Source organism: Staurois parvus, unplaced genomic scaffold (assembly GCF_062004578.1).
Source record: "Staurois parvus isolate SC_StPar_1 unplaced genomic scaffold, SC_StPar_1.0 ptg000130l, whole genome shotgun sequence".
NCBI lineage: Eukaryota > Metazoa > Chordata > Amphibia > Anura > Ranidae > Staurois > Staurois parvus.
The window spans coordinates 220,623-364,801 of record NW_028317926.1 but is presented as its reverse complement, the minus strand read 5'-3'; the positions used below and the strand labels follow the sequence as shown (position 1 = coordinate 364,801).

At 39.3% G+C, this 144,179-nt stretch overlaps 1 long non-coding RNA gene across 3 annotated transcripts; it reads right to left on the bottom strand.

The window, feature by feature from the left end:
* Positions 1 to 31,649: 31,649 nt before the first annotated feature.
* On the bottom strand, positions 31,650 to 110,802 carry LOC149466413 (uncharacterized). 3 transcript variants are annotated; one of them, XR_016312067.1, is made up of 4 exons: positions 110,678 to 110,796; positions 51,684 to 51,838; positions 47,357 to 47,485; positions 31,650 to 33,218 (listed from the first exon to the last, which is right to left on the bottom strand). It is a non-coding gene; the product is annotated as an uncharacterized LOC149466413 (long non-coding RNA). The 3 variants fall into 3 exon arrangements; XR_016312068.1 differs by lacking the exon at positions 110,678 to 110,796 and adding an exon at positions 99,444 to 99,488; XR_016312066.1 differs by lacking the exon at positions 51,684 to 51,838 and having other exon boundaries at positions 110,678 to 110,802.
* Between the last annotated feature and the right edge of the window lie 33,377 nt (positions 110,803 to 144,179).

The following is a 144,179-nucleotide window of genomic DNA, read 5'->3' as shown; positions in this document are numbered from 1 at the left end:
TGGATGAACATTATTTTGATATGCACTATATGTTGCACTTGTTTGAAGCACATTTATTTTGGTCACGTTATTGCTTAAATTATCACTAGTATATGAGTTGTTCAGTTCATTATGGAGCGCGGCACGTATATGTATATGTAGATACATACCATGTTTTATGTTTATGTTTTTGCACAGATAATGAGCATTGTGTAAAGTGCTGATGCACCATTAGCTATATATGATTCTAGTTATTTACTTATCACGTTAAGGGGAGTATCACATTTTGGCTCACGAGTATTATCAATCAAATTCAGATACCCTGATACCTGAATTACGGTGCCCACATTTGATGACTTACTCCTCGGAGGTTAGACCATTTATCTCCAGGACTCATTAGATGACACCAGGATTCATTCATATAAGGCGCATTTAATATGTGCATTCGGTAAGTGCACATTATCTACACCATTATCTGCACCTTTTTTCTGACGGACCAGGATATACCACAGTCACTTGTTTGGAACTCTATGCGTTTTTTTGAGTAGCTGTACATATTGTGATTTATATGAGGAGACGCATTATCTTCTTGAACTTTTTTATAATTTTCTCTGTAGCGCTGTTTTTTGTTCAATTTGTATAAGGAAAGATTAGAGGAACTTTATTTATTCTCTCTTGAGAAGAGGAGATTAAGGGGGGATATGATCACCATGTATAAATACATCAGTGGTTCATATAGTGAACTCGGTGTAGAATTATTCACCCTGAGGTCATCACAGAGGACAAGGGGGCACTCTTTACGTCTGGAGGAAAATAAATTTAATCTCCAAACACGGAAAGGTTTCTTCACAGTAAGAGCTGTGAAAATGTGGAATAGACTCCCTCAAGAGTTGGTTCTGGCCAGCTCAGTGGATTGAGTTTAAAAAGGCCTGGATTCTTTCCTAGATACACAGAATATAACTGGATACTAACATTTATAGGTAAAGTTGATCCAGGGAATATCCGATTGCCTGTCGGGGGATCAGGAAGGATTTTTTTACCCTGCGGGAGCAAATTGTTGATTTGCTGTTTTTTTGCCTTCCTCTGGATCAACTGTGGATATAGCATTATAACTTTTGTTTTTGGTTGAACTGGTTGGACTTTTGTCTTTTTTCAGCCAGACTTACTATGTAACTATGAATAGTAACAATTTATTAAAAGCTCTTAAAATCCACATTTACAATGTATCTAAGCATGAATTAACATGGGTCATAGTGATTACTACAGCCAGTGTTTTCATACCCACAGCGCGGCTCCAAATCCTGTAAGTATTATGCTCCGGTACCAGAACTTCCTCAGCAGGACTGTTACTGTATTTAAATCTGCTAGTAATTCTAACATTCCCCTCTCCCCAGACTGACAATGCTGCTGTCTAAATCTGCCCCCTGTGCTCATTCACCCAGAGTGGTTCCTGTACAATACAGGATATATGTTACTAGCAAGATCACCAGGTGAAAACAGAGGGAAAACGCAAACAGAAAAAAAATACAACCACTACATCTAATGAGTGGTAAGCTGCAATATATTATTTTTTTTGTTTTGGGGTTTAACATCGCTTTCATTATGTACAGTATAACCAAGACAAACCATGTTTTAAATGAGCCATTGTTTAAATTTTTTTTTCTTTTGCTTTACTATCCAAATGATTACCATAATTCAGTAGAAAAGGTGTATTATCTTACTGCTATTTGTTTGATATTTTGCTACTAGTTTAATGTGTAAAATATGGAGTAGTGTTACATATTTTTATGGTTAGTTCCAGCAGGAGTATTACAGGTTGCCAGTTGCCTATAATAGAGAAGATTCTATACAGCAAGATATAAAATCAACCTTTATATCCAGACCTCTGAACTTGCTGCATCAACTCTTCCCTAGGATATAGCTGAGATTTGAACTCTGTGATTCCCTCGCCGTAGTTATTTTGCTGAAATGTATGTTGCATTAGCTTTCTAGTGTAATTTGAACCTGAACATTGGCTGTAGCCCTCTGGGTTCTGTAGAGTGTGTGTTTTGATATGTTGAATTATATGGAATTAGATAGTGATGGACCTGAGCAAAGCGTTTGATGTCTCTTGTCAAATAGCTTGCAGTGAGCTGAATCTACGTTTCCTCTAGATAATTGTATTTACAAATTATGGTTGTGCATTAAGTGCCTGGCTTTCAGAATCCTAGTCCTCTGATACTAAGTTCAGCATGCTATCACTTATTTCAAAATATACATTATGCCACAGCAATCCGACTGTAATAAAGCGGTGAGTGGGTATACAATAGCACTAAACAGATTCTTAAACTGAATGTTTTTATGGCTTCATTATAAATGAACTCCTGTCCAAATATTGATTTTCACTATAAACACCGTATGTTTCTGGAAATAAAATAATTGGAGTTGGAGACTAATCTGTTGTACTTCAAGTAAATGTTCATTTAATTTTAGAAATAAGTACAGGACATCATTATATATATTTGTAAATTTGTATTTTGTAATTATGTGCTCTATACTAATTATGATACCATCAGCACTACTCTCTGCAGCACTGAGGCCTGCCACCAGCAAAGAAAAGAGGAGAGGGACATTGATCTACATGAGACCAGCCAGTATACACCAGAATAAAGGGTAAGTATAATGAGAACTGTTGTATTTACTGTGAAAGAGGGTTTATACGGTATCGAATAATCATTATGATTGTATTCAACAATTATAAAAGATAGCAGTCTGTATTGTATTGTGTATACAAATATGCCGTACACAGACAACAATGACATCATTAGGATTAGTAGTGGCATGGATCCCCTTCCCCTTCTTCCCCTAGTAGGGACAAGGATCCCCTTCTTCCCCTAGTAGTGTCATGGATCCCCTTCCCCTTCTTCCCCTAGTAGTGTCATGGATCCCCTTCCCCTTCTTCCCCTAGTAGTGGCATGGATCCCCTTCCCCTTCTTCCCCTAGTAGTGGCATGGATCCCTTTCCCCTTCTTCCCCTAGTAGTGGCATGGATCCCCTTCCCCTTCTTCCCCTAGTAGTGGCATGGATCCCCTTCTTCCCCTAGTAGTGGCATGGATCCCCTTCCCCTTCTTCCCCTAGTAGTGGCATGGATCCCCTTCCCCTTCTTCCCCTAGTAGTGGCATGGATCCCCTTCCCCTTCCTCCCCTAGTAGTGGCATGGATCCCCTTCCCCTTCTTTCCATAATATTGTCATGGATCCCCTTCCCCTTCTTCCCCTAGTAGTGGCATGGATCCCCTTCCCCTTCTTCCCCTAGTAGTGGCATGGATCCCCTTCCCCTTCCTCCCCTAGTAGTGGCATGGATCCCCTTCCCCTTCTTTCCATAATATTGTCATGGATCCCCTTCCCCTTCTTCCCCTAGTAGTAGCATGGATCCCCTTCCCCTTCTTCCCCTAGTAGTAGCATGGATCCCCTTCCCCTTCTTCCCCTAGTAGTAGCATGGATCCCCTTCCCCTTCTTCCCCTAGTAGTAGCATGGATCCCCTTCCCCTTCTTCCCCTAGTAGTAGCATGGATCCCCTTCCCCTTCTTCCCCTAGTAGTAGCATGGATCCCCTTCCTCTTCTTCCTCTAAAATGAAGACTAGTTTGTTGCAGGGTAGCTGATTGATATTACATGCAGTTCTAATACTGAGGTGGTGGATGCTGTCATTGTTGCCATTAGTTTGCAATAGTGGTTTACTGCCAGCTGGAACTGCCACTGCTTCACACCATGACCCATTGGGTGAATTAACATGGTGGGATAAAGACATTTTATTTTCTTACACAGAGACTAAAAACCTATTGCATAAATGCCAACATCGGAACTCTGTATCCTGCACTAGGAGTATTATTAAATATATGGACAATGTAGTTTTTTTATAATACATTACCACTTGCCCTCCAGAGGATTTACCCCCCTTCCTGACCAGGCCATTTTTTGCGATACGACGCTGCGTTACTTTAACTGACAATTGCGCAGTCATGCAATGCTGCACCCAAATTAAATTTCCGTCCTTTTTTCCCCACAAATATAGCTTTCTTTCAGTGGTATTTTATCGCCTGTGCAATTTTTTTATTTTTTGCACTATAAACAAAAAAACTAGATTGTTTACTTTTTGCTATTAAACATGTCCAGTAAAAAAATTCAAAGAAATCAAATTTCGTCATAAATTTAGGCCAAAATATATTCTGCTACATGTCTTTGCTAAAAAAAATCCCAATACATGTAAATTAATTGGTTTACGTGAAAGTTATAGCGTTTACAAATGGCGGTATATGGCCAAATGAGAGAAATCACCCTCATCCACGCTAAACAGCATGGATGGAGGAATTTTCTGCCAGGCTCCCTTTGATTTATGAACTGATGCTTGCTGAGCCAAGGGGCGCTGACAAGACCACCCATGGCTTGAATTTAAGTCTTGCATGGCTAGCATAAATGGTGATTGCCCTCACTTTTGGAAGAACTCTCATTTCCAGTTGAATCTCCAGGACATGAAATGAAAGCAAATCTCCCCAGCAGAAAATACAGCAGAAAAAGAAAAATATGGCTATATATACATGTTTAGTTATGTAACAGTTATGTTTTATAAGACTCCAAAAACATTTTCTATAAACCTTGAATTTTGACCAGCTGCACATGTATAGAAAGATATGTTTATAAGCTATAGATGCTCTGAGGTCGTGGGGTCATCTTTTTTTCACACAAATAGAGCTTACTTTCAGGGGTATTTGTTCACAACTGGGGTTTTAATTTTTTCATTATATAAACAAAAAAGGCCAAAACATTTGAAAAAAACAATATTTTTTACTTTCTGCTATAAATCATATCCAATAAAAAATGGAAAAATTCTAATCTCTTCATAAATTTAGGCCAAAATGTATTCTGCTACATGTCTTTGGTAAAAAAAAAAAATCATAATAAGTGTATATTAATTGGTTTGTGTGACAGTTATAGAGTCTACACATGATGGCAAATATACTGTAATTTTATTTATTTACCTATTTTGTACTAGTAATGGCGGTGATCAGTGACTTATAGTAGGACTGTGATAGTGCGGAGAGCAATCTGACACTAACTGACACTGAGTAGGAACTGACTAACTGCAACTGACATCACCAGTGACACTAGTGCAGTGATCAGTGCTAATACTATACACTGTCACTGTTCTAATGACACTGGCTGGGAAGGAGTTATCATATATGGGCAATCAAAGGGTTAACTGTGTGCCTAACAATGTGTAATGTGTGCTGCTTTAATACTAGATACTGTATATCTGTTTTTTTTCCCCTTGCTTTGCAGGGAGAAAAAACAGACACATCGCTGCTCTCATGTACAGAGCCCTGTGTTCTAAACACAGGGCACTGTACTGTCATTCACTAAGCTGATTAGCAGGTCCTGGGCCATAAATCATTGGCTGGGACCTGCTGACTGACTTGTGCTGTAGCAAACAACAGCACAGATCCGGCAGCGGGAGTGCGCCCCCTACTGGGAAATGCTGGATTACATACTTGTACATGGTCCAGTGCAGCAGGGCTGCTCTGCCACAGTAAAAGTGGGATAGGCAGTCCAAAAGTGACTATTTTCAGTCGATCTCCAAAGAAGAAAAAGGCTATGGCTACATTTCCCGTCCCATCTTATTACCTTTAAACTATATATAAAGCTAGCAATTTGTACGTTTTAGATTTAGATTTTTAGAGAAGATTTAAAACTCCTGTCAGGTTTTTTTTACCATTGGGGAGAATTTCTATAGGTTCAACAGGAAATTAATGAAAATCTATTTAGAGTGAAGGAAACTCTTTCTTAGCTAGTTGTCACTGCAATAAGAGTACTATTGGGAAATGTGCCCTTTCTATTCCTGTTCTGGGGACATTTCCAAATTTGAGACTTTTCCCCCCATTTTCAGTCCTTATGACAGTAGCTACAAGGGCAACACGAGTAGGTTCCTTTCCCCAGCTTGGACACAGCAAGGAGGAACTGACAGGGTTGCTTACTTTTCCACGCTGTTTGAAAAAAAAATGTGGCTTTAGAAACACTTTAATAGGTATTATTTTTTTGACCATTTCTCTATTCTTTATAGGTGTCATAGATGGCATAGATGCTTTCAACTCAGTGACAGTTTCTCACTATAGAATTGTTCATAGCATCAGAAGTGCATTGAAGTGCACCGTGCACTTAGTGATACTATGGTTGGGAACGTTCACAGCATGGAACAAGAGTCTGGAACCTGGGGATGATTAAAGTATGTGAAGATGAGGCTGAAAGTGATGACAAAGGGAATTCAATGGAGGAGAGTTGTACTGCTTATGATCAATTTTTATATTGGAAAAGCTACTTTAAAGTGTTACTAAACCCAGGTTCCTCCATTCACTCTATCTGGATTCCCACAGTACACAGGAAATAGAAATGCAATTATTTTAGTAAATATAAACTGCTAAATACCTTTTCTCAGCAGCAGTATATAGCAGTCTTGTAACCTCTATCAGTGTCTACCAGAGCACATGTTAAAGCTTGTAGGAGGAGTTTTCTTTCTGCTCTAGGAGGGTGCAAAACCCCTAACCTCTGTCTGGACAGAGAAGTCAGGATCAAACAGCTTTTTTTACACAATGCAGAGGATTAACACCTTGGGTTCCACAGTGAGTATATCAAGCATGCTTTACTGCATATACAGACTGATTTTACGGTTGTGGGCAGGGGCGGACTGACCATTCAGGCACTCGGGCTATGCCTGAGGGCCTGGGGTCAGTAGGGGGCCCCATGAGATGTCCCTGGTACCTTTCATATGCTTTTTTGGGTGTGGTTTGAGTGTGGGTGAGGGCACAGGGGCCCCATGATCCCCTATTCCCCGGGGGCCCCATGAGTTGTCAGTCCGACCCTAGCAGGGGCAGACTGACCATTTAGAAAGTCGGGCACTGCCCGAGGGCCCGGGGTCAGCAGGGGGATGCCATGAGATGCCCCTGGTACCTTTTTCATAGGCTTTTCAGAGTTTGGGCAAGGACACAGGGGCCCCATGATCCCCTATTGACCGGGGGCCCCATGAGTTGACAGTCCGCCCCTGCTCTGGTGTGTGCAGCAATATGTAACATGTGTATTGCAATTGACTTTTTCACGCGTAGGCACCATGTTTTTTTTGGGGGTGGGGGGGAGAATGTTATATACTTGGGTGTAACTTTATTTATTTTGCATATAAATACCACCCAAATGCTTCCGCCTGAAAGGCAGCGCCGTGGTAGTTCATTGAAAACAACAGGCCCACAGTAGTCACAGAACACTGTGAATGAGTGATGCAGCTGTGTGGGCGGAGCCCCACACGTCCGTGCTGTTTTTAGATCTGGCAGATAGTATGGGGAAACTTCTCCCCATACTAGCTGTCAGACGAAGGTGGGGCGGCAGGCGCAGCTTTGGCTATGGGAACATGTTACTGGGACACAGCGGATCACCGATCCACAGAAAGAGACGAAGATGTCGGTTCGGTCATGTGATCAGCTGTGTCCAATCACAGCTGATCACATGTAAACAGGGAAATGCCGGTTATCTCCATTTCTCTCCTCTCGAGGAAAGCCGGTAATCTGCATTTCGCGGAGGGGACATGTACACTGATCATCAGGGCACCGATGATCACTGTACCCTGATGATCAGTATAGCCACAGCAGTGCCACCTGTCAGTGTCCATCAGTGCCTTGTGTCAGTGCTCATCACTGCCACGTGCCAGTGTCCATCAGTGCCACATCAATGCCACATATCAGTGCCTACCAGTGCACATCAATGCCACATATCAGTGCCTACCAGTGCACATCAATGCCACATATCAGTGCCCATATGAGCTGCCTTTCAGTGTCACCCATCAGTGCCAGTCAGTGCCACCTATCAATGCCAATCAGTGCCACTTATCAGTGCTGCCAATCAGTGCCACGTATCTGTGCCGGTCAGTGCCGCCTATCAGTGTGCATCAGTGCCACCTATCAGTGCCTGTCAGTGCCGCCTATCAGTGCCAGTCAGTGCTGCCTAACAGTGCCAGTCAGTGCCACCTAACAGTGCCAGTCAGTGCCGCCTATCATTGCCAGTCAGTGCTGCCTATCAGTGCCGCTATTCAGTGCCCATCAGTGATGCCTGTCAATGCCCATCAGTGCCACCTACCAGTACCTCCTCATCAGTGCCCATCAGTGCCACCTATCAGTGTCCATCAGTGCAGTCTATTAGTGCCCATCACTGCAGCCTCATTAGCGCACATCAGTGAAGGAGAAAAATCACTTACTTACAAAATTTTATAACAAAAACTAAGAAAAAACTTTTTTTTTCAAAATTTTCAGTGGTTTTTGGTTTGTTTAAGAAAAAATAAAAAACCCAGAGGTGATTAAATACCACCAAAATAAAGCTCTATCTGTCACAAAAAAATAATAAAAATTTCATATGGGTACAGTGTTGCATGACCGGTGTTGCATGGAGTGTATGACATAATTTGCTTAAGCATGGCATTATTGGTTGAACTAGATTAACTTTCTCTTTTTCAACCAGACTAACTACTATAGAAACTAGGACATAACTAAAGAAATGTAAAAAACAACTGTTTAAAACAAGTAAATATGATATACTTTCCTATCCATTTACTATTTCTAGCAGCATAAGGTTTCAAAATAGTCAATATTAATTGAGAGAGTGAAGTTCCACTTTATGTGTAAGACTATTAGCAGTTCATTTGACATTACTTCAAATTTTCTGTGTTAAACTTAACTGTATGAGCTGTGCTGTCAAATAGAGAATTCATGTCATGTAGTTTGATCCAAGTGAATGCACTACTGCACATTCAGCCCTGCCCCCCACTCAGGGCTCGTGCTAGACTATTTTGTGCCCTAGGCAAGTAGGCAAGACCATCTACTTGTGCCCCCCTCAATAAATAAATAAATAATTTTTAAAAACAGTAGAAAATATTAAATCAACAAAACATGAAACTGCTAAATTTTAATTTGCAGAAAATAAGTACCATAAGATGCAACCAGCACCAATATTAAAGAAAAAATATATATTAACCAAATATAAATGAACTGTATTAACCAATCAGACAGAGAAACAAAAAGAGTTTTAGAACTCCACAGTGATCAGCATCCGCCAGCTGGCTTGCAGTAAGGGACTGAGTCTGAGAGGAACACTGGAAGGAGCTGCAGCTGTGTGCCTGAGTCTGGCCCCAGGCACACAGCATCTTCCTTCATCATTATTCCTCCTCCTCTGCTGCCCTTCCCCTCAGCTGAAGGATCATTCATGAGGTAGTGGTGTCCCACACGATCCATCCCCTCACCCCGACCATTGTCTTTCCTTTTCCTCCTCCTGTCACCTCCTTGACCTGCCATCCTCCTTAGGCGGCCTCCAAGCACCACACTGCTTCCCCCTCATACAAATCAGGCCCCGATCCTCCCACTCACATAGGTTTAACCCTGCAACCAGAGCACACCCCTGCCTATTGATTGGCTCCAATTGTGTAGAAGAAGGCGGAACCAGTGCTGGACACACCCCATTCAGTCACTAGCTGGCTTCCTGTTACAGCAGGAGGATCATGTGTGCCAGTGTGTGCTCTGGAGACGTACGGACCAATCCTCCGATCAGACTGCTGACCGTTCAGGGCCCTGGGCTAATGTCATCACTTCCCATCCTAGGGGAGCCGACACTTCACTGCTACATGGAATACTGTCATGTGTGTGTATATATATAAATATAAGTGTGAAGTATGTTCTGTCTTGTTGAATAAACTTTGTTGGAGTAAGTGATGTCATCAGTATGTGGTTCATTGTTTGATACTAGGTGTTTGTACCAGGGCTCAGGCTGGCCCTTTAAGGCTGAGCAAAACTCACCTGAGACAGCCTTTACCTGGAATCAACAGTGATTGACCAGCTTCTTTCTGTCCATGTTTAAAGCACCTGTTGCACACACCACCGGGGCTCATGATAGTGGACACTACTTGTTGTGCTCTTGCTTGACCCAGCTTTTATTTGCTCTGTTGATTGCCATGTATGACCTGCCTTGCAGTCACCCTGTTCTTTCCACTGTGAGTCTGTACCATTTGGACTCTGATTTACTTATGTATGGCCTGGCTTGTCTAGATTTTGCTTATTACGTGGCCTGCTCTAACCTCGCATCTGCAACATCTGTGGTGCTGCACCACAAGTACCATCCAGTCTGCTCTACGTTCAGCTCTGCTCATGGTATGTGCTCTTGTTTACTGCTCTATCTGTACAATTACCACATCTGAAGTGTTTTTCCTGTTATCCAACTCCTGAAACTGACGATGTGTACATGGAGCCAGCCCCAGGGTTCAGCACCTGGCATGCCCACAGCGGAAAGGAATGAATGGGAGCTTGAGAGCAGTGAGATTGGGGACTATTGTCTAACAGCATCTATGCAGCATGCATATGTCTATGCACATAAATATACATACACAGCACTTTCAGCTGCCATGTTTTCCCTTTTTTGCACTGTCACTTTACTTATTATTATTATTATTATTATACAGTATTTATATAGCGCCAAAGGGTATGCTCAGCGCTGTACAGTAGCAGGGGGGACAGAACATGAGACAAGACAGTAACAATACTATATACAAGGGGTTCGAGGGCCCTGCTCTTTCGAGCTTACAATCTAAGAGAGTTGTTAAACATTATCTGATGCTGGGATTTTCAGGGGATCCCTGGGTGACATAATTGACTATAAATGGTCACATAATGAAAACTGATTATGTCACCTTGTAATCCCATCAGTTTCCCAGAGGCAGATAATGTTTAAAAATTAAAATAAACAAAATAGGGGACAAAATGGCAGTGCACTTTAATAATCCATCCAGTCTGGGTGGACAGGAAACAGAGGAAAGCAGGTATGTAGCACCCTCCTTTCTGTATCATACTTGCTACATGCCTTTCAACTTTGGGGGTACCTTGCAAAAGAGAGTGACAAGCCTCCATACCTTGGAATGGTACCCTTGTTCCAATGTTGAGGGACAAGGACCTCTTCCCACCTCCATGTGCCCCAGAAATGAGGTGGAGGTAATAGTAAAATAAATTATGATGGAATATGGAAGCCGTATAGGGGTGACCAGACATCTACCATCTCCCAGAGGTATGACTGCAGTGGTACATCAATTCTCACAAAGTGTTAAAAGCAACAAATTGAAAAACCTTTAAAAAAAGGAAAACAAACACATACTGGCTTTTAAAATAAATTTTATTAATGCCCCTAGGAGTGTCAAGCATTGCATCCACTGATGCATCCATCAAGCAAGTCGTCCGACTAGGTAATCTATGTCTATCACAATTACCTGTTGCTCTCTGATCTGTACAGTCCTGACCCTAAATTACAGATTCTTGGCTGCAGTCATTTACCTCCAGAAATCTGGGTGACATCATTGACTAAATTTGTTAATTCACCAGTAATTCATTTTATTGCAGCTAGGTTATGTCATTTAGCTGCAATATCACATCACGTACAGCCAACTAAATTCTGTCACCATTGACTTCATGGATGTGTTTGACCAGCGCTAGTCATTAATGTCAATTCTACAAAATATCAGATCTAACAAATCTGCTGCTACCTGCTCTTTCCTAATAATATGTTGTGGAAATATTTTCAAACATGTCTCTACAATTTTTTTTTGTTGACTGTACCTCTAGAGACTTAATGTTTTAAATTTATAAACTTCTGTAATAATGATGAGGTAGTTACCTTTCCAGTCTCTTAAGCAATCAAGCCTGACCTTTTACATGTCATTTTATCAATGTGTCGAGTATAAAAATAAAACTGAAATGTCAGACATGCTAGGTAATATTTTGTATATAATTTGTGTTTTACAAAGTATAACATAGGCATGCTGGTAGTCCTACAAAACAGATGCTATGAATTGTCTCTTGCATGTAAGAGCATTTTTATTTTGTCAACCATGTACCATTATTTTCAAATACAACTTTGCACCCACTGTGATCTCTGATGCAGGTTTTTAAGAAGTATAGTATAGGCAATTAATGGGTAATTGCAAACTTACAGAAATTATCTAGGTTAATTGAATTGGGAATTCATCGCTGAAATTTTCTATAACAAAACCAAATGTAGTAAAAACAAAATACCCACTAAAACTGTGCACACAAGGTCAGTGCTCAGATTTTGAATAAAACAAACGAGACACCCAGCAGAAGAGCTTTTCCTCCTATTACATACATAGTGCCTGTGGGGTAAGGGATTTGTTATGGTCTTTGAGCTCTCCTCTGACCAGAGTTGTCTTCGGTACTAAGAAAAAAAAAGAAAAGAGAACACTCTTGTTTAGTGAAACACCTTCTAACACCATTGCATTGTTTAAAAACAGTTATATTAAAATACTCACAAAACAGTTTAACTCACAGACATATTGTCTAGTCCTCGGTACATAGTAATATCTGACCCACTATACTTAATGTACAATATGACATCCTCTCCAAGGTATACAGAGGATACCCATAGGTTTGGGACAGTGTTTCTGGGATCAAGCCCCCTTCTTATGTGAATGCCTGCCTTTAAATGCTTACAATATATTCAAACAGGAAATAAAATCTAAGACCACCTCTTTGAGATGATAGAGTCAGGACAACATTAAGAAGAGGGCAAGATCAGCAGTGTGGGAAACTATAAATTGTTAATGGTAGTAATAAACATAATAATCATCATGTTGCAACAGATTATGCTAAACTAAAGCACATTAACAGTTTCTTACTGCACACTCCTATACACATATGACTGCCATAATTGATCTATGGTGGCTGCCCCAGATGTGTTATGATCCCATACTGTTTGCTAGTCATGGGGTCAAAGCCATATGGGGGATAATGTGGTATGACTCATTTTTATCCTATTAAATATACAGCATGTTACCAGATCTTATAGAGGTACCTGTGTATATAGATGGATAACACCACAAGCTGTCCCTGTGCTGCCATCATACAGTACATAAATTCATTAGGCCATACCCCACATGTCTCAAGAAAATTTGCATATGAAGTCAGACATGCACCTCTTTATGCATGCCATTTCCCACTGATAAACTTTATTTCAAAATTTACAATGGTGTGAAGGGTGTTTGTTTACTTTACCAAGTTATTCCAAATTGGTATCTTTACTATTTTGTAAGATGGGCTGGAGATCAAAAGCCAACTGTTCCCTAGAACAGGGGTCTCCAAACTTTCTAAACAAAGGTCTGGTTTACTGTCCTTCAGACTTTAGGAGGGCCGGAGGGCTCAGTGGGAATAGTAAATGTCCCAGCGTTAGTAGGAGAAAAAAAATGACATAGTGCTTGTAGTCAGTGGAAGGAGTAATAGTGTCCAGTCATTGGTAATAGTTGGAGGAATAGTGCCCCTTCATTGGTATTAGTGGGAGGAATAGTGCCCCTTCATTGGTATTAGTGGGAGGAATAGTGCCCCATCATTGGTGTCAGTAGGATGATTGGTGCCTCATCATTGGTATTAGTTGGAGGAACAGTGCTCCGTCATTGGTACTAGTTGAAGGAACAGTGCCCCATCATTGGTATTACAGGAAGGAATAGTGCCCCATCATTGGTATTAGTGGGAGGAATAGTGCCCCATCACTGGTATTAGTGGGAGGAATAGTGCCCCATCATTGGTGTCAGTGAGATGAATAGTGCCCCATCATTGGTGTCAGTGGGATAAATAGTGCCCCATCATTGGTGACAGTGGGAGGAATAATGCCCCATCATTGGTGTCAGAGGGAGGAATAGTGCCCCATCATTGGTGTCAGTGGGATGAATGGTGCCCCATCATTGGTATCAGAGGAAGGAATAGTGCCTCATCCTTTGTATTAGTTGGAGGAAAAGTTCCCCATCCTTGGTATTAGTTGGAGGAATAGTACCTAATTGTTTATATCAATGGGAGTAATTGTTAACCATCATTGGTGTCAGTGGAAGGAAAAATGCCCCATAGTTGGTGCCAGTGGAAGAAATTGTACCTCCTTGTTTGTGTCAGTGGGAGGAATAGTACCCAGAGGGTCAGATAGAGGCAAGCAAAGGTCCACGGGCTGCAGTTTGGCGACCACTGCCCTAGAACCTCTAACTGTATCTCTACAACTAATACTAAAGATCTATAGGTCCATACCCATTACATAACAAAACTAGTATCAATTAAAAATAAACTTATACAAGTATACTGGCTCCATTCCCGCTGACGAAGTCCAGCTCCAGGACATAATGCGTAAGGGGGGAGGAGCCACGCCTGTGACGTCACCCGTGGCTATCTTGCATTCATGCTTTGTGATTTCGAGCACTCGGTTATGCACTTTGGAAAAAGTGCCTTCTTTGTAAGTGTGTTTTCATTATTTTAATAAAAGTTTGTTATACGGAGAGCACTATGTGCTTTGGATCGAGTGAAATATATTGTTCAAGATTGATTGGAGTCTTAATTTTATATGGGGAAATGCGATGTTTGACTCTTCTGTTAACTCAGAGTTCATACCCTGGAGGTGAGTGGCAGTGATTTTATTTATCCACATTTGGAGATTTATGCACGTTATACCTTCCATCACTGATTGCTTCCTGTTATCCTGCCACAATATTTCTCTGAATTCCCCTGTGGACTTTTATATCTTTGTGCTGCACTATGTTTTTGTGTACAAGCATGCAGGTGTGTAAGTCAGCTCTGAAGAAGCAGGCCTGAACGTTGAAAAGCATTAGTGGGGGTGTGCCTGAGCCTGTAATCTGATCATTTATCCCACTGACATTCATCTTCCTCACCTGAATGCTGTCTACACAGCTACAGAGGCATCACTCACCACCAGGCTCCCTATTGCAGGGTCCCATGCTGTTCCCAACCATGTCTAAGCAGTCTAAAGATGCCTGTTCCTCTGCCGAGTCCTCAGGCCAAGATATTGCCCTCCCGTAGTGCTCTGCTAGGGAGGGACAGAAGGAGGCAGTGCAGAAACTTTTTCTAAAGCCCTGACAGAGGAAAAATCGGCCCCATCATCAGCCCAAAAGGATTCCTCCGGAGGCCTGTCTGAAGCAGAAGACACTGTCCCACTGGAAGAGGTTCCTGAACCAGGGCTAGAATGGGACACAGCTGACATCTTTGCTATGCCTTCCAGGCCTTCTCTGACCACAGAGGAACTGGAGCCGACTCTTGCCAATTCTATCTGCAGTCACCTCCTGTAATGCCTCCATTACTGCCCTCACTGATGCAATCAAAGGGGTTAAGGTCAAATCATATTTATCCAGCAAGATATGCAAAAACTAAGGGAGAATGGCCATGTTAACGAAGACACAACAGGCTTTGTCCTATATAAGTGACATACAGTTGTGTCCAAAATTATTCAACCCCCACTGAAATTGAGTGTTTTGGCCAGTTTGACATTGCTTTTGATCATTCAGTCATCTTGCTTACATTTACATTAAAGAGGCACTTGTAGGTCAGACAAATATAACATAACAGTTATAATGAAATAACCACAAATGTCTTTTCTGTGCTCACAGCATTATCAGTTTTATTCAACCCCCAAGTGACATTCAATCTTAGTACTTAGTACAGCATCCTTTTACAGTTATAACAGCTTTTAAACGTGAAGCATAGCTTGACACAAGTGTCTTGCAGCGATCTACGGGTATCTTCGCCCATTCTTCATGGGCAAAGGCCTCCAGTTCAGTCACATTCTTAGGCTTGCGCACTGCAACTGCTTTCTTTAAGTCCCACCAGAGGTTCTCAATCGGATTTAAGTCTGGTGACTGCGATGGCCACTCCAAAATGTTCCAGCCTTTCCTCTGCAACCATGCTCTAGTGGACTTGGAGGTATGCTTGGGATCATTGTCCTGTTGAAAGGTCCAACGTCTCCCAAGCCTCAGGTGTGTGACGGACTGCATCACGTTTCCATCCAATATCTCCTGGTACTGAAGAGAATTCATGGTACCTTGCACACGCTGAAGCTTCCCTGTACCTGCAGAAGCAAAACAGCCCCAAAGCATGATTGACCCTCCACCATGCTTCACAGTAGGCAAGGTGTTCTTTTCATCATAGGCCTTGTTCTTCCTCCTCCAAACATAGCGTTGATCCATGGGCCCAAACAGTTCTAATTTTGTTTCATCAGTCCACAGAACACTATCCCACAACTTTTGTGGTTTGTCCACATGGCTTTTGGCATACTGCAGTCGACTCTTCTTATTCTTTGGAGACAGCAAGGGGGTACGCCTGGGAGTTCTGGCACGGAGGCCTTCATTACGCAGTGTGCGTCTTATTGTCTGGGCTGAAACTTCTGTACCCACATCTGACAAATCTTTTCTCAGTTCCTCAGCAGTCACACGGGGACTTCTCTCCACTCTACGCTTCAGGTAGCGCACAGCAGTCGAAGTCAGCATCTTCTTTCTGCCACGACCAGGTAGCGTTTCAACAGTGCCCTTTGCCTTGAATTTGCGAATGATGCTTCCTAAGGTGTCTCTTGGTATGTTTAACATCTTTGCAATCTTCTTATAGCCATTGCCCTTCCTGTGAAGAGAAATCACCTCTTCTCTTGTCTTCCTGGACCATTCTCTTGCCTTCACCATGTTTGTAACCACACCAGTAAATGTCTAGAAGGAGCTGAGTATCACAGTCATTTTAAAGCTGCCTAATTGGTGCTTATTATGCTTGATTGCTGCTCGGTGACATCCACAGGTGTTTTCAATACCTGATGGAAAGCACCTGTATGAACCTCTGTTCTTCAGAGTGGTAGTCTTTAAGGGGTTGAATAATTGTGGCAATGAAGAAACCACATAAGAACCATTTACTACTGTATTACATAAACAATTGATGTCATTTTAGTTGCATTTGGGTAGTTACAACGTCCTTGTAGGATTTGATTCTGAATACAATTCCAAATGTACACTATAGTCCCTAAACCCCTTTACAGCATTGGGGGTTGAATAATTTTGGACACAACTGTAATACAAGACACTCAGGGCACTACACATTTTTTCACTGTGGAGATAGTGCAAGTGTTTTGTTCCTTTTTCATTGATTTATGTTCTTCCAAGGTACACCCAACTCATCTGGATATTACAAGGTTCCTGGAATCATGTCCACTGCCTCACTTGTCAGCCTCAGATCCCCAAACTCTGAATGCTCTACTGACAGAAAAGGAACCCCTCATGGCCATGGTGTGATCCCCAGCTGGGTAGATGCCTGGAGCTGACTCCAATCATCCAATTTCTCTCCTTACTTTTGATGTTAAACTCTTGGCCATAGTATTGGCGACTAGATTGGCAAAGGTGGTCCATAAATTAGTTCATGGAGACCAATCAGGATTTATCCCGACAAGATCCACCGCACTGAATTTGCACAGGCTATTTTTGAATTTACAGCTACCAGTAGACAACCCGGGCAACAGAGCCATTTTTTTCTTTAGATGCCGCTAAGGCTTTCGACAGTGTTGAATGGCCCCTGCTTGTGAGAGGTCTTGGCATATTTCAGTCTAGGATCTGAGTTTATTAAGTGGATTCAGATCCTCTATTGGGTTTCCACTGTCACCTCTCCTGTTTGCTCTGGCCCTAGAACCCTTAACTGCTTATGTCCATGTGTCCATAACCATTACTGGATTTGTGAGAGGGCCACGGGCAGACATAATATCTGTATATGCAGATGACACACTGATTTATTTAGGCATTACCCAAGGATCCTTACAGAATGTTATAACTCTTATTGATGACTTTGGAGCCTTGTCTGGGTTCTCCATAAATTGGAATAAATCAGTCCTTATGCAACTAGATTTACTCACTGCTCCTTTACCTAATTGTGCAAACTCCATACAGATTGTATCCTTCTTCCGTTATCTAGGTATACAGGTTATTTCAGATCCTATTCAATACTGAATTTGCTGCCTTTCTGTTCTAAGTGTAGGGCTTGGACAAAACTTCCTTTGTCAGTTTTTGGAAGGGTCAATCTCACTAAAATGGTATGGGCCCCTCAGTTTTTATATGTTTTCCATACCTTTCCCGTCTGGATCCCACGCAAATGGTTCTAACGAATAGACTCCCAACTTAGAGCTTTGATTTGGTATAATAAAACAGCCAGGATTAGTCTCTCCGCCTTACAGTTTGTAAAAGATCAGGGAGATCTTGACATCCCCCACTCCAGATTTTATTATGTTGCATCCCAACTTCAACACTTAGCGGGCTAAGGCCTTAAGGACCTTTTGGATCCTATTCATGGCTTATTGATAACGTGGGGACCATGGGGATTTCAAAGGCCTGCCCTTTCCTTTTTGGAAGCGGGGTTTACACATTTAGAACCTTTAATCCCACCAATCATTCTATTAGGACCCTGTGGTCCTTTGTTAGAACCAATCTGGGTGTGCATGGGTGTTGCTCTTATACCCAAGTATGACATAACTCTAACTATAAGGAGCTGCTTAACCAGAGGCAAATCAGGCCTGGGACAGAATGGGTATCTGATATATGGCAATAGCTATACAATGGCTCAGTGCTTAAATCCTTTTCAGATATACAGACTTTTGCAGAGTATTCTCTTCACAGGAGTTCATTCTATAAATACTTACAAATTAGACACACTCTCCTAGCACAGGCTCACATCTCCAGGCTTAGCTAAGCTTAGGCTAACAGAACACCCTCTAATATCAGGAGTAATGATGGAAAGAGCTAGCAGGGTATGATTTCCAGGATGTATTCCAATTTTCTCAATTCCACCCATGATTCTTCTATATTACCATGTAGAAAGAGCTGGGGAAAACATCTAGGTACTATAGATGGTAATGTGTGGGAACTCCCCCTTTTGGTGTCTGTATCAGCATCTCAAGACTCTCCCAGTTACATTTACTACATAGAGCATATAGAACACCTGCCCAGCTACATAGATGGGGGAGCAGACCAATACCCCATGCCCGAAATGTGAATGAAATACTGGGAATCTATTGCATATGATTTAGCAATGCCCCAAACTGTTCCACTATTGGTCAGATGTTAAAATTTTATTCATTATGGCAGCCTTGGCTAGATATACCAAGCTATGCATAACATCAATTGTTAAGAGATAAGCTTCTTCAGGGTTAAGCCCGGGTATGGATCTACATCGTTTTCTTGTTTGATAAGTATGATAAGTATTCTAAGCTAAATATCTGGAACTCTTTGGTTGGGTCTTTCCCATTTTATTTTCTCCTGTAATTATGTTTTATCTCTACAATCTCCTGTTGGCATGGTGACAACTGCTCAACATAAACATGTCAGGCATTTTGATCGACTGGTATTGTATGTCTTATCTTTTCTCTTGATGTAATATACAATGTCACTATATGCAAATGGCATTTTATATACTGTATTATTTCTCAGCACCTTGATGGCTGATATTCTGTCACTTATGCTGTACATTCCATGTCTTTAATAAAGGTGTTTTTCTGATCAGAAAAGCATTAGCTATCTTGAACCTACCAGGATCCCCTGTATGTACTAGAGAGAACATCATCCAGGAAAAGTGTGACTAAATTCAGAAGAATAAGTGACTGACACATAAAGGATATTTTGAAGAATACTATGTCATTTTTGTTTATGACCCCTGAGTGTATGTATTTATTTTACAAATTTTGCATACTTCTGTCACTGCAATACTACATAGAACAATATACTATTCACATAAGAAAATATCCTACAGGGGAACTCACAATCTAACTTTCCAGTTAAAAACATGGATAAACTCTAGCTTTGAGTGTAGAAAATGACCAGTACATGTTTAGAGATCGTAGAAGGAAAGTGGAGCCCTAGGAGGAAACCCTGACATTGAGAACACAAACTCTGACAGTGTACTTGGTGGGAACAGAACACAGGACCTGGCTGGGAGTATATGTAACCATGTTGTGTATTGAGACAGATGGGGCCCCTTCTGGCCCATCTTCCCAATTACCTGAACTCACTGTTACATTTTCTAGATTTAATTTGAAGTTCATATATTAGGTAAACTTGATATGATAGCCCAATATCTAAGAAATGCAGTTGTCTAAGACATTATACTTTGAAATCTGTTAACCTCTGGCTGCCCACCCACAATACATTTACTGTGTACGAGCAGCCACTACAGGCTAGGCAAAATACTCATACGTCGCCACCTGTTTCTCGCTTTTCTGGCCTGCATGAGCATGTCCCATGGTGACCTGTGCTGTGATTGGACACAGCACAAGTTTGTCAGCAGGTTTCAGCCAATGATTTTGGCTCTATTCCTGCTGATCAGCTGTGGCCAATCACAGCACAGATTTCTGTGTTTACAAACACTAAGAAATCTGTACACAGAGGTCTGGCTGTCTCTTCTCTCTGAAATCAACTCTGAGTTCAGGGAGAAAAAGCAGCTGGATCTGTAGGTAAAAACAGCACACAATACACACATTACACTTGTTAGGCACAGAGTTAACCCCTTTCCCATTGATGTTAACCCCTTTCTATCAGTGTCGTTAGTACAGTGTACACTATTATCACTGATCACTGTATTAGTGTTATTAGCAACATCAGTGTCAGTTAGTGTCCCTCCCAGCCAGAGTCTATTAGTACCAGACTGCCGGCCACACTATCACATTTACACTAGTCGCTGATCACCACAATTACTAGTATAGCGCCTATAGTACATAATAAATTCCAGTATATATACCACCGTTTGTAGATGCTCTAACTTTTACACAACCCAATTAATATACACTTACTGGATTTTTTTTAACAAAGACATGAAGAATAATACATTTTGGCCTACATTTATAAATACATTTGATATTTTTATATTGGACATGTTTTATAACAGAAGGTAGAATATATTGTTTTTTCAAAATTTTCAACCTTTTTTCATTTATATAATACAAATACCTCCAAAAGAAAACTTTATCTGTGTGAAAAAAAGTGCTGATTTGGGTACAGTTTTGCATGACCAAGCAATTGCTATTTAAAGTAGCACAGTGCTGAATAGCAAAAATACCCTGGTCATGAAGGGGGTACAACCTTCCAAAGGTCAAGTGGTTAAACTGGCTCTGTGGAAAGAAGTTGTATGTATATTGCATCATGATAGCATGGTTACCAACAGGTCCAAGGGATGGAGTATACAGAAGAGGTGGCTGCTGTGGGCATTTCAGAAGGAAGGGGAGGGGGCACAAACAGTGCAGGACTTGCAAGTTCTTCTGCTGAAGGGGTTCACAACTTATGGGTAGGGAGGGGGGGGCATTCTTGTGTTAAAGGATCCTGTCTAGTTGCCAATACCATAAATACACTGCTCACAAAAATTTAAGCAACACTGTGAAAACACATCAGATGTCATTGGGAAAAAATATTATGCTGAATATCTATACTGATATGGACTGGGTAATGTGTTAGGAGCGTAAGGATGCCCCATGGTTTGATGGAAATGAAAATTATCAACCTACAAAGGACTGCATTCAAGGACACCCCAAAAATCAAAGTGAAAAAATGATGCAGCAGGCTAGTCCATTTTGCTGAAATTTAATTGCAGCAATTCAAAATGTGCTTGTATACATGCCTGACAATGTTGGGGCATGCTCGTAATGAGACGACGAATGGTTTCCTGGGGTATTTCCTCCCAAATCTGGACCAGGGCATCACTGATCTCCTGGAAAGTCTGAGGTGCAACCGGGCAGCGTCAGATGAACCGAAACATGATATCCCAGAGGTATTCTGTTGGATTTTGGTCAGGCGAGTGTGGGGGCCATTCAAAGGTATCAATTCCTTCATCCTACAGGAACTGCCTGCATATACTCGTCACATGAGCCAGGGCATTGTCGTGCACCAGGAGGAACCCAGGACTCACTGCACCAGCTTAGGATCTGACAATGGGTCCAAGGATTTCATCCAATACCTGTCTATGTCTAGCCTGTAGAGGTCTGCGCGTCCTTCCATTGATATGCCTTCCCAGACCATCACTGACCCACCACCAAAACGGTCATGCTGAACAATGTCACAGGCAGCATAACATTCTCCACGGCTTCTCCAGACTCTTTCACATTTATCACATGTGCTCTGGGTGAACCTGCTCGCATCTGTGAAAAGCACAGGGTGCCAGTGGCGGACCTGCCAATTCTGGTGTTCAATGGCGAATGCCAATCGAGCTCTATGGTGCCGGGCAGTAAGCAAAGGGCCTACTAGAGGATGTCAGGACCTCAGGCCACCCTCATGAAGTCTGTCTAATGAAGACTTCCAGTAGCCTGCTGGAGGTCATTTTGTAGGGCTCTGGCAGTGCTCATCCTGTTCCTCCTTGCACAAAGGAGCAGATACTGGTCCTGCTGATGGTTTAAGGACCGTCTATGGCCCTGTCCAGCTCTCTTAGAGTAACTGCCTGTCTCCTGGAAACTCCTCCATGCTCATGAGACTGTTCTGGGAGAAACAAATCTTCTGGCAATGCACATATTGATGTGCCATCCTGGAGGAGTTGGACTGCCTGTGCAACCTCTGTAGTGTCCAGGTATCGCCTCTTGCTACCAGTAGTGGCACTGACCCTAGCCAAATGCAAAACTAGTGAAAAACAGTCAGAAAAGATGAATAGGAAAAAAATGTCAGTGGCCTCCACCTGTAAAACCATTCCTGTTTTGGGGGTCATCTCATTGCTGCCCATCTAGTTAATTTCATTAACACCAAAGCAGCTGAAACTGATTAACAACCCCCTCTGCCACTTAACCAGTGGCCTATAGCCAGATGGCGGCCAGTGAACAGCTCGTCCCTCCGGGTGGACACCATATGGCGTCCTTTCCAGAGTGCGCATTGCGTATGCCCACAGGGCCGCGCTGCGATGCAATCTGTCATACGACCGGTGACAGATCTGTGTACCGGCCCCACTGCCAGTACCATGTGACCTGCTGTGACCAATCAAAGCAGGTCGCATGACAATTGTATACAAGGGATAGCTTCCTTTCATGCAATCCTTTGTATACAAGTGTGTCTAGCTGTGAATGGTCACAGCGATCACATGCACAAGCTGGGTCAATCACAGCCCAGCTGTGTCATGTGATTAGTCGTGGCCAAATCACAGCTAATCACAAAAAAAACCCTGAATAAATCGATTTCATTCAGGTAAATGCTTTCTTATACCAAAGTAATTCTTTGCTATAAGCAAATTGTAAAAAAAAAAAAATACTGATCACTTCCCCAAAGTAGTACAATGTTACTATGGTAACATTATACTACTTTGGTCATAGTGAAATATGAAAAAATGTAAAAAAAATTTTTTTAAATTATCCTTTTTTTTTCGTACTGTCACCAGTCAGTCTCCCTGATCACCATCATGCCAGTTATATGATGACGCTGTACTGCACTGGTGACAGTATGTAAAAAAAAAAATAGTGAAAATCATTTTTTTAATCTCTTCATTTTCCAAAAAATTATGAAAAAAAAATTACAACTTCAAAAAACTCACCATGCCTGTTATGAAATACGTCAGACTGTCTACTTTGCAAAAAGCGGTCATTTGGGGGATATCTGTACTGTTCTGAAATTCTTGGACCTCAACAAATTAGATTGGCTGTCAGTACTTCCGAATTGATCAATTTTCAGATATATCCCATAGTTTGTGAACTCTATAACTTTCCTATAGACTAAATAATAAATACTAATTTGGGTTATTTTCACCAAAGAAATGTAGCAGAATACATCTTGGCCTAAATTTATGAAGAACAATTATTTATTTGCAAACGTTTATAACAGAAACAAAGAAAAACGTGTTTTTGTTTTCTAACGTTTCAGTCTTTTTTTGTTAATTTAGCAAAAAATAAAAACCCCAGTGGTGATTAAATACCACCAAAAGAAAGCTCTAGTTGTGTAAAGAAAATGATAAAAATTTTAGTTTGGGTACAGTGTTGTATGACCGCGCAATTGTCATTCAAATTGTGAGAGCGCTGAAACCTGAAAATTGGCCTGAGCAGGAAGGAGGTAAAAGTGCCCGATATGGAAGTGGTTAACTGACCAGATCAATATCCCAGGAGTTTAATTGACTTGATGCTATACTCTGATTAAAAAGTGTTCCTTTAATTTTTTCGAGCACTGTATATAAAAAGTATCTATGTATGGAATCCATAGAAAACATTTAACCTTGAGATCATGAAACCTGAAATATTGGCAAATGGCTAAATACATAGCTATAATGCACAAATGGGAAATATTTTTACCAAGGATCTGTAGTTCTGTCAATTGATTTCTGGGATTTACATACAGCAGCTCTGCCACACCACATAGCCCTACTTAGGGCAATAAAGGAGACCTGATTTTTCTCTACAGTTCAGTAACATTCTGTCCCCTTCTCCGCCCCCAGCCTGTGACTGAACAGTGAAAAGAAAGGCAGCAGACTGATTTTTATCTCTCTTAGCCCTGGTTCACATTTGAATGGACTCCCTTGCCCCGTGACACGCAGGGAAGAAGTCTCTGCACTTCTACTGAAAATGCAGCCCGCATGGGAACCTCGGATCCCAGTACAGTTGCGATTTCCAGTGCGGGTGGCGTGCCATTAGAACAAATGGCACCTGCCTGCGGGTTCGCATTTCTCTGTGCGGGTGGTGCGGCTGCACGGATTTTCACACGGATCCGCAGCGGCACCACCCGCACATATGTGAACCTAGTCTCAGTCTCTCTGCTTTCTCCTCCTATCACCATGTTCTTAGCACTGCAGTACAAGTGATTGGCTTTTGGTGCAGCTTCTCCCTTGCCCAGTCTGAGGTTCACTGTAAAAGGATTGCAAAAGGCAGATACCTATTCAAATTAGCTGCTTACATTGCTTGCATTTAACCTCCCTGGAGGTATTCCCAAGTGTAGCTCAGGGTAAAGTTTCAGCACCACAAGCAGTAACTCCGAGCTACACTCAGAAATACCCTGCAGCGCTGCTCCGGGATCTGTTCTTCTCTTACCTTGTCCTGCGCTCCCGCGATGTCCCTCCTGCAGTGTCCCCTGTAATGTCCTCCGTCGGATGCCAGCATCCATCTTCTGGGTTCCATTCCCTGCGACGTCAGGACGTACAGGGACGGAATGACAGGAAATTTAAAAATGTGAAAAAGTGACATTCACTAAATACACTAAAATCACATAGTATTATATTACTGTATCAAACCAGGAGTGGACTGACAACTCATGGGGCCCCCGGGCAATAGGGGATCATGGGGCCCCGGTGTCCTCGCTCACACTCAAACCATACCCAAAAAAAGCCTATGAAAGGTACCAGGGACATCTCATGGGGCCCCTATTGACCCTGGGCCCTCAGGCAGTGCCCGAGTGCCCGAATGGTCAGTCCGCCCCTGTATCAAACCATTTCACATACATTTTGTCCCTAGTGCTTTGTCCTGTGCCCTGCCTACATTTTTACTGTTCTTTCTGCCTGGAAACTGAGAAACGTCCATGGCGTCCAAAAAGCATCCCTTCAGGTCAAAAGCAGTTTTAGACCAGCTAGAGAACAGCGATAGTAATTTAGAACCACCTGCAGAATTGAGTGATAATGATTCGTGGGGAAATTCATCATCAGACACTGAAAACGATTTTGCGACTTTGCTCAGTGATGTGCGAACTTGGCGCTATATTTCAAATTTCAGTGTTTTTGGTTTGATTATATTATTGAATAAAATTTATTATTATATTATTATCTTTTATGATTATTTATTAAATTATAATTTATGATTTCGTGTTTCAAATTTTAACATACCCAGAATGTTTACTAGACTCTTGTTCGGACAGATTTCAATGAGTTATTCCTAAAAATTACAGGCCTACAATAAAAAAAATACATATTTCCATGCAAAAAAAAGTACCGCTTTTGAGCACAGAAATATGGACATAATTAGACCACTAGGGAGGCTACAAAACACATTTAGTGATGTTTGCATTAGTTTCTGTTTTTTATATCTGAATGGTGTTCAGCTATAAGCTTTTGCAACTGAGAAAAGCAAGAAAGATTAAAAGAAAAAAAACTTGCTTCTTAAATGATTGAATGCCATTTAATACATTTCCTACTATTTCTGTGCAGTTCATGATAGACTGCAGTTGCTCTGGCTGAAGGGAAATTAAAATGGACCTCCAGGCAAACAGCTAAATTCACAGCTGAATTAAATGTGTTTACTATTTAGCTGCCAAACTGTCTTGTGATCTGCACACGCACCATCCACATTCTACTGCCCTGCAGATTCCACACACAAACGGCTGGTTCACACCACAGAAATGCAGTCTGGATGCATTCCTTATGCTTTTCTGCATACGTGTTTTTGAATGGGTTTTTTAAGCATTTTTTTATGCTTTTTACCATGTTTCAGTACAGTTCAGTGCAGAAAAAATACAACATGTTCTATTTTTTCTCCTGGATCATTGGAAATCATTTAACCTACTATCTATGCGATTTTGATGCAGAAAAAAAATCACACTGCACTGCATGTGGTGTGAACCAGCCCTTAACTGTTTCCCAACCACCCTACAGCAAAAGTACTGCTACAGGGCAGCAGGGCTGTGCAAAATCATGGATTTATATATATGATTTTTTTTATTTTCGGGTAGGGGGCGTGCGCACCCCCCTTCCCATGCCGCCCTTCCCGTGCCACCATTGGTGGCTATGGGTGTCAATCACCGGGTTTGGGCCCGAGATTCCCCGCCAGCACCCGGCAATCGCTGACAGGGGAAAGACCTGTGTGTAAACAACACAGGTCTCTCTCCTGCCAGCAGTAACATGCTGCTGTGTATTTCTCTGCTGTGCAGAGAAATACACAGCAGCATGTTTCCCTAGTAAATAACACGCAGCACACGTAGTAAAACAGCCCTCAGTTAAACCTTTGATCACCCCAGATGTTAACTCCTTCCTGCCCAATGTCATTACCACAGTGTCAGTTCTTTTTATTAGCACTGATCACTGTATTAATGTCATTGGGATGTCAGTGGCAGTTAGTCATTCCCCCCCCCCCCCCCCCCCGTGTCAGAATGCTCGCCGCAGTCCCGCTATAAGTCGCTGTTTGCCGCCATTACTAGTATAAAAAAAACTTTTAGAAAATTCCAGCATATATACCGCCATTTGAAGATGCTATAACTTTCACGTAAACCAATTAATTTTACATGTATTGGGATTTTGTTTAGCAAAGACATGTAGCAGAATACAGTTTTGCCTAAATTTATGCCGAAATTAGATCTTTTAAATTTTTTTACAGGACATGTTTAATAGCAAAAAGTCAAAAATATTGTTTCTTTTTCAAAATTGTCAGTCTTTTTTTGTTTATAAAGGCACAGGTGATCAAATACCACCAAAAGAAAGCTTTATTTGTGGGGGAAAAGGACATAAATTTAATTTATGTACAATGTTGCATGACTGCACAACTGTCAGTTAAATTAACGCAGTGCCGTATCACAAAAAATGGCCTGGTCAGGAAGGGGGTAAATCCTCTGGAAGGCAAATGGTTAAAGTTAAAGTCTATTTTTTTTTGGGGGGGGGGGGTTTACCTACTGCTGCAGGCACATAACCTATCTGTTAGGAAGTAAGTCCTGCAGGCTGATGGTTCCTGAAGAGATCTTCTGTCTTGTGATTTCCAGTCCTCTTCGCAGTTCTCAACTTCTGGTGCTGTGGGAGTTAATAATTTCAGGTCTAACATTTCAGTTTATTTCAGATGCTCCTGATTGTGGCCCGCACCTTCCTTCCCTCTTCTCATTGACAAGCATCATTGACTTTACCGAATGTAACACTTTCTATGAGGCTGCATTCAGGGGCGGACTGACAACTCATGTGGCCCCTGGGCAATAGGGGATCATGGGGCCCCTGTGTCCTTGCCAACACTCAAAAAAGCCTATAAAAAAGGTACCAGGGGCATTTTATGGGGCCCGCTACTGACCCCGGGCCCTCGGGCAGTGCCTGAGTGACTGGTCAGTCAGCCTCTGGCTGCATTCACACTTGAGCATTTTGTAGCTTGAAGCTCCAAAAAAGCTCAAACTTAAAAAAGTAATTGTACAGACAGTATCCCAGTACCCTAAAAGAGTCTATACATCACATCCTTTGTTAAAAATTAAACTATTTTATTAAATGTAAGTAAAATATTATTGTTGCTTATATAAAAATAAGGCCTAAACACATTGCAATACACCCAATGATTAGCAACTTCTGCCTATAATCATCAATATCAGTAACAATTAACAATTCATCATAATATAGTCCATCATGTATTTGGTTCTGTGGTATCAGGACTTGAATTTCTCTTGATGTTTTGAGAACTTCAGTCCACTTCTTCAGTAGGATGAGGATGAAGATTATCTACAATTTACAACGTTAGTGGAACATTTCAATGCATTGTTTGTCTCGTTTCAAATGTATCATCAAACTACCACATTTACATGTAATACAGATGATGGTACTCGCCCCAAAATATGGGTGTAGCAGAAGAGTAGAGGTCCGTGATTCCCGTATGCAGAGACAGCTGAGAAGGGGCAAGGGCTTTCAGAGGTGTAGTCTTTCTTCTGAGTTGGCCCAGGAGCCAAGTATATATATATATATATATATCTATATATATATATCAGCATTTTTTTCTACTGCTACTGTATATGACAGCTTCCTCTGTCAATGGTTTTATGGAAGCATTGGGTGCTGGCACCTTCCGTGTCCTTAGAGATCAATGACATCACCTGGCCACATAAATTTTTTCTGGTTGGGAATCCCTGGCAAAGACAACAGTAGGTATATGACCCTATTTTGGAGAAGACATTGACCAATGTGGTCATTGCCATAGTCAATAATGTCAGCCACTATCCCTGCACCTTTTGTTTACATTCCATATGACAGGTCGGGGAGCTGTCATTAGTGTTCATAGTTGGCGTGTGCTGGTAAGTTGGCTTTTTGTTACAGCTGTTTAGCAGCATTTTTTACCTTGATTGCCAAGGATCTGCATTGTTGGATATTGATGGATGGATGAATAGATGGATTGATGCGATTGACAATGTATTTACATTGTTGGACATTTTTTGTTTCTTTTTTTTATTTTTTAATAAACAGCCTGTCAAAAGTGTGTGTCTTTATTTACCACTTACAGTTTTACAGCCCATCTATTTTAAAAGGGGCTCCCCAATTCCAATAAGCCAAAATTTTGATCCAGAGAGATATCTGAGTGTCCTTGGAGATAAGGAAGGATTTCTTTCTGTTAGAACAACTTGGACTATGCTTTCTGAAGATGTTTATCTTTATCTGGATCAGCTCTGGATTTACAGTTCTGAGGATGCAATTTTTTCTTTCAGCTTGAACTTAACTTTTTATAATACAAATAACACTCAAATGCAGAAGAAACATATTGCAAACACAGGTATAATTAGGTGATGGCTGGACATAAAACTCAATGGCCAGCATGTCTAAAATCTTTGAAAAGGGATAAGACACACTTGGTTAGTGACAAGGAAGGTGGCAAGAACCAGACTTTTTTTCATCTCTAAATCAGCCTCAACTTTCCTCAAAACCTGTCTAAATCATATGCCTTCCTTACGTAGGAGAACATCCAGTCATTCTACAGTAAGATTTGGACTCCGTATGACAGAAAGCTAAGGAGTATTTAAATAGCTTGGTAACGTGACGTGTATCGGAAGCATATCCTCCTTTCTCAAACTAAATCAAATATCTGTATACCAATCCATGTAATTAAAACATGTAAAATACCTCCCTGCCTCTGGCCATAGCTCTGTCACATTTCACCCTAGAAAATGACTTAATTATAGTTATGTCATCTCTAGGATTTAACCCTTTTTGTAGGTTGAAACATGTCAGAGCTATGGAACCAGGCGGAGAATGTTATGTTATCATCTTTTAACTTTTTTATATACTGACATTGGCGTACACTGGCCAAGTTTGTTTGCTTTGCCATTTCGGAGCAGGGATGGACTCATCAGCAGGACTATACTGCCTGGAGCTGTGGGACTTAGAGCAGCGTTGACTGGCTTCTTTGTTGACCAGTATGCTGAACGTAAAATCCCATGGTGCATGATTATAGGTTATGAAAATAATGTATATTATGATCCAACTCTGGTTTATTTGCATATTCATGAGAACATTATTTGACTACAGCCTGAAAGCAATATGTTTGTAAATTTTGGAAGTGGTATGTTAAAGGTTTGCCAGAGCAAGAAGCCAGCAATAGATTTGAAAGAGAAGTATGGGATTTAACCGCTTTAGCTCCACCCCATAGCAGAAATACTGCTACAGGGTGGCAGCTGTGAGCAAAATCACGTATATATACGTGATTTTGCATTTCCGGGTAGGGGGAGCATGTCCTACCTGCACCACCATTTGCGGCCACAGCTGTCAATCACCGGGTCCCAGACGTGATCACTCGCTGGTGCCCAGTGATTGCCGAAGATCTCCGATGGGGGGGAGAACTGTCAGTAAACAAAACAGTTCTCCTCCCTGTCAGCACAGCCATGCAAAGCAGTGTGCTTGCAGTGAAGCACACACACAGGATAGAATTTACACAGTACACAGTTAACCCTTTGATCACCCCACATGTTAACCCCTTTCTGCCCAGTGCTATTAGTACAGTGTCAGCGCTTTTTATTAGCACTGATCACTGTATTGGTGTCACTGGGGATGTCAGTGACACCAAGTCAGTTCCCCCCAGTGTCAGAATGCCTGCCTCAGTCCCGCTATAATTTACTGATTGCTGCCATTACTAGTAAAAATAAAATAAAAAAAGCTCAGTATATATACCGCCATTTGTAAACGTTTTAACTTTCACATAAACTAATTAATTTGCAAGTATTGGGATTTTTTTTAGCAAAGACATTTCGCAGAATACATTTTGGCCTAAATTTATGAGAAAATTTGATTTTTAAATTTTTTTTTACTGGACATGTTTAATAGCAAAAAGTCAAAAATATTGTTTATTTCTCAAAATTGACTGTCTTTTTTTTATAGCGCAAAAAATAAAAAACGCACAGGAAATCAAATACCAAAAAAGTCTATTTGTGGGAAAAAAAGGACATAAATTTAATTTGGGTGCACTATTGCATGACTGCACAATTGTCAGTTAAAGTAACTCAAAAAAATGGCCCGGTCAGGAAGGGGGTAAATCCTCTGGAGAGCAAGTGGTTAAAAAAGAAAATTATACTCACGTAGGTGGACGCAGCATCGATCCAAAGCCAAGTTTGTCCCCCACTGGCTCTGCACTGAGAAGTGAGCAATCAAAACACTGCTGATCACTCAGTTCTCCCCTCCTCTCTGAGCTGTTAGCCATCGGCTCTCTGCTCTGCCGGTCCAGCACTCAATGGAGCGCCAGGCTGTGGAGGACGTGGGAGAGCTTGGCTCAGGCTGAGCCAGGAGTGCAAATGAAATCTGTGATCCATAGGAGAAGTAGGCCCAAAAAAGCTTTGACCACATTTATCATTTAACACCCAATGAGGTAAGCATAAAATGAAAAAAAGGAATTTCCCTTTAATCTTGTTGACTCCTTGAGACAAACACATTTTATACACCAGAATTTAACCAGACTTGACAATTTGTATTACTTTAAATACTAAGACCTGACCAGGACTTGACTATTTGTTTATCCACCTTCTCCTGAGGCATTGAATACTCCCAGCTTCTGGTTTCCTTGAGGTTTCATTTTCTACCAACATGACTGTAATCAAAGTGCAGTTTTTATTTCTTATACCACCAAAGATTTCTTTCTGGAATTGAAAATAAACTACAAAAAGTGAAAAAAAAGAAGAAAACTCGTCCATAACACTTGATATTTTTCTTTTTATTTTAAAAACAAATACAGTAGGTAGAGGAAAAGTCAAGGTTAGACTAAAAGTGTAATGGCATCACATTAATAAAAAAGTATGAGCAATAATCCTGTCTGAAAGTGATATTTGTTTGAAAGCATGTATTTATTTATTTTTTTAAAAGTTTGCACAACCACTTGTGTTTGAGGAGAATTTTTAACATTAAAATAGAACACATAAATCTCAATGGCATACCGCACACTTCTGCAGTTTAACCATGTGTTGAATATTTTAGGTTGCTGTATGTTTTATGTTTCATACATTTATGCATCATTCATTCAACCACATTCTAGTTAATAGATTATGAGTAGTTTATACACAATAGACAAGGTGAAAACATTCTGGTTAGTGCCTTTGAGCTGTTTTCTCTTTACAGTTGGTATTTTTTGAATTTCATAGGTGACATTTAATATTCTAATTTGTAAGTGATAGATGAATTAGACAAAAAGATCATAAAAGTTGATGGTGTCACCCAGACAGATGTTGACCTCCTCTTATATTGGAGGCAACCAAAAACTTCCTAATAACAACAGTATGAAGAGATTCCCTGAAGTCACTTAGCCTAGACCTTACTAAGCTTTGAAGAACAAGTAAAGAGAACCTGTACTAAGGGAAATATGGAGGTAGCCATTATTTACCACCTTATGAAAATACTAGTTGCTTGTGTTTCTCTGGCTATAATACATTATGAAACATTGTTCCAGAACAATAATAAAGGAAATTGAAATAAAAAAACCACAGCTCCAAATCTGCATACTTGTATCAGGTTAGTGACTCGGAATGTAGGGAAACATTAGATCAGCATTCCAGCCAGGGAATTAAAATTTTCAAGGAAGGTCAGCAATAGCAGCATCCATACAGCTTCAGTACAAGTTCCCTTTATGTAGTTGGGTAAGGTTCAGTCCCCCTCTGCTTCTTTTCTGCTGTGTGCAAATCTTGCATCGAGATTGCCATAGCCCGGATTTTTTATAATTTATTCAAGTCTTAACAATTGCCCAACCACCATCATGCTTCATTACATATATTTTGTGATTAATTAATTTCTTTGATTATTTATACTGTCATGCACTTCACTTTTGTCATAGTTACATAGCAAACTTATCAAATAAGGAAAGAAAAAAACAAAAAAACACTTGCAACCACACGCAGCCCGCAAGCAAGTCAAGATGAAGTCTACATGGCTTCAGTCTGTCTGTGGCTACAGTAAGATGGCATCTTGTTCGGTCCTCTAGAGGCTGGATTAAGAAAACTTGTGGTGACATAATTTCCCATAGTAACAGGCTCCACTTTCGTTCCTGTCTGTGGTATAAGAGCAGACACCAGATGACGCACTTCCAGTCCCAAACTTCCCAAAGTTCTCTTTAAGTAATTGGGCACAGTTCAGTCATCCACCCTCTGCTTCTTTTCTGCTGTGTGCAAATCTTGCATCGAGATTGCCATAGCCCTTTTGGGAGAGAGATTAGCTTTTCATCTGTAGCACACATGTTTGCAGGAGCTCCTACCATTTCCAGTGATGACCCAGCCTGAAGATAAACTCAAAAACATACCAATGGCAATAAAAATAGTTTTTCTGAAACTGGAAAAAATGCTCAAGAAAAGAGGTGGTTAACAGGACTGACAAATACCAAATGCAGGGGATCAAAACCAGTGATACCATACAATAGTATGGTGAGGAGTTTGGTGATGGTGTGTGTTCTGTTCACCCCCCCAGTGACCCAAGGCTTTGCCTTGAATGCACTGGACTAGTGGAGAATGAGACCAAAAAAAACAACAACAGCAGTACAACACAGCAAATATCCTTCAATCAGTGTGAGAGGAATACGCCTAGCTAAAGGTGTCTAACTGCTAGCATTTGGGCTCTAAACTCTACAGTGGAGCACATACACTTGAAAACTGCATCCACTTTATTGATAATCTTTAAACCACCATATACATTGAAAGTGGACACCTTGGGAGCATGGAAACACAGTCAACACATTTCGTGCTGCTATTGCTTATTCATTAATAAGCGCTAGCAGTGTGAAACACGTTGACTAGGTTTCCTTGATCCCACTGTGTCGACGTTTGTTGTAAGCATGTAGACCTTGAATCCTATTGCATTTGTTCCACATGCCTGGAAGAGCGGTGCTTGCCACTGAATACACAGGAGGTGAAAGGATTGTGTGGTGGACCCACTTGGAGCAGCAGCATACACATTGAGTGGAGTACTCATCCTTCACCAGAAAGTATCTGTAATCCATAAGGTAAAATGGTGCTTTTGCAAAGTGTCCCATTGTAGCAAACAATAAAGGATGAAGTTATCCATTTTAAATGAGCTTTGTCACATGAAGTAATGTCCTCTTACAGGTTTATGCACAGAATGTCAGAAAGGTCAAAAGCTACTCAACATTCTGGCCTTTGATAAACGTCCTTCTGGATCCCGTCTGGACTCGGAAGGCTGCTCCATCAGACAGGAAGGATGCAGGTGAAGAGTAATCTGCACTGTCTCTGATGGCCTCTGCAATGCTGGCAAGTTGCTGGGAAAGGCAACAAAGAACAAAAATGGCACAATGCCAAGTGCATTTTCTCCAGCACTTAATTAAAAGGTAAAACATACAAATATACTCACAAGCCAAAAAGGAATGTTAGATTTAGGTTTGTTCTTTGCTCCTAAGACAATGTGAACTAGTCCAAATGGGTAGTAGCACAGGTGTTGTTTAAATTCCCCCTCTCTTTTTTCTCTTTTTGTCGAATAGGAGTTTAGCATCATACACTATATTGCCAAAAATATTGGGACGCCTGCCTTTACACACACCTGAACTTGTGTGAACTAATGGCATCCCAGTCTTAGTCCGTAAGGTTCAATATTGAGTTGGCCCACCCTTTGCAGCTATAACAGCTCTTCTGGGAAGGCTGTCCACAAGGTTTAGGAGTGTGTCTATGGGAATGTTTGACAACAACTCTTCTGGGAAGGCTGTCCACAAGGTTTAGGAGTGTGTCTATGGGAATTTTTGACTATTTTTCTAGAAGCACATTTGTGAGGTCAGGCACTGATATCGGACGAGAAGGCCTAGCTCACAGTCTCCACTCTAATTCATCCCAAAGGTGTTGAGGTCAGGACTCTGTGCAGGCCAGTCAAGTTCTTCCACCGGAAAGTCGCTCATCCATGTCTTTATGGACCTTGCTTTGTGCACTGGTGCACAGTCATGTTGGACCAGGAAGGGGCCATCCCCAAACTCTTTCCACAAAGTTGGGAGCATGAAATTGTCCAAAATCTCTTGGTAAGCTGACAGCTTAAGAGTTCCCTTCACCGGAACTAAAGGGCCAAGCCCAACCCCTGAAAAACAACCCCACACCATAATCCCTCCTCCACCAAATTTTATACTTGGCATAATGCAAGTACCGTTCTCCTGACAAACACCAAACCCAGACACATCCATCAGGTTGCCAGACAGAAGCATGATTTGTCACTCCAGAAAACACATCTCCACTGCTCTAGAGTCCAGTGGCAGCGTGCTTTAAACCACTGCTTTCAACACTTTGAATTATGCTTGGTGATGTAAGGCTTGGATGCAGCTGCTTGGCCATGGAAACCCATTCCATGAAATGCTCTACGCACTGCTATTGTGCTAATCTGAAGGCCACATGAAGTTTGGAGGTTTTAGCTATTGACTCTGCAGACAGTTCAGTGCACACAAATGTTTGTAGAAGCAGTCGCATGCCTAGGTGCTTGTTTTATACACCTGTGGCCATGGAGGTGATTGGAACACCTGAAGAATCCAATGATTTGGAGGGGTGTTTCAATACTTTGAGTTGTACTTTCATTTTTGATAAGTTATTTAAGTCTTAATAATTGCCCAACCACCATCATGCTTTATTACATATATTTTGTGATTAATTAATTTATTTGATTATTTACACTCATTGACCACTTTTTTGGGTACACCTGTTCAATTGCTTGGTAACACAAATTGCTAATTAGCCAATCACATGGCAGCAACTCAATGTATTTAGGCATCTAGACCTGGTGAAGGCAAACCGAGCATCAGAATATGCAAAAAAGGGAATTTAAGTGACTTTGAACGTGGCATGGTTGTTGGTGCCAGACAGGAAGGTCTGAGTATTTCAAAAACTGCTGATCTACTGGAATTTGCAAGCACAACCATCTCTAGTATTTTACAGAGAATGGTCCAAAAAAGAGAATATATCCAGGGATTGGCAGTTGTGTGCACAAAAATGCTTTATTGATGTCAGAGGTCAGAGGAGAATGGGCAGACTGGTTGCTGCAAAATTCAGATGGTAGGGTCATAATTTGGCGTAAACAACATGAAAGCATAGATCCATCCTGGCTTGTATCAATATCCACAGCACTGTGAGTTGCCAGTTATTCTGTGCTATGTTCACCTCTCCACCTTGCTGAACTCAGATTGATGCTCCTTTACCATCTCTCTTAGCTATTGCAGGTGCCATCTAGACCTTATCCAGTGTATTAACTGTGACAGTTTCTTTGGTGTCCTCCATAACTGGGAATCTTTTGAGAAGCATAATTCATCTTACTCCATATGAGTTGCCAATTGTCTTCCTTTGATAAATGTTTATATAACCACTACACTTAGTCTGCACAGTTTGCTACCTCTCAAGCCTGCGCATTCCATGTCCTCGGTTCTGCCCTGTTGTTCCCTGCTGTCTCCTCTAGGCATATAGCACACCCCCAGTTCCTGCTCTACCCCTCTCACCACTGCATAGCCACTGCATGGCGTTCTCTGAGTTCCCTCCCTCAGCTCATTTCAGCAGCTCTCCCTGGGTCCAGTGTGTGAGTTTAACCCTTGCCAGCCAACTTTCTCAGGTGGTTAGGGCCACCACAGCTTCCTAAATGACCAAGAACAGTCAATCAGCTCCCTCCTGTAGCTCCCCTCTCCCTGAATTCAATTGCCAACAGAGGAGGTTAAAATGAGCTGTGGTGAGGTCATGGTTCTCTTCTGAAAAAGGGCCCCCAGACAGGGCTACACATCAATCTGTTTATTAAACTTTATATTATCTTTTTATTAATATAAAGAATACATTAAAATATGATAGAAAGCACAGTGGTATGTCTTTTTTTTCTGTAGGAATACATATATAATGTAGTTGATGACCTGTTTTGGAATAGAACTCCACAACAGGTTTCCAGACAGAAGTAAAATTCCAGCAGAATAAATCCTGGCCCACTCCACTCAAAGTGTTTCTTGCTTGGCATTGCTCTACTAGGAGAGGAGGAGGAGACCCATATGGAAGAAAAATTTTAAATATATATATAATATAAAATAATAAAAAAATATTCTTCCCAAATATATTGACATATATTTGAAATGCTACCATTTTGGTCATATTCAATATATTTAAAAATATATTTCAATAAATATGTATAAAAATCTGAAGAACATATTAAAAAAATAATATTTTTTAAAATATATTATTTTGAAATATATTCTTCAGATTTTTTTTAACATATAAAAAAGTAATTTTAACATATATTTTTCCATATATTTGTAAATACATTCCAAAAATATAGATTTGTACTTTTAAAGACATACAGTATATTTGAAATGTATTTTTAAAAATATTTTTCATATATTTTGTAATAAAAACGCATTTCAACATACAGTATATATATATTTAAAACTACTGCACATGTCCACTTAAGACCACCATGCCCACATGGAAGAAAAATATATTTTAAATATATTTTAAAAATATTATTCCCAAATATATTGACATATATTTGAAATACCATAATTTTGTCCATATTCAATATATAAAAATATATATATATATATATATATATATATATATACTGTGTGTTGGAATTCTGAAAATTGTTTTTTATTTATTACAAAATATATAAAAAATATTTTTAAAAATACATTTTCAAATATACTGTATGTCTTTAAAAATACATTTAATCTATATTTTTGGAATGTATTTACAAATATATGTAAACATAAATGTTAAAATAACGTTTTTATATGGTACTTTTTTATATATGTATTTATTGAAATATATTTTGAAATATATTGAATATGGCCAAAATTGTAGCATTTCAAATATATGTCAATATATTTGGGAAGAATATTTTTTAAATATATTTCAAATATATTTTTCTTCCATGTGGGGAACTAGGAACCAATGCATGCGTGCTGCATACAAGTATGCTGACAAGGAAAGAGCAGTTTGCTGACCTAATCAGTATGCTGCTGTTTCCTCACTATCCAATCACAGGCTGGAGGCAGGAAGGATACCAAGCTGTATTGCATAACTTCAGCAGAGAAAAGTCAAACCACCAGCCTAGCTCTGTCATCTGTTGTGTAAATCTCAGAAATTGATGAACAGGAATTGGAATCCTTGGCAGGTAAAACTTATTTCTATATTTCAACTGTGATGTTTGCCTCAAATTTAGCTTCAAGGCTTATTTTACTTGCTCAACATACCAACTACTTTGCTGCCACAAGGGGTACATATGAGGGGTTATGGGGTTGTATTGAATATGTGCAAAGAGAGATCACACAAATACTTAAAACATTTATTACAAGTAATGGCAGATACAGATAAAGATAAAGAAAATCTAACAAGAATACTTAACTAAAGATGCTGTTTCCACCACGGGTCCCTTCATTATATGTCATGGCCAATGGTCAGAACAGATGCATGCTTAATGCAAGCTCTGCGTCGTGACAAATATTTCCAGTCTAGCTGTGTGTTATATACTGGACTTGTGTGCAAGCAATCGACAGCCCACCTTCTATGCAAACAAAAAGGAGATCAGTGGTCTGGCTCGGCTTTTCCAAATAGTCACATTCCTTTGTTATTTACCACTTGCCTACAGGGCACTTATACCCCCTTCCTGCCCAGGCCAATTTTCAGCTCTCAGTGCTGTCGCACTTTGAATGATAATTGCGCAGTCATGCAACACTGTACCCATATGAAATTTTTATAATTTTTTTTAGACAGATAGAGCTTTCTTTTGGTGGTATTTAATCACCTCTGGGGTTTTTATTTTTTGCTAAGCAAACCAAAAACAACTGAAAATTTTGAAAAAAAAATGTTTTTTCTTAGTTTTTTCTTAGTTTCTGTTATAAAATTTTGTAAATAAGTGGTTTTTCGCCTTCACTGATGTGCGCTAATGAGGCTGCAGTGATGGGCACTGATAGGCTGCACTGATAGGTGGCACTGATGGGCACTGGTAGGTGGCACTGATGAGCATTGACAGGCATCACTGATGGACACTGAAAGGCAGCACTCATGTATGGCACTGATAGGTGGCACTGACTGGCATTGATAGGTGGCACTGAAAGGCAGGTCAGATGGGTACTTATATGTGGGATTGATGTGCACTGGTAGGCACTGCTATGTGGCATTGATGTGGCACTGATGGGCACTGGCAGGTGGCATTGATGAGCACTGACAGGTGGCATTGATGGACAATGACAGGTGACAATGATGGGGCTATACTGATCATCAGTGCCCTGATGATCAGTGTAGATGTCCCATCTGAGTAATGCCGATTACCGGCTCTGTTTTCCTCACAAGCTGTCAGCATGACAGCTCATGAGGAGAGAAATGACGATAACTGGCATTTCCTTATTTACATGCGATCAGCTGTGATTGGACACAGCTGATCACATGACAGAGCCAACGTCTTCGGCTCTCTCCATTGATCTCCCTGGGACACAGCGCACCACAAATTGCCACGCTGCACGCCCCCGTTCCCCAGAACAAGAGAACTGCCTTGCGCCCGTCATTTCCTTATACGGCGGACAGAAGGCGATTAAGGTAATCAGACCTTGTCCTTGTATAGCCCTAGGCATGGAGGCAATTTCAAACATTTGAGAGGCCAACATTAATAAGGAAATATGTAATTTGCAATTTCCCAATCAATTTCAAGGAGTGGAACCTGCATTTATTTTTCAACATACTCCCCTGCTACATATATACACTTATCCCAGCGTTTAACCAATGCCTGGAAAGCTCCGGCATAGAAAGACTTGTCAGTACGTCTGAACCATCCTAGGACAGCCTGCTTCACTTCATCATTATTGTGTTCACCGTTCCCACAGAAAGATTCATCTCTGCAATTTCATGACAGGTCATGCGTCCATTTTCCAGGATCAGGTGTTCCACACACTGCATGTTCACAGGAATGAATGCTGTGGGCTGGGAACCATCATGGCCATGATCATCGCTGATGGTCGTACGACCATCTTTGTAACATTTACAGCATTAAAATGTCTTACTGTGGCTGAGCGTCTCATCGCCGTACTGTACTTGAGGTCTTCTGTAGATCTGCGGGTTTTATGCCTTTGTTCACAAGAAACTTCATCACCACACGCTGTTCCATGCATGCACTAACACTGCTGTCTGCCATTTTCATTAATGGTCTCTGGACTCACCCGAGACATGTGCACCGCCTATCAGTAATAGGACACACTTGCCACTTACTATTGCGTGTAGTACCCTTTTTATACCTGTAAAATGAAAAGTCCCGAGTTGACTTGAACCCCACTTGTATTTAGTTATCTGTGTTTATAAATAAAGGTCCAATTTAACTTTTTATATCATCCACTGTTGCATGTTTCATGCTGTCATTATGCTGCCACTTTGAAAAACAGAAGGCCGCCTACAGAGGCCATGTGGCACAACAGATATAAACAAGTACGAAGTGATTGTCGAATGTGCAATTGAAAGCCTTTTAGATAATAAAATTAGACATGTAAAAGCAAAGAGATGAGCACATAATGATCTAAATGGGGGCCAAAGAGGCAACACTTAAACCAATGTCAGTTTCACTTTATTCAAATGATACAGCAATTGTTCTTGCTGTGCTCTGTTGTTTATGAGCATAGGGATCTATATGCATGTACACAAGACTTCGGTGTCAGTAGAATATTTTTAGTAGCTAAGGAAATTATTTAAAGATGTATACACTGTATCTGAGATGTATTCATTTTAGTTAAAGTGAACCTGTGAGGACATAATTAACCCTTTCACGTCGGATCGTCCCGGGCATGAAGAGGAGTTCCTGCGCCGGGAGGTGGGTGGGGCGGGGAGTGGCTTAGTGTCATGTGGCCACCGTAACATCATGTCACGGCCGGTCACATGATCGGGAAAGGTCCCGATCGAAAGAGTGGACCGGTACCTTTTCGTGCGTACCTCACATGTGTGCTGGGAGCACGTAGGGTGCGCGCTCTCAGCACATATCTTTTTTGTTACATGAACGCAAATGTGTGGCCGCTCGGCGTCTAGGCCCAGACGCTGGGAGGCCGCACATTTGCATGCGGCCAGCGTGAAGGGGTTAGGGTAGCTGCCAATGCTGGCAGACTTCTAAGATTTCTGGTTTTAAAGGACCTGACCCGCTGTCTGGACAGTGCTGATTGGCCATGTGCTGATCATATGCATCCTCCCAAAGAAAAAAAAAAAACAGACTAAACTGAGCATGTGCAGAGTGACTCCTAGAGCTCTGTTCTATCAGCAGATGGACTGGGGACAGTAAAAGAAGGGGAGGATCAGAGAAGACAGGTTCAAACAGTCGTTTTACACAATGCAGAGGGTTAACCCCTTAGGTTCCACAGTGAGTATAACAAGCATGCTTTGCTGCATATACAGACTGATTTTACTGTTGTGGGTTTAGTAACACTTTAACCACTTCCCACCCGCAATGTACTGCGGAAAGGCAGCAGCTACAGGCAAAGCGATGTACGAGTACGTCACTCTGGCTGTGCTAACCGAGTGGGCGTGCAGCGCTGCCCACCCGCAACTACTGTGTCCAGCAGACACAGCAGGACTCAGTGATCATGTGATCACAATGCGATCACTTGATTACAATGTTAGCAAAACTGTTATCTGATTCATAACAACTCTGCTTCTCTTCCTAGATCACTATCCTGAGCTATCAAAAACTATTCATGAATGAGTTAGGTTCATGACAGCAAGCTTTCATTGCAGGCGAAATGACCTTTATCTCTCCTGCAAAGCAAAGTGTGAAGAAAAAAATCCCTGATCACCCCCCGCCCTTCCCCCACAGTAGTACAATGTTACTATGGTAACATTGTACTATTCTGATATGAGTTTTTTTTTAAATTATAATAAAAAAAGTTTAAAAAAATAAAATAAAAAATACTGTATTGAGAATTAAAAAAAAAAAAAGTTTTTTTTTAACTACTTGCCGACCGATTACCCGCATTTTGTGCGTGATCAGCAGCTCTGGTCAAAGCGACAAAATTTTACCTCGCTTTCTGTTTTGGGTGTGAACGCATCTGCGCCCCCTGCTATCCCCCCGTCGTTCCAGGGAGTGAAGAGAGAACACGGCACAGAGTAAAAGCACTACATTTTACATACATGTTAGATTAGCACATATAACTCTTTAATCACCCTGTCATCCAGCCAGTGCCATTAGTACAGTGTTAGTACTGTATATAGAATTTTTCACTGTTCACTGTATTACTGTCACTAGCGACATCAGATAGCGTCAGGGTCAGTTATCGCCGGCGTCAGCTAATGTTAGATTGCCCGCACACTATCGCACTCACGGTATAGGTTGCTGATCACCGCCATTACTAGTATTGTGTGTTGTACAGATCAATATAATGATCATGAACAGAACTACACTAGTATTTCCTTTTGTATAGTGTCCCCAAAAATGCAGTGTTGGCAGGATCAGACCTGTTCGCAGTCAGCACTAGCGTTTAGCTCCTCCGCAGTTTTTCATGGACAATTTCTACTAATTGATTGTGGGCCAAAGCAATGTATATGCCAGACAATTCGCATGGAAGCCTTTCAGGGTTTCTGAATTTAATACTTTTTGGGGCCTAACCTTCAGCATGGGCATTACAAAAAAATTGAATTGCGGTCATATTGGTCCACAGACCCGATTCATCATATGCTCATGTTCTCTGCTGTTACAAATATACCTAACATGGGCCAGCAATGTACTGGTACATCACTGGACTTTGAGTGGTTATACTAGGATAAAGCTACAGGCATCATCCTAGTATCATTTTCTTCAGCTGGTGGTCTGCTTTCACGTAAAAGCAATCATAGTGGCCAATTAGCTGCTGGATTGTTTTTACAAGCCCCTCCTGACGCCTTCCACAGTTTTCTTGGGTTCTCCCGTCTCACAAAGGAATCTGAGAATGCAGCCGGCAGTTCCGCTGGCTGACCATAGAGCTGATCAGAAACCAAAATGGCTCCAATCATCTCTATGGCCTAAGAAACTGGAAACTACAAACATGTCATCATTTCTGTTATGCAGGACTTTAACAGTGCCATTTTTAAATTGGGAAAACATCTGATCACACTGATCTTGGTGTGATCAAATGCTTTAAGGGCAGAGGAGATATCTAGAGTCTAATTGACCTCGGATTTCTTAGAAAAGAGTACCTGTCACTGCCTATTGCTATCACGGGGGATATTTACATTCACTGTGATAATAATAAAAGTGATCAAAAAAAATAAAAATTGACAGGGTAAAAAATAAAAAAAACTAAATTAAAGAAAAAAAATCACCCCTGACCCTCCCGCTTCTCATGCTTGTGCACAAAGGCGAATGCAAGCATTGGTCCTATATCAGTATGTAAAGAGAGATTGCACCATGCATGTGAGGTATCACCGTGAACATCACATCGAGGCATAATTCTAATACAAGACCTCCTGTGTAAATATAAATTGGTGACCTGTAAAGGCTTTTAAAGCGTTGCCTATCGATATTAAAAATGTATGTACTTTGTCACCCATGCACAGGCATGTGCAATTTTAATGTACAGGTATGTCATGTTTGGTATCCATTTACTCAGCACATCATTTTTTTATATTTTATCAAACAATTGGGCAATATATTGTGTTTTTGTGCATTAAAATTCTAAAAAGTGTATTTTTCCCAAAAGAGTTTTGGTTGAAAAATCGCTGTGCAAATACTGTGTGACGTAAACAATTTCAGCACCAACTGTTTTATTCTCTAGGACCTCTATTTTAAAAAAATATATAATGTTTGGGGGTTCATAGTAATTTTCTAGCAAGAAAACAGTTTTTTCACATTAACAAAAAAATGTCAGAAAAGACTTGGGGTGGGGGTATGTGGCATATGGAGTGGGTGGTATGTGGTATAAGTTTCTAATGTTAGCCCTGAAATGCCAGGATAGTAGAAGACCCCCTTCCAAATGACCCCTTTTTGGAAAGTAGACACTCCAAGGTATTTGCTAAGAGGCATGGTGAGTATTTTGCAGATTTCATTTGTTGCCACATGTTTTTGGAAAACAAAGAAAGAAAACGAAAATGTATTTTTTCTTTTCATTTTCAAAACCCTGTGAGAAAAATGATATCTGTAAAACAGTCACCATGCCTCTTATCAAATTCCTTGGGGTGCAGGGGCGGACTGACAACTCATGGGGCCCCTGGGCAATAGGGGATCATGGGGCCCCTGTGTTCTTGCCCACACTCAAAGCACACCCAAAAAGTCTATAAAAAAGGTACCAGGGGCATTTCATGGGGCCTCTAATGACCCCGGGCCCTCGGACAGTGCCCAAGTGCTCGAATGGTCAGTCCGCCCCTGTTGGGGTGTCTACTTTCCAAAAAGGGGTCATTTGGGGGGGGTTGTACTATCCTGGAATTTTAGGGTCTCCAAAACTGTGAATTGATATGAGGAAATATGCCCTTTGAAAGCCTGGAGGTGTCATTGCATTTTGGGGGCCTGTATGTAGCTAGGCTGCCAAAACGTCTAAGCAATATATCATTAAAGTGCCAACTTTTTGTAAAAAAAATGTCATTTTCAAAACATTTGTGGCAAAAAATAAAATGTTCCATGGACTCAATATGCCTCTTTGCAAATCCTTGGGGTGTCTGCTTTCCAAAAAGGGGTAATTTGGGGGGAGTTTGTACTGCCCTGGCATTTTAGCACCTCAAGAAATGTGATAGACAGTCAGAAAGTAAAAGCTGTGTAAATTCCAATATATATACCATAGTTTGTAGACGCTACATATGTATTGAGATTTTTTTTTACCAAAAACATGCAGCATAATACATTTCAATTAAATGTATGACTAACTCTGAGTTTATTGGATATTTCTTATAAGCAAAAGTGAAAAATATAGTTTTTTTTCAAAATGTTCGGTCTTATTTTGTTTATAGCACAAAAAGTAGAGGTGATCAAATGCCACCAAAATAAAACTCTATTTGTGTGAAAAAAGGACATAAATGGCCTGGTCATGAAGGGGGTAAGTCTTCCAGAGGGCAGGTAGTTAAAGTGACTGTTTTATAGCAGGGACACTTCTATAAACAAGGCAGTCTGTAGGAGATGTGCCTTTCCAGTGAAAACCCACCTCTTTGCTGTGCTCCAGGGTTGTAGATAAGGGAGGGTCAGGGGGGTCTGAATGCCCCCCAGAGGAGAGTTGCCAACCATCCCTGCAGGCTGCAGCCCTCGAAATTTGGGCTGAGCAGTGCGAAGAACACAACAACAGGAATACAGTGGCGGTGTGAGGGAGGTTGTACTGGGTTACTTCTCTTATGAACCAGCACTGAAAAAAGAACTCATTAAAAAAAGTTTAAATGAACTATAATTAAAGCATATTTCTACTTTAGGAAGTCAAATTTGAGAAAACCTCACTACATATTTGTTGTATGTTTCCATTTACACAGTATGCCTTAAATGAAAAAAAAAACATTTTAAATATGTCTTACCTTTTTTGATGTTTCTCAGGAGGAGGTATCATGGTTGATTGCAAGACACTTTTTTAATAATGTTAGAGTGAGCTTGTCCCAAGTCTGTCCTCATTAACATACACTGCAATAAGCCCAGCCTCTACACCTTTAACCCTTTGTAGGACAGACAGTGTTCAAGTTGCAATTGACCATTATGACCTGCCTGCACATTACAGAAATGTTTAATTATGACAAACACAGCTGCCCACATATAATTACATGCACTTTAAATGTAAGCAGCTGATTTTGACTTGGTAACAGTTTTTGCCACAATCTGTACAAGCTAGTAGAGGGAGAAGTAGTACAAGAAGCCAATCACTTGTGCTTCAGTGTTCATGTGCTGACAAGGAGCACACTGATAGGAGGAAGATAGAAAGGGAAGAGTGACAAATATATGATCGCATCAGTATGTCTCGTTCGCTATCCTGTCACAGGCTGGGAAAGGACAATGGAACTTCACTCTTTCATTAAACATTGAATGTTGCTAACATTAGTAAATAGATAGGAAAGTATATTATATTTCCTTGCTTTAAACTTTTTTTCTTTTTTCAGTTATTCCGTTGTTTCCAGGTCTAGGGAAATTATGTCATACATCCCAAGAGTTTTCAGGAGGGGAGGAGGGGTTTTCTCAGTTAAGCACACCTTCCTGCCTGCATGCCTGAGATAAGGGCAGATGGATTCCAGGAAGTAAATGCTACACGAATCATCTGCCCTTACTCAAGATGCCACAGCCAGAAATACTGGGGGGGGGGTTCAAAGTGATTTAAAGCATGGAGACATGGATGGATGGAAAAGTTTGCCTTACCTATTAAAAAATGAATGAAATAGTCATTTTGGTTTGCGGTGCTCAGATGCAGTGTAGTTTTGCTTTAACTGAAGCAGAGAATTATGAATTTATTAATTTGCGATGGTGTACAGATTGGTTTAAGCCCCTTTTGTTTGTGTCCCATTTCACTGCCTGTCCCAAAGTCATAACAGGAAATGAGAGGCAATGTCTCCAAAGTGAGAAAAGTTGCCACTAAGGCCTGGTTCACATTTATGTGAGTTTGTGGCCTCCATTTGCATGGACATGGCAGCCCATTCATTTGAATGGACTGCCATGCCTGCAGGCAAAAGGTTCCTGCATCATTCTAAAAATGTAGCGGCTGGGAAATCGCATGGTGGTTTGCACCATGCAGTATTACCTTGTGGTTCCTGCAAACGAGCTTCATTTTAAGATGCATGGGGGTGCCATTCAGAATGAATAGCAGCTCAGCACATTTTGACTACAGGTGGTTATGGGAATGTGCACCCGCATAGATGGTTAGCACTTCCGCCTGGCAGTACTAAGGTCGTTGGTTAGAATCCCAACCACAGCACCACCTGCCTGGAGTTTGCATGTTCTCCCTGTGCCTGCTTGGATTTCCTCCAGGTACTCCAGTTTCCTTCCACCCTCTAAAGGCATGCTGGTAGGTTAACCCCATGGCACCAGCGCCTACCGGCCCTTTAAGGGTTTCAGAAGCCGGGAGATGGGTCTTTAGGGTCTTGTGACCACAGTGATTCGCAGTCACATGATCTGGAAAGGTCCCGATCGCAAGAGGAGATCAGGACCTTTCCATGAGTACCAGACATGTGTGCTGGGAGCGCGCCCTCAGCACATATGTTTTTCTAATTGCACGTAAGTGTGCGGCCGCTCAGTGTCAAGGCCCATACGCCAGGAGGCCGCACATTTGCGTGCGGCTGGCGCCAAGAGGTTAATTGTCTCCTGTCTAACTTGGCCCTAGTATGTGTATGGATGAATGTGAGTTAGGGACCTTAGATTGTACACCCCTTGAGGGTTAGGGACTGATGTGAATGTACAACATATATGTGAAGCGCTGCGTAAATTGATGGCGCTATATAAATACCTGTAATAAATAAATAATAATATTATGAACCAAGCCTGAAGCAGGTTCCCCTTTAGAAGATTTGTCCTCACCTGTTTTTGGATTTTCCATCACTTCTGTGCCATGACAAAGATCTGTAGGTCCCATAGACAGAATGAATCTCTAAAGGAGGGGTACAGACAGCCTTAAATTCTTGCCTTACATTCCAACGTTCCCCTATCCTATCCAAAACAAAAGACAAGTTTAGGATTTAGATATACATTAAATACTCTTTAAAAGCAATTATGATGCAACAGTTTATATACATAGAAACATAAAAAATTAGGACAGACCCAAACGCAATATTTTTCCCTGGATTACCCTGGATTTGCAGCTCTCAGCTGCTAAGCAACCAACACTGAAAGTCTCTGCTGCTACTCTAGTAACAAAAGTCAAACAGCAGGTGTTTAATGCAATTAGAAAAATTAATCTACAAAATAACAAGGTATCCAAAATTGTCTTTCTTTTGTTGAGCATCCTGCTATGGTGCTGAAAATGCTGTGATTTTTATACTTTGATTCTTGGCTAATGTAGACCTTCTTAGAAAAGGAGATTCGTGCAATTAGCTTTTTTTCTACCAACGAAACAAAAGCAGATAAAAATTTACAAAAATGTTTGCAAAACTTGAAATTTGTATAATATTGACATAGAGAGGAATTTTTTATCCATTAACCTCCTTGGCGGTATGATTTTTTCCAATTTTTTGTGCTGAAAGCGGTACCATTTTTTTGCATGGAAATATGTAGTTTTTTATTATAGGCTGTAATTTTTAGGAATAACTCACTGAAATCTGTATGAACAAGAGTCTAGTAAACATTCCGGATATGATAAAATTTGAAACACGAAATCATAAATTATAATTTAATTAATAATCATAAAAAATAATAATATAATAATAATAAATTTAATTCAATAATATAATCAAACCAAAAACACTGAAATTTGAAATACAGAGGCAAATTCGCACATCGCTGAGCAAAGTCGCAAAATCGTTTTCAGTGTCTGATGACGAATTTCCCCACAAATCATTATCACTCAATTCTGCAAGTGGTTCTGATTTACTATCGCTGTTCTAAAACCGCTTTTGACGTAAAGGGATGCTTTTTGGACGCCATGGACTTTTCTAAGTTTCCAGGCAGAAAGAACATTCAAAATGCAGGCAGGGCACAGGACAAAGCAGTAGGGACAAAATGCATGTGAAATGCATTGAAACAGCAATGACAGCAAAATTGACATTTTTTAAAAAATTCAAATTTCCCGCTGGTTCCGGCGCCCGTATGTCCCGACGTCACAGGGACCGGAACACAGAAGCCGGGTGCCGGCATCGGCCGGAGGAGATGGCCGGGGACACTGCAGGGGACACATCGCGGGAGCGAAGGACAAGGTAAGTGTTGCAGGGACCCCCAGAACAGCGCCGCATGGTAAGCCCGAGTGTAGCTCGGGGTTACCGCTCTTGGTATAGAAATTTTACCCCGAGCTACACTCGGGAATACCGCTAAGGAGGTTAAAGTTTACCTTTTAATGCCACATCAGTTCACAAAGCCACATACAGTAAACAGTGTTACATTTGTTATTTTATATGCTAATGTTAGGGCTCGTTCACACTTGACTGTTTTATAGCGTTTGGCAAGCGTTTGGCAAGCTTTGGTCTGGCGTTTGTGGAGCGTTTTTTAACGCTCCGCAAACGCCGCATGCGCGGTTTAGCGGCAGTTGCTAGGATTTTGGCGAGCGTTAAAAACGCCCCACAAACGCCTATAATGAAGTTTAAATGGTGTTACCGCTCCACAAACGCCCCCGCAGCCGAGCCGCAACCGCACCGCAGACTAGAATAAGAGGCTTCAACACCTCCTGACTCGACCAGAGGTATCCGTTTTGCCACGACACGACGCTAATGCTCCTGTTAGAACAGCACCATGTGCTGCAATGTGCAGAATTGTCCGAGGCGTTTGGGATGCGGTAAAAACGCTTCCCAAACACCTCTCTGCCGCCTGCACACAACGCTAGTGTGAACGTAGCCTTAAAGTGAAAATCTTCAGTTCAAAAAAAAAATATTATTTTGGTATAACATATTTTGTTTTGCACAAAATAAAAATGATAACTCTTTCTAAACCCAAAACCTATCTTAGGCTGCTTTCACAATGATCCTCCACAAAAATGCATACGTGTTTTTACCGCACTTTTGCCACACTTTCTGAGCATTTTTTTTAAAGGACAAGTGACATAAAAGCTACACCAAAAATGCTTCTTAGAGGTGTTTTTGAGGAGCTCTTGAAGCGTTTTTCTGGCAATTTTTAGGCGTCTTCCATTGATTTTTAATGTGAAGTGGTGTTTTTTGGGGCATTTTTTTTAACTGAACAAACATGCTCCAAAAGATGCTGCAAGCTGGAGTTTTTACACCGCAATGGAAGCGCAATGCCTCAGTGTGAAAACATACATAGACATACATAGGGAATCATTTTTCTAGAGCTTTTCAGGCATTTTGTTTAATGCAAAAGTGCTTCAAAAACTCCTCAGTGTGAAAGTAGCATACTAGTCCTTAGATGTGATGGCTGCATTAGTTTTCCTTTTCATGCTTAGTATATTTTCTGCAATCACAGAAAAAATGCTTATTGACTGGGTCAGAAATCCAGTGTCCTTGTAACATACCATTCACTGAATTGAATTCTCAGTCAGTATTATTAGCTTTCCTTGCGGTTACTCTGTGAACTATAAAACAGTTCCCTTATTTGTAAGAGTTGAGCAGGGGAATTGTAGTCCAAATCAGGAGAGCAGCCAAGGCGGACAACACTACTCTTCCATAGATACAGTGCAGTGAGTAGATGTGGTCACCTTGGGACACAAAGGGGTTCATTTACTAAAGCTGAAGAGTGCAAAATCTGGCACAGCTGTGCCTGGTAGCCAATCAGCTCCTAACTTCAGCTTGCTCAGTTAGGCTGGCCATACACTACACAATTTTCTGTCCAATTTCTGCCCAATTTCCTTTAGATTTACCTTCAACTGCGTAGTGCAAGGGCCTGCCTAATTGGATACAACTGAAAGTGTTGTTTGGGTTTGACCTCCTATTATATGGTTTTTGGTAAATCTAAAGCAAAAATCTCAAAAAAATTGTATAGTGTATGGCCAGCCTTCATGCTATCATTTTTTTTAGCTCCTAGAATTTCTTCTTAGCATTTTTTTTTTTTTGCTCCACTACTTTAGGCTGTTATCAATTTTTGAACTTCAGCATCTAGAAGAAGAAAAAAATGTTTTTTTGGAGCGTTTTTCCAGCAGAGAAAAATACTAAACGCTCCTAAACACTTCTAACGCTACTAAATGCTACTAAAATGCTCCAGCTTTTTTTTTTAGCATTTTTTTAATTTTTTTCCTCTACATGTACTGTAAAAACACTAATAAAATGCTAACGTTCCTAAATGCTTCTGAAAGCTAGTAAAATGCTACTAAAAAAACTCTATTACCAGTGTTTTTTATCCAGTGTTTTTTCCAGCATTTTTTGAGCTTATAAAAAAATGATAGTGTGCAGGGAGCCTTAAGCTTTGACAAAAAAAAACTTGGAAAATGATTTCTATGCAGAGCTGTGCCAGAATTTGCACTTTCCAGTTTTAGTAAATCAACCCAAATCAGGAAGGAATTTTTTTCACTGCAGGAGCAATTTGGATCATGCTTTGCTGGGTTTCTTTGCCTTCCTCTGGATCAACTGTGGGTATAGGATTATAACTTTTTTTTTTTAATGGTTGCACTGGATGGACTTTTGTCTTTTTTCAGCCAGACTAATTGTGTAACTATGTAACCCCAATGTGTGCCATTGGCAGGATCACCAGGGCAAAATTACGGTAAAGCCAGAAAAAAGAAACCCAATGCAGCCACCACATCTAGGAACTAATAAGCCAAAATATCTTGTTTTTACTTTTTGGTTTAGATATGTTTGTAATTTTAAAAACCTCTTGCACTTTGGATTGTATCTCATGAGACAGTTTTTGTCACCTCATTTTCCTGCTCTCCTCAATAGACATGTCATAGAACAGTTTTCCTCAACCTCTTTTACTCAATTGGAACTTTTAAATAGTTTTCAGGTCTCAGAGAACCCTTATTAAAAATATTTACCAGGGTTCACTGGGGAAAAATGGTCCTACATTGGTGGCCAGTAGGAAGAATATTTCTCACATTGGTAGTCAGTAGGAGGAATGCCCCACCTTCACAAAGCTAAATAGATCATTGTTATCATGCGGATGGCTTTGCCAAGCAATGTCTGCCCTGGAATTATATAGGCGCCATAAAATTGTTGTTAAGCCACAACTCAAGAAACCTTGGAGGAACTCTAGGGTTCCACAAACCCAGGATGAGAATGGCTGTCATAGAAAATCACTATTAACACCGAATTACCTAAAAAAAAGGCATAATATCACTTGCTTGGATACAATTTAAAATCCACATGGTGCATCGGGCTTATGTATCAAAAGGGTGTCAACAAGAAAATGTTTTGCTGCTCTTAATAACCCATTTGAGGCCATGTTTTTTGGAACTGAGCAATTTAGTTGCTGTAAAAAAAAAAAAAAGAAATGTTGTCAGATGTTTTATACATATGCGAACATAAAAAAAATGATTAGCAATATATTCTAACAAAATGCACTGAAATACCACAAGAGCTTTTGTGAACTGACACCAAAATACGATATTCAAGGACATCTCTTTACAACCAGTAATCAATTACCATAAAAGAAATGCTGCATTTATTAACCACTTGCCCTCCAGAGGATTTACCCCCCTTAATGACCAGGCCTCTTTTTGCTACTCGGCGCTGCACTAATTCAACTGATAATTGCGCGGTCATGCAATGCTGCACCCAAACGAAATGTACGTCCTTTTTTTCACACAAATAGAGCTTTCTTTCGGTGGTATTTGATCCCTGTGCGCTTTTTATTTTTCACGCTATAAACAAAAAAAGGCCAAATATTTTGAAGAAAAACAATATTTTTTACTTTCAGCTATAAAAAATATATAGTAAACTCAAAGTTGGTTATGAATTTAGGCCAAAATGTATTCTGCTACATGTTTTTGGTAAAAAAAATCCCAATAAGTGTATATTGATTGCTTTGTGTGAAAGTTATAGCGTCTACAAATTATGGTATAGATACTGCAATTTACGCCACTGTTTTGCTATACAGCGCTGCCCTAGTTTAACAGACAATTGCGCGGTCATGCAATACGATACATAAATGAAATTTACATCCTTTGTTTTCCCACAAATTGAGCTTTCTTTTGGTGGTATTTGATCGCCTGTGCGGTTTTTATTTTTTGCACTATAAAAAAAAAGGCTGACAATTTTGAGGGAAAAAAAACAATATTTTGGACTTTTTGCTATAAAACATGTCCAACAAAAAAAAATAAAAAAATCAAATTTAGTCATAAATTTCTGCCAAAATGCATTTTGCAACATGTCTTTCTAAAAAAAAACCCAATACGTGTAAATTAATTGGTTTACATGAAAGTTATAGCGTTTACAAATGGTGGGAAAGATACTGGGATTTTTAGGTTTTTTTTATACTAATAATGGCGGCGATCAGCGACTTATGGTGGCAATCAGTGACTTATGGCGGCGATCAGCGACTTATGGCAGGACTGCGGCGGACATTCTGACATTGGGGGGTACTGACTTGGGGTCACCGACATCCCCAGTGACTCCAATACAGTGATCAGTGCAAAAAAAAAAACACTGACACTGTACTAATGGCACTGGGGAGTAAGGGGTTTAGTTTATTTTTCAGGAAAGGGTTAACTGTGTGAGGGGAGTGTTTTACTAGGGGGCGGGGGGGTGTACTGCAGGGAACACCACTGATCGGGAGAGAGAAACTCTTCTGTCCCGATCAGCGTGTCCTGAAGCTGTCAGGGAACTGACAGAAAGCACAGCTACTGCAGCTGTGCTCTCTCTCAGCGATTGCCGCTGATCGCCGGGACATAGCCGGTAGAGATGAGCGAATCGAACTTGGTGAAGTGGAATTCGTTTCGAATATTAGGAAAAATTCGATTCGCACCGAATCCGAATTTTAGCAAACTTCGGATGCACGAATCGAATTTTCCCCGATCAGCCGGCAAAAAGTGTCACTGCAGAGAGCTCCGCTATTTCTGACAGTTCTCTGACAGTTCCTTCACATTTACAGCGGTTGAAACATTGTATCTATTTGTTTCCATTTAGGATACAGATGTTTTTATTCGGAAACAAATACACTTTTTGCTGTACTGGAATTCTTCTTCTTTTCATTCTTCTTTTCATTCTTCTTCTTCTTTTCATTCTTCTTCTTCTTCTTTTCATTCTTCTTCTTCTTCTTTTCATTCTTCTTTTCATTCTTCTTCTTCTTGTTTTCATTCTTCTTCTTCTTTTCATTCTTCTTTTCATTCTTCTTCTTCTTTTCATTCTTCTTCTTCTTCTTTTCATTCTTCTTTTCATTCTTCTCATTCTTCTTTTCATTCTTCTTTTCATTCTTCTTCTTCTTCTTTTCATTCTTCTTCTTCTTCTTTTCATTCTTCTTTTCATTCTTCTTCTTCTTCTTTTCATTCTTCTTCTTTTCATTCTTCTTCTTCTTATCATTCTTCTTTTCATTCTTCTTTTCATTCTTCTTTTCATTCTTCTCATTCTTCTTTTCATTCTTCTTCTTTTCATTCTTCTTCTTCTTTTCATTCTTCTTCTTCTTCTTTTCATTCTTCTTCTTCTTTTCATTCTTCTTCTTCTTCTTTTCATTCTTCTTTTCATTCTTCTCATTCTTTTTTTCATTCTTCTTTTCATTCTCCTTCTCATTCTTCTTTTCATTCTTCTTCTTCTTCTTTTCATTCTTCTTCTTTTCATTCTTCTTTTCATTCTTCTTCTTCTTCTTTTCATTCTTCTTTTTCTTCTTTTCATTCTTCTTCTTCTTCTTCTTCTTCGTCGTGCCCCGTGACTGCCCAAATGAGTGAAGTGTGCGGTGATTCTAAGATCGACGGCACTCATCTGCATGTCATACTGACTGACAGTATTATTTCTCTTCCCCAGCAGACTCCAAGGGCATTTAAATTAAAGGTACAGTGTTCTGCACTAATATAAAGGCTCTCTGAAGCCTAGAAACCCTTTTAATAAGTTAAATTCGCAGCGAATAAATTCGCATCGAATCAAATTTCTCCCGCAAATTCGGCGAATCAGCCGAATCGAATTTTTGAATAATTCGCTCATCTCTAATAGCCGGTAACGACCGGCTGTGACCCAGCGACTGACATCCGCGGGACAGGTAGGGCGGCGGCGCACCTCACTCACGCCCCCTACCTGTTTACAAAACACACGCTTTTGCCCAGCCGTGCCGCCCTGCCGCCGTATTTATACAGTAACTGGGCGGCATGTGGTTAACTGTATATTGTTTGCTGGGACTTTTTTTTAGGTTTAATTACACAGAGGTGCGGCAACATATACAATGGATCCCTTGGTTTACTTCTTGCACTTGTATCTCCTTTATATGGTGCTTGGGTGTCAGTTTCCCATTTTATGAAATTAATACTTTCACGCAATTCATATCTTTATGTCTGTGGCGCCCCCCAAATCCTCCAAGCCAAAAAATAATAAATTAAAACATTCCATTGTTTTTTGCATTTGTTTTGATAACTCTGTATTCTTAATCACATTCATTAAAATAAAAACCTAGCTCTCATCAGTGAAATCCTTCTATTTGTTTACCTTAGCGACTCGATTGACTAAATGTGCATTGTCAAATGAGGGCTACAGCTAATGAAGCTAATATACTCCCTGTTGTATTTATTACAGCAAAGCTCAAATCATATAATGCTAATAAAGGAAAAAAGCAATAAACTGAAAATGCTATGTATCATTAATCCTTCTTTATAGAAAATGCTAAGTATATTTACCATGACTGTGGAGTAATGGCGCTGTTCGATGGCTTGGATTTTCTATTGTTTGGTTAAACGGAATACTTTATCATAGATATACTGTATGATATGATATACTAGCTCCAGACTTCTTACTTTTAAGCTCCTTGCCGGTGTGAAATCACATTTCATAGCATGTTGACATTTGCTCTGGAGATTAGTAAATTAGCTCGATAGATTACCCAGATGGAGAGTAGAGAGCGGCTGCTGGCTGAGCAGGCAGTCAATAAACAAATTTGAAGCCTCCGTTATTTGACTGAGCCCTTCTTTCTTTCTCTCACACATAAGGTTATCAGTCATGCGGAGGGAAAATCAGTGAGGTGTTCCCTGCAGATTTATGGATTCTGTGGCTAGTCCAAGAAAAATAATAATAAAAAAAAAACCAGACCAAGAAAGCAGAACCTAAAAGACTTTTTAGATGATAAATCACGTGACCGCGCATACAGCAGATGCCTTGATAAATGAAAGCTCCAGCGATAACATATTAAGGTTACTTTAAAATAACACTTCATCTAAATGTCCAGAATCCAAGGTCTTCTATCTTCTTCTCTTCAGATATGGTTCCTCCTTTCATCAATGTCAATGGCATTGCATAGTGATGTAAGTAGACATTTCCTCCTGGCTGACCAGCATTGAGGTTCTCTCAGGATCCAGAAAACTGCAGCAACAAGGTAACATCATGAAGAGGTGTCGAAGTGGGCACAAACTGCACCACTGGATTCACTGGTCATCTCTACAAGTGACGTCGGCAAGTGGGTGAAAGCAGCGAAATTAGGTGAGCATAAGCCAGGCCATGAGATTGTAAACTCGAAAGAGCAGGGCCCTCAATCCCCTCATGTTTTGCATTGTATTGGTATTGTTCTATCACATGTTCTGTCCCCCTTTGTAATGTACAGCGCTGAGCGAACTATTGGCGCTTTATAAATACTGTATAATAATAATAATAATGACAAAGTATTATTATTAACTTGTGATACACAGAACATCAGTACTCTGATCATTTCAGTTAAAGGACTTCTAGTGTGGAAAAGATAGTATTCTGGTAACATTTGTAATGATATCATTCAGTACGTTGATTTGTATCATTAATATTTTCTGTTGTCCAGCAAAAGTGGCAGTTATGAGAGTTGGGAAACCCATTTAACTCTGACAGGGGAGGTTGCCATAGTCACCTCTTAAACTCTTTAACCACTAGCCTACAGGGCACTTATACCCCCTTCCTGTCCAGGCCAATTTCCAGCTCTCAGTGCTGTCACACTTTGAATGACAATTGTGCGGTCATGCAACACTGTACCCATATGACATTTTTATAATTTTTTTGTGACAGACAGAGCTTTATTTTGGAGGTATTTAATCACCTCTGGGTTTTTTTATTTTTTCTTAAACAAACAAAAAAATGCTGAAAATTTTGAAAAAAAATTATTTTTCTTAGTTTTTGTTGTAAAATTTTGTAAATAAGTGATTTTTCTCCTTCACTAATGTGAGCTAATGAGGCTGCAGTGATGGGCACTGATAGGCTGCACTGATGGACACTGATAGGTGGCACTCATGAGGAGGCACTGGTAGGTGGCACTGATGGGCATTGACATGCATCTCTGATGGGCACTGAAAAGCAGCACTGATATATGGTACTGATATATGGCACTGATAGGCGGCACTGACTGGCACTGATAGGCGGCACTGACTGGTACTGTTAGGCGGCGCTGACTGGCATTAATAGGAGGCACTGACATGCACTGATAGGTGGCACTGGTGCACACTGATAGGTGGCACTGACTGGCACTGATAGGCGGCACTGATTGGCAGCACTGATAGGTGGCACTGATTGGCATTGATAGGTGGCACTGACTGGCACTGATGGGTGACACTGAAAGGCAGCTCAGATGGGCACTGATATGTGGCATTGATGTGCACTGGTAGGCACTGATATGTGGCATTGATGTGGCACTGATGGGCACTGGCATGTGGCACTGTTCAGCACTGACAGCTGGCACTGATGGACACTGACAGGCACTTCTAAAGCCACACTGATCATCAGGGCACACTGATCATCAGTGCCCTGATGATCAGTGTACCTGATTGGACAGGTGATTGGACACAGCTGATCACATGACCGAGCTGACATCTTTAGCTCTTTCCGTAGATCGGTGATCCGCTGTGTCCCAGGGACACAGCGCACTGCCGATCGCCGCGCGCTTCCTGAGCCGCGCATGCGTGGTGAGAATGGGAGGACGTCATATGACGTCCTCCCAGAACAAGAGAACCACCTTATGCCCGTCATTGGACTATATGGCGAGCGGGAGGTGGTTAAAAGAAAAAACTGTTGCTATAACTCCTTAAAAGTTTTAGCTAAAGTTAGGCTTTAAAGAATACCTAAATCCAATAAGTATACTGTGGCTTATTAGTTCTTAGATATAGTGGCTGCATTAGAAAATACATCTTGCCAGAGATGTGGAGTCCTTGTCACTTCCTGTATGCTGACCTGAAAGCATAAAAATAAATATAACTAAATAAATTATCTCACTTTTGTAAACTACTAATTTCCCAAGCAACATTTAATGGAGATGATCAAGGCAGACATGTCTGAAGTCCAGTCTGGGTGTCAACCATGGCTTCCTCTAGAGTTTCCAAGGAGTAAATGTTGCCAAGCAGGAAGGCAGTTAGTTATTTTCATGATTACCAAGTGAAAATAAAAGAAAACTAATGGAAAACGAATGCAACCATCACACAAGAACTGCTAGCTGCAACCTGTTCATTATTTGTTGTGGGCTTAGATTCATTTGAATATGTTTATTGATTATGTAGCACAGTGGTTCTCAACCTGTGGGTCGTGACCCCTTTGGGGTCCCCTAAGACCATCAGAAAACAGATATTTCCGATGTGTAAAGAGCAGCTACTGTGTAGAAAGCAGCTGCTGTGTTGAAAGCAGCTACTCTGTTAAAAGCAGCTACTGTGTTGAAAGCAGCAGCATTGGAGGTAAAACGACACTCATGAATTATAATTACTGTGTAAATAATTTTATGGTTGGGGGTCACTACAACATGAGGAACTGTATTAAAGGGTCACGGCATTAGGAAGGTTGAGAACCACTGATGTAGCACCTACTCCTGTAGGAGCCACAAAAATACTGTCCAGGTCTTCCCCACAAGCTTTGCCATGCAGCCTGGCACACAGGCTAATTCAAACGCTTCTTCAATGACCAGTCTAGGGGTGTTGTTTTTATTTTTGGGCAACTTGGATAGGGTTGAGGAAATTAGGTGGAATAATCCAAAAGCAAGGACTATGTACAACTTGAGGACTTACGTATTCTTCATAACACGCTATATTAAATTGCATGCTTGTAGCAAACAGTAGACTCCAGCTTTAAGGTAATGGTAGTAGTAGTTAACTTAATATACAACATAGCAGGAGCGCTGCCTCAATGTATGTTATATGACATGAAAAACATGCTTAACCACTTCAAGTCCGCACACTTTTACCCCCTTCCTGTCCTGGCTAATTTTCAGCTTTCAGTGCTATCACACTTTGAATGACAATTGCGTGGTCATGCAACACTGTACCCATATGAATTTTTCTGCATTTCTTTTACACAGATAAAACTTTATTTTGGTGGTATTTATTCACCGCTGGGATTCTTATTTCTTTTGCTGTATTAAATGAAAAAGTCCAAAAAATTTTAAAAAAGTGTTTTTCTTATAATATTTTGCAAATAAATAATCTCTCTTCATAAATCTTGGCCAAAATGTATTCAGTTATCTTTTTAGTAAAAAAAAAATAACCCAAATTAGTTTATAACCAAAAATTATAATTTTTCAAAAATATTTTTACATTTTTTAATATTCTTATTTATGTTTTTTTTTAACATACTGTCACCCTAGCAGTACAGTGTCACCATAGTGAGCTGTAAGCCATAATCATCACAATTATGACATCACGGCTTGAACTATCTTGCTTTGCATGTAGTGAGTCTATCTCATATACTAGTTTCACCTTTTAAGTTGCATTACTGAAATAAATTAACTTTTGCGCGATATTCTAATTTTTCAAGCTTCACCTGTATAAACTATGTACTGTGGGAACTTAGAAAAACAAAAATAGCTGTGTTGACAAATAAAACAAAAAAAACTTTCATCCTACTGTATATACATTTTTTTTTCATTTTTGTTACACTTAAAGTGGTTAACAGCAATCCTGCATTTCAGCTCTGTGTCCTGGATTTCATTCTTACCAAAGACACTATCTCAATGTGTTTGTTGTATGAAAATACTCACAAATAAATGGCTGGAAATCCATAAGGGATATACAATTCATACTTACACCATCTTTACTGATATGGAAGGTGATACAACTATGGCATAGTTCTTAGTTCACTTCCACAAGGTTCAGAATTTTTAGGTTTGCCCACTAGCTTCGACTGACTGTAGATGGACGGTCAGTACGGTGGGGACTACCTAATGCTGTATTGATAGCACCCTTGGATTCGCATGTTCCCTTTTTTATGTCTTCATGGAAAAAAGATTTGAATGTAAGATTTTCGGCTGATCAAAGAGATTGCATCTATTATTTCTTACTTAATTCTTCTATCCCTTCGATCCTGGAAGAAGCAGGGTACACACTTTTTATTAGATGGTATAGATCAGTGTTTTCCTACCTTATTTCAGTCGAAGCACCCTTTTAAAATTCTGCCTGATCTCGAGGCACCCTATTCTAAAATGTAAAAAACTAAACTAAGAATTTTATATAATGCGGCAACATCCACACATGTAGCATACCCAACATTAGAAGTGATTTATTCTTCCAAAGCAAATATGCTTTTACATGCTTGTACCAACTAGTACTCCAATGTTTCTCTTCTTCCTTACTTTCTCTTCCTCAGGTAATGTGACCCCAGTGCTGATGGAGAGAGGCAGGAAAGGGGCAAACAGGAATATTGTGCAGGTGCTCAATGTCCTCCTTATAAATCGATGATGTCATCAGTTGGCTGGAAGGTTGTAATGGTGCAAAATGAAAATCTTTTAACTGAAAGACAGGCTTGATCCATCTGCTGGCTTGCATACAATTTTGGGGCAATTTCTAGGCATTTTGCGAAGGCACCCCTGAAATACCCTGAAGGCACCCCAGGGTGCCCGGGCACCCTGGTTGAAAAAAGCTGGTATAGATCTCCAGAGAAGCTGGATCCTGTGTCCAAAATATCACTGTTAAATATGGTGGTTGATAGAAAAACTGTTTTTTTAAATTAATTGATTAATTTATTTTTATTTATTTATGGCGGGAGGGGGAGGGGGAAAATGGGGGGAAAAAAGAGGAAATTATGTGGAGATTTGTGTATTATCCTTGCATATGCCATATACATAATGTTATTCAGTAGAAATTTTATAGTTATTTATTGTTTATTTTCTTAAGGGCCATGAGCCGAGCAGGCATGCCTGATACATATGGGTTTACTATAAATGTGTATGCTGTACTTAGCAATTACTGTAGATTGTTGGGTACCTGGATGGTAGTGTATATATCTAGTTCTTGTTTTGATTTATTGCATATTAAGATTTATGAATGTGTGGAATGTTTAATAAGTCATTAGAAATAAAGAATGTTACAGAAAACAATTGGAAAAAAAACCCCATAATGTTAGGTTAATTGTCATCTAACCAAACTGACCTGCTATGTTCGGGTGAGTTCAAGGAGTTCAAGGAACAATAGATTGTAAATCTTTCAGGGTCAGGAAATTAACAGTTCTACATAATCTGAAAGTACTCTGTAATATGTGAATGCTATATAAATATAAAACATGTAAAATATAAAACAAATTGTAAAAATGTATGTTATATGGTTTCAGCTTATGTTTGTGATTGTTTTTTTCTTTAAACCTGGTTTTATTTTAATAATCCACAGCTAGGGACAGCATCAGATTACCGAAACTGAAAGCACTGGTTATCTGTTCAAAAAATGTTCAGCCCTGGTTCACACTAATGCGGTGCGGGAAATGCAGCTAATCCTGTGTGTTTCCTGCACCGCATCGCACAGGGTCCATACGATCTGGTATGGGTGTCAATGTTAAATTAACAACACCCTGAAGCAGATTGCAAAACGCAGTGCGATTACCAGAATTTGAATCGCTTGCGTGTGAAAACCCATGGGATGTGAATCAGGTGCGGGGAAAAAATCGTCCTGCAACCTTTTTGGTGTGAATGTGATGCAATTTGAGCCATAAAAATGTACGCCTCAAGTCGCACTGCACAGACATCGCATGTGATTTGCACAGGAATGCGATGCGGTTCCTGGTAAAATCACATGCGATGTGCCACACAGCATTTGTGTGAACCAGGGCTTAAGCTCCCCAATCAATTTTTTTACATCCTTTGGTTCACTGTTATTTCTTGTTTCAATTTTGATGACAAATAAATAGATATATAGGAAATTGAAAAATATCAGTAGCACATTAAAAAGCCTTCATACAGTATAAAGTAATAATCTCTCCCATGCCCAATATATGGCAAACTCTTCTCAAGTAAGGTGCAATCCATATAGCTGTTAATGCCAACATCTTGCGAGAAAAAATTGTAACTAAAATCCGGCATCATGTTCATCAGATAGCAAGGCAAATCTATTCATGTGTTGAAAGAGGGACAATTAGGGAGGATCTTGTCACATGCTATTCTAGAGATAAAAAAGAATATCCTAAAGAGAAAGGGGGTATATTTTTATACAGATTCTTTATGTTAGGGAAATAAACAATGAATTTGTCATAATAAATGTAAACTAGCACATTTTTATTGACTGTAATTATTATCATAAGTTTTAACTGAAACTAATTTTTTTATGTGATGTTCCTGTGTCCTTGCATTCACTTCTATGTTTTTATTAGGCCTAATCCACTTGAATGCAAAAAAAATGCATACATGCACCTAAACACATATAAATGCTATAAACGCACACTTATGCTCATAAATATATTCTAATGGCTGGAATACATGCATATTCTAGCCAATAAAGTGCAAGCAAACTCTTCTAAATGATACATTCTAATAAACACATATAGACACATTTTTTTCTGCCAACTTCTGGCAGTATACAGTGCTCAGCATAAATGAGTACACCCCTTTTGAAAAGTAAGATTTTAATTGATGAACAGAAGAACAATTTCCAAAATTTTGAAAAAACTGAGTTTTATAGAACATTTGTTAAGCTCATTACATGAAAGTAAGGTTAATAATATATTTTAGATTACAAAAATTTCAATTTTGCTTACATTAGTTGATGCAAAAATGAATAGACCCCACAACAAAAACTACTACATCTTGTATTTTGTATAACCTCCATGATTTGTAAGGACAGTACCAAGTCTTCAATGCATGGAATGAACAAGTTGGCGATATATTGCAACATCATTCTTTTTATATTCTTCAAGAACGACCTATTTTAGAGCCTGGATCCTGGATGGAGAGTGATGCTCAACTTGTCTCTTCAGAATTCCCCATAGGTGTTCAATTGGGTTTTGGATCATTGTCATGTTAGAAAAGTACACGATGACCAAGGGCACGGAGTGATGGCAATATCTTCTCTTTTGAAATAGAGCAGTACATCTGTGAATTCATGATACTATCAATGAAATGCAGCTGCCCGACACCAGCAGCACTCATGCAGCTCCACAGAAGAACACTGCCACCACCATGTTTCACTGTAGGCACCATGCATTTTTTTGTACTCCTCACCTTTGCAACATCATACAGTTTTGAAACCATAATTTCCAAAAACATTTATCTTGGTCTTATCACTCTAGAGTACAGAATCCCAGAAGTCTTCTTTTTTCAGCATGGGCACTGAAAAATTCTAGGTAGGCTTTTTTGTGCAGGAGCTTTAGGAGAGACTTCCTTCATGGACAACACTCATGCATGCCATTGCTCTGCAGTGTACGCTGTATTGTGTCACGGGAAACAATCACCCCAGTTTGGCTTTCTACTTCTTTAGCTAACTGCAGTGAACTTGCATGGCGATTTTCTTCAACCCTTCTCATCAGATGTTCTTTTTGAGGTGTTAACTTTCATGGACAGCTTGAACATCTCTGTGAGATGGTTACAGTTCTTTGTTATATTTTTGTATCACTTTTGCTACAGTATTCTGACTGATAAGTATAGCTTTGCTGATCTTCTTGTAGCCTTCACCTTTCTTGTGTAAAGAAATGATTATCTTTCTCAGGCCTTGTGACATTTCTCTTCTATGTGGTGCCATTGCTGACAGCATGAACTGTGAAGGAGTTTTCGTTGTTAAGTAATGACCTTTTATAATCAACTATATGCTGGACATCTGTTTAATGAATACTTAGACTCACCTGTAGTTGAATTCTTGCTAATTAGAATTTTGTTGTCTAAAATTTAGCTTTGCTTCTAAGACTTTCATTGGGGTGTATTCATTTTTGCAACATGATCTTGAATGAATTTGTTAGGAAAAATTATTTTTTGTATGTGCAAATTAACAAATCTTGCTTGCAATCAATAGTCCACATGTGTGGGTGTAATTTGTGGTATAGTGTCCCACAGGACATTTTGATTCTGAAAGGAAAGTAAAGGTTTTCTGACACATCTGTTGGGGTGTACTTGTTTATGCTGAGCATTGTAAATTCATATGTCTGTATGCATAAGGCCTTAGACTTTTTCACAAACAGATTTATTTATACATATACAAAAAAGTGGTTGCCATTGCACACGTCTTGGAGAAAATGGACTCGGGTGTTCAGAAAAGCATGATGACATGTAATCCAAAATATAAGGCAGCACTCGACTTTTGACATTTTAACTAGGCACAAGTTCAGGACAACAATGCAGTGAAACAGAACAACATATATACCTTAAAACCCCTCCTATCATTATCCACATAAGATGACATTACAGGTGCAAGTGCACCGAGCAGCTACATGTATCCTGCCCTAGGCAAACACTTTACTGTGCTGGGAGCATGCTTCCTGCATGCTTCCAGCACAGTAGCTAATAGGTACTGGAAAGCTCCTGATGCATACATACTGCCAATCACAGTTGTCACATGATCAAAATGCCTGCCTCTGCCTCCCAACATTTAGATAACTAAGGGCTGGGAGGCGGTGGCAGGAAGGGGTTAAAATACATACCAGACTCACCTCTCACTTACCTTTCTTTCTTTCCTTTTTTTTTTTGACAGTCCTGATTGGGGAAGGACAGGCAGGATGTTTATAATAAAAGAGTGAGCGCTAATCCAAAAAAGCAGCTAAGCACTCTAAGTAACCAATAAATACTTGAACAGAATAATATCAACAAAAGTGCAGCGCTAAATAATAAAGTCTGAAAAATGTCCACTATAAGTCTAATTCATAAAAACGTGCCAGATGACAAGTAGAAATCAATGGTGGTGATCCGTGAAGAAAAGCAGAAATGCGCACTCACCAGAAGACAGATATAAGTAAGCAGTGTGCATCAAAGCCCATGGATCCTCAATCAAGGAGAAAACTGGTCTGGTCAAAATGGTTTGGTTTCCCTAAAGGATGCAGAGTTTATCCAAAACAGATCCAGATGGCCAGAGGTCTCCTACAGCTGGATGGACGGAAGGGGTCACCTGCTTACAGGGGGTCTTCCTCCTCTTGGTAAATGCCTGAATTCTTAGTAAAGGACTCTGCAAAAAGGTACTCCTATTTTTAATCCACTCCAGGAGTGGATTAAAAATAGGAGCTCTGCATCCTTGTGGGAAGATCAACCCATTTTAAACAGACAAGGCAGGATGTTTAATTTGTGTTTTTGCCTGCCGTTCCCTCTGACCATAGAATTTTCCTTTGCTTGCTACTACTTCTCCTTCCTCCTGTATTGTGGAAGGGTGGACAGCCCATGCTGTGGGTTTTCTCTTTTTAGCTATTTGATCTGACTTTAAAAAATAAATAAAAAACAAAAATACTACTGACTGCCAAGTGCCTGGGAGGAGAAAGATTATGCTGGCATAGGAGAGGAATTGTGGATGTGCCTGACCTCTGTGTGTGCAGCCCAATACAGAAAAAAAAATAGAAAATAGAAAAACATATTGAAAATAGAAAAAAGTAAAAAAAAAAGAAATTGCGTTTGGGAATTTGCTACTCTGTGGCAACCCAAGCCAAGAATATACCACTAGAATATATGGGAGAGTTTGCAGCACAAATATCTTGGACAAAGTGGGTTTAGGCAGACAGACTTGTGGTTGGTTATAGTACAGGTTTTGTTTTTTTGCAGCTCTTGACTAGCCATCTTAAACAGTACACTGGCTGCAGGTCGAGCCAAAAGCTCCACCGCATATTGTACAAACCGACCCAATCTAGTCAGCAATCATGTGGTTCAGGTGCTACCTGTGAGTACCATCTGCAGCTGAGCCTGGTCCGTCACACAAAAAAAACTATAAAAGGGACCCTAGGGCTGCCGCCCCAACCGCTACTCCACCTTCCAAAGATCGAAAGATCAGCATAGGCATAGGTTTGTTATCGGAGAGGATCCTGCCACCATAAAGAAATGCAGCAAAGATATTTTTATGCAGCACCTCCTCAAAATGCCTCATTTAAGCTGCTTCTGGAATAGTAGCAGTAGAATGGCTATTTTACCCTTGTATCAGGTATCTAATGGGGTGGCCACCCAACAGTGGTCCCTCTCTTTTATTCCCTAAATCTTGGTGTCCTTGCACAGGCAACCCCTGTGGTTTGGGAACAGGTAAATGTTCCACCTGAAGCTGGGGGCGATGAGGCAACTGACAGGGACCTGATATTGGCTCTCCATTTCTGGCAGTCAAACACTCACTGGATATGACTGCCAAAAGTGGACACAAACTCTTCTGGCCTGGCGAAGGACCTCTTTGAAACTAGGGTAAAGCTCCAAAAGTACATTGTGATGTGATGTCAATTTTCTTAGACTAAGAACAGCCAGAAGGATTGTACAGTTTTCACAAACAACCTTGCCTGGCTAGAGTTGGCATGGGGTCAGCCACTTTTATGCCTGGGTCTAGATTGTTGCCAGGAGCTCTGACTTAGTGTGGCACCTGTCCCCAGGGATCCAAGATGGAACACAGCATGGCAGCATTTACCCTGGGACGTTGCATGTTCTTGGGGTAACTATTGAATCTGAGGAGTCAGAGGCCAGTGTTGAAGAGAGGATACAGGTGATTGTGCTGTCATCATTGGACAACACATGTGGTGGTGTCACCATCTCCAGTAGTGTGTCCTGTCTGTCCACCAGAAGATTGATCCAGGGTGTCGTGAAAATAATGCAGCAACCCTTTGCACACTTACTGGAGCATATGCTCGTGGTCATGTATGCCTTGCCACTGACAACATTTTCCAGTGACACAGACACATTACATTCCATATCCTGGTAGAGAGCAGGGAAGGCCTCCTGATTTGAGAACATTTTTTTTATTCTGTTCCAGGAGCTGAAAAAAAAGACACCTGCCTTGAGAAAAATACTGCTGTAGACAGCAGAGTGGGTGTAGAAGAATTCAGCAGAGGTTCAAGCCATTCACTTTAGACTCCTCAGCATGGCCTTAAGATCCTCTTCCCCACTTGATGTGGCATAGTCTAAGTGTTGTGAGACTTCCCTCCCTGTCGCTAGAAGCCACAGATGCTGCGATCGATGCAGCAGTAGAATATTCTGGAGGAGGGGGATGCAGACAGTGAAGAATAAGAAGGAGTACAGGTCTTTTGCTGTCACTGATACAAAAATGGCTGGTACTTTTATCATGGTTGATACACTGCAGGAAGAGGCTGCAGACCACAACGGTGTTCTCAGCAAGATATAATAGGAAAGGCCCACACTGCTGAACAATTTGCTGGTAATTCAATTGCTCACATACTTTACTGATGCTAGCCAATTTCTATCAAACACAGGGCTTGTTTCTCAGAGAATAGATGCAGATTCCTCCTTTCAGTTCTGAGTCATCCTTGTCACCCCCCAGCAACAACAATAAATCTCCCAGCAGCAATGAGGTGGTTTGGAGCAGGGAATGTGCAGCATGGTATACAAAATGAGGTGGTGCAGAACAGCGAATGTACAGCATGGTATGTGGAATGAGAAGGTGTGGAATAGTAAAGGTACAGCATGGTATATGGAATGAGGTGGTGAAATAGGTCATGTAGAGCTGAACATATGGTATGAGGTGGTGTGGAATAGGGAATGTACAGCATGGCATATGTAACTAGAAAAGCTACAATTTCTGGGGAAATTGTGTGAAGTGTTCTTGCCTCCACCAGTAGTCTACAATGTCAATGGGCGGCGTGAGTTGCAAACAAATGGTCATATTGTGAAAACTATCAGGACTATGGCTTAGCCGTGGACATTTTTAGTGGCAGCAGGGATAGTTGAACGTTTTGATATAAGATTTATGTAGGTGGGCTTGAAAATGAGGGAGCGATGGCAGTTTAGAAATCATGTCCTGATTTTTCAGCTCACACTCTATCTTTTGTCAGCTCCCACTCTAGTTTTGAACATTCCGCCATTCATTCCTATGGGACCAATTTCACCACAAAAATGCCAATATTTCGTGAACCATTCGGCAAAACATTCCACAAAGTAATAGCACACCAATCTGGAACAATCCGTACGTTTCGGTATATTACTGTCTATGTAGTGTAAAAACTGTGAGAGGAGTTAGGGTGGTAAATTCGGCTATAATAATAAGAATATATATGTGAGATAACAGTAAGTGGTCTTGCCATGAAAGAACACTTAATGAGGTTGTGTGGAATAGGAAATGTATGGCATTGTATATGGAACGAGGCAGTGCAGGATAAGGAATATATACCATAATGTATGATATATATTCCATGGTATATGGAAGGTATATAGAATGAGGAGGTGTAGAATAAGAATGTACAACATGGCATATGGAATTAGGCAGCACAAATGGCTTCTTCAAAACACTAAACTCAAGTATAACAGGTGTCCATCAAACCTCTAGAAATAGAAAATATAATTGTGAACACGTGTATATCTGCATCCAAAATAAATAAATATATATATATCTATCTATATATATATACAGACCAATATTTTTACTGGCCCTAACAAAGAGGTGGTAGAAGAATAAATCAACACCATGAGAAAAAAATAAATAAATATCAAACATATAACTTGACCAACAAATAAAAAACTTACAAAAACGATGTGAATAGAGCCAAGATATAACTGTATCCTTCCGGGCTTCGGAGAGGAGGAGACATTGAACCGAAAGAAATAGACCAAATTCTCAGACCCTCTAAAACTAAACAAATATAATACAAATGAATTGGTTAACATATGCTGGACAAATGGGATTGAACCCTCCAATAGTAACCCACAACTATTTATATATATGTAATTTGATCTAGGGAGAAGTTAAACGAACCACAGACAAGATGCCAATGTGGGACATATCGTTCAATGTTGAAGACAGATAAATATCCCTTAGGTACATTTTGTCCCCTCTACAAAATCAACATAGTAGTATAATTTAACAGTATGGCCTGTTTAACCTACTAATCATCATAGGTTTCTCAATTCAGATGGCCAGTACCCTCACATGTGTGCTGCCAAGGATAGAGAGGAAGAGGTCTGAACTACTGATCCATCTTATAGTCCCTGAGCCCCCCGAGGATCCACCCATACACGTCCTCACTCCAGGTGTCATCCAGTAAAAAAAACGCATTTACACAAAGAGGTAGGGACCAGGGTAGTCCTTTCTCCAATGGGGAGGCTCCCTCACATGTGATGCCCATGAAGTCAATTGACCACATTCCAAATAAGGGAAACGCCCTGACCATGTGCCTCATACAGTCCAATTTTCAAAATGGTCGCTACACCGGAAAATCTCTTTTTCCTACACGATTATTTGCCAGCTCTTAATATCCATCAAGGTATAACAATCTGCACAAACACCAATACTGAATAGTATGAATTGTCTAAATAATTAATGTGTCAAAAAGGATGCTCTGCTAAACACTAAAGGTTTTTCACGACACCTCAATATATATTAAATTAATCAAAACAGTGTAGTGCAACCACATGAAACATACGGTGGGGATCGAAAGTTTGGGCACCCCAGCTAAAAATTTGTATTAATGTGCATAAAGAAGCCAAGGAAAGATGGAAAAATCTCCAAAAGGCATCAAATTACAGATTCGACATTCTTATAATATGTCAACAAAAGTTAGATTTTATTTCCATCATTTACACTTTCAAAATAACAGAAAACAAAAAAATGGCGTCTGCAAAAGTTTGGGCACCCTGCAGAATTTATAGCATGCACTGCCCCCTTTGCCAAGCTGAGACCTGCCAGTGTCATGGATTGTTCTCAATCATCGTCTGGGAAGACCAGGTGATGTCAATCTCAAAGGTTTTAAATGTCCAGACTCATCTGACCTTGCCCCAACAATCAGCACCATGGGTTCTTCTAAGCAGTTGTCTAGAAAACTGAAAATAGTTGACGCTCACAAAGCTGGAGAAGGCTATAAGAAGATAGCAAAGCGTTTTCAGATGTCAATATCCTCTGTTCGGAATGTAATTAAGAAATGGCAGTCATCAGGAACAGTGGAAGTTAAAGCAAGATCTGGAAGACCAAGAAAAATATCAGACAGAACAGCTTGCAGGATTGTGAGAAAAACAATTCAAAACCCACGTTTGACTGCACGATCCCTCCAGAAAAATCTGGCAGACACTGGAGTTGTGGTACACTATTCCACTATAAAGAGATACTTGTACAAATATGGTCTTCATGGAAGAGTCATCAGAAGAAAACCTCTTCTACGTCCTCACCACAAAAATCATCAGTTGAACTTTGCAAATGAACATATAGACAAGCCTGATGCATTTTGGAAATTTTGGAAAAGTGCATGATAAAAGCAGATACAGGGACACCAAAGCTCTCCTAGATAGTCGCATAGCTCTCCAAGTAGACCTACTGAGGAAGTCCCACCCAAGACGTAATGTGTGTAGGAGGAGGAGCTATGCACATGACATCATCCCATGACCATCTTGGAGAGCTTCAGTGCCCCTGTATACAGTATGCTTTTATCATGCACTTTTGGAGTGCTATATCTTGTAAGTTTTTTACCATTTTCAGCAGTAAAGAAGTCTATTTGCAGTACACACTATCGGTTGTATGTTTTATATTTTTGCATGAGTATTATACAAGACATCATAGGAGAAGCCATGAGTGGATGAAAATGCTTACTGGATCAACGGTCTTTCCCTTAAAGGGAAAGTGCTTATGACTTACTGTTAGCGCAGTAGTCCTTAAATTGAGGTAAGCAGCCAATCTGTGTGGTGGTGGTTGAAGCACTAATGGTGTGTTCACACAAAGATATAGAAGAGCTTTCTCACACGATTTGAATTTTTTGGGATATTTGCTTTTTCACTTGGAGAACAAAAGGAATTGTTTTTCTCATGTTTATTTTTGTTTCATATGGTTGCGCTACACTATTGTGATTAGCTCTTAATATCCACTTAACCTTGTGGAAACTTTTGGCTATATATGTGATTACTACTTATGATCCTTTACCTATGAAAGTTACATTAGATCTCCCTCTGCTCTACATTTTTTGTTGTGTAGGATTCTTTAACATTTGTTGATCGGTTGTATTTTTGAGTTAGTCATGAATCTTAAAAAGATTGTTCTTTTTAATTTTATAGAATATTTCCCCCTTTTTTTTTCCTTCTCATAAAATTTATTGCATCTAGATATTAAGTTAATTTAATAATTGTAATTACATTTTTTCTTCGAAGCGCAGTCCTTACCATGTTGTGGGGAGATCTCAGTGTGAGATCTCCATGACCCCTGATACTTGGGGTACTCAGCACGGTGCTTTCATCAGGTGGTATTAGTGGATAACAACTAAGTGTTTATTTCCTTGGTGGTCTGTATAGATCAATATTTATGCTGGATGGTATGTAATGCATTGAATATATGACAACACAGTTTAAAAATAATAAATGTATGGATTATTATTGTCTTATGTTGTACTTGTAGAAGATTTACTCAGCCCATCCTTCTTCAATCTAACCTCTGATGAAAGAATTAAGATGTTCTGAAATGCGTAAGGGAATTTGCTGAAGTAACATCTCTCTGCTGTTGAATAAGGAGGACTTACTGTATATCTACATCCAGCCTGTACTGTGTTTGCAGCCACCACAATAAGTTTTAACTTGTTATATGTCTTTGGAATGTAACTATGTTTTAGATATTTTTAATGAAAGGTTTTCTTCCTATTTATGAATTGAGTTGCCTTAAAAGTCCCATCCAATCTTTGTACATTTTTCATTTGTTGCACGAGTTTTGGTTTTTGTTGATTGTGGGGTGGTGACCCTCCGATATTAATGTACCACATTACTCATCTCACCGCTGTTGTTAGAGCCTCACCTTCTATGTTCAAATAGGGAATGTACAGCATGGCATATGGAATGAGGAAGTGCAGAATAGAGAACATACAGTATGGCATATGGAAAGAGGTTTTGCAGAATAGAGAAAAAACAGCATGACAAATGGAATGAGGCAGTGTGGAATGGTAACTATATAACATGGTTATGAAATGAGCAATGGCAGGCTGTGCATTTCACACCTAGGGCTTCATTGATGTCCTACCTGAATTAATCAAGCAATTTATGGCTCACATTATTGAGTCACATGAGGATAAAGGAGCGCTCAGCATAAAAAAAAAAAAAAACACAGTCTTGCAAGTCGGCCAGAACAGCGAGATCATTTGCAGAGTCCATCAGCACAGTGAGCACAGAGGGTCAAGCACAAGTTGGTGTCATAGAGAGCAAAGCAGGAATGCTATAGGTCAAGCGACAGACTCTCATACACATGCCTGCAAGTAGACATCAAAGTACACCTTGTCCCCACTCAGAGTTCATCACTAATAATGTCTTTCCATCAGGCTGGCACTTTGTGCATGTTGGTGGTTCAGTCCACTAGAACGTAATGGCTTACCACCCCGTATTGAATGTAAATCTTGTGCTACCCTACACTGTTTCTCTGGTCCTCAGTGACCCACTGAGTTCCACCACAATGCCTACATGACTGTCAGCCAGTGTGTACTGCTCATCTCTCCTCCCATTCATGCTGTGACTTTGTCCTACTGGGGAGAAGGGGGTATGGTCCACATGACATCATGGGTACTGCTCTCTGACCATCCAATCAAAGGACATGAAAATGCAGTTTTGATTGTATGCCAGCTAGATGGACCTGGTGTCGCAAACTCAAAATCTGATTGGTCAAAGCAACCATTTCGTTGTGGCTTACTGTAAGCTACAGGCACCTGCACTGTTGATTCTGAAGGCCTAAAGGTAGAATTTTTTGACCCTGGCAACACATTATGGCTATCATGGCTGAGAAATGATTGGATAAAAGTTCTAACATAAACCATACACTACTGAAACCAACATCAAAGCTATGAAATTAAGATAATAGACTATAAGGATTATTACATTCATGGAAAAAAATATATTAAAATGTGAGCAATTGATTCTGATAGTTTAGGCAGGATTTGGCAAGCAGAGAAGGCCTTGCTTACCCTGAATGCCCAACACTGGAAATGAGGTGTGGTAAAATGGGGAACGCTTTCACTTTTGAAAATTCCAATGGCCTTTTTGAGATTTAAAATAGCACCACAGTATGACTGTTTATTTATCATAGGCCTGTATAACATACTTTTTAATTTCCTGCCTAGCACATCAAAGATGAAAGTGAGGCTTCCCACCTGTTAGCTAGGTGTCTCATTACACAGCGGAAGCAAAATAATGTTGCATCACTTCCGCTTTTGACGTGAAACATCATCTCTTTCACACTTGCAAATCATGTAGTGTCTCCATATTTTTGTCCAACCCCTGTATATATGCTGTCTGAGGGATGTGGTTATCTTTAGATCATGGCTGCAGCTGGCCGGTATCAAAATTTGCATAATGTTTGGGGGTTTTAAGTAGTTTTCGAGCAAAAAAAATGCTGATTTTAACATGTATGTAAGAAATGTTAGAATTGATACCTGCAGCAAGTGGTTAAAATGTCACTTTTGAAAAAAATAAAAAAAACTATTCTATGAAAAATTGGACCTAGAATTGCTACATAAACCTTTCAATGGCCCCACACTGTTCTTTTTCCTCCTATTGGAGCTTGCCCCCTCCCTTCTGCTCCCATACAATTTTATTGACCCATCACTATGGGGGTTCCTTCACTGGCCAATACGAATATGTGTGAAATGGAGTACAAGGAAGTACCAAAGCTTTGCCCAATCAGAAGTGCCTGGCATTCAGGCAAAATGGTGACACTGAAAGTTACTGCACTTTATACTTGTCAATCTATATTTTATTAAAGAACATCCTATAAAAGAAACCATACATTTATAATGCCTTTGGCAATATTTTTAGTGTATGAATCAGAGTAAAAGATCATTTAAACTTTTACTTGTTAATTAACATATTCAATCAATCAAGTTAATAATTAAACATTGTCTTTAAGTTATATGGAAAACCTTCAACTATCTATGATTACATCTTGGGCTTGTATGCCCATATGTTCTGACCTGGAAAATAGGAGAAAAATCTTTTTATACTTTCTACAATGCAAAAGAAAAAAATAATTGCTATATACCACTAGTAACTACTAGCAAGTCAGCTCTAGAAGGTATAAGGAATTCAATCAAAGAGCTTCAAACCATCATGACAGAGAATAAAACATTGAAATAAATCTCCAAATAGCCCCCAGTTCTGGCTTTAGAATACTACATGACCTCAGAAATAAGCTAGTAATCAGCAGGTAACTTTATTTTCACTATGGGAACCAAGCCCTGTTAACATAAAGGCTTCAAGCCATTTGCTGCAATCATCCAGCAAACATCACATACACAAGGACCTTTACAACAAACCAACACAGGTGCACCTTGACTAATGTGTCCTATAATCTAACACTCAACCACAAGAAATAAAATGTCTGGTTTAATTAACCCAACCACTGTTCACTGCTCACAGGCCAGCTTGTATGTTCCTCGATTCCCTGCAATGAGCCGGTGCCAAAGCCCTGGAGTGCATTCTTGCTCCAATGCAGTCCACCATTCAAATAACATGCCACACACCAAAGACATTCTAACCTTGGCTAAAGTTTAACACCTTTGATGTGCTCTGGTTCATTATTTGGATGGTGAAATAACATTTTTTGTTTCTAAACAGAGACTTTATAACCATTGAAAAGATTACTTTAAACTGAGAATAATAATTCTGCTTGAAATGGAAAATAATGTATTGCGTGCGTATTTAGATCACTAATATATACTTTCACAACTTTTTTGTAGTTTGCCAACACTTGTCAGAAAAAAAAGAAAATTAAGAGAGTACAGTATACTGAACTCAGATCCTTTTGATAAAAGGAGTGAAACTCCTACTGCAGTAGAACCCATAGCATAGTTCTCCGTCTGGCAACACAGGTAACACACAGCCATATATGGGTCGATTTTCAAATGATTTTTCGTTCGCAAATCGGACCTAAGAATAATCAGCCGATTTTCACTTTGTTAGTGAGGCAATGGCACTGGACAATTTTCATGGTTTCTCCCCATTTCGTTTATCGGGCACGCTGGATATTTTGTGAAAAACAGATTTTCTAAATCATTGGTTGCACCATCGGATTACAGAACGAACGATGTTTTCAATTTTCGATCGAAAAATAGTTCGGAATTCGACCCGTGTATGGCCTGCTTAAGATTGGACACACAATTACGTTTTCTGTTGATACCTGATATATATTAATATTATGTATTTGTCTATTGCATGGTCCCCCATTGGTGTTTCACTAATAATGCACCAATATCAATGTTCTCAATCACTCCTTTAATGCCACTTTTATTCTTCATTGCATAACTCCAGTGAAAATGGAAATCTTACTGTATGAGTTCAAAGTAAAAACTAGTTTCACGCTTATCACCAAGGTACTGAAATGCATTATCACAAGGCTAAGAGAATACATATGTACAATCTTACATACCCGTGCTAAAACAGAAGAAGTGGAATTTTGGGACATTTATCATATGTGTTTACGTTGGTCATAAGCATTAGTCTGTGTACTGTGTAATGCTATCAAAGCTTCTGCTGAACGCTGCTTAATGTGATCATTGGATAGGACATAGATAATTGTCTCTTCTGTTCTGATAATCCCCTAAAACGCATATCTGGCAAAATATATTAATTGCTGTCTAATATAAACCAAATTATATGATCTGTTTCTTGGCTCTTCTCCACATAGGTCTTTTCCAGCACCATCATAATTTTTGTTGTTACATTGTTCAGTAAAGGTCTCACTATTGTGGCTATGTGAGTACATTTGGAAAAAATATATCAACTGAACTTAACTGTTCTAGCGAGATGAAAATGAAATACAAGCTTAACTTCTTACAGTAAAATTCCATCTGTGCCTAGGAAGCGCAATAGATTTATCCCATTCTCGGATTTTCTAAGATATGATTTATAGATTTCAGCTAAATGAAACAAAGGTTATGGATTATCTTTTTTTTTGGTTACAGTTTTGTAAATTACATTTTATGCCCTTTACTAAATGCTGTACTGTATATGTGAGTGAGTTATTACAAAATATTTCCTCACACAAATCATGATTAAAATGTTTCATATTTTCTGGAGTTCCAGGTGATCCCCAATGACTGTAAAGCTTATGCCCCATTGGGTCTTATATAGAGTCTGCTGAGAATATACAAGCCCATTAACAAAGCAAAGACCTTGCAATCATATCTAATTTATATTCTGTGGAATAGATTTTTTTAGTACAGCATAGACAACTATAAAAAAAGGTATACAGCAAACAAGCCCACAATGGCAATCTTTTAATTCTGAAGTTTTTCATAAGGTCTGCTAGAGAAGAGAATATAATGTCTCTTGTGCGTAGCACTATGTTCATAAATACATAAGAATATTTATATAATCTCCACTTCTCAGTGCCTGTGAGCCAGAGGAGGTATCAGTAGACAAACATTTTTTTCTATTTTTAAAATCACAAATCACACTCTGTAAGCAGCTGTGGTTGAATACAAAAGATATTCTAAAACTGTCAAAATTATAAGTTTACAGCACTATAAATATAACTAAAATATATGAATACATAGTGATAATAATAAATCTTTTAATCATTGTCCCAATAATCGACATGTAGTATGCAAAGCATCTGAATAAAATATTCATAATTTGCCTCTATGATCAAATTTTTCAGAGATAATGTACTCATAAAAGTGTATTTAAACCCAAAAACAAAAATGTTATTTATTGCAGCTCACTAGTTCTTAGATGTGTTGCCTGCATTTGTTTCCTTTTTCAGGCTTTTTTTCCTTTATTTTCACCTGGTTATCCTGCAAAAAACATTTCTTGTCCTTTCATGTCTACTCTAATTTCTGACTGTATCTATGAGCGCAGTTGACTGACTGTATCAGGCTGGTGTTGAACGTGAGTTCAACAGAAAAGAGAGTGGGACCCCCTAAAAATTCCTCTTATGGGTGTTCAGAAAAGGAGAGGAAGGGCAGCAAGCATGCAAGCACTCCACCCCTGAACCATACCAGACCACATACCCTCAACATTGGGAGAGGTTAACTCATGGCAACACCTATCAGATGAGGATCCAGATGTGTTTGGTCGTATTTGGTTAATGACCTTACTCAGCATTCCCAGCTTGTTTGCTTACTGTTAGCATTCAGCCAGAGATCTGCCATTGGTGACAGGTGTAGCGGCAAGTTAACATCCTTGTGCATGAGTAATGTTGTGGATCTACATCACTGGACAATGTGATTGATGATGGATTTTTATTGTGAGGTATTGGGTTTTTTCTAAAAAGTGCTTTTTCAATGATATAGTTGTTTTTATTTACTATTTAAATTTTTTATGAATGAGTGACAAGGGGTACTATGCAGCGGAGGCTTTATATCTGGAAGCCCCCTTCTTCTAAACAGCTTTGAAATTCCAATAAGTCCCCCCATGCAGACCCCTACATCATTTTTGGGGGACAGGATGGCATCTAGTCTGATAAGGTTCAGGAGGAAGGCACAAGCCTGCTGCCCCCTGGCCACCCAGGCTGCATGCCTGCATAAGCTTCTGTTTTATTTTGTTTCCTCTTAAAAGGCCAGCATACCATTGTAAAAAACAATTTAAATATGGCATTGGGTCCCCTGAATATTTAAAAAAAGACTTTTATCCAGACAAGACACCCCCTCCTAAACCATAATAGGCCACATGCCTTCACCATTGGTATTGTACCTTGCAAGACAGGGCAGGAAAGCCCCATGTCCCCATGTTGGTGGGATGTGGAGGTATGTGGGGGGAAGACTTACCAAAATTTGGAAGCCCTCTTTAGAACAAAGGGGCCCCAGATATTCAACCTGCATGTTAATGAGTACACCTAAAACATGCAAATAGTAAATAACAGTACCCACACTGTGAAAAAAAACATAAACAATGAATCCAATATCAATCTTGTTGTCCAGCTACAGTATGTAAACCCACATTTATCACAATGATGCCAACTCACAATGATGACCTGCCAACACAATAACCTGCCACGCCTGATAATTTACACCCACTTCTACTCTTATCACAAATGACAGATCAATAGCACTACTGAATACAAACAGATTAGCCAGAAGATCCTGGGTGACGTCACTGACCAAGTAAAGTCATGCTCATAGTGATTATAGGTATGGTACAGCTTGTATGAAAAGAGGAGCTGGGCAGAAAAGGCAAACATAGTCAATCACTCTTGATGAGGGCCTGTCACAGCTCCTGTGGCTCCATTATCAACCACTGAACCAAAGGGTTATGGTGGAAGGAGTGAGAGGAGAATTGTAGGTATAGATTGTAAGTAATCTTACAAGCAGCGCTCCTTCAGTGTTACCTATAACGCTGCCTCCTCCTCTTCACTCCCTCTTTCTGTAGGGGTCCCTCAAGGTTCTGTCCTTGGACCCCTTCTCTTTTCCATCTACACCTCCTCCCTTGGTCACTTGATAAACTCCCATTTTTTTAAGTACCATCTCTATGCTGATGACACACAAATCTATCTTTCTACCCCTCACCTCACCCCTTCAGTCTCCTCTCGCATCACTAACCTACTAAGTGACATATCGGCATGGATGTCACTCCACTTCTTCAAGCTCAATCTTTCCAAAACTGAGCTCTTAGTATTCCCCCCAGCCCGTGCCCCCTCCCCTGACTTCTCCATCAAGATCAATAACACAATCATCAGTCCCTCCCCTCATGCAAGGGTACTAGGTGTAATCCTAGACTCCCATCTGTCCTTTTAGCCCCAAATCCAATCACTGTCCAAATCTTGTAGAGTTCAGCTCCGCAACATCGCAGGCTATCCCCTCTTCAGTCTATCATGAATGCTGTTGCCAGAATCATCCACCTTACTAACCGTTCTGTATCTGCCATCCCTCTCTGCCAATCCCTCCACTGGCTTCCCATTGCCCAACGGATAAAATTCAAAACACTAACAATAACGTATAAAGCCATTTATAACTCTGCCCCAAATTACATCACCAATCTTGTCTTTAAATATCACCCAAACCGTACTCTCCGCTCCTTGCAAGACCTACTCTCTAGCTCCCTTGTCTCCTCCTCCCATGCTCATCTCCAGGACTTCTCCAGAGCTTCCCCCATCCTCTGGAACTCTCTACCCCAATTTATCAGACTATTGCCTACTCTGCTCACTTTTAGGCGATCTCTGAAAACCTCCCTCTGAAAAAGCCTATCCTGCCATCAGCTAATATTGGAATCTTCTACTCTTCCAACCAGTCCATCCCCCAAAGTTACTATCTTTTGTACCACTAGCCCCTCCCTCCTAGATTGTAAGCTCCAAGGAGCAGGGCCCTCAAATCCCTCTTGTATTGAACTGTATTGTTGCTGTATTGTCTCCTGTTATATTGTAAAGCGCTGAGCAAACTGCTGGCGCTATATAAATCCTGTATTATAATAATATTAATATTGTGCTGAATTTTTTTTTCTTACTAAAATTAGTCTTTAAGTTTACTCTAGTATAAGGGCATACATATGCTTTAGAAATACAAGAATATACAGTGCTCAGCATAAATCAGTACACTCCAACAGATTTGTCAGAAAACCTTTACTTTCTTTTCAGAATACATTTTCTATGGGACATTATACTACAAAATACTCCCACAAATGCGGGCCAGAATAGATTTATTAATTTACACGCACAAAAAAGTATTTTTCCTAACAAATAAATTCAAGTCCATGTTGCAAAAATGAATACACCCCAATGAAAGTCTTAGGAGAAAAGCTAAATTTTAGACATCAAAATCCTAATTAACAAGAATTCAATTACAGGTGAGTGTAAATATTCATTAAACAGGTGTCAAGCAGACAGCTAGTTATAAAAGGGCATTGCTTAACAAAGAAAACCCCTTCCCGCTTCATGTTGTCAACAATGGCACTACATGGAAGAGAAATGTCACAAGGCCTGAGAAAAAAAATAATTTCTGTACACAAGAAAGGTGAAGGCTACAAGAAGATCAGCAAAGCTTTACTTATCAGTCAGAATAGTGTAGTAAAAGTGATAGAAAAATTTAACAAATATGGAACTGCAACCATCTCACAGAGGCATCCAGGCAGTCCATGGAAGCCCATTCTCTGGGAACTCCCCTTCAATAGAAGCTAACAGGGCACTGGATCACTATTCCTGAGGTCATCTGCCTTCCTCTTGGCTTTCTCATTTCATGCACATGCCACTTTCATGCCTAACAACGCATGCATTGAAGGTCAATATGGAGAGGGTGAATGCCATTTGAATCACATTTGGAGGTTATGGAGGGGGCTGGAGCAGTTGCTTTATGATCATTCTTGAGCTGATTTTGACCATTCTATAACATGATGGTCAAATACATTTGGTAAGCCTTCTATGAGCACGGAGTGGGGTGATACGTGTTTCACATGGATAACATTTGATCAGCTAGCAATTGAAGATGCATGTTTATATTCTCTGACATTTTCCATTCTCTTTGGAATTGGGACATATTTTTTCACTTTTATATTATTTTCTATATTGAATTGGGATTTATGTCACATCTAACTTCACGGATGTTTAGTTAGGAAAGCATTAATATTGTTTATTCAAATTTTTTAGTGCTACATTTTTATTTGAAAGTCCATGGGAGTTAACACCTCAACAGAAGTGTTTTCTGATGAGAAGGGTTGATGAAAATTACCATGCAAGTTCACTGCAGTTAGCTAAAGAAATAGAAAGCCAAACAGGGATGATTGTTTTCCATGACTCAATATGGCGTTATCTGCAGAGGAATGGCAAGCATGGGTGTCATCCACGAAGAAAACCTCTCCTAAAACCCATGCTCAAAAAAGCCTGCCATAATTTGCCAGGGCCCATGGTGAAAAAGAGGAAGACTACTGGGTCTCTGTAGTCTGGAGTGATGGGATCAAGATAAATGTTTTTGGAACTGATTACTTCAAAACTGTATGGAATTGCAAAGGTGAGGAGTGCAAAGAAATATGCATGGTGTCTACAGTGAAACATGGTGGTGGCAGTGTCCTTCTGTGGAGCTGCATGAGTGCTGCTTATGTCGGGGGGCTGCATTTCATTGATGGTATCATGAATTCACAGATGTACTGCTCTATATTGAAAGAGAAGATGCCACCATCACTCCGTGCCCTTGGTCGACGTGCACTTTTCCAAGATGACAATGATCCAAAACACACATCTAAGGCCACTTTTGCATTTCTGAAGAAGAACAGGGTGAAAGAGATTCAGTGGCCAAGTATGTCTCCTGATCTGAACCCAATTGAACACCTATGGGGAATTCTGAAGAGACAAATTGAGCATCACTCTACATCCAGCATCCAGGCTCTAAAAGAGGTCATTCTTAAAGAATGGAAACAGTTAGATGTCGCAGTATGTTGCCAATTTGTTCATCCCATGCCAAGAAGACTTGGTGCTGTCCTTACAAATCATGGAGGTCATAAAAAATACCAGATGTACTAGTTTTTTTGTGGGGTGTATTAATTTTTTGCATCAACTAATTTGAGTAAAACTGAAGATTTTGTCATCTAAGTTATATTGTTAACTTTACGTTCATGTAATGAGCTAAACAAATGTTCTATAAAGCTCAGTTTTTAAAAAATTTTGGAAACTGTTCTTGTGTTCACTGAGATATTGATTAAAATTGTACTTTTCAAAAGAGGTGTACTCATTTATGCTGAGCACTGTGGGTGTTGAGACCCTCTTTTATATAGGGTGTCCATTATCTCTAGTGAGTCTTCTGAAGCACACATCGATTATCAAGGAGATGATTTGAAGATTTGAACATATGCACTTTTGTATATTTATAAATTTATATGTAAGTGTATTTTTTGTTGCATTTTTAATACTGTGAATTTTACATTTTGGTTATTTATTCTCCTAGGCTCCATCATCAAAAATGATGGTTTGACTCAGGAAAATTTTTTTATGTTTTTCAGATCTTAATTAAGATCCCAGGATCCCTATCCCCATGTGTAAACAGACTGAGTTTCCACAATATGCACAAGGACCCATTGGCCTGAACTAGTAATGTCTTTTTCTTGTAGGAATAAGAAGCACCACGTCACATTGCATTGTTTGAAATGATGTACTACTTAGCTTATACAGTTGTTTGTCAATCTGAGAAATGCTTCTTAATGTCTTTTTAGTGCTGATATTTTAATATATTTAAAAGAGATGTGCCCATACTGTATATCAACATGTCTCCATAGTCTTGAATAGAGGAAATGAAAGTACATTAATCCTTATATCTACAATGCAATATTCTAAACATACAGTGTCGACAAGAACTACAGAGGAAAATTTTTGGGGCTAAATATTTCAGATGATTGCAAAATGAGCAAACAGTTTGGTTAGGCAATGGGAAAGGAAAATTATAGGAAGCATCACTAGAGGGGTCACCAGCAAAAGGAAGGAGGTTCTGATTCTCTTATATATATATATATATAGAACTTGATTTAGAATACTGTGTCTAGTTTTGGAGACCTCATTTACGAAAAGATATCGATAAAATAGAACTAGTTCAGAGAGAGTAGCAAAAATAGTGAAAGGCCTGGCGAATAAAACACGTTAGACTTCAGCAACTTAGTATATACAGTCTTGAGGAAAAAAGAGAAAGGAGCGATATGAAATGTTTAAATACATTAAGATTGCCAGTAAGGTTCAGGAGGTTAGTATTTGTAAAATTAAGCTAGAATCAGGAACATGCAGATATGACCTCAACCAGCATTACGAAAGATCAAAATTAATCCTAGAAAGTATTTTTTTTACCAAAGGAGCAGTTGATGCATGAAATAAACTCACAACAGTGTTTGTGAGTCAGTCAACTGTAAGTAGATTCAAACATGCTTGGGACAAACATAGCGCAGACATAAAATTAAAAGCTAATATATATAGATATATATCCATCCATCAGCCCTGCCCACCCATCTGACAACCTTTTTATGTTTGTTGCCATCTTAAACTATAATCTAGAGCAGAATCCACTCAAGGACATGCAAATGTTCAAGGCAATGCGCTAAGGCAGTGTGCTAGGTTCCAGGCAATGGCATAACAACAGCTATATTAGCCCATATTGCTTCTGTGAGGTCCACAGGTGGGAATGGGGCCCCGGTGGAGAGGTTGTTGAGACAACTTAAACATGAAAAAACAGTGTGCATGTAAATATAACACAGATCCAGTACTGTAACATAAAGCTTCATCTTTAGCTGTCACCGCCACAGATCTTTATTGTTTCCCCCCCTTCCATAAGTAGATGTATTACCTTTAGAGCTTCTGATCATCCTGGCTATCACTCTTATATTAACCTTGTAACACTAAAGTTTATTTACTAAAACTGGAGAGTGCAAAATCTGGTGCAACTCTGCGTAGAAACCAATCGGTTTCCATGTTTTTTGTGAATGCTGAATTGAACTAGCTAAAGTTAGAAGCTTATATGAAATAAGTGAACCATGCTAGAATTTACCATGAAATGCAAATGTGCAAAGAATCATCATGGTATTTCAAAATCATTCAACTAGTACTAAAGGTTTTCAATTACTGTGATAATAAATAATATGATAAAAAATGTTACTAAATATTAAATAAAGTCCAGTGATATTAAAATATTAAGTCCACTGTGAGTCCCATATATTATATCACTGCCACTGTGATTCCACTCCAAATGTTCTCTTCACACCACAGCTGTTCAGTGAGGTGAATCCCCAGTGATCTGCACCACTCATTCTCTCACCAGAGTTTCATGACCAATTTATTTCTAAATGGTCTAAGATCGCCGGTGCCCACAAAGATTCTCTATGTGGCTGATGTGAAGGATTATGCACCAAGTTTTCTCAATGTTTCAAAATCAAAAACAACCATCATTGCACAAGCACATTTATTAAAATAAAGTAAATCCACCTAAAAGCTTTAAAAAAATGCACATTTAGCAATGCCCTTGAACCAGCACTAAGTATATCCATCATATTCAACACCTCTGAATGCCACCGCTATCCTTATCCTGAAACAGTGTGCATTCCACCAACAGGAAGTACATTACCGGGGAACCAGATGTGGCTTACTTCAATACGTTTTGCCTAACTCAACAGTTACAGGGTAACCCTAGCATGGACCTCAGATAATAGTTGAAAGAATTCATTAATAAGGGCATTAAAAGAATATATTAACCATTTCCCGTCCGCCCATGTACATAAACGGCCGGACGGGAGCAGTGCAGGAGCGGATTGCCTTTCATAAACGGCGCCCGCATTTACAACCTGTGCACGCTCCCTGGAAGCGCTCGGCACTGCACTCTGTGTGAGGTCCCAATCATGTGATCACTGATTGGCCAATCAGAGATCACATAAATAGTAGTAAGAGAGATGTCACTTTTGACATCATTGCTTACTACTAGTGAAATCTGTGAATGATCACAGAGGTCACATGGTACAAGGCTGTTCACAACAGCCTTGTACCATGTGACAAGCTGTGAACAATCACAGCTCTCACAGTATTTCTCAATGGTTGCAAGAATGCAGCCAGAGAGAAGGAGAAATTATTGCTTTTACAGCTTTTATGGGTGTAAAAGCAATCAGTGTAAAAAAATAAATAAATCTTCATCACCCCCCACAAGTAGAACAGTGTCACTATGGGACACTGTACTGCTAGGGTGACAGTATGTTAAAAAAAATAATAATAATAATATAAAAAAATAAAATAAAAATGTAAACAAATTTTTGAAAAATTATAATTTTTAGTTATAAACTAATTTGGGTTATTTTTTGTAACTGAAAAGATAACTGAATACATATTGGCCAAGATTTATGAAGAAAGATTATTTATTTGCAAAAAACACTTTTTTTCCAAATTTTTGGACTTTTTCATTTATAGTTCAATTGTTAGGTGGGCTGAGTAGCAGCCTAGGTGTGATAGCTAGTAGGGTCAAATTTGGGTCAGAGCTGAAAGGCTTTGCAGACCAACCCTCTGGGATTTCCCCTGTCCTAGAACTTTGGAGATATATCTAGTAGCATTGAAAGGATTTGAGGAGTGGCTGGTCTGTACTCTTAGAGGAACCTGGCCAACCCCCAACAGGAAGATTGGCAAGGGGCCAGGACAGCCTTTAACAGTAACTGAGCATGCTCAGCTGAGGAGAGAGGTTGGGGTGGAAGATAGAGAGGATGTGAAGCTGGAGGCAGGAGCCTGTGAAGGGGCCCAGATGGTGATGGGCTCACCTACAGGCAGAGGACCTTGGAAGGAGGAAAGCTTGGGACTTCACTAACCCTCTGAGAGAGGACCACCTGTGAGGCAGGGAAGGAGCGGCCCAGCTAAAAGGTCTGGTAGCAGCCACTAATCCACCAGCAACACAGGAGATGGACTGAGTGAATAGACCTGCACCCCCTGGGCCAGATAGAGGAAATAACACAGTGATGGGAATTTGCATTAGCTGCCTACCCGGGATGATCTTACATTTATGGTGACAGGCACTGGATCTCCTGCTCAGGGATTCCTCCAGGCAGCCAGATAAAGGAGCATATGGGGTCTGGGGTGGTATTACAGGAGATGCTGGCTAGCTCTCCACAAGGAGGATGTTTGTGTAAGGACTTGTACATAGTTCAGGAAGTTGTCTTCGGTTTCTCAGTTCTTTTGGGCATCCTATACACCCCTTACCCGATCTAAGTTCTAAACAGGGGCAGACTGACTATTTGGAAACTCAGGCACTGCCCGAGGGCCCGGGGTCAGTAGGGGGCCCCATGAGATGCCCCTGGTACCTTTTTCATAGGCTTTTTTGAGTTTGGGCAAGGACACAGGGGCCCCATGATCCCCTATTGCCCAGGGGCCCCATGAGTTGTCAGTCCGCCCCTGGTTCTAAATACCGTAATAAAACATCAAAACAAGCTCAAGGACTGTTGACTGACTCCTGAATGCAAGTGGATGTGAAAATGTGTGTTGCCTGGCTGTGCAGGACTATAGGGGGGTCCAAAACTTCAGCAACTCCTAAGGGGGATAGTGCTACATTTGGATGTATTCCTTCAACCCTTAACCAGTAAGGGCAAGGCGTTTATTAAGGACAACAGACATATAATGAAATTACTTAAGAATGTAAAGGTTGATGATTCCAGTTTATAAATTACTATAGATGTGAAATCACTCTACACCAGTATTAAACAGGCTGATGCATTGGCAGCAATAGCATGGTCTCTAAGGCATCATTCAGATTTGAAATTGGGACAAAGGAAATATATATTGGAGGGTCTAAAAATGGCTATGAATAATCATTTCTTTTGGCATAAACACAAATATTATAATCAAATAATGGGAGAAGGAATGGACACAAAATATGCCGCAAGTGTAGAAAATTATTTTTTTAACAAATGGGAGGAGGAAGAGGAAATGTTTGGAAATAATTGACCCCTAATAACTTTAAACCAGAGAATTATAGACAATGTAGTTATGGTATGGCAAGGAACCAAGGAGGAATTAGAAAGTTTTGTTAATCATACTAATGAGAATAAATATGGAATAAAATTTGCCATTAATATAGAAACAACTAGTATTTATTATTTAGATTTGGTGAATTTTAAAAATGGCAAAACTTAACACAAGGACATATTTTAAAGAAACCGATAGGAATGGTTTCATAGCAATTAACAGTTGCCACCAACTGCCATTGCAAAAGCAATACCCAAGGCCAATTTATGAGAATTTGGCGCAATTGTGATAGGATACAAGATGTTAGGTCCCAAACCAAACGGATGTCCTTATAGAGAGATTTGTAGAAAAGGTGTAGAAAAGAAGAGAACTGGAATCTACTAGAAAAAAGATAGGTGAAATGGAGAGAGAAAATGCTGGAGGATAAGGAAAAAACAGCAAGAATAAATGGATCTAGCATTTATTACTGGCTTTAATGTGAATTATAGGATGTTGAAAAATAGTATAAAAATTGGCCTATATTATATAGGGACTCTTTTGTGTATAGGAGAGCACCAAAGTTGACAAACAATATTGTTTTTATTGACACCCTGAAAAACAATGGTTACTTTTCTTGACCAGGTAGTTTTTTTTTGAATGTGGGAAATGTTTACCATTTAGGACCACAATTACGGATAATAAAACAAAAATGAAATTCCAACCTAATATCACAAAAAAGGAATATCCCATTAAAAAATGTATTACTCATACATATACTCATGTCACTCACATGTTAAAATGTACTTGTTGCTACCAGCATATAGGTAGAACCACACGCAACTGGAAACAAGAATAGAAGAACATACTGAAACAACATCATTAAGGGATACAAACACCGCAGCATATCACATCACTTTAGGATAGCACATAACAGAGATCCCAATTGTTTAACATTTTGTGGTATAGAGAAGAGTACAAAAACAATGGAGAGGTTCTAACCTAAGAAGTAATGAAAAATATTGGATATATGAATTAGAAACTATGAAACCACAAGGCTTGAATATAGAATTAGATCTTATTTGTTTTATTGATAATTTTTCATTTATATTAGTAGGTGCAATAAATTTAAAATTGTAATAATAAAATTGTGAGCATAATTGTAACTGTTAATAGGATTTAATAAAAACATATGAAACAATGGTATATATTATGTACGAACACTAGATAGAGCTCTATTGTTTTTAGTGATATTTATAGATCATGAGAACAAAATTTTAGAGGAAGACAAGTATTTTATTATGTCATATTTATTAATTTATTTATATGTATCTAAATAGGAAGATTCATATTATGTAAAAGTATATCCAATATAGCCATATACCTGGAATTATTCTGAACTATATGTGATTTAGGTAAATTGTCATAAGTTAATATGATGAAATGGGCAGTTTCAATCCTTAATTACATTGCCAGAAAGTACCGCAGTGAGAGGGTATGAATACCACTTTCAAAATGGCACACGCTGACTTCCCAAAAACGCCTTGATGTAGGTGAAACACGTTGAAGTAAACAGCGGTGCTTGACCTCACATCCGGTTCCCCGATAATGTAGTTCCTGTTGGTGGAACACACGCCAGCTTGGACGAGTAGAGCGGCGGTGTTCAGCAGTGGTGTATTTGCTGACATACATAGTGCCGGTTCAAGTGCACTGATAAATGTGAGTTTATTTGAAGCTTTTAGGTGGATTTCCTTTATTTTAATAAGTGTATTTGCGCAATGATGGTTGTTTTTGATTTTTCTCTTCATAAGAGGAACATTGAGAAAACTTGGTGCACAGTTCTTCACATCAGACACATAGAGAATCATTGTGGGCACAGGCAATCTTAAACTCTTTTAAAAATAAATGGTTCATGGAATTCTGGCGAGAGAATGATGTGCAGATCACTGGGGATTCACCTCACGGAACAGTTATGGTGTGAAGAGCACGTTTGGAGTGGAATCACAGTGGCAGTGATATAATATATGATACTCACACTGGACTTTATCTCTTAATATCACTGGGATTCATTTAATATTTAATAACATTTTTATCACATTATTTATTATCACAATAATTGAAACTCTTTAATAATAGTTGAATGATTTTGAAATGCCTTGATGATTCTTTGCACATGTGCACTTTATGATAAGTCCTAGCGTGGTTCACTTATTTTATATAATATTCTAGAGTTTAAGGTAAATGTCTATTCTGATCTGCAGCTGAAACACATTTGAGTGAATTCACTTATTGTATGTTTTTTTTTGCATATTCCTATTTAAATTAAATATAAATTAATCACATTTAGGGTACAATAGTATTTATCATTTTGCGCTGTGTATTACATCTGAAGTTAGAAGTTGATTGGCTACCATGCACAGCTGCACCAGATTCTGAGCACACTAGTTTTAGTAAATCTACCCCACAGTCTTCACGAGACTAAAAATCCCTCAGTGTCTCTTTCATTTAAAACATATATTTGAGGTTTGTAATTTTGTCAATAAAAGCCACAGTTCAAAGAAGTTTGTATTAAGTCTTTTGTATATAGAAGCATTAACAATTATGTAATGATATATAATATTAAACTAATATACTTTTTTTTTACTGACTATTAAAGAATTTACAAAACAGTCCTGAGAGCTTACACCGAAAAAAAGATCAGTTGATGCTAAAACAAATACTGCCAAGCTACTTCGTAAATTTAAAGTGAATTCTCTGCATTCCTGCTCTTCTCTGGCAATATCTATCCACAGCACTGCTCATTATTAGTGTACTGATGCTGTATACAATACAAAAATTTAAAAAATAAAATGTGTTCATAAATTTAGGATAAAATGTATTCTGCTACATGTCTGTGTTAAAAAAAAATCTCAAATAAGTGTGTATTAATTGGTTTACGTGAAAGTTATAGTGTCTAAATAATGGTGGTATATATACTGGAATTTTTTTTTTTTATATATACTAGTAATGGCTGCTATCAGTGACTTATAATGGGCCTGCAGCAGGCATTCTGACATTGGGGGAACTGACTAACTGCCACTGACATCCCCAGTGACACTAATACAGTGATCAGTGCTAATAAAAAGCACTGACATTGTACTAATGACACTGGGCAGGAAGGGGTTAACATCTGGGGCAATCAAAAGTTCAACAGTGTACTGTGTGTGTTTTACATTGTCTGCTGTGTGCTGTTTTACTCTGCTGTGCAGAGAGATACAAAGCAGCATGTCCATTGCATGTTGTTTAAACACAGGTATCTCCCCTGTCAGCTTTGCCGACGATCACCGAGTCCTGGATGGAAATAGCCAGCTGGGACCCTGTGATTCACATCCCCAGCATCCATTTGCAGCACGGGTAGGGCGGCGCATGCGTCTCCTATCTGGAAATGCAAATCAGGTATATATATGTGATTTTGCACAGCCCTGCCGCCCTGTAGCAGTACATCTGCTATAGGGCGGCAGGCAAGCGGTTAACCTACAAGAAAGCTTTTATTATAAACTTACCTGTAGGTGAAAATCACAGAGGGGACTTTTATACCACTTTAATTTAGGATGACATAATGTTAGAATCAGTTACTCTATTGTCTCTTAGATTTGCAGTCAAACATTTGAAGGTAAAGTTGAATTTCTGGGCACAGTGACATCATCCCTCATTTTTCAAATTGGCTGGAAATTTAATTTGTTTGAATAAGCTGAGATTAACCAATAGTAAAAAAAAATTCCACTTAATAGAGAAAGAAAAGGATAAAGAAAAATATAGAGGAAATTTTAATGTTTTTTTTTTTACACTGAGTTTTCACAACTGCTATCTAGGGATTGCCACATATTCTAGGTACAGGCACCTTTGAAAAGAATAGGAAAAGGAGTGACATGGCTTACTTTGTGTTAATTTAGGTTTGTTCAAGTTTTTTTTATATAATTGCATATTATGTTTACATTTACATTTAACTGCTGAAAAGCATTTCTGTTGATACTATCATGTGTATTTACTAATTCTGCGTAAGTGTTATTATTTTTTATGTTCTTTGTGATTTAATATTGGGTGTAATGAATACATTTATTTTTTTATTTGTAAAATTATTTGTGAATTATGTGTATATATTCATTAGTGCACACTACTGTTGAATTGTTATATCACACTTTTGTGTTTATTTATTTATATTAGTATTTCATTACTTAGAAGTAAAATGCTGGTGGTTAACATTAAACACTTCTCATGGATATTTTTGTTCTTATGTAAAAAATAAATAAATAAATAAATAATCAAATAAATAAAGTAATATAAATATTTGCTTTAGCAGCTTTTAAATCCTTTTCAAATACACCATCCTATTCTATGTTCCTTACACCTGTATATAACTTTAATTAAAGGAAAATAGAATCTGACCACTTTGAGATTCCAGAAATACACATTACATTTGTATGCAATACAAGATACTATACTGTATATTTTGTATGTGTTTTTTTTTATCCTTCTATTTTGTTACGACAGGTTTGTAATTGTAAATTTTTATGACCATTACACATGGTTTTTCTTTTGTTTTCACAAGATCCTTTAGCCCATAAAACATACAATGAAATTAAAGTGTGGCATTTTTAACTTTTTTAAGAATGCCGAATGTACATCTATAAGTGTGGGTGTAGCATTATTTTTTGGTGGGGGAAATTGGTTATTATACATTTATCTATATTAATTATTACACACTTATTCCTATTATTTTCATGCTATTGCATCTGGTGACATGCTAGAGGCAGCAGAGTTAGTGACATCAAAAGGTGTCTTTTGGTGATTTGCTCTTTGTTCTTATGAAACACTGTCTCTCCCTTTGGTGAGTAATCCCTTGTGATAAGCGTGAGTTTCTCAAACCCTGAATATGCTTCTTGCAGAAAAGCAGACAGTAATTCTGCAGAGTGGGCTTTTCTTTATTGGTTGCCCCAATATATAGATTATAGTTTCCAGCACAGCTGTCTTTAGGGTAAAGCCAATTAAGCTGCCCATAAGCAGAAATGGACAGCCAAGTGTTAGAAATTGCTTTGAACATTGAAGAATCTCCCTCCTGCATTGCAACAACATGCAAGCAAACTTGTATACTACAAGCAGACATAAGGGAACATTTATCAAAGCTGTCTTACTGTTTGCAGTTGCTAAACTGTTGTTTCTTATGCTTTGCATGCATTAGGAACAGATGTATTATCTATATGCAAATTCATAATATATTAGTTACTGTAAAAATGAACATATATGTGCCTATTTAAATAGTGCTCCTTGGCACTTCTAAGTTCTAAGACAGGTGTGAGTTTAAATGACCTCACAAAATAAGCGCTTGCAATTGCCGCACAACTGAGACAAAAGGCATGCAGTCACTTTTATTCCGCACAATCAGGCAGAACTCTATTATTTTGGTTGCAAAACTGACCGAGAGATTAATGCTATAATTTTTGCATGCAAATTGCACAATAATTAATATGCAACTGCTTTACTAGATGTCCACTATATACTGTGACTAGAGAAATTTGCTACTTTTTTTTCCTACAGGTTTGGACACATATCTTTATACTTTTTGAATAATCACACAAATTAGGAAATTAGGGAATTGTAATTCATAAATTTTCTGATTAACTGCAGCTCAAATTGTAACTGAATGTTTTGCCAATTTACGGAGAAATTTGTTTCCTAACTGTGACTAATCTACTGCACTTATCTCTGGAAATGAATCGAAGAACAAAAAGCTGATAAATGACAATTTTTACTAAGGGAGAGAAGTTTTCCCAGTGTTAGGTTAAATTTAGTTGTAGTTCCCAAAATTCAAGGCCAAGCTCAAAACAAAATCAGATAAATACTATTGTTATACACAAATCAATAAAATAAACTAAAGTGAATGTTTCCTAAGCATGATATACAGTATCTACATTGTTTTGAAATGTTTGCATGTGTACTACTACCACGTTTTAATATACTGTATATCTTAAAAAAAAAAAAAAACTAGGACAAGCTATATAGTCCTGTCTTTAAATAAATTCTGTTATGAAAGAAGCATTTATGTATTTTGCCATTACAGAAATGCTAGTTACACAGCTATCATGTTGATCTTCTTTTGTCACTGACCCACAACAAGTATACCTATGTATGAGGACTTCTGACAGTTTCCAAGTCAGTGTGTCAGCATAACTGCCAGGCAACTAATGTTTTCAGAAGGAGGTCACCAATAGTATATGTAGGGCCCAAACTTTGTTTTGTTTTGGATAGAGTAATAAAGGGATAAAAATCACTACTAGTTTATTTTTTTCCTGTCTGTGTCCCATTGGAGAAATTTCCCTTCAATGAAGATGCAACACGAAGTGAAAGAAAATCTCCCCAAAGTGAGGGGAATTTCCATTTGAGACATTTGTCACAGCAACAATTGTCTCCATTAGAAGATTTCTCCTTACCTCTTGTTCTGGTAGACAAGTGTAGAATTTCAAATTTTCTATTACGTTCTGTCTTAGTGATAACAGTCTGAACATTTAGAGAGGGTGAACCTACCCTACAGGGACACAGACAAAAATAAACACTTGAAAGGGATTCAACTCTCCCACACTCTATCCAAACTACTGTAAGCAGATGTTCCTGGTATCCAAGGACAGGCCCAGCTGTCCCCGGCTAAAAACTCTCACCAACAGTGTCCCTGGTTAAAAAACGGAATATCTGAGGTTTGTTTGGTAACTTGCATACTTGGGAACATCTCTTGGGAAGTTCTCTCTTGGCAATGCCAGTTTTTTCTTCCAATACTGGCTCTCAGATTAAAAATTTAAAATCTTCAACAAGGCCAGCATGATAAAGTCCTAGCTGGCAAGGCCTAACTGTTTAGAAACAAAGACGCATGAGATTAGTGTGTCCATGACTTGTGCCACAGGTCTTTTGCACTGACTGCCTAGATAGAGAAAAGCGAGGGGTGAGCATTAGCCCTGACCTAAACCTGAGGTGTAGGAAGAGAAGCTGGCCTAGCAGCTAGGACTAAGATGGTGAGTTTGGGACTGTACTGCTGTGTGTAACTGTTCCAAACTTAGTGACAATTGTAGAGCAACTTGTTCTGTTACACTGGCACTACTGCTGATCATTGCTGGCCACTTCGACAATCCACTACCAGCTATACTACTCATTGCTGATTACTGTGACCATCCACCACTGATCACTGACAATACTTCTCACTGCTGACTACTGTCATCTGAGAATTGAGCCTAAGAATTGAAGCACCACACCAAAAGATATGAGCCCAAAATGAAGTTGTATTCCAAACATATTGGAATACAAGAGCCAATATCTTTCAGGAGCGCTCTCTTCATCAAAGATTACAAAGATGAGAAATCAGAATGGGATGATATGAGGCAGTGGTATGTAATCTGAAAATATGTACTTGCTCTTGTCAATTGTCATAGAAACGTTCAGCAGAGTGGGAGCAGATCACTGTCAGTATAGAAGCGATAGCGTGTCACTATACTGTATCTGCTTGAATTTTCACTTGTATTTTTGCTTGCACATGATTGCACATGTTCGGATGATGGAAGCCAGCAGAACTTCACCTCATTCCCTTTTCAAGGAAAATTTCCTTTCCAAAGTGAAAATTCCTTTGTAGCGTGAACAGCCTATTTTCCTTTAGTAAATTAACCCCAATTATCACAATTCACTGCTGATCACTGTAAGTAAGGGGGAAACCGAGTATCACTCCTTGTTTGCTGCTTACTAACACTAAATTGGGGTGATGTGCTCACCTCATCACGCAGCTCTACCCACTAGGACCTCAAATATAACATTTCATTTTAAGTAACATATTTTTATCCAAAGATTTAGAAAACCAAGTGGCTTGTTAGTAAGCTTCACCTTGAGTGAGCTCACTCTACAATATTGTTTTCCATTCTAAAGAGATAGATGCAACATCTCTTATTGGGGCCTCAATCTTTTAGGGGAAATTTTTTTTGGAGAGGATCATGCAGCTCAGGTTAGAGCACACAACTGGAATTGGGTAAAAAATGTGATTGTAGTCCCCTAAGGAATAGCATATTTTTTTAGATGTCTCAATGCTCCCCCTATTTGTAACAAGTCACAGATTTGTAACTCTTTTGATAAAAATATATTTTAAATATTTAAAAATAGAAGTTATATTTTAGGCCCCAGTGGGTTAGATGCATGGTAAGGAGAGCACATCACCCCAATTTATTGGTATATTTAGTTCCCATATTGTGGGCAATTGTATATTAATCGGGTATCATTATCTTATATTGTATTGCTGCTTACTGTCGTCATCCAGTGATGAGCACTGTCATTACAGAGCACGCAAGCTGTCATTTCTCATTTCTGATCACTTTGAGTATTGAGAAGTGTGTTGGAAATCACTGTGGATCACTACCAATAAAGAGCACATACCCTATAATTCATAAAGGGTGTTTTATACACTTAATAATTCTGTTGGGTCTTTGCAACATATCTGTTGCTGCTTGTAACAGATGTATGTACCATTCGGTGAATGGCTGAAATGTTCTGTTATGGGGTGGCTAAAGGCTGATGGAGAACTCTGTAAAAAATCAGTTCCCCATCCAGTTCCCCTTGCTTATGATAGACAGAGGAAGTAAAGTGGGCAAAACCATAGTGACTATGAAATCTACCCACTATTGTTGGAATTAGTCTTTGTCTTAGCAACCAATGAAGTATAGTATATACAAAACCACCAAAATAAAGCTAAGCACACAACATGCCTCATAACTCTGGCCTATCTGTACACCAACATTGAGTTGGTTTATTTACCTCCAGTTTTGTTGTCTACAAGCTAAAGGTAATTCTTTTGGAATTTGCTGCTGCATAATGACACATTGTAAAACTGGCAAAAAAAAGCACTATATGTATCTGTATATCTGTATATGTAAGGAACTGTTTAAAAAACTGTCACAATGTTTTCATGAATATGGTGAAGGACATTTTAAAGGTACCATACCACAAGAAAAGTGTCGCTATTGCTTATTTGAATTCCCTCCCATATGGTCACTAATATCTTCCTCCTATTGACACTAATGCACTGGCATTTTTTTCCTCTTACAGACACAGATGTAGTTTGTTTTGTATTCTTTCCAGTGACACCACCACCACAGGGGCGCTTTTTTCCTGACACAACCAATGCAGGGAAACTTTCATTTCACACTGGTGCTAGGGCATTTCTTTGTTAGCCCCATACTTTGCATAGAGACTAATGTCTTCAATTTGCTGTAGTGTACGACAAACACTGCCACTATTTTGGCACATGCCGAAAACATTAAATGTGTTTCAGAGCAGCATGCTACGTGTACCACTATTAGCCCCACCTCCTACTCTGCCTTCTATCCAACCCCAATCCTCAGGCACACTGATTTCAAATGTTTCCAGGTATGACCATAACTATTATAACAAAATGTGTTTGTATTTCATTTAAAAAAATATGGTCATCTTAATACAAACATAAAAAGAAGGTTTTGGCTACAATCTTTTTTTATAAAAGTAGACCTTATATGATATAGCTGTGTAGCAACATGAAAGGGCCACCCAACCCATGCATAGCACACAGCTCTACTGTTGTTTACAATGAAATTGAAGAGATTTTGCTTGATACAACTATATGTCTCAAAGTGTTAAACTGGTTTTAATAGGGCACTCATTCTTAGAAGAAACTACGAACACAAGTATGCATTGCAGCTATTGCAAAAAGAATATTTTAGCATGCAGTAGAAAAATATTCTAAGCCTACCGCTCTGGATAATGAGAAATTTCACTTGAATTTTGAACCTCAGAATCTAAATCTTCCAAACTATTTATTTTTATGGAATCCTTTGGGAACTCTATCATGCTTCTTCAATAGAAATACCATTTTTTTCTATGCAGAAGGACTGCTGTATGGGACTTCATACGTAACTTGGGAGGAGAGTGCTGTCTTTCTAGACGGGTCCATTTTAAACAGACCATGGAGCTCCCTTTAAATCAATAGAATAAGAATAAAAGCAATATTAATATATCCAACAAGGACATTTATTAGCAGAAGAATATAACAAAAGTAAACATCTCCCCTCTCCAATGTCCAGTGCCGGCTGCCAAGAGGAGAATATGTTTTGAAACATTTTTGTAACTAACAAAGAAAGCATATCTTTCATAAACCTCTTTGTGTTGTTGGAGAACATTTTCTAAGCATTGCAGTGTTGAACCCATAACTGTCTATCAATTGTAAGGAGCTCAGTGTAAAGCATGAACTGTGCATGTCAAGATTGTAAGGACCTGTCAGTTATTGCTGGACTGCCAAATGAACAATGCACTAACTAGTGATGAGGCTCTGAGCATTTAAGGAATAAGTCAAATACATAGCACAAGGGAAGAAAAGGGTGGACAAAGCTGAGCAAAACAAGGACAACAAATGAATTTGTATGACAAAACATTAGTCGCCAAGTAATCCGGCAACTCCAAGGGGGGAGTAAAAGCATTAATCCGTAAGGTTGTGTACTTGGTAAGCATGTTGTGACTTAATTATGATTTACATCAATAGGAATGATAAGATTGTTAATCAACACCGTGTCACTTTTTATCAATCAAGGGCAGCAAATCCTAGTAGAGCTGCCCAGTAAATCCTTGGTAGAAAAAGAGGAAAGATTTAAATTCATGTAAGAGACCCTCAATTAAGGTGGTTTGGAAGATTCTTACAAACAAACCACCTTGACTTGTCAGCTGTTATCCTTAGTCATCATGCAAAGAATTTAAACTCTATAACTCATATGCTTCCAGTGGATCGAAAATGCATCGCCTTTTAACCTTGGATCAGCATTGCTGCAAGACAAGTAAATAAATAATTAAAATGTTATCATACCGCTCCTAACAAGCGGTGTCATGGAAATCATATATTATGGCGAAACGCTCAACTTTTGCAAGATTGCCCTCTGCTGTAGCTTTATTGGATGTACATTCTCTTGTCTGTGGTTGCTGCCAATTATGCAGATCCTATTTGCTATAGGTTTGCTATTTATAATATCACGTATTTGTCTTATTTCTATTCTTTTGGATACCATACATCATTTCTGATTCCAACATGGCAATAAAATCTACACTACTGTAATGTAAGGTATTAAAAAATGAAGGAAAAAATGTATTGTATGTATTTGTCATATTGTACCCTCTGAAGACTATAAACTCTGAGGTTTAAACAGCTTATATAATGTTTCATGGATTGCCGTTAACATAAACAATTAGCAAATGAAATTTAACTTGCAATTTTGTTCCATTTTTTTCTTGGAGACTGTACTTTTTTCTAAACTCTGCTAATCTACTGTTTTGATGCAACAGTTTCATCTATATGTTTAAATGGACTTTCAACACAATTGTTCACCCAGGAGTGCTGCTATATAGGAGGATATAGACTGTTTCCAATGCCAACAAAATCAAAGATTATTTAGGTTGTATCCTTATTAATAAATAAGACAGCCGACATACTAAAACAAAGGTCAACCTTTTTAATTAGAGATCACAACCCCTTTAATGTTTGATAGGAATCTCAGGGTATACAGGAAAGCCAAGCAATAAAAAAAATACAGAAAATAATAAAGGCAACTAACACCATTTAAATCCCATCCTTCATTATGTCATGTCTATTTAGGCCTCATGTATTGAAATTTCAGCTGAGCAGTAGGAATTTGACAGCTTTATTCAATAATAATATTGGCAATTCCAATGCGCAGTAACCCATAGCAACCGATTAAAATCACCCTTCAAGTATTGGTCTGACTTCAACAGAGTGAATTCTGATTGGTTGCACTTGAGAATTAGCACTTAAGAGTTAGCACTCGTTTACTGAAGCAAGCTGTTTGTACCTTAATTTTCATTTCCATGACAACCGTGCTGCAGCTTTACCAGAGACAATGGCAACCGTTATCTTTAAGCAGAAGGATGCAGGTTGACAGTAAAAATAAACATATAAAAAAGAGAAAACAGATCATGCATATGGCTGTTTACAGAAAAAAAATGCTTTCGCTAACTTCCCTCTGTAGCTGCGGATGATTGGCTATAATATGTGCCAACAGTGGGGCTAAGAAAATTGCTGTCAATTATCCAGAATGAAGCTCCAGGCAATGTAATAGCTGTATGTGACTGAAAACCATTTGTTGGACTTTTGAACTCCAAGCTACACATAGGCAGTATAATTAATTGAGGGACAAGTATAGGTAATCATATTAATGCAGCAACAGTATTGATATAGCTATAGACAGTCCATATGCTCGGCTGTAGAACCGGGGGGAATAGTGCCGGTTTGATAGCCACTTGGTGCTCAGACTGTAATGAGCAATGAGCAAACTGCTGAAAAATTGATGCCGCCTGCAGATTGCACAATCCACTGAACAGCAGGGGGTCGGCTTCTTACATCTCCTACTCCTGGTATAATATGCTAATTTCTGCTAGAGCGCAAGGGTAAAGCGAAAGAAGAAAAGATTTCACAAAAGAAGGAAAAAATGCTAATGAATACCACAAAGATGACTGCAGAGAAATCCTAGAGCTTTGTATGGATTAACTGTGTTGGAGATGTCCTTGTCAAATTTTAACCCCTTTTTTATTCTACCTATGTATTTTTACTATATATCATATAAGTGTGTTGTTGTGTGGCTTGGAGAATCTATCATGTGCAATAAACATACGGCGATGACCATTTATTGTTATCAAACAACATGTTGCATGTGCCTGTTCTAAGAAATAGTGCGTGTTTGTATATATATATATATATATATTTATATGTATATATAAATATATATATGTATAATTTTTCAGCCAGGGACAAAACATTTTTGCGACATTTAAATTTTCATATAATACCAAATAGCATTCACCTGGACAGCAATAATACACTTTCAAATATTGATAGTAATATTGATAACAATAATTCATTTGGATGATTTGTGACATCTGTACATGTTAATTTGCCTGTGGTTCATTTGTCAAAATGAACCATTGATATTTGAATAGTATTTGTTTGCATCCTACATCTTTGCATGCATACAAGCTAACCAAGAGTTGCATTACTCTTTAAAAAAGAAAAGAAAGCACAGCAAAGAAAAAAGTCAATCAAAGGCTTATTAACAGATAGATAGATAGATAGATAGATAGATAGATAGATAGATAGATAGATAGATAGAAAGATAAATCTAGACAGATCTGTAATCTACGCATGCACGGAAAATCTCTTTCTAACTTTTTGTTAGGTGGCTAAAAAGGGTTTATTTCAAGCATTAAGACCGAAGATGAAGAATGACAAACCATGTCCGCATTCACCGGCCAATCTTCAGAAAGAGAATGCAGAAATAAAGCATCTCATTCTTGCCCCTCATTTCTGTAGCGTCCCCGTACTCTGCAGGGAGCCTGGCAAAATAGCAAACTGTAAGTACTTCCCATTTTGTCTAACTGAGGTTTTTTTCCTCTGTTTGTGACATATCGCCATTAAAACAAATGATAAAATATGTTCTGTCACTGTTTTCAAACATGCTTGCTTATTGTTGAGATTTCAGCCACTTTTAAATTCCCCATTAGTCATTTCACAATTCTGTTTAAATAAACAACATCGATTTTAAATTTCTAAAATGAACAGACATCTGTTATTTCTAATCAAAATACTAAAATAATAATAAAAAAAAAAGCATGATATGCTGCTGTCATTTACAAACTATTCTAAAATCACATGGAGCTGAAAAAAAAGGAACTAAATTAAAAATTGGCTCAAGCAGTAGGTGTATTAAAGATATATGTTTAAAATTTATTGTACCCATTCTATAAAGGTTTAGCTGTAGATAAAGTAAATTTTCTTGAAAATGTGTATCATTTGCTCCTTTGTTTAAAAATCGCGATAGACCGAATGATGTGAATGATAAGAGAGGTGATAAAGACGATGGTGGTGATTGTAATAAAAATGATAATGGTAAATGTTATAACCAATATCGTTTCACATTGCCAGATGGAGAAAACAATTTGGAGCTTCTTGATAAAAGGTACAGATGGCAGGCCTTTTTCTTTGGCTATTGGAAGCAAGCGGAACAGTGAAAAGGTTTTGGAAGGGGCCTACACCGTACTGATAAATTGATAAGTCAAAGTGTGAACATTCTTCCAACACTCTGTATATGTTCCCATAGCTTAAGAATCAGAGTGAGATAAGCTCCATTTAATATGGGTGCATGTGATCATCCTTTGTGTTCTACCGACACAGTAGGATACAATTCATAGAAGAGAGAAAAAAGGCCTAAAAAAAGACACTATAATGAGATGAAAGAAAAATCTTGAAATTCAGCAGCAACCAAAATGTCTGCTAAAAGTAGCAAAGATTCTTCTGTGGATTTTGGCAAGCAATTATTTTTTGTTTTGAAAATACTTCTTATGCAATCGTACCGTATATGAGAACTTTAAAATAAAAAAATTCAAAAAACAAAGTAAAACAGACAAAAGTGCATACTTAAGCTAAATCAGGGATGCTGGTACCAAGTCAGGAAAAAAATTAGGTTGCTAGGTGTAAACACAAACCTGATGTACACTTTGCCAAACGTAGGAGAAAAAAGTCAGCAAGGACCCACACATTGAAATAATGCAGAATATTTAAAAAATGGATTTAAATACCTGCAGAATTTTATTTCAGCTGCTATGGTTTTTTTTACGGCAAATAAAAATAATTTTCCACTATGAAAACGATGGTCACCTTACTAGCATGCACAAATAGGGTATATATATATATATATAAATATATATATATATATATATATATATATATAAAACAGATATAGTTACACAAAATTATTTCTAGCACCAAACAGATAAATATATACTATAGTATACATATCTGCTTATCTATACTTAGGATTTGTCCTGGAAAAAGGGAAGCTATTGATTTCGGGCCCGTGCTGAGGAAGCAGAAAGCCAGAGATCAGGTTGGCAGTCAAAGCTTTGTGTTAACCCCCTCTCTGCTATAAAGAACCTGACATTGATTCAATAAGTGAGGCAGAACCCTCTAGAAGAAGCAAAATAAGAGGTTTAACCAGCCAGAACATTTCAATGGGTTTAGTACTGTGCTTTGGCCACTTCATTGAAGCTAATAAAGACATACACAGAGGAGCTGCAACCGCAAGGATGATTTATTATAACCCACAGAGCTACCTTGCAGGGTTGTATGATTTATCAGTCGCCTTAAAGTTAATGTTTCTTAGCATCACTTATTTAACATTAAGTAATCAGTAACATTATTTTTCTCATAGTGTGAATAAATTCGCTGCACGGTAAAACATCTACCTTCTTGAGAAGATTTTAGAAGATACTTATTAAATATTCTGTTACAGGTTCTTTCATCTAATTTATAATGTTTCCATATTCAGCAATTGTTTGGACATTTCTAATCTAATATGAAACAATACATACATATAACAATTTTTTTGGAAGATAAATTTTACCTACTCTCCTACAAAAAAGATAATGGGATGTCATAAATTCTATACAGCATTTACATAAAACAGCTCATCACACTTAATAAAATACCATGAAGTAGGTATTTCAGATTCAAAAGAGTTCAAATACAGATTTAAGCTGGAAGGACTTTAAACTTTTTGCTTGTGTGTTTTAAGTGTTTCTTGGAGGCCTATTTACTAGAATTGGAAAATAAAGTTCCACAAAAATGAAGGTCATCATGCCCAATTAGATTTATTATTTTATTTAATCAAAGATTGAAACCTGATGGGTCACCATGAAAAAGTTATCTACTTTTGTGGATAATTTTATTTTTTACATTTCTTTTAAATTGTCTGTATAGAGATTTTTGTATGCTGTATTGCTACAAATGTTAATTTCTTATAGAAACACAGAGGGGGAGGACAACCAAGAAACCTCAGCATAGAAAATTTGGTTGTGCTTTGATGACTTTTTTAACAGCTACACTGGTATTATGACATTAGAAATGAGTACCAGGACCTTTAAAAGATGAGTTATTACTGGGAAAATTGTCAAATCAGCCCCCACCAATGATAATATATATATATATATATATATATATATATATTCCTTATCCCTGTTGCTTACTGTATACAATATTACTGTATATTGAATACAAATATCTGTACCTTATCCCTGTTCTTGTCAAATCAGCGCCCACCAATGATAATATATATATATATATATATATATATATATATATATATATATATATATATTCCTTATCCCTGTTCCTTACTGTATACAATATTACTGTACATTGTATACAAGTATTTGTACCTTATCCCTGTTCTCAGTGGTCCCGTTGGACAGCATTCTTCTTGCATATCAATAGCAAGAGCCCAAGTGATGTAAGGACAGTAGTGGAAAAAATATTGGATCAGTCCAAGTAAGTGCTTTAAACACAGCTGGTAGGTTATGCGTTTGGGTTTGTTGTCATTTTAAATCCCCAATACATTTAGGGAGGATGTTTTAATCTTCCTTTTACCTTAAAGTAGTCATAATTATTTAAATTGCAATAATGATTGGCATGTTTATGATGATGATGATGATGCGGTCAATGAAAAATTATTCATTGCAGCAGTAGTAGCAAAAGTAGCATCAGAATGTGGAAAATGATCATGCTTTCATCAAATAACATTCTAAAATATTCTCAAATGCCATTGTGAAGCTACCAAGACAGTAAAAAAATGCAATAATAATTTTTATCTGATACAGAAAGAACACCAGTCATAAAAGAGTAAATCCAAATGATGCCATGCAAGGTACTGTATTTTGGTACAACTCACAGGTGATTTATTTTGGACATCAGTAGGAATGCTTCTGAGAACCTATACTTACTGGCTTTACCTACAGCCTTCAAGTATCAGATCCCCATTGAGATGTAATTTCAAGGTATGTTCTGTATTAAAGAAATTTACCAGCATAAATTGAAAATATCTATTATCACTGCAAATGTGTCTGTACCCTACATCCAGGAGTGCCAAGAACCCAGCAGCTCAGAAGGCCCCATTGTCAGACAGATAAAGCCTGTAAGCGAAGACCTTTAGCATCTGTGCTGAAAACATGAAATTTATATTTTGAAAAATTATATTGCTGTAATGTAGCCTATTCACCATTCCTTAATTTAGTATTCCTTAAAGACATATGTAATTTTACTAAAATAAAAAGTAATCTTTACACCAAGCATGAATAAGCAATTTGGAAACTTTGACTTTTGCCAGCAGGGATTTTTTTATGGAAGTATTGGTACCTTGGTCTAATCTCATATTCTCTGCAGCAATCAGGCCTATTACATTTACTGCTGCATATACACTTTTTCTATTCACTGGGCCCTAAATACAGTGCAAGTTGGCTGCAGTACCATTACCAGTTAAATGACTTACTGGACTTTGGTTGCATACAAAGGCAAAGTGGAGGTCTGTATGCTGATCTTTAATCTGAGTCTATCACTGCCTCACATTCAAGTGACCTTCTCTAATTTAAAAAAAAATGCACAGCATTAAAGTAGTCTTCGCAAACTGCTGACATTTGAAAGTGTTGGCATCTCACCGCAAATCTCCACACCAGTTGTGCCTATTGTCATTAGGGCATTTTGCTATGCAATGATGAAATATGTCATTTTTTTCAACCACAGCTACTGATGACAGATGACTCTGTCAGTTAGCAGTTAGTGAATTTGCCTTGCTCATATTTTTTGCATTTACCATGTTACCTATTGTAGTCAGGTATAAGTTACATAGCCATTGGTCAATGCTTTTTCTTGCAAACAGGTTTGGAAACTTAGAATTGAAAATTTGTATTATTTCCTCAGGAAGATCTCAATCTAGGCTATGTTCTTCTCACTTTTTATAACATACATTGAGAGTTTCCGTATAGTTTTCAGATTCACACACCTGATGAGGCACAGATGTCTCAGATAAGCCACATAGATATGCAGACCACAACCAAGAAGCCAAAGCTACTGGAAAGAAATCTGCATAGACGCACTGAGAGGGATTTACTAAAACTTACTAAAACTGGAGAGTGCAAAATCTGGTACATAGAAACCAATCAGCTTCCAGGTTTTATTGTCAAAGCTTAATTAAACAAGCTGAAGTTAATTTCTGATTGGCTGCCATGCACAGCTGCACCTGATTCCAGTGTTCCAGTTTTAGTAAATCAACCCCACTGAATGATGGTGATGCTATCACTTTCTTATTAAAAAAAAATTAAAGGATTTGTGGTATTCAGTAAGACTCTACATACACTGAAAGTATATTATGAATTCAGAAAAATAATAAATATATTAACACAATGCTGCTTTACATGTTGCGATTATATATATATATTGATTACACTGTCAAATAATTTATACTGTATGATTAGACTAGTGATGTCTTTAAACTATATTTTTTCTTCGATATGTAAGAAACATCACATTTATTTACATATTCTTAGCTGCCGAAGTGTAATGTTTTAAAACTGTTTTTTTCTTTTTAAAGTGTCTAAATATTTAGGAACATGGGACAGCCATATTTGCCTATTACAAACGCAGACTCCTCTTCCTTCTTTACAATACTACGCAGTAGTTTGGCTTTAGTGCTCTTTTCTTGTTAAGGTGGGAGGCATAGTGAAATAATCAAATACAGAGTGCTAATCTGTATATTTCTATATGAAATACAATAGTAATGAATCTGGAGGGCAAACAAATAAGAACATTTATATAAAATAATAATTCAAGATCAGCAAAGCAATAGTAAGTCAAAAATGTGTTTACTGAAAATACATTATACTGTGTATTCCCTTCAATGCAAATGCACTAATTTGAAAAAGACATCAGTATACCCAAAATGGGTGTAAAAGACTAGTTATAGGTTGATTATTAATACTATGCATATTATTTTTTGAGGCAACATGGAAAAAAAAATACTGAAAATTCAAAAACAAAGTAAAAGTGTGGAGGGAATAGGAACACTGTCTGGTAAGTATTACACATTTGTTTTAACCATAGAGAAGAGGGAAGAGATAGGTACATGTTACAATGAAGTTTAGGTCCAATTAGGGGCTAAACCTATGACTTAGATTAAAAAAAAAAGACACTGTACTGCAAATACATGCATGAAGTCTATTATCCAAAAATACTTGGAGTTTTGTGTACAAAGACTATTTAGAAAAGTTTGAAGTTTATTTTATATTAAATAACATCGATAAAACAGGTTGATCAAACAGCTTAGTTTGCCAGTTGGACTGCCTTATTGTTTATTGATAGTTTAGCAGTGCTGAATTAGCTGATTTGATTTAAGAAGAAATGCTTAGGAAGCAGAATGTTGTGTAAAGCAAATTTACAGAAAACCAATGATTTATTTTTTTGTTTTCTCATAACTTAGTATCCTGGAAATATATTCTGAAAGTATCCTGGAAATATATTCTGTACTACTTAGCAATGATAATACTTACTGCCATGATTGGGTATCCTGATATCTGCAGGTGTAAACTGACTACATGACGTGTGAAATCATACTAGTCTTTTCAGACTAGGTTATGTCCACTGGATAATGCAGGAACAATCCGAAAAGAAGATTTAACACAGGTGGTCATATATGGGGACAATTTCTCACTAAGAATATTAGGAGGTGACACATCTGCCTTACTTCAAGCAAATCATAAGTCGGACAGAACTGCCACTTTCTTTTTCTTGATTTGGCCAGTATGTAATTGTTGCCAAAGAAAATTTGTCAACTTTTGAAAATCATGTTGTAAATGTTTCCTATTTCTTCCAATAATCAGAAGCCACATAACTGCATCTCTCCATTGCCATACTTTCACAATCAATAATTAAAAATGTTGTATTTCATTTCCATTTTGGAACTTGTAGAGCTACCTTAAAGTATACGATAATCCTAACATTAAACATATTTTATTTGCTCTTTTTTAGTCTGATAAATATACCATTGAAAGCATTGTATTATATATTTGTTCAAAAAGGACAAAACTACATATTAAACCTGCCAATAATCATGTGAATCTATAACTTCTTGGGCTTTCTGTCTGTGCTGCACTCAGTTACACTGTTCCCAGGTATCTATATGGCCTGCAAAACACTTCCTCCTATGTTATTTAGAAGATGAGAAGTTCTGTGGTCCTGCCCTAGGATGTCTGTGCTACGTCTCCATAAATACAGTACAGCAAGTGAGCATTGTCACCTAATGACAGGAGGATTGTTCCCAGGTGAAAAAAAGGAAAAAAAAATGAATGCATCCTGCACATCTACCGACTGGTCAGCTGCAATATATCACATTGCTGTTCTTGGGCTACTCTTTAACAATAAAAGATAGGCAATTCACTAGTAAATGAACATAAAAAAACAAAAATGGGGGTTACACACTGAACCACAAAACAGTAGGGTTAATGTGTTAAAGATAAAGAAAACTAAATATAACAGTCATAAACATCACTTTATCTAACACACAAAGGTATTGGTTTACTAAAAGAATATAAGTTGTTTGCTTAGCTTGGGCTTTCAGTTTGCAAGGGAATTGTCACCTAGCTTAGTGAATGAGGTGAAGCTCTCCTGACATTAACCATCCGATCATGTGCAGGAAAAGAAAACTTTTCTATTTTCTTGCGCATTATTGTGTATTCTCTGCAAAGTGAATGTTGACCACAATCGCTAAGCTACATGAAAATGTTCTTGCTACTTGAAAATTCTCTTTGCTAAGTAAACAGCCTTTAAACTTCTTTAGTAAATCAACCCCACTGTTTTACAGCTTCAGTCCTCAAATACCACCAGCAGGTCATATTTGTGACATTGTCTACACTTTGCACAAGTAATGTAACCATGATTGCTGGAAAGGTAATTATCAAGCTGTTTCATGTGGGAAAAACTCTCAAAACATACCTTATGAGGGTAGGTTGGCACTTCAGAGAAAAGAAACAATAATATCTTAAACCCATTAACACACATTATTAAAAATAATAAAAAAGCATAGCTATTGTAACAAAGCTTAACAATATCTGCTACTGCTGAAACTATTTCATATATATATATATATATATATATATATATATATATATATGTGTATATATATATATATATATAATTTTATATAGGTAATAGTAGTTATTACACAATATAGCATTATAGTACCTACAATAAGGCTTATCTAAATCTAATAATCCTTTTAATGGGCAGTATAGCATGCCTTTCTATTTAGCTTACTCTGTGACCTATTCTACTTTGGGATTTGTGGTAGTACATCTTACCATCCAAATACTGGTGTTGTATGGGTTAACTGAGTACTTCGCTGCGGGTTGTAAAGATTTTTAAGTATACTTGATAATCTCTGCACAATCTATTCATTGCATATCACTTGGGAGGAGACTTGTTCAAACTGGGGTTTGAACTCATGGTGATCGCAGTGACTGGATGTTTTGTCCTATATGATAAAAGATCTGTACGTGTATGGCAGTCAAAACATCACATTCATAAAAAATAAATATAGGCTGCCTTTGCAACATTTTAATAAAATAAAAGTTATGTTTAAAAAAATAATTTTATATATATATATATATATATATATATATACACTCATCATATAGTGTGTGTAGGTAATTATTATATTATTGACTTAATAAATATCAAGCACGGTAACAAGAACCCATTTCCCATAAAAACTTTTATTTTATCGATTTTTTTATTTTATTTTAGAACATCATTAGGTAAAGCAGTATGTAAGGGAACAAGAATTTCTATTAGCACACATTAAGAGTAAATCACATGCATGTGACTATCTCATTCTCAAAAGTTGAAGGTCAGTATTTGTTTTAGAACACCGTAGAAGTGTATTTTATAGTTTACTGAAAAAAAAAAGACTTCAGAACATGCTGAGGCCATGCCTCTTTTTCAGTGTGCTGTCCAAGGGTGAGTAAATACTATAGGAACATCCATAAAAAGCTAATGAGTGTGTCAATTATGCCAAAATGACATTGCATAATCATCTGATTTAATGTCTTTTGTGTGTTTGTTTTCAACACATATAAATGATTTGCATTAACAAAGAGGACAAATGGATCACAAATACACCACCAGCCCCCCTAACAATAGCATTATTGAGCAAGTTGAGTTTTAGTGACTGTTATTCTTGCATCACTATAAGATGACCATGGAGTTCTATGGGTGTCTGATGTGGAGAGAATGCTAAAATTCTTTGGCTGCTGGAGGTGAAATTCAGGTCATTTATCAAAGTCAGTCCAGAATCATGGCCAAAATCAACCAAAATACGGCCAACACAGTTGTATAAACTAAACATTTTAATCAATTGAAATTTCTGTCTAATATATCCTTGACACATTATATAGTAAGAGGTGGAAAAAGAGAGATTACATAATTTTGTTTCTTTTGCTATATTAGTTCATTAATAATGGATCCAGTCATAGCACAGTTTTTTTCTTTTTTTTGTGTGTGAAATGGACTACTGAGTCCCGGATATTGTTTTTTTATGTAATAAGGCTGATACTGAGATTTTTGGCAAAGCAATTATGTGTACTGTAATTACAACAAAATATTGCACGTTGATATAAAAAGCCGATAAATTCAGTCAGTTTTATTAGCAGTAATGTATAAATATTTTAGCTTCAAGGTACCTATTTGCTTTAAGTAAAAGTATAAATTTGATCTTATTACATTAAACTTATTTTTTAAATGTGTATGTTTCTTTCAGTTAGGTATTACATAGTTCTTCCAGAGTACTATATAATTATGATCATTATTAGTATTTACTGTGGTAGTATTCAAGTGATAGAATACTAGTTTCCTAAATATATTGATGGTTTTAATACTGTAATTTTTTATTATTATCCGGCAAATTACATTTCTTTTTGGCTTACAACTTAGAAATAACCAATCAAATAGTTTACACATATATAAATTATAAATATATACTGTATATTGTAATGATGTGAGAAAGTTAAAGCTCCTGATTATATTTTTGTATTTTATTAGTAGAAGCAATACAATATTAACAGCAATAGAAGTCAGCAATAGCTTTGTATTATATAAATCACTCGTGCTTGATTAAGCGCCTCCTGAAAGTATACTTGCCTTAAGCAAGAAAATGTAGTTCATCAATAGATCAGTGAGAAAAGATGACAACATGATAAAGATCAATTCACATTTGTAATACCAGTAAAGGACATAATCTGTTGCACAAAAACTTATGTGTAACAAAACATATACGTGGGTGCCAAAGGAGATATTTCTGGGTTTATTGACAGCATGTTCGCTTATATTAAGGTTACATTATTGTATTTATTTTATTACTTTATTATTTCTGAAGAGCATCTACAAAATTTGCCACTAAAATAATATTAACAAAATGTGTAAAAAAAGCATATTAGCTTTAAGCCTATTAGGACTTTAAAAGTAATTGTATCTGAATTACAGGAAAAAAATAGTTTGGAGAGGTATAGTCACATAGAGACAAAAGTGATGTTCAAACTTGAGCATAGATTCAGATATTACCTTTGTAGGCTAGAAGCAAAATGGAACAAATTGGCAGAAAGAAATATAATCATAGCCAAATGCTAAATGCAAAACCATGTTTGTCATTAAAGCTATTATTCAAAATTAAGTAAATGTTTTAATCACTTACAAAATAGAGAAGTACAAAGAAAAAGGTATTTCTTATACGATAAAGAGGAAATAATGGAAGAGCAAATTAATATTTATGTCATGCTAAATGAAGATGATAACATCTGAAGATTTTAAACTAACATTCAGTACAAGGAAATAATAATAACAATAATAATAATAATAATTATTATTATAATGTAATAACTGTTACTAAGCAGAAATCACATTTAATAGTAAAGAGAAACCAGAGGTGAATTAGGTAGAAATTACACTAGATAGTATGACAGGCTCCTACAACACAGCAGAACGCTTTAAGTACTGTTTCCAGTGCTTAAAAGTGGAGGTTACATTACAGGTGATTAGATGTACTCAGCAGGAATGTTGGTAGTAAATATGACAGTAACTGATCCATATCAGACCTTCATCAAAGTTTCACAGTTGCAAAACTTTGCTAAATGTTTTAGACACAAGAAGACACATGGAAAAAAAACGTTAGTATTTTTAAAGGGGGAAAGACTGTAATAAATGCCACATATATTACTAAAAGTATTTTATTTTTTGCCATTTTAATAACACACATTTTTTTGGACTAGCGCTCAACCTATGGGTCTACAAAATGGCACAGGACCGAGCTAGCACCAACCTTGCCAGCAGTACACTATTTGAAAAGTTAAAATGATTATATGACATCATCTTGTCATTGCATCACACTGAAAGTTGAGCCTACAGTAACAAACACTAGCACTAAAGAAACCAAAGCCAGGGATTGGTTAAAACAGTACAGCTGATGATTCACAGTCAACCTGTGAAATGAAACATGAATATTCTCAACCACAGCAAGTCCCTAGTAAATAACCACTTTGTTATTAGTCCTAAAAGCATAAGTGAAGGTGCTGAGCAGAAAAAGTTAGAAATGTACCTCCACCAACCAGCTTCACGGCCTCCTTCCCACACACTGTGTACCAGGGCACAGCAGAAAATCTCATATTTCTACCATATACAACATGCTTTAAATGCGGGAGTAGCATGCATTTTTGAACATTGGAAGAACCAGTTCACCATCTCACACTGTGTTTTCATTTGTATTATAGAAGAAGACAGTCACATGATACTGACCCCCAGCTGAGTGATCACAATAGGAAAGGCTTTATAAGACTGCAAAACTCAGCAGCAGGCAATCCCAACTCGGATAAAAGCATGCTGAAAAGAATTTGTAAAAATAATGTTAGTTTTGCCAACACTTGAAATATATCAAAACTTTATTGGCAGAAGCTATAGGATTATAGCAGACAATATACACTGCCCACTTTACAGTTTTAGGGTAAAAAACATAAGCCATTATCAAAACTGAAATGTATTGACCTATAATCATTTAGATCTATTGGCCAGTAGTAGAATATTTTGTATATTTTATAATAAATCAATAGTTATAATTTCAGCATATAAATTATAACCATAGCAGTACAATAACTAAAATATCACATATGAACTGTGCTATGATAAATGAAGCCAAGAAGCAACAATATGCAGAAACCCATAACAAATCAAGTGTCACTTTTAGTCAATGAATTCATACATTTTAAATTATTAGATATTAATTATTTTAAATAGTTTATTGCATTTGGTTGTTGCACTTTAGCTCTAATGTCCTTGCAATAGTATAGAAAGCACATTCAGTACAAAACAAAGGTTCAAATGTGTAATCCATTGGGTTGGAAATTTCCAGGTATTTTCTGTCCTATCATACTGGTCAAAACCAATATGAATTCAGATAAGAAATCATTTTATGCTTAAATAATTTGTGCAAAAACATTCAAAAATATTCATACTGTAAAATGGTATAAATCAAAATGTTATTACAGTATTCATATTCGCTATGCATTTTATAGGGTTGCCAAATAATATGTCTACAGTTAGGGATGTTAAAATGGCTCCTACATTAATAAGTTCTGTCGTGCTGTCATACACCTGCCCCTCCATCAAATCTCTTTTGGCATAATTCTCATATGCAGATTTATGAAATGTATAAGCGTTCCAGTACAGAGTAAAGAAAATCTCACCCAGTATTCAAAGTGAGGATTATGCTATGCAGTTTGCTAGTATCTAGCTAGCATTGAAAATCACACATAGCTACAAATATATGAAAGAAAGTAGAGTTCTTGCCTACTCTGACCAATCAGATTCCTTGTTTCAAATAAACATTGAAACCTGACTGGTCATTAAGTGGAAATACTTAGCTTTTGTTTCTGATTTTCTCTTCTCCGGTTTTATAATGTACAGTATGTACTGTACCTAATGTACTGTATGAAGACTTATTACCTTAGACCATTAAAGCAAAAAGAATCTCTGCACATAAAAATGAATTGATTAAGCATGATTATATTTTCTAAATCCTTTCATTATGTAGCTGCTAAATACAATATATTAAAATAAGTGGCTACTTTCAGCAACAATCAAGTATACTGCAGAATATGGTGATTACCAGCGAAGCATTGGCTAGGAGCTTAGATGTATTCCTGATATTTTCCTAATCCACCAGATGGAATGAAATCAATATTGTTCAACTGAAAAATAGGACAGCATGTTATTATCATAATTGATGTTGGTTTCTCAAACACACTTATATTTTTAATATAAGAAGATTGTTTATATTATTGTTTTCTCTGTGGATCTGCATTCAGTTTGAACATTCTGTCAAAAAAGTTTAAAACACTGGCAATTTCACCAAAATTGAGTGAATATTTGACAACCACATTGGTTCACTGAGCTGGCATAAACATATCTTTCCAAAAAGAAGAGCATGATCCAGTGTTTATCATTTATTTACAGCCACACGTGCAGATAACTAACTGATGAAGACGTCCAATGTTCGGAGCTTCTTCTGAGTACAGGGGTAAAGTTGTATAGGGTGTCCCAAAAGTCTAAATGCATAGGAAATATTAACAAACTCATATTGTGAGTGGGGGAGAAGACTTTCCTCCTGTGTGTGTGTGTGTGTGTGTGTGTGTGTGTGTGTGTGTGTGTGTGTGTGTGTGTGTGTGTGTGTGTGTGTGTGTGTGTGTGTGTGTGTGTGTGTGTGTGTGTGTGTGTGTGTGTGTGTGTGTGTGTGTGTGTGTGTGTGTGTAGAAAGAAGTGGCCAACACGTAAAGACTATTTTGTAAAGTTTTGGAATGAAAATTTTATAAATAAAGGTACATTTAGCTACAATTTCCCATTTTCAAAAAACAACAAACATTCCCAGCTCACTTACCAGCCAGCCTGCAACAAACCAAATCATCCTGTCTAACAGTTCACGTTAAAACAAAGGGTTTAGTTTGCACACATTTGCAAATACATGTGCAAGCTGCAGTGGCCACTTCATGGCACCCTAGTGTATCTGCAGTCCTAACTCTATAAAATTTGAGAGTCTGAAAAGTTGAAGCACACATATAATAATGGATAGATTGAGGGCAGGTTTGCCTGGAGGGAGCCCACCCCTCCTTAAAGATATAGATATAGTAATGCACTGGACACCCAACTATAGCACAATGGCAGCCAAGGTATGCAGTGCATCCCCTCACAAAATAACCAACAGTACAAACAAATGGCAACCACTCCAATCAGTATTTGGCCTATGCAGCAAGGAGCACATGGAAGGGCAACGCATGTCAAAAAACAACAATTAGGTTCTGTAGTATTATGATTACATGTGAATCTCTCATTTTATCCTACTAAGGTGCCACAACAACGTGAGACATTATAGAAAATTGTGTATTAGGCAAAAATACAGCTTAATACAATTTTTAAACAGCAGATACATAGATTTTTTTCCAAAATTGCCTAAAACATATTTCCCTTTTTTTATTATAGTGTATTCCTGGTAACCTGGCTTATTTTTATTCAGTGAAAAGTTTATTTTTGTTAAACAGTTCTCTCATTCAAAACTGTATGTGCACTACGTTAATGTTGGATAAATACTTTGCTGAATATTGCAATTTTTTTTTTCTGGCTTTGGTTTCTTTAGTGCAAGTATTTGCTACTGTAGGCTCAACCTTCAGTGTGTTTTCCTGATCATAGTCAGAAATAAGTACTTGCTTGTAGCTACTGGGAAAACTTTTATAGGTTTATTATATTAAAAAACACCTCAAGACCACAGAAGAGTCTTCAGACAATGTTTTGGGGGTGCTGTGCTGGAGCTGAGAGTATAAGTGGAGGAGATAAGTCTCCACTCCTGAATCCCATGTTATAATAAAAGCGGACATAACAATGACAAATGCCTATTCAGAATAGAAAGGATTGCAACATTATATAGAAACCGTTCATAGTTTAAAAGAAACAAAGACTGTAGCTCTTTATAGGAACATTGAAGAGTACAGAGTGTAGTGGTCAGAAGTATGTAACAGTGTGTGTTACATTGCTGGGCAGAAAGTGGAAAAATCAGTTCTATAATTGGTATCAGTGGGCGTAAGAATAAACCATAGTTACCAACATTTGAAAAGAATCAGGAGAAGCACCTTGAAGGATCTGAGAAGAACATTTTGGTGTGCTAGCTGGGCTGCCTGATGCCACCCGTGTATGTGGCATGCTGTCCACCCCCCCATTTGTAAGCATGGCCAAAAAAAGTGGGAATGGTCAATTAACTGAGTGGTACTTCACAGTGTATAGCTTGTATTGTGCCTCCTTTTCCACTTTGCTTTACTATGATTTAAACAAAATAGGGTCTGGGGTTAAACTGAACAGATTCAGGGGTGGACTGACAACTCATGGGGCCCCTGGGCAATAGGGGATCATGGGGCCCCTGTGTCCTTGCCCAAACTCAAAAAAGCCTATGATAAAGGTACCAGGGACATCTCATAGGGCCCCTACTGACCCCGGGCCCTCGGGCAGTGCCCGAGTTTCCAAATGGTCAGTCCGCCCCTGAACAGATTGTAGGAGTAAAATGAATCCCATTGTTGGTGTCAGTGCCAGCAGTGATAACCCTCAGCATGTGGCAGAGCCAGCAGCAAACCCCCAGAAAGTGTCAGTGTCAGCAATATTAACCCCTAGCCAGGGGCGGACTAACCATTTGGGAACTCGGGTACTGCCCGAGGGCCCGGGTCAGTAGGGGGCCCCATGAGATACCCCTGGTACCTTTCATAGGCTTTTTTGGTGTGGTTTGAGTGTGGGCGAGGACACAGGGGCCCCATGATCCCCTATTGCCCGGGCGCCCCAGGAGTTGTCAGTCCACCCCTACCCCTAGCACAATAATAATCACTAGCAATTGCTAGGACAAGCAATGACCCTAAGCACAAAAATATTTCCCAGCAAATGTCAGAGCAAGCAATAGCCCCAACATATAATACCCTCCAGTGCAGCAATAACCCTCAGCACAATAAGAGAGAGAAAGGAGAGAGAGCTGAGGGTGGGAAGGTGGAGAGAGAAGAGGGGATTGGAGAGAGAAGAGACAAAAGAGAGACAGCATGAAGAGCAGGAAAAAGAGGGGGGGTAGAAGAGCAGCTGGAGAGAAAATGGAGAGAAGTGGGAAAGGGAGTGCAGCATGAGAGGGAAGAGCAGGGAGGAAAAGGAAATGAGGGTGGAGAGAAATAAAGATCTTGTCACCCACAAGAAGAGAAACTGAGACTAAGAGTAGGAATCAGACAATGACCATAAAGATGCCATGACTTCTGGTATGGGATCCAGTAATCCAACTAGTCAAAGAAAAAAGCACTGTGCACCAGCCAGTCACAACCCAGACACAATCAGTAGGGGGGAGACATGGTGCCGAAACATTTTACACTGTACTCTAATATTTTGCAGCCGGTCCACTACTGCTCATGTAGTTAACTACTTCTAGAAGCCTTTTAGACCTGGCTTCAGGCAACAGATATTTTTTTTCCTGTCTTCAGCTCCCCTCCTCCTGCACAATCTAAAACAGAAGAATGGACATTGGAACTCTTGGCTTAGCTTAGTAAAATGTGGTGTCAATTGAAGGGAGTGCTTTTGGAGTGAGTTACTACTTGCTATTGGCTTAGAACTGAGGAAAGAGATGGAACAGCTGCATCAGTACAGCCTTCTCTTGCTGGGTTTGAACACAGGTAAAGGCTGCGCGGTATTGCAAATGTATATTGGTGGTTGGCAGAGGCCCAGCAGTCAGAAGTCCCACAGTCCATTGCAAGACCATAGCATGCAATTTATTTGTTAATTAACTAGTGTTCATTATTACTAGTGTGATCACTGATTCTTTATTAACTTCTGATACTTTGATATGCTCTGAATTTTGTCACTTTAAAAATAATCAAAATTGCTTCCCCCTTCCCGCCTTTGCTTATTTTTTTCCAAGGGAATGAGCTAGCTCACAGTAATACCCAACTTACACTACAGTCCTGTGGCAGACATTAGTCTAGTCGTCAGCAGACCAGTCATCGCAAGCAGAATTAGATGGGAGAAGTATTGGGAGACCACGAAGAAGGGTGTGTATTACTGTGAGCTAGTTCAATCCTTAGTTACTTTGAATATAACCATTCAGGTTATATTACAAAAAGCTAAAGAACCATTATATCTTTATTCAGTGCTAAACTTTACTGAAATGTATTGTAATTGTACTGTCTCCCTTATATTGTAAAGCGATGCGCAAACTGTTGGTGCTACATAAATCCTGTATAATAATAATAAACTGGTAGTAATTGAAAATGGGGACTGCATGCTGTCGATTTACTGTGACATCACTGGTATTATTCCTCTCAATGAATCTGCGAGTTTTCACAATAAAATAAAGAACTTACTGTATCTACAATTCTATCAGGCAAAAGTCCATTTTGAGAAATAATACTTCTTGCACCAATTTGATTGAACAGAAATAAGAACAATCAGAACTAATAAGTTGTGATTGTTCACATACAAAATCATGTGAATAGCATTTTTTTTTTTTGCTTATTTCATTTGCAATGTATGAATGTTTTGAATGAATAGTTGCCATTATTTGTGTAGACTTTCTCAACTTCCTTAACTTAATATACTATAGTTTTTCACTGTTTTATGAGCATGCACAATTTTAAAGTGTGACATGTTTGGTATCTATTTACTTAGAGTAATATCCTCTTTTATATTTTACCCAAAAATTGGATATTATATTGTGTTTGTGTGCACTAAAATTCATTAAGGTGCAATTTTTCCAAAACATTTGTATTTGAAAAAAACTGCTGCACAAATATCACTTGACATAAAAAATTTAAACACCCTCCATTTTATTCCCTAGGCCTCGGATTTAAAAAAATATAATATTTGGGGGTTGTTATTAGTTTTTTTATCAAAACAATGCTCATTCTTACATATATAGTTGTGCTCAAAAGTTTTGGAGAATTGTACACAGCATGTACCATTTTTAAAGAAAACACAAGTAAGCAGGCAAAACACATTTCTTTTAGTTCTTATGAGATTCATATTCAACTGTAGGTAACAGAATGGCACAATCATAAAACAAAACATGGCAACAATTAATCAAATTAAATGACCCCTGTTCAAAAGTCTGCATACCCTTATTTTTAATACTGCGTATTGCCCCTGTAGCATCAATGACAGCATGGAGTCTTTTGTAATAGTTGCCTATGAGGCCCCGAATTCTTGCAGGTGGTATAGTTGCCCATTCGTCTTGGCAAAAGGCCTCCAGGTCATGCAAAGTTTTTGGTCATTTTGCATGAACCACGCGTTTCAGTTCTCCACAGAGTGGCTCGATTATATTAAGGTCAGAAGATGGTTCTGGCCACTCCAAAACCTTCACCTTTTTCTGCTGTCAGGGTCATTGTCACACTGGAAAGTCCAAAAGTGTCCAGTGCGCAGCTTTCATGCAGAAGAATGCAAATTGTCTGCCAGTATTTTCTGATAACATGCTGCATTCACCTTGCCGTCAATTTTCACAGGATTCTCTGTACCTTTAGAGCTCACGCACCCTAAAACATCAGTGAGCAACCACCATGCTTCACAGTGAGGATAGTATTCTTGTCACTATAGGCCTTGTTGATCTCTCTCCAAACATAGTTCTTATGATTGTAACCATACAGCTTTATTTTGGTTTAGTCACTCCAGATTACAGTGTGCTAGAAGCTGTGAAGTGTGTCAAGGTCTTGTCATGCATATTGTAACCGGGATTTTTTGTGGCATTGGCACAGTAAAGGCTTCTTTCTGGCAATTCAACCATGCAGCTCATTTTTGTTCAAGTATAATTGTATTGTGCTTCTTGAAACAACCACACCTTCTATTTTTTGGAACAGCCTGTATTTTTCCTGAGGTTACTTGTGGGTTTTTCTTTGTTGTGACCACAATCTTTTTTGGTCTACCCGACCTTAAGGAAAAAATGGTGTAGCGCTGCCTTTAAACCCAAAACTATGTGAGTTTTAATAACGCATGATTTATTTTAGTGCATGTAAAACATTATACATTATAGGTGCTACAATACACCTCCCCCATCTGCTATGTACTGTTATCAAACCTGCAAACCTGTGCATACAAATTAAACAAATTTGAGACAATCTATACCCCTTACCAAAAGGTACAAACACTACAATGCACCTCCCCTATACAACATATCTTGGAAGTGTTAACACATTGTGCTAACTAAATTGTACCAAATAAAATATATAATGGAGTGTTCAACTGGATGCCTATGGAACTTCAGTGCACTTTCCTCCCTATATTATTTATTGTTATTATTACAGGATTTATATAGCGCCAACAGTTTGCTCAGCACTTTACAATATAACGGGAGACAATACAGCAACAATACAGTTCAATACAAGAGGGATTTGAGGGCCCTGCTCCTTGGAGCTTACAATCTAGGAGGTTAATAAACATATAATATGACAAAACAAAAAATCAGCATTTAAGCCCCTCAGTTCTTTGACGTCCCTGCTCCTTTAACAAAAGTTCAGTACAGTTCTTTGTGCTCTTGGTGCTTCAGTGAACATGCTCTTTGTTCAAAATTGGAGATAATAAAATCTGTTCTTCCACTCCTCTTATCCAGCACACTCACTGCAATATGTTGGCCCCTTGTACAAGCAGGTCACGTGCACTTAAGTTGATCTCCGATCATGGATGAGTAGTGATGTTATAATGCTGTATTCTTGACCTATACCTTTTATTATTATTATTATTATTATACAGGATTTATATAGCACCAACAGTTTGCTCAGCGCTTTACAATATAACGGGAGACAATACAGCTCCTTGGAGCTTACAATCTAAGAGGGAGGGGCTAGTGGTACAAAAGGTAATAACTGTGGGGGATGGACTGGTAGGAGGAGCAGAAGATTCCATTATTAGCTGAGGGCAGGATAGGCTTCCCTGAAGAGATAGGTTTTCAGAGATGGCCTAAAAGTGAGCAGAGTAGGCTATAGTCTGATAAATTGGGGTAGAGAGTTCCAGAGGATGGGGGAAGCTCGGGAGAAATCCTGGAGATGAGCATGGGGGGAGGAGACAAGGAAGCTAGAGAGCAGGAGGTCGTGCGAGGAGCGGAGAGTACGGTTTGGGTGATATTTGGAGACAAGATCGGTGATGTAATTTGGGGCAGAGTTATGCATGGCTTTATACGTTATTGTAAATGTTTTGAATTTTATCCATTGGGCAATTGGAAGCCAGTGGAGGGATTGGCAGAGAGGGATGGCAGATATGGAGCGGTTAGTAAGGTGGATGAGTCTGGCAGCAACATTCATGATAGACTGAAAAGGGGATAGCCTGCGATGAGGTAGGCCAATGAGGAGGGAGTTACAATAGTCAAGGCGAGAGATAACATACCTGACATTGAGTTAATATCAAGATATACCGTATTTGCCGGCGTATAAGATGACTTTTTTGCCCTGAAAAACATGCCTCCAAGTGGGGGGGTCGTCTTATACGCCGAGTGCACTTCAGTTGGGATAGATATAGCTGCCATAGTGGCCTCCCGATGCCCGCCCGCCCACCTCATTCTACATACCATCCAGTGCGGCCGCAGCGGGTCATCAGCGTGGCTGCGGCGAGCATCAGCAGCGATACAGGGGTGCCAGCCTTTTCTGCTCGGCGGGAAGCAGCGGCGCTCCGGCCCGCCCCTTGTCTATGCAGAGCTCGCACATGCGCACTAGTGCCAATTACAGGGAGATGCAGGGACTGGCCGGAGGCGCTGCGGTCGTGTACAATGGTGACAATGACAGTTACTGTAGTGGCACTAATACTAATGGCACTCATGTGAAACCGGTAACAATAAATGCACACAGGGGTATACTGCGAATATAAATTAAGATGTTGAAATCAAATCTGATGTTCTTTTACGTTTTATTTGGTGTGTGGAAGGTGTGCGGAAGAGGGGGTAGTCTTATACGGCGAGTATATAACAAACTCTATATTTTGAGTGGAAATGTTGGGGGTCGTCTTATACGCCCAGTCGTCTTATATGCAAATACGGTACTTGTACAGGCACAATCACGTACCAAGGCTTTCTTCTGGGTCCACTTGCGCATGCGCACGGACCCAGAAGACTATGCTGTCATTCACTGCAGGACAAGCCAATCAGCAGGTCCCGGCCAAGGATTTATGGCTGGGACCTGCTGAATGGCTACTTGAATAATAGAAGAGAGCCCTGTGCTGGTAAAAAAAGAGAAACAAAGTTGTGGGGCACAGAGATTATAAAAATTGTAAGAAATTTTTAACATAACATAGCATCACTTACATGTGAATAAACTGTGTGAAGCTCATGGTGCAGAGAGACAAGCTGTAAACATGGCAAGATGGATACACTTTGATTGGTAAGCCAAGAAGAAGCACAGGACCCACCACAAATGGTGTCTGTTGGTGGCATCCAAAGCCATTCTCCTTACACTCAACACAGGTCTGCCAGGAATGGTGACTGTTGGCAGTGTTCAAAGCCGCTCTCTCTGCACTCAACTCCGGTTTACCACAGCACAGCATTAGCAGAAGTGGGGTGACAACATGTTTCAGAGGTTCCATCTCCTTTGTCGAGGGACTTGATAATATTCCATGCTATTTGTGTTCCCCTGGGTTATAGTCTAAAAACATCTTTGTGTGCTTCATGGGCATTTTTTTTTCTTTTCTGCTTAAACAAACATATGTAGATCCAACCAAGGGACTAATTTACTAAAGAATTATTACTTATTCTGACTCATGGATCCTGGATTTGCTTCAAAGCTCACGCTATTACTCTACAGTAATAAACACATGGTCCAATTAAATAATAGAATCACTTTTTATATTTACCAACTACTATTATGACAAGGGTCTAAGAAACCAGTCTATTTAATGTTTTTCTAATCAGACCCTTGCCCTATATAATTGATGGTAAATATAAGGGTGACAGTACAATCAGAATATAAGGTGTTGGTAGATTAATAAGCATTTAAAAATCATAAATTCCCCCAGATTCTAATTATATATTTGAAATACATGCAGGTTCACTAGGTCATCTAAAAAGTCTCATGAATTAAAAAAGCTGCAGGTTTTGGCTGAGATTTGTCCTAACTAGGAACACCTATCTGTATCAACCACATTCTTTATGGAACTTTAAGGATGACCATAGATACTTGTGAATAAAAGCAAGCATTGCCCCCAGTTTTGTGACAGTAACAAGCACTTCAAACAGCTTGTTATTTTCCCATGTAAAATAGGATCCAAGGTATTTGCAGTACTGTCATGGTGTGTTTTGGAGATCACTAGAGGTATGTGAGGATGGGCATATATCTCTCTACCGATCTGTGGCCAGTCTAAGTCAGACACTACCTAAGTCAGATAAAAGGAGCTTGAACATATAAAAGGGCAAACATGGCCAGCTGTTACTTCTGAAAATATGGGAAATGAAATGAGTCTATTTACTACATGATAAACTTGAATCAGCTGTCTACTTTAAAAGTGCAGATGCCTGACCGGCATCCAAAAATTAATCATAAACAGTTTGTACAAGGAAACAAGATATCGGTAGGTAAAATAGTCCTAAAAATAGAAACTAAATACTTCCAAAATCTAATGTCTAAAAAGTATCACTAACACTAACACTTTAAGTCATTGTTCCCATTGGTGATGATTATATAATTTGTTAAAGATGGGTATACACAGATCGAAAACCAGCCGATTCAGCAGGGACCAGCCGAATGTCTATCTGTGTGTTGGCCTCTCGGTTCGACGGAAGCTGATTGTTAGATTGACTTCTGTCAAACAGTTCTGCCATAAAATTTGCATTAAATCAGTTACTGCAGCCAATGGTTGCTGCACTGGTCAGTATATTTTGACAGGGCAGGGGTCCTGCTGTCAGAATACAATAGCACAGTTTGGGAGACTCCTACATCCACAAAGTTTATGTGGATTCAGGAATCTGTGGGGTTTTTTCTTTTAGCTTGCTGGTTGAAAAGAAAAACCTCACAGTGTGTACCCAGCTTTAATCAGTACATTTACAATCTTTAAATATATTGTTTAACTGATTGTATGTTCAGAAAAATTTTCTTCATAATCTTTCTTTGTAAATTATATGTTATTGCCTCCTCTTATCAACATTGATACCTAACCCAAATTTCTTAACTATACAATGGATGTTACTGATAATTAGAAACAGCACTGCTCCTCTGTTCTCTTCACATGTACAGATGAAAGTAAATTAAGAAAGTAAACGTCAACTCATAGTTTAGGTGAACCTTTCCTAAAAAAGATGTGAGAGAAAATATTGTATCTTACATTGTTTTAAAAGAAACTTGTACTGAAACAAAAGCTGGGGCTGCCATTACTGAGCTCTTTCCGAAAAAAAATACTATCTTTGTCATTGACCTGAAACAAGTATTCTGACTTGATGGAGAGAATTCAGAACTCTTAATCTGTATACTAGTTCCTTGTCAGTGCTACTGACTGAAGCCACTATATCAGCACGACAGCCAAGCAAAATGCATTGACAGAAATAGGTGTGAGCAATGGAAGCTTCCATACTCTCTCAATTTAGGTTTTCTTGCTTATTTCCACAAACCTATGCAGGAGGTAATTAAAGTAGCAATGACGAGGATCCCTGGTGACAAGGCTGGGGATCCTGGCTAATCCAACACAGCAAACACTTTTCTCCTGCGCTGGGAATGGACTCAGCAGATCCAATATGAATGTTCTGGAATATGCACTGCTTGCTGCCCTCAACAGACCGAGGTGGTCCAAAGTGGTCCAAAGTCACTAAATGCAAATGAAAAAACAAAAAGAGGGTGCACCGACCTAATGCATTATCGTTTAAAAATATTTATTGAGGAAGAGGCTGAGTCCTCGAAACGCAAAAGCCAGTAGGTCATCCAGGGTTCCATCGTATAGACTCAGATGCTGTTTGGATTGAACATCTTGTTCATTGTGATATGCCTGTGTTTTTTATGTCCATTGTGAGTATGATACTTACCTTTTTCTCTCAATAAATATTTTTAAATGATAGTGCACTAGGTTCGTGTGCTCTCTTTTTGTTTTTTCATTTGCATTTGGGGATCCTGGCTGGCATAATTGACCAAATAAGGCAATTCAATTATTTTGTCAATAACATCACTAACATTTCCCAATTCTGTTGTTTACATTCCAGCAGTGTCGGGATCTGTAATTTGCAATGGGAGCAGAAGCAGTGGATTGCTGTGTCGGTGGGTCAACATCACCATGTGTTGCTCATCATAACTGATGTGGATATACAACTCTGGATGAAGTGATTCCTATTAGATTTACAGTGTGCTTGTTTTCAACATGGGGTAGACTTCTGGGACCTGTTTATTCTAAAGGGAGCTTCTAGATTGCAATATGTCCCCCTCCACAGACCCCTACATCAATTTTGGTGGACAGGATGAAGGACTGAGAACTTTGTGCTCATAAACATGGGGGCAAGGCGTCTTCCAAGGAAGGGGATATTTTTCCACTTCCTCTTTGCAAAATACCTTCCCAAAGTTGAAGCCATGTGGCTCATGAAGAAAGCACACAATTACTTTCCCCTTTTCTAGGCCACCCAGGCTGCCTGCCTGGATAATGGTCTGGTTTTAACTGCAAGGGAAACCATATGTGGGGGGCACTGAACAGGCATCCCCCTCCTGAACCATAATAGGTCACATGCCCTCAACAGTGGAAGGCTCCATTGCAAGGGGCAAAGCCACCCTCATTCCTGTACAGCACCTTTTACCAATTTTGATGAGGACAAGGGCTTCATTCCCACACTGTCCCCAAAAAAGGATGTGTGGGTGGGTGTGGGTGGGTTTTTTTTAAACTTTTAACCCCTTAAGAATAGAAGTAGAAAAACCCACACCATAGAAAAAGTCCTTTGTTAAAAATAATAGTAATAATAATAATAATAATAATAAAACTTTGTGAATCCAACATCAGTCATGTGGTACAGAGGTGCAGATGCAGGTCAGACTACAAAAAATTATGCCTGGCTGCCCAAAGATCAGCAGACTGCAAAGCTGAAATAGTAAAAGATGATGAGAATTGTTTTCATCTCAGTTCTCAACCTATAGAAGAACCTGGTGGGAAAGTGTGGTGGGGGGGGGGATTGCTGTCCTGTGTGCACATTTTCTAAGCTGAGTCTATCAAGCCTGACATCCCAACCAGCACCAGAATTCAATGTTACCCGCCACAGGACCCTTCTGGAGCATTAGATCAGTACTAGCCCACAGATGCAGCTCAGTCACAATGAGCAATGCTTGACAATGTAGACCTGCCACCACAATGAAGCTGCCCTTCTACTAGTCCCAATGACAGCTCCCCAGTGCTGCTGGAATGGAACCAGGTTGACATCATTGACCAATTTGGAACAGAATCAGGTGGAAATCTGCCATTTAGAGACAGTGGTCATACTGCCATTAAATGGCAGGCTTGGTTTGAGGTTCAGCTTAGTGAAGTGGACAAATATAGCTAGTTTGTTCACCTATACATTGGACTGTGAACAGGCTGGGTTTAGGTCCAACTCATGTTCAACCTGAACCCGAAGCTCATTCCTAGTGGAAATCTTCATACAATATTTACGATATTTACAATACCGTACGTATTTATCTATTTATTTAAAAAAACAAATAGAATTATTTAATTTGTATTTTGGTGCTTAAAAATTAATGCATATACTGACTGAACTGTAATTTCACGATCCCCGTCTATTTTAAAAAATGGGAACGCTACTCTAGTGCAACATTTTAACAAATAAGTATTGCAAGGTTGCACATTAAATAAACTAGAAGTATAGTGCAATCACACATGCTATCCGAAAGTATTTGTCTTCAGTAAGAAATGGTGGATGCTATGAAGTAGCAATCTAGGATTAAACCCACTGACAAGAGGATGTATTGTGCAGAAGGCATGCATTTGGAGATAAGACTACTGTCTAATAACATGTACACGGCACAACCAATGGCGCAACACAATATATAACGTGACGGCTCTGCTTACAGATAAAAAGCTTGTCGTGTTAACCAGACAAAATGAACAGCATTTGTGAATTGTGGAAATACATTAAAATTAAATTATATCTGCTCAACACATAAAAAAAATGCAAAGGTCTTGGGATTCTGTTTGTGTATTTATTCCCATAGACATGAGATATTTAACAAAAATAAGATAAGGTGATGGATTCAAGTGGTATTGCCCAGGGGGGAAAAAACAGATTATTTAAATACTTTGATTTATTTTATTGGATTAGACATCAGCGTTACCACATATAAACTTTCAAGGACTAATTGTCTCATCTGCTAAACAGTGGTATGATTTTAGGGCATAGTAACTTCTTACTGCTACACCTTTGCTGTGGTTCAGTAAAAAAAAAAAATCTCAACAGTCGCTTCTTGTTAGATGAGCAATAAAGCTCTCCACAAAAATTTGTGTGTGCATTTGTCAAAGAGGCAAAGGCTTCAGCAGAAGGTGAGACCAATACAAAAGGCCGCTCTCTACAAAAGAGATTAATCTGTCAATCACCTCTTAAACAGATGCCTGTAAAACCAAGCTTTCTACTAGAAAAAGTGCATTGTGTGTTTTTTGCTTAACATTTCTTGTGTATTTACTTTATTTGGCTTTTCCCTTTTTTTTAAATTCCCAATGTTGTTACAATGTCTCCGATGAATCAATGAATAAATTAACCAATCAACGTGTGGAAACTGGAGTGTGGAAGTCTCCCAGAATTCTACGCTCCAGTAAATATAATGAATTTATAGAAGATTAATTCATTTGAGGGCTGGGAGTGCCAGAATAAAGATGTGCGGGAGCTTTGGTCCCCCAAATTTAACCCTAGAAGAGATTTTTTAATGAATAGGATACCTAGCATTAGACAAAGAAGACAGAAGATCAAACAGATTAAAACATATTTCTAAATCAATCGGAGAATAAGAGGCTATTCAGAATAATGTTTATATCTGAAAAAATACTTTTACTTCCAGAAAATCCCTTTATTAGTCTATTCATTATGTAATTTTCACATTAACCCATTAATTGCTCATACGAAAAGATCCCATCATCCATCAGCACTGAGCCAGCATTTTGGGGAACGAACAATATATTTTGAGGGCTCTATTATTATACAGTAAGTATCTGCCCAAATCTTTGGGCCTTAGGGGGTCAACATTTTTTAGCAGGAAGCCCACACCCCATTGGAAAAACATTCTGCATATCAAGTGTGTTTATCTGCTATGTCTGGGAGGGTACATTTTTGTTTAATTTATTGCAAAAATGTTAATCAATGAAAAAAATGGAAGATCGCCAGAATGACTGGGAACATACTGTAGCTAATTGGTTTGCTATTCTTTAAAAATATCCCCTTGTAAATTACACAGCCCCCCAAATTATGGGGAGCTGATTCAGAAAATTGTATTGACTAAACTGCATCAACTCTAGTTTCATAGATATGGTTGAATTTATATATTATTTTAGTCTGGTTTTGAAAAGATCTTGCTGATTCACTTGTTGTTCTGTTACCTAGTTTTTGTTTTTAAATATATATATATAGTTAGCAGATATAGTGAGATGTTTACGTACTTCAAACTATAAATTTACATCAGAAACAAGATATTAACTGTTTTATAGTTATAATCGTATAGAAGGTATACGTATATTGCTACTCATACTGTTTCACTGTAGAGGTTATGGCTACTTTTTTAAGTGTTTCTCTTATGCTACAAGGAGAATAACCACATGAGCCCCCCAGAAGGTTTTACCCACTTCATGACAAAGGCATTTTTTTGCTATTCGGCACTGTGCTACTTTAACCGGCAATAGCTTGGTTATGCAACACTGTACCCAAATACCTAAATTGATATAATTTTTTTTTCACACAAATAGAGCTTTCTTTTTTTAAATGCATTTTGCTTAGTAACAATTATAACATTTTGCAAATAAATAATCTTTCTTCATAAATTTAAGCCAAACTGTAGTCTGCTACATTTTTTTGGTAAAACAATAACCCAAATCGGTGCATATTATTTAGTCAGTGTGAAAGTTATAGAAATAGCAAACTATGATGTACATATATATTTGAAAATTGATCATTTCTGATGTACTGGCAGACGATCTCATTTCTTGAGGCCCTAAAATGCCAGAACAGTACAAATACCCCCCAAATTACCCCTTTTAAGAAAGAAGAAAGTCCACGGTATTTAGTAAGAGGCATAGTGAGATTTTTGAAGTTGTAATTTTTCATAATTTTTTTGGAAAATGAAATATTACATTTTTCTACATACTGTCACCAATGCAGTACAACAGATCATATGACTGGTGTGGCAGAGATCAAGGATACTGACTGAAGACAGAATGTAGAAAAAATAATAATTTTATTATTTAACTTTTTACATTTATTTTTCTTTTTAAACATTTTTTTTCTTTTTTTAATATTTTTTTTACATACTTTCTTTGGAGTAGTTCAGTGTCACCATAGTGAAACTGTACTATTCTGGGGGTGATCAGGGATTTTTTTTAACCTCCCTAGCGGTCTGATTATGTCCATATTTCTGTGCTCAAAGCGGTACTTTTTTTGCATGGAAATATGTATTTTTTTTATTGTAAGCCTGTAATTTTTAGGAATAACTCACTGAAATCTGTTCGAACAAAAGTCTAGTAAACATCCCTAGTATGTTACAATTTGAAACTCGAAATCATAAATGATAATTTAATAAATAATCATACAAAATAATAATATAATAATAATAATAATAATAATAATAATAATAAATTTAATTCAATAATATAATCAAACCAAAAACACTGAAATTTTAAATTGAGCGCAAAGTTCGCACATCACTGAGCAAAGTAGCAAAATCGTTTTCAGTGTCTGATGACGAATTTGCCCATGAATCATTATCACTAGAGATGAGCGAATCGAACCTGGCGAAGTGGAATTCGTTTCGAATTTCAGGAAAAATTCGATTCGCATCGAATCCGAATTTTAGCAAACTTCAGGTGCACGAATCAAATTTTTCCCAATCAGCCGGCAAAAGTGTCACTGCAGAGAGCTCCGCTATTTCTGACAGTTCTGACAGTTCATTTACAGCGATTGAAACATTGTATCTATTTGTTTCCATTTAGGATACAGATGTTTTTATTCGGAAATAAATAGATACAATGTTTCAACCGCTGTAAATGTGAAGGAACTGTCAGAGAACTGTCAGAAATAGCGGAGCTCTCTGCAGATACACTTTTTGCTGTACTGGAATACTTCTTCTTTTCATTCTTCTTCTTCTTTTCATTCTTCTTTTTCTTCTTCTTTTCATTCTTCTTTTCATTCTTCTTCTTCTTCTTTTCATTCTTCTTTTCATTCTTCTTCTTCTTCTTTTCATTCTTCTTCTTCTTCTTTTCATTCTTCTTCTTCTTTTCATTCTTCTTTTCATTCTTCTTCTTCTTCTTTTCATTCTTCTTCTTCTTCTTTTCATTCTTCTTTTCATTCTTCTTCTTCTTCTTTTCATTCTTCTTCTTCTTCTTTTCATTCTTCTTTTCATTCTTCTTCTTTTCATTCTTCTTCTTCTTCTTTTCATTCTTCTTTTCATTCTTCTTCTTCTTCTTTTCATTCTTCTTCTTCTTTTCATTCTTCTTTTCATTCTTCTTCTTCTTTTCATTCTTCTTCTTTTCATTCTTCTTCTTCTTTTCATTCTTCTTCTTCTTTTCATTCTTCTTCTTTTCATTCTTCTTTTCATTCTTCTTCTTCTTCTTTTCATTCTTCTTCTTCTTTTCATTCTTCTTCTTCTTCTTTTCATTCTTCTTTTCATTCTTCTTCTTTTCATTCTTCTTCTTCTTCTTTTCATTCTTCTTTTCATTCTTCTTTTCATTCTTCTTCTTCTTCTTTTCATTCTTGTTCTTCTTCTTGTCATTCTTCTTCTTCTTCTTGTCATTCTTCTTTTCATTCTTCTTCTTCTTTTCATTCTTCTACTTCTTCTTTTCATTCTTCTCATTCTTCTTTTCATTCTTCTTTTCATTCTTCTTCTCATTCTTCTTTTCATTCTTCTTCTTCTTCTTTTCATTCTTCTTCTTCTTTTCATTCTTCTTCTTCTTCTTTTCATTCTTCTTCTTCTTCTTTTCATTCTTCTTTTCATTCTTCTCATTCTTCTTTTAATTCTTTTTTTCATTCTTCTTTTAATTCTTCTTTTCATTCTTCTTCTCATTCTTCTTTTCATTCTTCTTCTTCTTCTTTTCATTCTTCTTCTTCTTCTTTTCATTCTTCTTTTCATTCTTCTTCTTTTCATTCTTCTTCTTCTTCTTTTCATTCTTCTTTTCATTCTTCTTCTTCTTCTTTTCATTCTTCTTCTTCTTCTTTTCATTCTTCTTTTCATTCTTCTTTTAATTCTTCTTTTCATTCTTCTTCTCATTCTTCTTTTCATTCTTCTTCTTCTTCTTCTTTTCATTCTTCTTCTTCTTTTCATTCTTCTTTTCATTCTTCTTCTTCTTCTTCTTCGTCGTGCCCCGTGACTGCCCAAATGAGTGAAGTGTGCGGTGATTCTAAGATCGACGGCACTCATCTGCATGTCATACTGACTGACAGTATTATTTCTCTTCCCCAGCAGACTCCAAGGGCATTTAAATTAAAGGTACAGTGTTCTGCACTAATATAAAGGCTCTCTGAAGCCTAGAAACCCTTTAAATAAGTTAAATTCGCGGCGAATAAATTCGCATCGAATCGAATTTCTCCCGCAAATTCGGCGAATCAGCCGAATCGAATTTTTGAATAATTCGCTCATCTCTAATTATCACTCAATTCAAAATTAGTTCTAATGTACTATCTCTGTTCTCTAGCTGGTCTAAAACCGCTTTTGCCCTAAAGGGACGCTTTTTGGACGTCATGGACATTTCTCAGTTTCCAGGCAGGAAGAACAGTAAAAATGCAGGCAGGGCACAGGACAAAGCACTCGGGACAAAATGTATGTGAAATGGTTTGATACAGTTATGTTTTACTATGTGATTTTAGTGTATTTAACGAATGTCACTTTTTGTTATTTTCAAATTTCCCACCGTTCCGTCCCCCGTACGTCCCGACGATCGCAGGGGACGGAACCCAGATGACAGATGCCGGCATCTGCCGGAGGACATTGCCAGGGACACTGCAGGAGGGACATCACGGGAGCGCAGGACAAGGTAAATGATCAAGGGATCCGGAGCAGCGCCGCATGGTATTCCCGAGTGTAGCTCGGGGTTACCGCTTGTGATACTGAAACTTTACCCCGAGCTACACTCGGGAATACCGCCAGGGGGGTTAATACCATTATTGCTTATACAGGGTTGATCACTGTATAAGCAATAGTTTTAGCTGTCATGAATGGGTTAACATTCATAAACAGCTTGCTTATGGTTGTGATCTGTGTTTGGTTGCAGCTAATCACATGGTTAAGGTAGGCAGGTACCATGTGATTGCTATGGGTCAATCATAGATCACAACCATAAACAAGCTGTTCATGAATGAAAAACCATTCATGACAGTTTGTTTACATTGTTATCATGTGATCACTATAACAAATCATAGCTATCACGTGATATCCAGTACCCGGTTAGTAGTAATGATAATCCCCTGTGCCCACCAAAGCGGCACGATATGTGCCCCTAACCAGGAAAAGGCTGGATGATGTACATGTACGTCATCCATCCTGCTTGTGTCCCCACCCGCAGTATATGTAATGTGGGTGGGTGGGAACTAGTTAAATAAAACTGAGTTTTTTATGGGTGTCCAGAGTGAAGAGTGGTATATGGCATTTATGCTATATCACAACAAACTAGAGTTGACAGGGAAAAATTGGTACCATTTTTTTGAATCAGCAGGTCAAATATACCCAGGAACAGGTCTAACATTCAAAGCACCAAATGTGTGTTGGCCTGTGTTATCATTAAATCACCTGACTGCCATATATATGATTTTAGTTGCCAAGAGATGCCAAGGAACAGACAAAATAAACAATACTCAAGCACAGAAACTCTACTTTTCTCTATATTTTCTCCTCAGACTTTACAATTCTCTACAGAGGTACAAATACATTCACTTCCCAATCTATAAAAGTTAATAGAAGAAATACTGTAAAGTCAGCAATTCAAGTATTTTCACTTTATTCTTTAGTAAACAAGTTGGCTACACATCGATATAAAAAAAACATCTTTGATCTGTTTTGGACAAAAATATCTGAATTTGCCCCCTGAATTTGCACAGAGCAAATGTACAGTATGTACAATTTTCCAAGAATAATACCTCTGCAAATGTTTAAAAAATCACCCTTTATTGTTATAATTTGAAAACGGGCACCATCTGTATCCCTAAGAGATTATATCAGAAAAGGAAAAGGAAAACATCCTATTACAGGAGATGCCTCTAATTTGTCTTCCACCTATATGCATAATTGCAAAAACCATGAAGCCAATTACTTTGTCCATTAACAACGTAAAAAAAAGCTCCAGGTTGCTACGCTGCAATAAGGCAACTTTTGAACTTAATTTTAAAAAATCAGGTGGAAATGTAATTTTAAATAACTTTTTTTAGTTATTCAACATGACTTTTATTGTACATGTCATTTTTTTTAGCTAAACTAGAGTTTTAATAATTTAATATTGAATAGTCAGCACAAAAAAAAGTTGGTTGTTTTTTCTCAGAATTATAGAACACAGAAATCAGCATGGGACAACTGGGTACCCTTGGGCAGCCAGTACTGACTAGCATGGGATGAACAAATGTTATTGAATTAATAATATAAATAATATATTTCTTCCTATACATTTTTATATTATAAACTTTGTTTTCTTTTTGTGTGTTCACAACATTGCACAGCACTGTAACTCTTAAAGTGGTTCTAAAGGCTCAAGGTTTTTTACCTTTATGCATTCTATGCATAAAGGTAATAAACCTTCTCTGTGCAGAATCCCCCCCCCCCAATACTCACCTAAACCCCCTCTCGATCCAGCGATGTACACTGGAGTCTTGGCTACCCCAAGATTCTCCCTCCTCATTTGCTGAGACATTGGCTCTCGCTGCTGTCAATCACAGCCAGTGAGCCAATGAGAAGAGAGAGGGGGCAGGGGCGAGCTGCGACTCCATGTGTGAATGGACACATGGAGCAGTGGGTGCCCCCATAGCAAACTGATTGCTGTAGGGGCGCCCAACAGGAGAGAGGGACCAGGAGAATTTCTGGGGGACCCGAGACCTGAGGAGGATCCAGGCTGCTCTGTGAAAATCCACTGCACACAACAGCTAAATATAGACATGTCTGTTATTTTTTCTTTAAAAAAAATAAGCCTTTAGAATCACTTTAATTGAAAGTCAATAAATAATTTGATGCTTTTGTATAGTGATTAGTAAATGTGCCTGGATTTGCAGGCCATTAGCCAAACTCATTGTAAATTTGGGAAACTGCAACCTTAATTTAAACCCTAATGAAGTCAAAAAATGTAATGTACCAATGCAAAAAACATTTTTAAAAAATACCAATGAGCTGGCAGATAGTTCTCTTTTTTTGCCACTTTGAGGGTGAAAAGGGAATTTTTTTGTAGTACAAAAAAAAACTGCCTGGCAGTTACCTTTATGCAATTACAGAACAGTATGATTCTCAAGAACAGTGTCAGTGACAACAAATTCTGGTATCACGTATTTACCATGTGATTAATAGAAATACCCCTGTGCACACCTTTGTGAACAAACAAAAAATAAAAAATAAAAATATCCAGTAGAAAAACTGTGCTGCTGCTAAAATCTACAAGAGTACCATACACTTTTTAGACCGTAAAAACAAAAACGATTCAGCTTTGCACTATAATCAGCAATATATTATAATACCTAAAAAGAAAGTCCCAAAAAAAAAAGAAAAAGGAAACGAAAAATCCCTGTGTAGTGTCTCTTAGTTATTGTCCTCAGTGTCTGGTATCTTTATTTCTTCTGTGAGATTAACACTGACTGACCAGTGATTGGCCCAGGTGTACCTTTTCAGGCATTAGTCCATCAGTGATGGCAAAATCCTGAGTAGGTGGCATGTTCCAGGGCTGGTGGGATCCCAGGATACTCAGGAAATGTAGTCCTTAGGAACGAATCAGCAGCAGCGTACAGGTAACTGGAATGGCAGACAAATTGACCCTTGCATGCTGGCTCCAACCGTTCCACTAATTTATATCACAGGTAGCCCAGCTGAAGCTTCAAAAGTTCATGGAACTGGAATGCAGAACTTAACCCTACCCAACTCAGCCTGGGCCAGAACCTGACAAACTTGAATAGTTTTTAGCCTGCTTGCATACTTCCAGAATCTGTGCCAGGATTTCCAGAATCCTTGTCAGTACTTCCAAAACTGTTAACTGGAATGGCAGACCAATTGACCCTTGCATGCTGGCTCCAACCGTTCCACTAATTTATATCACAGGTAGCCCAGCTGAAGCTTCAAAAGTTCATGGAACTGGAATGCAGAAATTAACCCTACCCAACTCAGCCTGGGCCAGAACCTGACAAACTTGAATAGTTTTTAGCCTGCTTGCATACTTCCAAAATCTGTGCCAGGATTTCCAGAATCCTTGTCAGTACTTCCAAAACTGTTAGTTACTCTTACTTACAGAATATCTGCCAATGTTTCCAATGCTGCTCAGAGAATCCCTGCTAGCACATCCAGTATCTCTGTCATTACTTCCAATGGCATTTACAGAATCTCTGCCAGCATTTCCAGCATTTAAATGAAAAGCATTAGCTTTAAGAATCAGCCCCGGAAGGGACTAGTGCTGTATCTTCCTGCCAGCTGCCCTGCTTCATGCAAAAGAGCTATATTATACTTCTGATGACTAGTTTTGTTGTTGACTTCAATTGACCTTACTATTGTCTTGCCTGCCGCCTGCCCACAACCTCTGCTTGCTTGAACTTAACCACCCTCTTACCTGTTGCTTGTTTACAACCTTTGCCTGGACCTGACCATTCTATTGCCTGCCACCTGTCCATGACCTTTGCCTGGATCCAAGTACTGTTTTGCCTAACGTTTAGTGTACTCTCTCACAGGGGCGGACTGACAACTCATGGGGCCCCTGGACAATAGGGGATCATGGGGCCCTGTATCCTTGCCCAAACTCAAAAAAGCCTATGAAAAAGGTACCAGGGGCATCTCATGTGGCCCCCTACTGACCCCGGGCCCTCGGGCAGTGCCCGAGTTTCCAAATGGTCAGTCCGCCCCTGCTCTCTCAGTACTGTGACATTCCTGTCTTCGTTCAACCCTCGGTTGGGAGATCCTGAGAGTCAAAACCTGATACCAGCACACAGCAACTCTGGTGAAGACATGGCTGGTACCTGGTACCAGCACACAGCAACTCTGGTGAAGACCTGGCTGGTACCTGGTACTAGCACACAGCAACTCTGGTGAAGACTGGCTGGTGCTTAGACCCAGCACCTTGAGTGAGTTACCTGCCAGGGGACAGACGCAATTGCTACTGCATACCTTATGCAGCTTTTAAGCACCAAACCAAAATTTAGTGTATATTTTCACATTTAAAAAGAAGGAATATTGTGCATGCATAGGCAGTATTTCAACTATCTCTGCTAGGCCTCCTTTGCTAAACCGCATACCTCCTGCAGCTGTTGAGGGCAAAAAAAACACTATAAAGTGTATATTTTTCACACCAAAATAGAGGGAATATTGTACAGAACTCTATTGGAAGTATTTCAACAATCTCTTGTAGGCCTCATCTACTAAACTACATACCTCGTGCAGTTTTTGATGACAAAATATATTATGAAGTGTATATATATTATATAAAAATAGAAATAATATTGTATAGACAGAATTGACACTATTTTAACAATCTCATATAGACCTCCTTTGCTAATATATATACCTCATGCAGCTGAGGACAAAAAAGTATAACTACATGTATGGTTTTCACATTAGAATAGAAGGAATATTGTACTATTTGCAGATAAAGTATTTTAGCATTTATATGTCTTATTTGCTAAATTACATACCTCATGCAGGTAATGAGGACGACAACCAAATTAAAGTGTATAATTTCACATTAAAAAGTAATATTGTACAAGCTGCATAGACAATATTTGTAGGTCTTATTTGCCAGATCACATACTTCATGCAGCTTTGGAGGACATTACTAGAGATGAGCGAAGTATTCAAAAATTCGATTCGACTGATTCGGCGAATTCGTAGAAAAATTTCGATTCGATGCGAATTTATTCGCTGTGAATTTAACTTAAAAAAGGGTGTTTCTAGGCTTCAGAGAGACTTAATATTAGTGCTGAACACTGTACCTTTAATTTAAATGCCCTTGGAGTCTGCTGGGGAAGAGAAATAATACTGTCAGGCAGTATGACATGCAGATGAGTGCCGTCGATCTTAGAATCACCGCACACTTCACTCATTTGGGCAGTCACGGGGCCAAAACCAGAGTGTGGAGCCACAGTGTGGCGGTGGAGGCAGCAGCAATGGGAGGCCATACAGCACCCTATGACAAAAATGGAAACCACCAGCAGTGTGAGGAGACCTGAAAGTGGCACATGGCAGAGTGTGGCGATAGAGACAGCAGCAATGGGAGGCCGTACAGGGACCCATGACAGACTCTGGACCTGGCAGCAGCATGAGGAGGCGGTATATAGGGGCCTATGGCAGATTAGGGGCCTGGCAGCAGCTATGGGAGGCCCATAATCTGCCAGCACCCTATGTCAAAAAATTCTACACACCAGCAGTGTGTGAGGAGACCTGAAAGTGGCACATGGCAGAGTGTGGCGATGGAGACAGCAGCAATGGGAGGCCGTACAGGGACCCATGACAGACTCTGGACCTGGCAGCAGCATGAGGAGGCAGTATATAGGGGCCTATGGCAGATTAGGGGCCTGGCAGCAGCTATAGGAGGCCCATAATCTGCCAGCACCCTATGTCAAAAAATTCTACACACCAGCAGTGTGTGAGGAGACCTGAAAGTGGCACATGGCAGAGTGTGGCGATGGAGACAGCAGCAATGGGAGGCCGTACAGGGACCCATGAGAGACTCTGGACCTGGCAGCAGCATGAGGAAGCGGTATATAGGGGCCTATGGCAGATTAGGGGCCTGGCAGCAGCTATAGGAGGCCCATAATCTGCCAGCACCCTATGTCAAAAAATTCTACACACCAGCAGTGTGTGAGGAGACCTGAAAGTGGCACATGGCAGAGTGTGGCGATGGAGACAGCAGCAATGGGAGGCCGTACAGGGACCCATGACAGACTCTGGACCTGGCAGCAGCATGAGGAAGCGGTATATAGGGGCCTATGGCAGATTAGGGGCCTGGCAGCAGCTATAGGAGGCCCATAATCTGCCAGCACCCTATGTCAAAAAATTCTACACACCAGCAGTGTGTGAGGAGACCTGAAAGTGGCACATGGCAGAGTGTGGCGATGGAGACAGCAGCAATGGGAGGCCGTACAGGGACCCATGACAGACTCTGGACCTGGCAGCAGCATGAGGAAGCGGTATATAGGGGCCTATGGCAGATTAGGGGCCTGGCAGCAGCTATAGGAGGCCCATAATCTGCCAGCACCCTATGTCAAAAAATTCTACACACCAGCAGTGTGTGAGGAGACCTGAAAGTGGCACATGGCAGAGTGTGGCGATGGAGACAGCAGCAATGGGAGGCCGTACAGGGACCCATGAGAGACTCTGGACCTGGCAGCAGCATGAGGAAGCGGTATATAGGGGCCTATGGCAGATTAGGGGCCTGGCAGCAGCTATGGGAGGCCCATAATCTGCCAGCACCCTATGTCAAAAAATTCTACACACCAGCAGTGTGTGAGGAGACCTCAAAGTGGCACATGTTTGAGGCATGATTCATGGCGGATTTAGTCAGTTGTGTCAGGAACTGGTGGTTTGAAATCCAGACTAATCCACGCCTGATTCATTTTCACAAACGTGAGTCTCTCCACACTTTGGGTGGACAGTCGTGTCCTCCGCGGAGTTACAATACCTCCTGCCGCACTAAACACGCGCTCCGATGCCACGCTACTGGCCGGGCATGACAGCCTTTCAAGGGCAAATTCAGCTAGTTGGGGCCAAAGGTCAAGTTTCGTTGCCCAGTAGTCAAGGGGATTGTCTACCTCGGTTGGCAGGGTGCTGTCCAAGTAGGCCCAAGCCTGTTGTTTGAGGTCCTGCTCCAGGTCCACCTGATGCTGCTGCTGCTGCTGCGGCTGGTTAGTAGTTTCTCACTGCGCTGGTGAAGAAAGCTACTCATCATCGACTGCAGACTGAGGCAGCTGCTGCTGGTGGAGCTGCCACTGCTCCTACCACCCCACCCCTCCCCTGCTGCCATGGCAGCGGAACGCGAGCGCACAGGGCCCACAGTGTCTGAGGATGGACGTTGGCGCACAAAGGCAGAGACCAACTGACTACATAGGTGGTTTTTATAGTACGTTATTTTGGCCTCCCTCTCAGCAGGTGTGAAAAAGGCCACCATTTTGGAACGGTAGCGAGGGTCCAACAAGGTGGACAGCCAAAAGTCATCCCTCTGTCTGATGGTTATTATTCGGCTGTCGCTACGCAAGCAACCGAGCATGCTATGGGCCATTTGTGCCAAGGAATGCGAGGGACTCCCTGCCTCCATCTCCACAGCATACTGCCAAGGTGCGTCTGGGTCCTCTGTCTCCTCCTCCTCCTCCTCTACCAGATGCTCCTGCTCCTCCACTCCTGTCCGCTGAGTGGAAAAACCACCCATTTCACTCAATAATTCCTGAGCACAAATGTCCTCCTCTACCTCCTCCTCTTCTTCCTGTCCTGCCCCCACAGGGGTCATGTGGCGTTGAGATCTGTGCGCCACGTCTACCGCACCCTGACCAGCCATTGTTAACAGCATTTGTTCAAGGACGTGCAACAGAGGAATGACGTCGTTCATCCCATAGTCCTGCCGACTCACGAATAGCGTGGCCTCCTCAAAGGGCCTGAGCAAGCGGCAGGTGTCACGCATGAGCTGCCAATGGCTGACATCGAAGTTACACAGGGGAGTACCTTTATCCGCTTGTAACATCAGGAAATCGGTGATGGCCTTTCGCTGTTCGTAAAGGCGATCTAACATGTGTAGGGTTGAATTCCACCTTGTTGCAACGTCGCAGATCAGGCGATGCTGTGGAATTCCGTTCTGCCGCTGCAGCTCAAGGAGGGTGTGCTTTGCGGTGTAGGAATGGCTGAAATGCATGCAAAGTTTACGTGACATTTTAAGGATGTCTTGCAGTGGGATGGTGGATTTTAAGAACCGCTTGACAACCAGATTGAACACGTGAGCCATGCATGGCGCATGGCACAACCTTCCTTGACGCAGAGCAGACACCATGTTCTTTCCGTTGTCGGTCAACATGGTTCCGATTTTCAGTTTGCGCGGAGACAGCCATCTGTCGATTTCTCTGTTCATTACACTCAGAAGTTCCTCCCCTGTGTGACTACGTTCGCCAAGGCATACCAGGTGCAGAACAGCGTGACACCGTTGCGCCCTGCACATGTGATATGCCGGTCGGGTAATGGGACTTGGCACGGGGGTGGCGGCTGAGGACACGGCGGAAGAAGAGGTGGTAGAGGCGGACATCTTTGCCGGACCAAGGACGTGCAAACGTGGAGGCAAAAGCGGCGTGACCTGTCCAAGTTGCTGGTGCGGCTGTGACGGCACCACGTTCACCCAGTGGGCCGTAAATGACATGTACTGTCCCTGACCATAGTTACAGCTCCACACGTCGGCGCTGCCGTGCACTTTGGCAGAGACCGACATGCTCAAAGACTGGCCCACCATGTCTTCTACATGTGAATGCAGGGCTGGCACTGCCTTTTTGGCGAAGAAATGACGGCTTGGCACTCTCCACCGCGGCGCGGCACAAGCCATCATTTCTCTGAAAGGTGCTGAGTCCACCACTTGGAAAGGGAGGGACTGCAGCACCAGCAACTTGGACAGGAGGACTTTCAGCTTTTGCACCGTCGGGTGCGTGCTCGCAAACTGTTGTCTCTTGGAAACGGATTCCAAGAAAGACTGCTGACGGAATCCGTGAAGAGGAGTAGCAGGAGAAGGAGCATCTGAACGAGCGGAAGATGCCAACGAGCGACAACTCCCCTCAGCAGAGGTGTTGGAGCCTTGACTGGCTGATGGAGGGCGATTGACGTCGGGTGACGGAGCAAGTAACGGAGCGGGTGATGGAGCGGGGGCTGGGGCGGGCAGAACCGCCGTATCTTTATCACGGTTTTCCCAGGCCACCAAATGGCGACGCTGCATATGCTGCCGCAACGCTGTAGTCCCAACATGGGCCCCCTGGCCACGCTTGACTTTCTGGCCACATAGTCGACATACGGCTACGTTTACTTCCTCGGGCGGCTTGACGAAAAATTGCCACACCGCCGAGTAGGAAACTTTGCCCCCGATACTCCTCACTGGCTGACTGCTGCTTCCTCCGTGCACACCGGCACCACTACTGGCCGTGGTGGTAGGCTGCAGTGGAGCTGGTGCTCTACTCCGTGGACGTTTGGCTCCACTGACACTGCTGCGACCCTGCTGCTGTCTCCTGGGCAACCCACCGACTGTTTTGCTCGCTGCCAAGCTGCCACCCTCTTCTCCTGATGATGCGGAAGAAATTGCCTGATGACGACGAGGCTGCCAAGTGCGATCAACCTCCTCATCATCAAGTAGGGTCTCCGCCTCACTACTAGCCCCCTCGGCTGCGTCTGGGTCAGGAGACAGACCTGTCTCTAGACCGGCTACCGAGCCACTCTCCTCGCCACTACTTCTTCGCCTGGCTGCTGAAAAGGCGGATGTCTCCCCCCGTTCCTGACCGCCCTCTGTTAGCTCTTCCTCACTGTACAGTGGGGCTGAGCCCACAGCATGCGATACTTCACTTGGTGAGGGAACACCAAAGGACAGGGGCAGGTAGAGGACACGTTATTTCAGTGGGCTTGGTCCCGGGCCATGCCAACTAACGGTTGTGTCTGACGTACCCACCGACCGTTGGCTGTAGGTGTCAGAGATGACCTGGGAAGAGGAAGACGACCGAGCCAACCAATCGATGACGGCAGGGTTGTCGGTGGAGACACGACCGCTGGATGACACCGGGAGCACTGGCCTCTGGCTGCGAATAGTGCTGCCTCGACCCCTTCCTCTGCTGCCACGTCTGCTCGCTCCTAAAACATTGCCTCCTCTGCCACTCCTCTGCATGTTGTCTGACATACTCTTTAATTAAACGATTATGTGTCCCTGAGTAACAATTCTGTGTCCCTGAGTAACAATTCTGTGTCTGTGCGAGTAACAATTCTGTGGCCCTAAGTAACAGTTCTGTGGCCCTCAGTAACAATTCTGTGTCCCTGATTAACGTTTCTGTGGCCCCAAGTAACAGTTCTGTGGCCCTCAGTAACAATTCTGTGTCTGTGCGAGTAACAATTCTGTGTCTGTGCGAGTAACAATTCTGTGGCCCTAAGTAAAGTTTCTGTGGCCCTAAGTAACAATTCTCTGGCACTCAGTAACAATTCTGTCTGTCCCTGAGTAACAATTCTCTGGCACTCAGTAACAATTCTGTCTGTCCCTGAGTAAAAATTCTGTGGCCCTAAGTAAAGTTTCTGGGGCCCTGAGTAACAATTATCTGGCACTCAGTAACAATTCTGTCTGTCCCTGAGTAACAATTCTCTGGCACTCAGTAACAATTCTGTCTGTCCCTGAGTAAAAATTCTCTGGCCCTAAGTAAAGTTTCTGGGGCCCTGAGTAACAATTATCTGGCACTCAGTAACAATTCTGTCTGTCCCTGAGTAACAATTCTCTGGCACTCAGTAACAATTCTGTCTGTCCCTGAGTAAAAATTCTCTGGCCCTAAGTAAAGTTTCTGTGGCCCTGAGTAACAATTCTCTGGCACTCCGTAACAATTCTTTCTGTCCCTGAGTAACAATTCTCTGGCACTCAGTAACAATTCTGTCTGTCCCTGAGTAAAAATTCTGTGGCCCTAATTAAAGTTTCTGTGGCCCTAAGTAACAATTCTCTGGCACTCAGTAACAATTCTGTCTGTCCCTGAGTAACAATTCTCTGGCACTCCGTAACAATTCTGTCTGTCCCTGAGTAACAATTCTCTGGCACTCAGTAACAATTCTGTCTGTCCCTGAGTAAAAATTCTGTGGCCCTAATTAAAGTTTCTGTGGCCCTAAGTAACAATTCTCTGGCACTCAGTAACAATTCTGTCTGTCCCTGAGTAACAATTCTCTGGCACTCCGTAACAATTCTGTCTGTCCCTGAGTAACAATTCTCTGGCACTCAGTAACAATTCTGTCTGTCCCTGAGTAAAAATTCTGTGGCCCTAAGTAAAGTTTCTGTGGCCCTGAGTAACAATTCTCTGGCACTCCGTAACAATTCTGTCTGTCCCTGAGTAACAATTCTCTGGCACTCAGTAACAATTCTGTCTGTCCCTGAGTAAAAATTCTGTGGCCCTAATTAAAGTTTCTGTGGCCCTAAGTAACAATTCTCTGGCACTCAGTAACAATTCTGTCTGTCCCTGAGTAACAATTCTCTGGCACTCCGTAACAATTCTGTCTGTCCCTGAGTAACAATTCTCTGGCACTCAGTAACAATTCTGTCTGTCCCTGAGTAAAAATTCTGTGGCCCTAATTAAAGTTTCTGTGGCCCTAAGTAACAATTCTCTGGCACTCAGTAACAATTCTGTCTGTCCCTGAGTAACAATTCTCTGGCACTCCGTAACAATTCTGTCTGTCCCTGAGTAACAATTCTCTGGCACTCCGTAACAATTCTGTCTGTCCCTGAGTATGAATTCCGTGGCCCTAACTAGCGTTTCTATGTCCCTAAGTAAAGTTTCTGTGGCCCTCAGTAACAGTTCTGTGTCTGTGCGAGTAACAATTCTGTGTCTGTGCGAGTAACAATTCTGTGGCCCTAAGTAAAGTTTCTGTGGCCCTAAGTAACAATTCTCTGGCACTCCGTAACAATTCTGTCTGTCCCTGAGTAACAATTCTCTGGCACTCAGTAACAATTCTGTCTGTCCCTGAGTAAAAATTCTGTGGCCCTAAGTAAAGTTTCTGTGGCCCTGAGTAACAATTCTCTGGCACTCCGTAACAATTCTGTCTGTCCCTGAGTAACAATTCTCTGGCACTCAGTAACAATTCTGTCTGTCCCTGAGTAAAAATTCTGTGGCCCTAAGTAAAGTTTCTGTGGCCCAGAGTAACAATTCTCTAGCACTCCGTAACAATTCTGTCTGTCCCTGAGTATGAATTCTGTGGCCCTAACTACCGTTTCTTTGTCCCTAAGTAACAGTTCTGTGGCCCTGAGTAACAATTCTGTGTCTGTGCGAGTAACAATTCTGTGGCCCTAAGTAACAGTTCTGTGGCCCTCAGTAACAGTTCTGTGTCTGTGCGAGTAACAATTCTGTGTCTGTGCGAGTAACAATTCTGTGGCCCTAAGTAACAGTTCTGTGGCCTTCAGTAACAATTCTGTGTCTGTGCGAGTAACAATTCTGTGTCTGTGCGAGTAACAATTCTGTGGCCCTAAGTAAAGTTTCTGTGGCCCTAAGTAACAATTCTCTGGCACTCAGTAACAATTCTGTCTGTCCCTGAGTAACAATTCTCTGGCACTCAGTAACAATTCTGTCTGTCCCTGAGTAAAAATTCTGTGGCCCTAAGTAAAGTTTCTGTGGCCCTGAGTAACAATTCTCTGGCACTCCGTAACAATTCTGTCTGTCCCTGAGTAACAATTCTCTGGCACTCAGTAACAATTCTGTCTGTCCCTGAGTAAAAATTCTGTGGCCCTAAGTAAAGTTTCTGTGGCCCAGAGTAACAATTCTCTGGCACTCCGTAACAATTCTGTCTGTCCCTGAGTATGAATTCTGTGGCCCTAACTAGCGTTTCTTTGTCCCTAAGTAACAGTTCTGTGGCCCTGAGTAACAATTCTGTGTCTGTGCGAGTAACAATTCTGTGGCCCTAAGTAACAGTTCTGTGGCCCTCAGTAACAGTTCTGTGTCTGTGCGAGTAACAATTCTGTGTCTGTGCGAGTAACAATTCTGTGGCCCTAAGTAACAGTTCTGTGGCCTTCAGTAACAATTCTGTGTCTGTGCGAGTAACAATTCTGTGTCTGTGCGAGTAACAATTCTGTGGCCCTAAGTAAAGTTTCTGTGGCCCTAAGTAACAATTCTCTGGCACTCAGTAACAATTCTGTCTGTCCCTGAGTAACAATTCTCTGGCACTCAGTAACAATTCTGTCTGTCCCTGAGTAAAAATTCTGTGGCCCTAAGTAAAGTTTCTGTGGCCCTAAGTAACAATTCTCTGGCACTCAGTAACAATTCTGTCTGTCCCTGAGTAACAATTCTCTGGCACTGAGTAACAATTCTGTCTGTCCCTGAGTAAAAATTCTGTGGCCCTAATTAAAGTTTCTGTGGCCCTAAGTAACAATTCTCTGGCACTCAGTAACAATTCTGTCTGTCCCTGAGTAACAATTCTCTGGCACTCAGTAACAATTCTGTCTGTCCCTGAGTAACAATTCTGTGGCCCTAATAACGTTTCTGTGGCCCTAAGTAACAATTCTCTGGCACTGAGTAACAATTCTGTCTGTCCCTGATTATGAATTCTGTGGCCCTAACTAGCGTTTCTTTGTCCCTAAATAACGATTCTGTGGCCCTCATTAACAAGTCTGTGTCCCTGAGTAATGGTTCTCTGTCCCTAAGTAACTTTTCTCTGTCCCCAATTATCGTTTCTGTGGCCCTAACTCTGTCCCTGTCCCTAGTACAGAGCGGTCTGCCTCTGTTCAATAACTGCAGGCAAATGAAGAATTCCAAAATGGCCGCTATTTATAGCTCGACCATTACACAGTGCTGGCTGGCTGGCTGCTGATAGGCTGATGCGATCACATGTAGTTGAGGAATGCATTATGGGTCAGCGCGCCTTGTCTGCGCGCCTTCCCAGACATCCCCGCTCCGTCGCCGCACATGTCAGCCGCCATTTTCTGAAAAATTTTTCCGATATTCGACTCGAATTCCACTTCGGATACTTCGATTCGCTCATCTCTAGACATTACCCAAAATAAGGTGTATATTGGTTACAAAAGAAATA